The sequence below is a fragment of the Lepisma saccharinum genome, unplaced genomic scaffold, assembly GCF_977018435.1.
Source record: "Lepisma saccharinum unplaced genomic scaffold, izLepSacc3.1 HAP1_SCAFFOLD_411, whole genome shotgun sequence".
NCBI lineage: Eukaryota > Metazoa > Arthropoda > Insecta > Zygentoma > Lepismatidae > Lepisma > Lepisma saccharinum.
The window spans coordinates 38169-175624 of NW_028143113.1; the positions used below are offsets into that span (position 1 = coordinate 38169).

Sequence of the window (137456 nt, forward strand, 5' to 3'; positions counted from 1 at the left end):
TATACTCCCCCTTTACGAAAATTCTGGTCACACCACAACGTACCATGATGTAACAAGTCTGTTAGAGTCGAATTACTTTCGGAACATCACCAGCGAACTGCGCGAATCTGTCTAGCGAGCCTAGTGTAGAACGTGAGCAACGGGCTTAGCGATAGGTTCTGGGTTGAGATGACGTCAGCGGCTCGCTTGGTTAATTGGCTACTTCGAGAGTTGTGACTCGTTCCGATGCTTCAAATGCATAAGAGCCAAAGATGTTACGGAAATAATCTTCCTCTAACAGGCTGAGTGATGCTTGTTCCTGTCTGCCGAGACGAGCACGATTTACGGGTGCTCGGCGGTTGCTCCGAATCTTAAAGAAAAGGGGGGCGCCAAAGGAGAAAAATGGAAAAAAAAAGTTCAAAAAGAGCAAACGTCAAGACGTCCTGTGAAGATTTGACTGAAGTTGCTTGATATTTCAAAATGGGATGCCTATAACCCCCTAATTACCCCCTACGCCATCTTGGAACCCCCCTGTAAAAGTATTGGCGCTTTATTATTGGACAGAAGATTTAGCTATGCTTGTACAATTCCCGCCACTACACTCTGTCTCGCATAACAGTACGAAAGGAGGGAAAGCAAGTGTGTGCTGCTGCAAACGGCTGCCAGCTGCAGCCGCTTTTCCTCCTCTTCCCCTCTCACACGTTCGTTGGTCGAGCTGTCTTGAGTCCAACTTGAGCAGAGGACTTTTTTTTCGTTCGTTTCCTCCAGAGATTCTCGGACAGACAGGTCTGCCTTCTCCTGGATGACCTTGGCAGCTATCAGAGGCGCAACCACGAATTTTTGTCTGGGGGGGGGGAAGTACCAGGATAAACGTACCAATAATAATATTATTAATAATAATGTTACTAATAATGTTATTATAACATTATTATTATTATTATTGATTTGCTTTATTTTACTTCGCTTCTTGCGCCACTTTCGGCTAATTTGCGAAGAAGGGGATGAGTGATGGCATGATGAAAATGATGATTGGATACTCGCAAACATCCATGCCCAATCCGGGATTCGAACCAGCGACCGACATTATTATTACTATTAGTAGTGGTAGTATCAAAAAAAGAATTTTTTTTGGATCCATTTTTTTTTGCAGGCTGAAATCAATGTTAATTTAATAGGTCGCAAATAATTATACGGAACGCCATGGCATTATATTATTTACAACTTTTGTTCCTACCCGATGGTGTAGTGATAACATCGTCGCCTTGTGATCAAGGGGCCCTGGGTTCGATGCTCGGAGGAGGCACATAGTGGTTCGGATTCCACTTTAAGCTATAGGTCCAGTCTCAATTAGCCTTTCTGTGCACAAAGTAGACTTAAAAGAAAAAACAGAAATTAATCAATCGATTTTACAACTTTTTTCATTTAGATCGTTCGGCACCCAGGGCCGTCTCCCGCCGTCCCCTAGCTACGGTTCTGAAGTTGATAAGACTAAGAAAAGCAGGCATTGCAAGCGATGCGAGCAAGAAAATTTTACGAATAGTATTTTTATTTGCATAAAATTTGAAGTTCTTGGCGGTAATTGCCCCCTGCAGGTACGTACACTTGGCCCTCAATGTTTGTCCCCCTTACCGCCTAGAACTCATTTCCGACCAAGGTTGGAGGCCATGCCCCCCGTCCCCCTGTGGTTGCGCCACTGGCAGCTATCACGTGACTGCTACCACCCATGAGCACAGGAGAGCATGTGCTTTGTTCTCTGCCAGCGAGAGCTCGCTGTTCCCTTGGCGAGGGGAATTTGAAGACTGGGTTTTCACATTCACAGCTGAGGGGAGAGGAAGGCAACCGACACACACGGTGGGGGTATTTCAGATGGCGAAAGGGAAAGAATTGGCCCTATAGACATTGATACAGGGTGGGCACAATTAAAGTTGCTTATCTCAGAGCCCTCTGGAGCCAGGGTTGTCAAAGGTCCAGGAATTTTAAATATTCAATTCCGGTCCAGGAGGGAAAATCAGCAAGCGCAAGTGGGTTCTGGACCGTAAAGAACCTTTATATCTGTAAAGTATTTCAATTCGGTCCAGGAACTTTTTCCGGATCATTTTAAATACGGTTCAGAAACCTTCTTTCAATGAACCAATACGCAACTTGGACCGAATTTAAATTCCGGTCCCTCAGCGGAATTGCGCTGAAACTTGGTACAGGCCGTGTCCGAAAGGTGCAAGACCGTACTTGAAGCGAGCATACTTCGAGAATGGTCTCGCAGTGCGGTCTGGAAGTCGTGGACTGGAAGTGAAGATCTTTCGAAATGCACTTCGACTGCAGCGCCAAATACGATCAGTAGATATAACCGAGGACACGTTGGTTTTCCACGTTTTAAACACATGTTTGTCACCACAGAAATCGCATAACATTTGTAAATGTTCTAATACATACATTTCCACACATTAGAAGAACTGCAACAAACAACGTGCTGGCTTTCTACATCTGCGATTTCAAACAAATGAACAACAAGTCCACTTGTCACGTGACCAAGCCTCCAACTTCTTGTGCTCTGCCCTGTGGTCTCCATACCTCGTGAACTTGACTCTTTCGAACTGTACTAAGTGACGTCACTTCCGTGAAGACCAAACTTCAAGTATGTACTTTGTACAGTGGGATCCATGAGTATTACCGTGCAAATTGTCCATCACCAAGTTCGTGTACTTTATTTGACCAAATAAAAGCTTCAAGAATTAAAAGAAAACTCGAAACAAGTTGTTGACAACTTCTGCACCAGCATACACAAAAATCCATCGCTTAAAAACACATAGGATGTGAGAGAAATCTTAATGAAAATAGTCATGGACAATTTGCACGGTAATACTCATGGATCCCACTGTACCTTTCGGACAGAGCATGGAGAAGCGAGCTGTCCGAAAAAAGTTCAAATTTTCACCACCAGGTGCAAATGTAGCGCTGAAGTAACAACAATCAGTAGTGAGAGTTTATGTTGGTGCAGCAGTGTTCAATATACACCATGCCAACGTGAATGACCCGTTGTAAGTGTAAGACAGTGATCAATGGGCGTCCGAAGTGTTTCCCGTGTTGTTCACTGTTCACCAGAGTTCAGCGCCACAATTGATCCTGGTGGTGAAAATTTGAACTATTTTTTTTTAATCATCATTGGCTTCGCCGTTGTCTCCACAGCCTCTATACCAAGTTTCAGCGTAATCTGTTGCATCTACCGAGCTCCAGAGGGCTCTGAGTAGGGCAATTATATTGTGGCCACCCTGTATCTTTTCCTTGCACTTTCGAAGGATTCGTCCAATAGTGCTATCAGTCGCCATCAAACTCAAGTTTGGCAACAACAGCCACTTTGTGGCGGGGACTGTTTGTACCAGGATAAACCTTCCGGCCTAAAAATTAATATTGTCAGATCTAAATAATTCTTGCTTTTTCACTCCTTCTACATCTGTTATCTTCCTTCTTGCTTGCTCTTCGCTGGAATGGAGCACATTTTCCTTATCCCACTTAGCTCCAGCCAATCACGAACACGGACAACTCGTAAAGCTGAAGGTGACACTGCTGAGTATTAGAAGCCCATTTCTTCGTTTAAATATTGCTGCAAGGTCAATTTCCAATTCTTCACACTCCATTCTACAGAAATTATCACCTTACTTTCGCTTTCATGGTGTAAATAACATTGTTCCCTTCCGCACAATACGACATAAATTTAGCTCTTAGCATTGTGGTTGATATTTCCTGATAAAACGGTACATTTATTGTGGTGTGGAAGCCAAGAACAGTGCTGTGCCGTAGAATGTAAGTCTATATCCAGGGCTATATATATATATGTACACACACACACTCACACGCGCGCGTATATATATGTAGTATACAGGGTGATCACAAAGTCCCATTACCCCCTATCGCGTGTTCACATCGTCATAGATGGTCGCATTGTATTAATGTGAGATCATGGCAGAGGACAACTTGGAGGTAGTGTGACTATTCGTTATGATTTAGTCCAGAGTGTCTGTGTGTACATCATCGTTTTCATAACAGAGTATGATTCTCCGCCATGTACGATGGGAAATTCTCCTCAACATTGCGGGCGTGATGGTTTAGATGTAGATCCTGCAACAATAAGAAACAACAATTCATTAACATCTATGTAATACATAGGGGGTAATGGGACTTTGTGATCACTCTGTATATCCTCCGGTTAACCTTCTGCTACAATGGCAATGCGTATACTTTCTATTTTCGTTTCATTTATAATTATTTTTAACCGTAAAATATTGTAACTTCTAACAGCGCACTAGTTTGCATACACATATCCACTGGCGTACGCAGGGGGAGCTGATGGGACTGCAGCCCCTCCTGAAATTTTGAGAAAACCAAAATTTTTAAATGAAAGCGTTAAAGAACTTGAGAAAAAGTAAAGTAATATCCATTTTTACGGTTCCAGTCCCCTCCGAAAACAAATCCTGCGCACGCCACTCCGAACATCACTGGTCAAGAATGGCGATCGTAGAATAACATTCCTTCATCCTATTTCGTCTGCACCAAAGTAACCTGTTATGGAGGTAGAGCACATAGATTGTACTGTACGTGCAATTATTCCATGGCTGCTAACAGCAATAATATAACAATCATATTTGCATCAGTGGCGAACACTACGTTCCAAACAAGGGTAAAGTATGGAAAGTTAGCTTCTATTGCCCACTTCTGTATTGTATACGGGTTTCTATAAATTAGTTATACAAAAGTAACCGTTAATTGTGAAGAAAGTGTATTTGTAACAGAAATGTTTTATACATCAATGAATACAGCATATCTTCAAGTTTTCTCTGCAAGTGTTCAATATGTGATCCTTTCGTCACACGGCAAATGTCCCAGCGGTATTCGATTTCCTGCCAAACCCTTTGAAGCATGTCTGCATCGATGGTCGCAGCTGCCTGCGTTATTCGGACCCGCAGCTCGTCGACGTTGCTGGGAAGAGGGGGAACAGACACACGTTCTTTAATGTAACCCCAGATAGAGAAATCCATGGGGGCAAATCAGGCGAACGAGGTGGCCACGGAATCGTTCCACCACGACCAATCCAAGTCGGTACTTCACGATTGAGGTAGGCGGTTACTTCTTTATGAAAATGTGGAGGAAAATGAAATCTCGCACCCATATCTTCACGCAATTGTCGCATTAGATAATTCTCAAGCATGTCCAAGCCTCTGACAGTGGGCTCAGCAAAAAAGATGACTGGCGCAATACTAGAGAAGATAAGCAAACGCTCACGCCTCCAGTGGCGCCGTCTGAAACTAACAACTGGAAGCAAATGACGTGCGACAATAAACTTGAAGATATGCTGTATTCATTGATGTATAAACCATTTCTGTTACACATACACTTTCTTCACAATTAACGGTTACTTTTGTATAACCAATGTATAGAAACCCTGTATATATATTGTATATTTGTATATAGTATATTGCATATTTCTGTCGCTTTTGGTCAATGGCGATGAGAATGACGATGATTAAATGAAAGCGTTCACACAGAATGCCCTTGCCCAGGGTAGGACTCAAACCTGAAAACTTCGCTCTGCGACCGAGTCCCACATATTATTGTTTGTTTACTTGAGTTTTTAATGTCGCTTTATGCACAGATAAGCTAATCGGGACTGGACCTGCAGTTTAAAGCGAGGTCCCACTTCTTATGCATTCGTCTCTATCACACATATGCAAACACACGTGTGTGTGTGTAGGTAGGTAAAAGGTAAAGGTACCTTATGTAAAATTGCAACGGGTCGTGAAGGTACAGAGGAGATATGGGGGTAGGCCCCCACGCATTCACAATCTCGGACAGTTGTGGAGGTGATGTGGTCAGCAGGACGCTCCAGCCGCCTTCACTCCTAAGGGTACTAATTTATTAGACGCTAATAGACCTCGAAATGCGCGATTTTATCCTGAATATGTACGTAACCACACAGCACAGATTCATGCACTTTGCAATTTATATAAAAATATATAACATATCTATAAATAATCAGGTATATATTCATTTGGTATGTCTGAAGAAGTTTCATATTAAAGTAACTTTAGTTTAGGTAAATGTTTCGGTGTCGTACCTGTCGTATACCAATTGAACTTGAACGCCAGACCTGATTATTAAATGTTGTTCGTCATCAGTCTGTGCATTGTTCCTGTCGAGTATATACACTCATGCTCATAAATTAAGGATAATAGAGGTTTTGGTGCCCCACGATACAGCACTGACACAAACTAGTTGTGGTAGCACAGACAAATGTTGAACACACAAGAAAGACATCCACATACCCTGTTTAACCCTGTTTATTGCAGAAAACGCGAGAAAAACCAAAGAGCGCACATATGATACAAAGCAAGGGAGATTGTAAAATGTTGTTCCACAGGTCATTGAGCATGTGCACAGGTTTCAGTATGGAATGTGATACCCATGCACATTGACACATGCAGTAAAACTGCTTGGCATACTCTGGAGGGGGTTGTCGAGCAGCTGTTGGGGTATGGCCTCCCATTCTTGCACCAGTGCCTGTCGGAGCTCCTGAAGAGTCCTAGGAGGTGGAAGACGTGCGGCGACACGTCGGCCTAGAGCATCCCAAGCATGTTCGATTGAGTTGAGGTCAGGGGAATAGGCAGGCCAATCCATTCGTATGATATCTTCTGTTTGAAGGTACTCCTCCACAATAGCAGCTCGGTGTGGCCTGGCATTGTCATCCATCAGGAGGAACGTAGGACCGACTGCAACTCTGAAAAGACGAACGTAGTCTTGCAGAATAACATCCCAGTACACCTGACCTGTTACAGTACCTCTGTTGAAGATATGCAAGGGTGTACGTGAACCCAGGATAATGCAACCCCACACCATGACACCACCACCTCCATACTGGTCCCTTTCGACGATGGTACCGGGTCGGTATCTGGTTCCTGGTTCACGCCAGATGGTTACACGACGAGAATCAGTGTTAACACTATACCTGGACTCGTCAGTGAAGAGTACCTGAGACCATTCTTCCATTGTCCATGTCCTGTGTTCTCTACACCAGTTGTTACGGGCTACTCTGTGACCATGTGACAGTGGAATGCAAATTTCAGGCCTCCGGGCGAATAAACCGTGCCTGTTGAGTCGTCTGTACACAGTGTGTCTGGAAACAACTGTTCCAGTGGCAGCTGCAAGGTTTCGAGCAAGCCCCCGGCAGTATTCCGTCAGTGTCTCCGGGCACTTACGGTGAGATACCTGTCTTCTCGTGGTGTTGTACCTAGTCTTACCATAAATACTGTCCCAAAGTTGTAAGTAAATAGACACAAAATGGTGAGAGATATTGTAATATCAGAATAACATGAGTTGCATGGATGCATTATGAACCAAAATCACAAATAATTATTCGAAATGGGCACCTTTAGCACTGACACACTTCTGAAGTCTTCGAGGCCACTCATCAATGGAATTACGCAACACATCAAGTGGATACTCCGCAGCTGCCTTCTAAAGAGACCGCTTTAAACTGTCAATATTGGGATGTCTCTTCTTGCAAGCCATCTCCTGAAGCTTGGACCACAATTTGTAGTCCAAAGGGTTTAAGTCTGGACTGGCAGAGGGCCAATCTGATGTGGAAATGAAGTCAGGAACATTTGCCTCCAACCACTGCTGGGTGGTGCGTTCCTTGTGTGCTGGGGCTGAGTCCTGCTGGAAGCTCCAGTTCTCTCCATGGAAGATGGTGTCGGTAAGATTCTTGCATCGTTTCTCAAGCACTGTCTGCTGGTACACTTTGGCTGATGTTTTTACCCCTTTTTCACAGAAATGGATCGTGCTCTCATAGCAAATGTTCCAGACTTCATTTCCACTTCAGATTGGCCTTCTGCAAGTCTGGACCTATACTCTTTGGACTACAAATTGTGGGCCAAGCTTCAGGAGATGGCTTGGAAGAACAGGCATCTCAATATTGAAAGTTTAAAGCGGTCGGTCTCTTCTGAAGGCAGTTGTTCATTTTCCAGTCGATGTGTTGCGTAATTCAATTGATGCGTGGCCACGAAGACTTCAGAAGTGTGTCAGTGCTAAAGGTGCTCATTTCGAATAATTATTTGTGATTTTGGTTCATAATACATCCATGCACCTCATGTTATTCTGATATTACAATATCTCTCACCATTTTGTGTCTATTTATTTACAACTTTCGGACAGTATTTATGGTAAGACTAGGTACACTGTGGACGTCCACTGCTGTAGCGCCGAGACACGTTTCCAGTCTGTTGGAATCGTTGCCATAATCGTGAGATGACACTTTGTGGCACATGGAGCGCCTGTGACATGACCTGCTGTCTTTGGCTCGCCTCTAGCCGTCTAAGTATCCTTCCCCTCATTACATCATCAATATGTGTTTGTTGACTCATTTCACACACACACTCACCATTCGCACAACTGCACACTTCCTATAGGCACTGTACTCTGGTCAGCAGTTTCGCTCCTGTGAGTCATTTGTCTTCTTACAGCGCCACCACACACTGGATCAAGGTCATAGTCAACACAGGTTATTTGGTACAGTACCCAGACATCATTTCAAGCTGCAACGTGCACATCAAATATTTCTTTGTACAAGATTCAGCATTATTCTTAATTTATGAGCATGAGTGTATATGAAAAGTCATAGCCGTCGTTGCATAGCATGACGAGGCTTCTCGCATTTATACCATTATGTAAGTTATTGTAATAATTCTGTTACTGTGTTGGTGAATTATACACTTTTGTTTGTGTTGAAACTTCAGTCGTATTCTTTACTCCATTTCCTGAATAACCGAAGAACAGAGAGAACCCAAAACTCAACAATGGCGACGAGGATCTTGGAAACTTCATTTGATACTTACTTCTCGTAATTTTACATATTTCTTATGATTGTTCTTCAAGCTGTCTGTTGGAGGTAAGAATCTCTGTACACAATGCAAAAGTTGTCTCAATTTTCTGAATTCTGCAGGGAGCAGGAAAGTATTAAACAATACTTCGATAGATTCGAGCATTTCTGCAAAGCTTCGGACATTCCCGATGATAAGGCTAAGCACGTTCTATTAGCAGCAATAGGGCACAGAACGTATGCTGATTTATACAATCTCATACAACCTAAATCAATATCAGAGCTCAGTCTTGCTCAAATTCAACAAACATTAATCCGCCATTATGAGCCCAAGAAGAATCTCGTACTTGAAAGGCATAAGTTTTTTCTTATTAAACAGAAAGATAATCAAAGCATTCCTGATTTCATTGTGCAAATTAAAGAGCAGGCCTCAAAATGTGATTTTGGTGATCTCATCGATTCAATGTGTCGCGACGTATTTATTCTTGGTATGAGAAGTGTGCGTGTTAGAAATAGACTGTTATCAGATCCTGATTTGACCTTGAAAAAGGCTATAGATACGGCCATGTATCTCAACGAGCTAGAATTAAATGAGGGAATTGTTAACCAAAGTCACTCAAAGAATGCTGTGGAATATTCTGAAACTCCGACTGAATTCACTTCGCGAATACAAAACAGGTACAAGGGCAATCTTCGAATGAATATCAGACAAAATAAAACTGATACAAGGAATATTGGTAACAAATCAAACAATGATTCTGGTAAACCGTGTGGTAATTGTAATTCTTTTCATCCTAACGGGAAATGCCCAGCCTTCGGGGCTACTTGCAGATATTGTAAAAAGAAAAATCATTTCTTGACAGCCTGCAAGAAGAGAGAATATAACAATTCTAGCAAAAACAAATTGGTTTCTAACACAAACATTGTGCTTAACACACGTATCAATGAAAGATCTATCAATGTTCCAGCTTATTCAAAACCTACGATTGTACCAAACAATCACAGCAATTTCAAGCAATCACATTTTTCAGATTTTAATGTGCCGTGCATTCCCATAGATTACAAATTTGCAGATGTTCAAGAAGAAAAATCTAAGAACGAATTTGTTGATTACAGCGCCGCTGGTATCCAATGTAACGCTCAGTGTCCAGAAATTTTCACTACTTTCGTTACTAAAGAAAGTGAATCTGTTTGGCATACACAGGGATCGTTGTTTATCGACTTACAAGTCAACAATTCTAAGATTACATTCCTAGTGGATACAGGTTCTGTCTATACTTTAATTGACAGTAGACAATTTGAGTCTTGATTGCGAGGTTGCACTATACACAATTTTCCTATCATCTTGAAAGCAGCAAATGGTAATAATCTTGGTGTTTTAGGAAAAGTTAACGTTGAAGTTGTATTTCAAGGAATGAAACATAACTTAGATATGATTGTTGTAAAGACAAAATTGAATCGTGCGATTATGGGTTTGTCTTGGATTGACATTTTCATGCCTGAATGGCGAAACATTTTTGTTTCACATGTTCCTCAGATGGTTGCAACTACTGTTGAATCATCAGCAATAAAGGAACTGGTTGCGAATCTAAGGAAAGATTTTCCTATACCTTTTGATGGTGACATGTCCAAGTCGATCAAGCGCTTCGAGATAGACTTGCCATTGAAAGACGATGCTGCACCAGTGTTCAAGAGATATTACGACGTCCCGTACTCGCTTAAGGAGCCAGTCAAGGATGAATTACAGAAGTTGGTTAGTGACGGAGTAATTGAACCTATCAAATCATCATCGTGGGCTTCTCCTCTTGTTGTTGTTCGTATGAAAAACGGTGAATTAAGGCTGTGTGTGTCCTAAAAGAACACTGTAAATCCGCAACTTAGGAAGATGGGACATCCGTTACCTAAAATAGAGGACCTCTTCAACAAGATGGTTGGTTGTAGTTGGTTCGTTTCATTTGACCTTCGAAGGGCTTACCTTCAGTTACGCCTATCTCTGCAGGCTCAGAAGGTCCTTGTCTTCAACACGGAATTCGGGTTATTCATACAGTTGAAGCTTCCCTTCGGAGTAAACTCTGCCAGTGCCATTTTCCAAGCCACGATGGAGCAGATATTGATGGGTGTAGACAAGGTTTCCATTTTCCAAGACGACATTTTAGTAGGAGGAGTTACTCTTGAGGAGTGCAATGATAACGCACGAAAGGTACTGAATCTTTTCTCCGATTATGGCGTCCGCATAAATGAACAAAAGTCTGTGTTCTTTGAGCAAAATGTGAAGTATCTGGGCCATTCTCTTTCACAGAAGGGAATTCGTCCTCTGAAAGAAAACATTGATAAAATAATTCAGTGTAAGCCACCCACTAATGTTGGCGAATTGAAGTCATTTCTCGGTATGGTCACGTATTACGCTTCGTACCTGCCAAACCTAGCTGACTGTGTTGTCAGTTTATATGATTTGTTGAAGAATGGGGTGCGCTGGTCATGGACAGATGTTCATCAGAAGGAATTCCAGGATGTTAAGGATCTGCTATCTAAGGACTTAGTACGCACAGTATATGATCCTTGTAAGGACTTATACCTGATGTCGGATGCATCTCCTACAGCTACGGGAGCAGCCATAATGCACAAAATAAACGGAGTCCTAAAGCCTATCATGTGTATGGCCGGTACATTATCCGCTGCGGAAAGGAACTACACTCAATTGGAAAGGGAATCACTTGCATTAGTCCGTGGAGTCAAATACTTTCACAAGTATCTCATTGGACGATATTTTGTTGCGTTCACCGACTCGAAACCTTTATCTCACCTGCTGGATCCTAGAAGTAACCTGCCTGCTTTAGCCATCAGCAGAATCAACAGATGGAAGTTAGTATTGGAAGAATATGACTTCAAAACTGTTTACACGCCTCATGTTGAGTTGGCTGATGCATTGTCTAGAATTTGTGTTGCAGATGATCCAGTTCGTGATTATTATGATGATTTCGCATGTCAGTTGACAGCTGAGCCGGTTGTCCTTAATCTTATTAAATATTCGGTGTTGACGCGCATTTCGCTGGAATCACAACGTGATCCTGAGCTTTCTAAAGTCTTCGAATATGTTCAAGGGAGATGGCCACAATTCATCGGGAGAACAAAAGGTCATCCTCTCAGAAAAACATTCGACAGGCGATATGATGTCCACTTACAGAAGGGATGTATTTTCGTGGGCGAAAGACTGGTCGTACCTGAATCTTGTATCCAAAGTGTCCTATCTCTGTTGCACAATTTCCACCAGGGAACATGCAAAATGAAGGAAATAGCTCGTTCATCGTTCTTCTGGAACACGATGAACGAAGATATTGAGAGGGTTACGTCTTTGTGTGACACATGTTTGCGATACAATAACAGGCCCAACGTACCGGGTACCGCATTCGAAACGTGGCCTATTGCATCGCAGCCTTTTGAGCGTGTTCATCTTGATTTCTTCCATTTCTCAGACATGAATTTCCTGTTGCTGGTTGACGCTTATTCTCATTGGATATCTATATGGAGAGTGAAGAATATGCAATTTGACACCATGATTGGTTATTTAGATGAATTTTCTTCATGCTTTGGATATCCGAAAACCTATGTTACAGACAATGGCCAACCATTTGCATCTTCAGAGTTCAACTCTTATTGCTCGAAGAGGAATATCAAGCTTCTTCACTCAGCTCCGTACACCCCCCAATCAAATGATCTAGCTGAAAGGAATGTTGGGGTGGTGAAGAACTTACTAGAAAAGAACTTTTCAAATCGTTCATGCATCACGTTGAGAGAGATGGACAGGTTCGTTCTTGAGCTTTTAGGCAGATTAAGGAATACTCCAGTGCACGGGTATAGTCCAGCAGAACGTTTGCTCAAGTTCCGGCCAAGAACAGACATTTCCGCTTTTGACACGTCTAATGGTTCCAAGAATCAGCCTATTAGTCCCGTTCCGTTTATGCCGGGGGAAAAGGTACTTGTGGAACGTCACAAAAAACAATTCAGCCATGGATCCAAGTACAAAATTGGCGAAATTGTTAAATTGATGGGCCGGAAGATGGCGAAGGTTATTGTGGATAATGACATGATTGTTGTTCATCTCACGAAGATTAAGAGGTATCCCGACAAGGTTAGAGAAGACACCTTTGTCCGAATTCATAGTCGACCGCACAGAAACAACCCAATGCTTGTTAGAGAGGAGGACTATCTTCCAGTACCTGCTACTGAAGATCTAGTGGAACATCCAAATGCTACCTGCGACAATCAACCGCTTAGGAGATCACAGAGACCAAGACGACCGCCTGACCGCTATGGGCAAACTCCATGAAACGGGAGTCTCTTCAGCCGAAGGGGGGGGGGGGGAGTGTCGTATACCAATTGAACTTGAACGCCAGACCTGATTATTAAATGTTGTTCGTCATCAGTCTGTGCATTGTTCCTGTCGAGTATGTATGAAAAGTCATAGCCGTCGTTCATGACGAGGCTTCTCGCATTTATACCATTATGTAAGTTATTGTAATAATTCTGTTACTGTGTTGGTGAATTATACACTTTTGTTTGTGTTGAAACTTCAGTCGTATTCTTTACTCCATTTCCTGAATTACCGAAGAACAGAGAGAACCCAAAACTCAACAGTACCAAAGTCTTGAGCGAGATCTAGAATCTCTAACATTAAATCTCGGTCTAATCTCGATTTTACAGAAGTTAGCCTCGTTCCTGGTCTCGTCTCGAAAGAGTCGGTCTTGTTCTCGTCTCGATTTTTGCAACCTTCCATGCCTTATTACAACTCTCAGTATTTAGAATCAGTAACATATGTTGAAAATTTCTGCTTTGATAGCTGAGCAAAAATCTGCTTCATACACGTTCATCCCGCTGGCGATGCGAGAAGAGAGCTGATTTTTTTGTTCGATACGAAAGTAGTTCCCAGTAACACCGTGACGTCAGGGTTTTTCTGCTCACGGAAGTTAGGTAATAATAACCTACCTACACAATTCTTCCTTTATTCCTAAGTTTTATTGTGGCACTGTACGATAAACACGAAACTCACATCATGTTCAGTCTGCAGTTTCGCTATAAATAGTAGAGTGGAATACGTAAATATTAGCAGACATCCATCAACAAGTTTAATGCGATGTGGGTATTGGTGGATCCATAAAATTTTCAAGGGATTGGGCCCAATATAGTATAATTTTCCTGCTGTCGCTTGTTAAAGCTCTCACCGACAGATCCTTAGTGGTAAAACAAATACATTTTTCAATTCTGTTTTTAAACGTTGTTCCAGGGACTTCTGCTAGGGTTTTCTGATGATTTGATTTATTTTACTTCGCTTTTCTGCCTCTTTTGGTTAATCGCGAAGATGAGGATGAGTGTTAATTGATTGACTTGGTTTATCTTGCTTCACATTTCTGCCACTTGTGGCTAATCGCGAAGATGAGGATGATTGATTAGGGGACACTCATACCGAAAACAGGTTTGGATTCGAACACGTGTAACAAGAGAGTAAGTTTAAAACATTAGTTATTTTGATTTGATAATTTAGCAAACTTACGAATTCTATGAAGATAACATTTTGTGTGTTGAAATACAATTCAAAAGCTAATTAATTATTATATAAGTTATCCTAATGAACAATTCTTCAAGTAATCTATACCCAATGAACCGACAACATGGCAAAGTTCTCATTGAACATATCGCGGTTGCGTAGAAACTCAACTTGAACTTGTTATTTGGGACGGCTGCTTCGCCCTTGAACATCAGATGATTGATTTATTCTGTAAGGCGGAAATGAGATTAGAATGAAGATGAATAAATCTGTTTCGAAATTATCCACTCTTCCACCGCAAGCTTATGAAATCTTACTAGCAAATCTGTTCGTGGAAGAAGGTGCTGCCACTTTCAAGCAGAAGCATTCTGTTTCGTGCAACACGTCCTGGAGCGAGCATATTAATAGTTGCAATCGGGAGCGAGGGCATTCCGTGCACGTCCAGGCGAATTTGCGCCGTGCGGGTTACTTTGCATAACCGTTGGAGCGAGTAAACAAAAAATACTACGAGGCGAAGTGACGGAAAGGTAAGCATGTCAATGTAACTACCTGCACACTCTTTTTATGCCAATGGTTCAAAGTTTACAAGATAGTCGATTGGAATGGAAGGTAAATTTGGAGCGGGGCGCAACAGACCTTTTTGTCTTGAGTGAATAGAAGCCGCTCCCGCCCCCCAGAGATTCTCATTATCTAAGTAAAGACTTCGCGATAGTGAACAAAATCTCATATACTGCGGCAACTTTATCGTTTCTGTTTTTTCCCTGCCCAAGAGAGTTCTGGAAGCAGTGGAGAAATATGATAGCATCTGCTCTCCAAGTATATATCGCCTTCTTCGAGCGTTGGCTACACACCCTGTGGCTGGGCTGTTGCCACTGCTGAAAAGAGCTTTTCCGACTCATCTAACAAGAGTTACACCTCTTGTATATATTGAATGTCGATTGCAAGACGGTGTTAACCACTACGGCAGTGGCTCCCAATTTTTTCGAGTCGCAGAGCTGGTTCGATACCCGGTGGATGCACACAGTGGTTCGTATCCTACTTTAAACTGTAGGTCCAGTCCCCATTGACCTTTCTGTGCATAAAGTGGACTTATAACAAAACTCAAGCACATTTTTGGCAGGAGAGAGAAAATGGGGGGGGGGGGTCAGAAACATCTTTCGGAACACAAGGGCAATGCAAATAACATCTCCCGTAGACTAAGAATTTACACCCACAAGAGGGATATAATGTCTATAGCGGCATTTCCCCTCGTCTCATTACATATAACACCTGAGTGTTACCCATGGAGTACCGTAGTTCTTACTTGCACCTCTCGTGTACCGGTTCTACATGCCTGTTGCATTATATTAATTACGTAAACAAAAGACAATAGTTGTGAGAACACAATGGCATTCCTTACTTGCAGTATTCATTCTTCGTGACAATAAGGTGAGAACAAATGGCTTTGGATTCTGCTTATCGTCACGTTGGCATTTTCCAAGAAGCATAACCACAGGACAAGAACCCATTTGGAGTCTTTAACAAGGGCAGCAGGGTTTGTTATCTTTATTGCAAGAACACTATAAGTGCATTGTTCAATAGTTATTTCCTAATAAACACAACTGCTTATCGTGTTAATGCTTTCTTGAATTAATTAATCCTTAAGTGGTATGACGGATTTACGTCTTGTAACATCCCCAGTGTTTTCGTTTCTTATTTAGTGTATTTTAAACAGGGCGTAGCCAGAATTTTTTTTTCTGGTGGGGTCCCAAACCTTTAGATTAATGCAAACAGTGTTTTAATGGTCACACGAACGCTGTGGTGCAGTGGAAGCGTCGTCGCCTCGGTGGAGGCATATAGTGGTTCGGATCCCACTTTAAACTGTAGGTCCAGTCCCGATTAGCCTTTCTGAACATAAAACAACAACAACACGAACGCTGTAACCAACAATTGTGCCGACGGAGACATTGTTTTTATTTTGCTATATTGATAAATAATTTACACAGTTGGAATGAAATATGAAACACACATATTGTCAATTGAAACATACAAGAACAGAATAAAGGATGCCCAACTGCCCGAAGACTTTGAAGGGGGTCGCGACAGACCCTCAAGTGTCTTACTTTATTTCCTGAATAATTTGCACAGTTGGAATGCAATAAAGCAACTATTGTTGCATTTAACGAAGAACTACAGTTATGGGTTAACAGTGATTGCAACGAGTGACTAAAATTTGGGCGACGAAACGAAAGGGCGATTAAAGATAAGAGCGACGAAATCTAGGGTGCGACGAATGATAAGAAGTCGAGGGGTGGTCAAATCATAGGAATCGACGAAAAGTATGGGGTGACGAAATATAGGATTAGGTGGTGACAAGAGACATGGCCAGAACAAAGATAAGGATGACGAAGGATGGGCGACAAGAGACAGGGGAAGGTGACGACGGATGGGTAGAAAAGGATAGCCACGAAATAAGAAAAGGGACATAAAGTTCAGGACAAACTTAAAGAAATCCAGACCTTATCTTCTTCACAATATTGACGAGGCGTGTGTCCACAGCTTGTCCACGTGGGTGTCAACATCGAAGGGACATTTAGTCATTTGACGTCTCTCATAGTACAATGGCAAGAATAGTTTAAATACTTCTCACAACACAAGTACAGTGGCATCCATGAGTATTACCGTGCAAATTGTCCATCACCATGTTCGTGAACTTTATTTGACCCAATAAGAGCTTCAAGAATTAAAATCAAATCAAAATAATCTGTTGACAACTTCTGCACCAGCATACATAAAAATCCATCGCTTAAAAAAACATAGGATGCAAGAAAGAAAATATGGACAATTTACACGGTAATACTCATGGATCCCACTGTACCACACGTTCTCTGTTGCATGTGCTGACTCAGTTGAATGACGAGAAGAGGGAGATGGACTTGCATGACAGTAGACACGTGACCAAAACGTGACGTGGATGCAATGAGGCTGCCCGGTGGGACATGAGCGGAAAGATTTATCTCATAAGACCAGGCAGGGGTCAAACATGCCGTGTTGGTAAATGAAGCGGCACCATGTTTACTTGACAAATGGACATGTTTCATTACCTAGGATATCTATTATGGTAAAAGGTCCTGAAGATTGAGTCAAAGTGGACGTAAAACTATATTTTTAAGCTTATACCGCGTTTGGTAGAACCTGTCCCGCTTCCCGCGCTAGGGAGCGCTCAACAGTTTCGGTGTCAATGAGAAACGAGGAAAAAATCGTCTGCCGGGCAGCGAGGAGCGAATGAAAGCCAGAAGAGAGGCGTTTACGTAGACGCTGTTGCGACGTTGCGTATTTTAATTGGCTGCCTGGCTTTGACTTTCCCCAGCACGGAAACTGTTGAGCGCTCCCTAGCGCGGGAAGCGGGACAGGTTCTACCAAACGCGGTATAGTAAGGTCGCGTTCGAGTTCCCGTCTTGTCATGGACGTTCTTTGTGAGTGTCTCTTCGTCAATTTCATCCACTCGTCACTTGCTTCATCGTCGCGATCAACCAAGGGGGGCAGAAAAGCGACGCTAAATAACAAAAATGCAAATGCGTATAATGTAGACGTACATCTTTGATTAGAAAGAACGAGATGCGAGTTCGCAAGTTTAAATATTTCGTACGTTTACGGAGGAGTGTGTATATAAAACATTACAGGCCGCAACAAGTTTGACATGACTGACGTATAGCAATCACAGATCATCACACAGAGCACGCGAATTTTTCCTCCTTGAGGCTGTTAACCTTTATGACGTAAGAGCGAGACCTGCATTTGCAACAGGAGGCCAGAACCGGTTTCTCTGCCGAGGTCCTGGAATCATTCATTTCACGATGTTATGTAAGCAGCTGGTAGAAAAATTCCTGCATCATCCTTGGGCAGCTGGTCACCGAGTTCTATAGTCAGTGAGGTATAAATTTGTTCCCTGCCCGCGAAATAGCGCGACGTAGTATGCATTCCCGGAACCAGGGGCGTCACGTGGGGAAGTCGAAACCCTTCCCCTTGAAACTTAACAGCCTCCATTAGCAAAAAAGAGGAAAATATGCAGAGTCGCCAGCGTAACGTCCCTCGATGCCAGAGACAGTGGCGGCGATTAGAAGGGGGCGAGGGGGGCAGTTGCCCCCCCACTTTTCGCCACTTTTGCTCCCGCACTATGCTAAATCTTATCTACAAAGGGAAATATACGGTCTTTTCACCCCCCCCCCGTTTTGGCACCTTGCCCCCCCCCCCCCCCCCGGTTTTGGATCCCAATCGCCGCCCTCTAGGTCCGGACCGTATGTATCATTGTGATTGTCCCATCACTTATTTCATAGGTACATTTTCATTCTCATCGTTGCGATTATCCAAGAGGTAGAAAAGCGACACCAAAATATAAATATAGTTAATCTAATTAGTTCATCAACAGAATAACCAAAGACTACATAGGGCGGTAGATCGTACGTACAACTTCATGTTTCAATATTTTACTACTTAATCCAAAACCTAAACGGTTCCATGATTTTCCAAAATTTCCAAAGTTACTACATGTCATGGACGTCCGCAGGATTTTTTCCAGGGAGGGGCAAGGAAGGTATTTTTTTTCCAGGGGGGCAAACAAGTCACATTTTCCCCCAAAAGAGAGTAGTTCCCTAAAAAAACATTGCTTAAATTTGAATTTATGGTGTTAATGCAATAATTAACACATATTATTGTGGCTAAAATGAAATTATATGTGTGAAATACATAATTTTTGGTTGACTTTCACGCCCCCCTTCCCCCCCCCCTTCCGGACGCCCATGCTACATGTGTAATGTAAGCTTAATGACTAAATTTCACACTAACTTCAAGAGATTTTTCTGAACAGAGTTGTGTAAAATTTCATAACATACTGCATTATTCAGTTAGCTGTATGAAATGTGAAAGAAGTAAAAAAGTATAAAGAAAATAGTTGATCTGGCAGTCATCTGATGGATCAAAGAATTTGTGTACATATTTTAGTATAACCAACATTCAAACGAGGGAACATGTCGAAAAGATAGGTGTTGTGTTGACTTGTTGTTTTAAGTCCATTTTATGCACAGTAAGGCTAATTGGGACTAGACTTACAGTTTAAATTGGGATCCGAACCACTATGTGCCTCCACCAGGTATCGAACCCGGGACCCCTTGATTACAAGGAGACGACGCAACCGCTGCGCGATCGACGAGGCCATGTTGACTTGGAGTGTTGCGATTTATTACTTTTCTGTATGAGGAGCAAATAGGTTAGTAACGTCCCTCGTAAAAGCAACACAGACCCAGCGTATTGCTGTTCGGAGCGCTGCTCCTTGCTTGGTCCAAACCGAAACGCGAGCTGTTAGCATTGGCCTAGGTCAGGAACACAACTCCAGGCATTTAGCATTCGGAAGACGGAGAAAGAAACGCCCTTGACTCACTTGCAGCGACCATTAGTAAAGGATCCCGCTAATCAGGTTTAGTGGAGTACTAATCAGCAAAGCTGGGGAAAAGTAGTCTACTGCGACGGCTCTGTCCGTCTGCCCCAAGTTTCGTTATCTATGCCTTCGCAACACCTAACCTACTACCGTACTTCACTTGCCTGTCCTTCATCCACACAGAAACGAGCATTCGTACTAAGTTAATATGATTGTCAAATTACTGAAAGTTGATTCCCAGTAACTAAACAAATCTGCAACCACCAAGGGGACTGCTCGCCTAATCTTATCTTACAAATACCAACTTGAGTATTTCGATTGGTTGGTTCAAGAGGCCAACGCAGCCTCTTTCTACCCGCTTACAAAAGTGACAAGTGTTGACTGACAGCTTGGAACTCTCGTTATTTTATATAGGGAGATACACAGAGAAAACTTATTTATTTGAATTAACGAAACACGCTTGGTTAAGCTTCTAGCAACTAAGTATTATAAACAATAATATTAGTAGTATTTACTAACTTTGGTTGATTTGAGCATTCTTTGTTAACTTGCACGATTACTACAAGAATTTGATTCTGGTGGACAATTATTTGTATGCTGCATATTTAAAAAAATGTTTAGTTGCACAGAATCTAGTTTTTGGCTATTCCTAACAAACGTTTCTTCTCTGTGTAATATTGACAACATAATCCGTGATTCTTTGAACGTCAGTAACTTGCTTGTGTCAAATTATTTGAGGGAGATCCAAAGCCTGAGGATTCAAGCAGGCACATATCCAAGGGGGGCTTAGGGGGGGTCGAACCCCCCCGAAAGTTTTAGGTTTAAACTAGATAAAATGAGGTTTTTGGTTTCTTGTGGTGTGAAATAAAATAATGTAACGATAATTTAAGGAGAGAAATAATTATCGAGGCAAGACGGAGAATGTTCTGTAACCCTGTTATTGATAAAAGCACGTATCCAAGGTAGGGTACAGGGGGCTCGACCCCCCCCCCCCAAAAATCAGTCTACACTAGATATAATTAGATTTTTGGCTTCTTGAATAACGTGACAATAATTTAAGGAGAGAAATAATTATGGAGGCAAGACGGAGAATGTTTTACAACCTTGTTATTGTTAATAGCACTTATCCAAGGTGGGCCCCCAGGAAATTTTTCTGTTTACACTAGACTAGATACAATTAAATTTTTGGCTTCTTGAATAATGTGTGATAATGTGACGATAATTTAAGGAGAGAAATAACGAGGCAAGACAGAGAATGTTCTATAAGCCTTTTATTGTTAATAGCATGTATCCAAAATAGGGATCAGGAGGCTCAAGCTCCCTCCCCCACCAGGAAATTTTTCTGTTTACGCTAGATAAAATTAGGTTTATGGCTTCTTGAATAATGTGATGATATAATTTGAGAGAACTAATTATCGAGACAAAACTGAGACTGTTCTACAACCGTGTTATTGTTAATAGCACGTATCCAAGGTGGGGATCAGGGGGCTCGAGCCTCCCCCCACCAGGAAATTTTTCAGCATACACTACATAAAATTAGGTTTTTGTTTTCTTGAAAAATGTGACGATAATTTAAGGAGATAAATAATTATCAAGGCAAGACGGAGAATGTTATAACTAGATCTCGGATTTTAGGTGTTTAACCTATTTTTTCCTTTGTAGGTAAATAAGAAATAACAAGTAACATCAACGTTTCATTAAAAAATCCAAGAACTTATGAAGTTTTATAGTGCCTAAAATAACCTATTTTCCTTGTTAGAACCTATTTTAGGTTTATGCGCCTAAATAAAACTTTTTTTGGAGTTGTTATAGATTTTTTCAGGTTTTTCAGGATTTTTATATCACACAGAGGTATTTGCTCGGTTTGGTACGGAAACAATTCATTGACTAATGTGTTTGGAACACACTTTCAGTCGATGTCTCACCCTCCTAAATCGTTTTTTTCAAAGCTCTAAACAAAGCAAAATGTCTGGCGCCATTGTTACCTGCACAGTTCAAAGTACAAACTTGTGATCCATGTGATCTTACTCACTTTCGCGTCAGTTCGGTAATTTCTGGCATTGCGAGGTAACGTTTCAGCATTCAAATTTGTACCACTGACTGTGTTTATGTTGCAAGATCATTTTAAGGTGGATTTAAGGTGATCCACACGGACAAAAGGCAGAGTTTGGCTGTGGATAACATGAAAAAAGATTGTTATGAATTCAGGGTGGCCACTCTATATTCAACTATAATTCCCGGTTTTTCTAGGCGAACTTTCCAAAAATTCAAGAGTACAAACAGATGTTTTTCAACCTTACATATTACCGCCTCTCTCCAACCACACACATACAAACAAATATATTAACAATATCAAGGGTCTGTGCGATTCCTATGTATCCAAAAGTTCTAATTCAATCATACGGTATACATATTTAAAATATTTAATTTAAGTGGGGAGTTTACATTGGCCATTTCACATACTCAGACTAAAAATACATCTATAAACACGTCACATATGTGAAAAACTTGCCTCAGGGCATTAATAAATATGTATAAATTCAATGGATCTGGATTAATAAAAAGTGGGATTTTTCAAGTAATGGAGAAAAATTCACGCAGAATTCCCTGAATTCAAGGAATTTCCGGTGAGTTGCCACCCAGGTATTGTGCAACAAATTATGCGTGCCTAATTGATTCTTCATATCAACAAAGTAACTTTTGCTAACAACACAAGTATAGTATTACGATAATTTGTGGATTTTGAAAATGGTGTATGCAAATTTGATTAGAAAATTTATAATTGGTTGTTAATATATGAGTACCTATTAAGATTTCTCACGGTTCTAATAACGATTATGCGTAATCCGGTTTTATTTTTTTGGGGGGGCTACTTCAAGATTTTTCGAGCCTAATTTAAGATTTTTAGAACCTATTTTAGGATTTTTAGAACCTATTTTGGGATTTTTAGAACTTATTTTGGAATTTTTAGAACCTATTTTGGGATTTTTAGAACCTATTTTGGGATTTTTAGAACCTATTTTAGGATTTTTAGAACCTATTTTGGGATTTTTAGAACCTATTTTGGGATTTTTAGAACCTATTTTAGGATTTTTAGAACCTATTTTAGGATTTTAGAACCTATTTTGGGATTTTTAGAACCTATTTTAGGATTTTTAGAACCTATTTTGGCATTTTTAGAACCTATTTTAGGATTTTTAGAACCTATTTTGGCATTTTTAGAACCTATCTTAGGATTTTTAGAACCTATTTTGGGATTTTTAGAACCTATTTTAGGATTTTTGGAACCTATTTTGGGATTTTTAGAACCTATTTTAGGATTTTTAGAACCTATCTTAGGATTTTTAGAACCTATTTTGGGATTTTTAGAACCTATTTTAGGATTTTTAGAACCTATTTTGGGATTTTTAGAACCTATTTTAGGATTTTTAGAACCTATTTTGGCATTTTTAGAACCTATCTTAGGATTTTTAGAACCTATTTTGGGATTTTTAGAACCTATTTTAGGATTTTTAGAGAACCTATTTTAGGATTTTTAGAACCTATTTTAGGATTTTTAGAACCTATTTTGGGATTTTTAGAACCTATTTTAGGATTTTTGGAACCTATTTTAGGATTTTTAGAACCTATTTTAGGATTTTTAGAACCTATCTTAAGATTTTTGGAACCTATTTTGGGATTTTTAGAACCTATTTTAGGATTTTTGGAACCTATTTTGGGATTTTTAGAACCTATTTTAGGATTTTTAGAACCTATTTTGGGATTTTTAGAACCTATTTTAGGATTTTTAGAACCTATTTTAGTATTTTTAGAACCTATTTTAGGAACCTAAAAGCACACTTTTTAGAACCTAAGAATCCGATGTCTACTTATAACCCTGTTGTTGATAATATTGCACGTAAATGTTTCTTGCGCTTTCGGTGTTGTCGCAGCGAACTTGAGCACCACTATGTAAAGCAGGGTGCGAAATCCAGGGGGGGGACGGGGAATTCCCCCCACCCTTTTCCGGGGGGAAGAGTTTTTGTTCTAACAACAAACATAAACAATTAGTTTGGGAATCAAATACTTTGGGAGTCAAATATACTTTACTGGAATAATATCGAAAACATTCGCAAAGAACGGACAACAAAGAGCCTCATCTCTAAGGACACTGCACCAAGCAATCCCCAGAACACTGAAATTAGTCCAACTTGTTATTTCCTCTCGATTTCTCATCGTCTTTCTTCAGCTACCGCTAAGTATATAAATTTATTAAGAAAACACGCAATAGCATTTAGTTATTAATTTTGTATGGGAAACCATTATCTTCTTAATGTCACTCAATTTTCCCCCTCCTCCGTTAGTCACGCTTATCATTGTTGATGCTCATAGCATTGTTGGTGTATTAAAATCTATAATTTTCAATCGAATTTTAAATGAAGGATAGTCAAAATAATTTATTGTATATTTTATAATATAATTTGATTATTTAATAATTGACACATATTTAGGGTTTATATATATATATATATATATATATATATATATAAAGGTAAAGTTCTCCCCTGTGCATAGCACCACGCCATGAAGGCGTATATATATATATATATATATATATATATATATATATATATATATATATATATATATAATATTGTGTGGAGTGTGTCTGTCTGTCTGGTTCTTCCCCCCCCCACCAATTTGCAGTGATTTCGCACCCTGATGTAAAGACTTGTCAGCATTTGGAATCTGCACAACAAAGGTTGCGCCACACGTAGGGTGATTCCTTGTAATTTCTAATCTCTGGAAAGCGCGAGTGGAACGTTCTTGAATAAGAGAAGGAGTCGAACTACTGGCACGATATTAACGAATCGTTTTTATCTGCGGAACGTTCTAGAATATAATGAGGATATGAATACGCGGCTTCAATGTCCTGGTTTATCTGTACGACAGAATCGGTTAATGAGACTTCAGGGGTAAGTGTGACAGTTCATACAGTCGATTTGTGATCAGTCAGTGTTCATTGGCAATTTTATCAGATCTAGTGATTCTAAAATGAAAAGGACTAAATACCGTAAAGTAACGAAGTCTACTACTATTTCCAGTTCGGGTCCAAAGCTGAAGACATTGACGACAGCGGAACTTCCGGAGCCTCAGTGTAGTGCTAGTTCGGGTCGAAGGCCGAAGAGATCGAAGGTTTCTCTCTAAAGTGTATATTTCAGCAGTACCGGGTATTGGAGCGGTTTATTAAAACAGAAATAAGCTGCACAGATCAACTGGAAATCAAAGATTTGACTGATATTGTTGTGCCCGGACCAAATTTCGTGTATGCAGTCCGATAATTTTATGGCATAAAGAAATACTTTTGTTTAAGCCTACTGGGTTCGACACACACTCAAACACTTAACTACCATGGAGGGACAGCCGAAAATTTTTATGAATGTCGAGAAGAGAAAGCAAGAAGATGTTGCATATGTAGACATTTTAGCGGAAATTGCAGGCTCTAACAGGACCCGAATCAGGGCTCTGGCATACCGCACTATTGCTCTACCAACTGAGCCACCCTTGGCTTCGACTGATTTTTCACTAAAATGTCCACATAGTACATATCCTGTTTATGTCAAATCGTAAGATGTTGCCTGTATAACGAACAAGCACAGAAAATACAGGAGAATGAAGAAAACTGAGGGGCATTCTCACCGGTTGAGGAGACATTTTACTCTTGTGGTCAACACGAGCTGCCGCTTCGAGGTGACGATGACAGTGGCCTACTACGGGAGATTTCACACCGTGTCGCCTGAGTATTTCACAAGTCTAACGTAAGTTTGTGCGGCCTTTTGTGTCGCTATGGTGTGAAACGTTGCTGTTGATTGGCTCATTCCAAACGACATGTATCGCGTGTCCCTTCGATCTGAAATCTTCCTAAGTCTTAAAGATCAAAGTCACAAGGATGGAAAATTAGAGCTTTGTTAAGGTTAGGTGCGAAGACAGGCGACAGCACCCTAAAGGATAATATCCAAACCTGCAGGAAGAACGCATCTTACTTAAGTCTCCAATATGAAATGATAAAAAAATTCTGGTGAGTTGATTTTTAAAAATGTGTCCGAGATAAAGAGTGGCGTGCCCAGGATTTTCGGAAGGGAGGGGGGTTATGCATACTATTTTTGGTGGTCAGTCGTCATTTTGCCATCTTTTCCTGTCTTCGACGTTTTTTTTTTAAAGAATATTTGGTAAAATGGGATTATGACCCCACCAACCCTCCCTTGGGCATTTGATCATATTGGGAGACGAAATATTAGATGTGTTGGGAACGGAAGGGTTTTCAATGTGCATTAATTGTTTCGCGATCCAACAGTATTCGAGAAATTTTCCTTTGTCTCGTGCCGATTATATGACAAGACTACGGAAGCTGTGACAGGTAATTTTGAACACTTGTGAGTGTTTAGGCCTGAATATGAACAATTTGGTGGATTTTGGATTTTATAAGAACTGCAAACATGGGAGGACAAGACACATTAGTGGTGTTCAGGCTCGAATAAGAGATAAATATTCGAGAACTGTCTGCATCCAGTTCCCAGCCCACAGTTTGAATCTCGCGTTGTCGAGTGGATTGTCCATCCCGTCCATGTCTAACAGCTTCGTAAAACCACTCAGAGACACCATAAATGTTTTTATGCCTGATGAGAAGAAATGGACAAACACATATACTCAGATTGGTTCCGGCACGCAATGTTAATGCATTGCAACAGAGGAGTCGAGTGGAAAAAAGCGTTCCGATTTCACATTCTGATTAAAATGGCAGCCTTAAACAGTGGCGACGATTTAGGGGATAGTTGCTCCCCATTTTTTTGCCTCCACACTATGGCCTCTTAATGCTAAGCCTTGTCTATCAAGAAGAGAAAGTAAACTTTCCTTGCACCCCCCCCCCCCCCAGTTTTTGGAACCCAATCGCCACAATTGTGAGGTTCTGTCTATACCCTTAAAAGGATGGTGTTCAGCCCCCCTGAAAGGAATTCCTGGATACGTGCCTGAATTCAAGGGTGTAACGAACCTCCCTTCCAAAAATGTGGGGTATAATGTACCCCTGTACCCCCATTCCTGCGTCACTGGTGGAATTTTAAGCATAATTTTGTGACACCATGAATAACATCGAAATGCTTTGGCAGGTGGTACACTTTTCCTTTCTTCCCTGTGACCCTGTACAGTGTTGAGTACTGTATCGTTAACAAATTAAAACCGTGTATCTGACAACGTTAAAGGTGTTGAAGTAAGTGGAAAAACTTGTTTCCGTTAGTGAACACTGTGTAAAGGAAGTTATCGGCCCTTACCAAGTTGCACAAAGGAAATGCATTTGCTTGCCGTTGAATTTGACAGCTTTTCGCCATTAAGTGAACAGTATATTTGTGTCGTTTTGTGCTGCGAAGACCAGTGTCGGATTAACACTTAGCTTTACCACCCCTCCCCCGATGTGTGTTCTATTCTGAAAGAAATTAAAACTTCCCTGTTTACTGATGATGCAATTGTACCTCGACCAGACAAGTCTCTTCTCGGTCTCGTCGGCCCCGTGGCGGAGTGGTTAGCACAACGCGCCACGACGCAGGATCCCGAGTTTGAACAGGCCTTGTGTGGGGCTCTGGTCTTCTTTGTGAGTGTCCCATCACCAGTTTCCTTATCAATATCATCACTCATCCTGATCTTCGCGATTACTAAAAGTGGCAGAAAAGTCAAGTAAATTAACCAAAACAGTCAACGTTGCTATTACACTTATTTAGACATTCCAAGCGGATATCTACTTGTTTATTTGCAGATAATTTTGTTCACTGTGATTGCAATAAAATAATCATTATGGTCAATTGCGAACCGGTTGAGTGTGCTTTCATACGTTCAGCACAAACGTTTTTTCTAGAGTTCGTAGTGTTGAAACAAGGCGTTCAAAAGAAAAAACCTTATTATGAAAACTTTTTTCCCTTAATGTGCTGTGAATATTGTGCGGTGACATACTGTATAGTTTTTCTTGTATGTACGCATTGCTTGCATCGTAGAATTATTTTCCTGTAGTTTACGATTATTACAAGCATAAGAATACTGTTTTCTTATGCTTGTAATAACCGTAAACTACAGGAAAATAAGACGTACTATACGTATTACTTACACTCTCAACTGTAGTTCGGGACAAGGTTGAAACTTGCCCTTCGAAACCGAGACGAGGACGACACAGTTGCTTATAATACTAGACGAGAACGAGAAAGAGAGGGGCCTCCTCAGACAAGAGGATGATGAGAGATTGCCAAACCTGCCCCCTTCAAAAATTTAGGGGCGGTACGGTACAAAATGTACCCTCTGTTTCTACGCCACTGATTAAGCCATATAAATATATCCACGCCTTTCCTATGGCGGGTCACTTAAAAAAAAATGTGGGGACCAACGTCAACAATCAAATCGACTTCCTGCGGAAACATACCATATTATATGTAAACATATACAGTATCTAATAAATATTACATAATTTAGAATATTTATGATATTTATAAATATTATACGAGATATAAATGGTAAACTTACTTCTATACTTTATGTTGCCATGTTACAGCTATGTTTTGACTCCTACTAGTTACAGGATTTTTATTAGTTTTATTATCAACAACTTACTAATGGGTAGAAATGTCATGTATTAGGTCGCATTGTTAAGAATCAACACAATTTTAAAATGTAATAAATCGTTATTTTGAAGCATATTTTTATACTGAAATCTGTACTGTTGACTCTTAATTAAAAATTTTAAAAATTTAACCACAAAATAAGTAAGTTCATGATAGTATTGTAGTGACATATGAATAAAACGAGAGATTTTATGTTATAATAACTTAATCATAAGCACGGCACCCTATGTCTGTGTCACAGTGCATTAGAGTTGCAAAGGTACTGCAGAATTAACCATGTTGTTATTCAAAACGTCAACAAAATGAAGCATAAAGCTATTAAAATGCAGTTAATCGTGCTTTATTTGCGCATCATATGAAATATGGTTTTAACTTACATTTATTTATGAAGTGTTCCTAAATACTCCCATCACTCAATGAAATGTTTATGAGCAGATACATTGGGAAATGTTTCGAATTAATTATGAATTACTCTTCTTCCTCCTCCTGCACTACCCTTTTCCCTCTCTCGTTCTTGGAGAAGCTTCCTTTGTAGAAGAGAGAATTCTGGTAGCCGAGAACACGCGCTTCTCTTGCAGAGGCACGTCCATACTTGCTCGTGCCTCCACAGAACACAACGATGGCGTCCTTCTTTGGCTTTGGCGCCTTGTACTTCCTTCGAAACATATCCCCTGGGAGTATCAAGGCTTCTTTCACTTCATGGTGGGGTATGTGGATGGCCCCTGGATAAATACCTCCACTTTTGTTCACGTCGTTGACTGACCTTACGTCAATAAGCTGGATCGGCCCTTCAGATACCAACTCATTCAGTTCGTCAAACGAGATATGCTTGCGTGGAGGCTTTCTCCGGGTTGGTTTTCCTTCGTCTGTTGCCATCAACCTTGTCCATGGATCAAGCACAGTCTTCTGCATTTTTGCACAAGCTACGTAAGTTCTGCTTAGGTCAGGTGATTTAGGAATTACTAAATGCATCTTTCTTGAAAATCCTCCGACAACTACTGCTTTTAAATGAGGAAGCACATGGAATCTTGTAATTAAAGATCTAGCCATTATTTAAATCAAGGAAGTCACGGCCAAGAAATTTTCAAGTCGTTCACATTTTGCATACACTATTAAGCACTGATGATATATTTTTCAGACGCTCTTGATATGATAAATTTAGCATTATTGCTTTGTATATAGCTCGATTGCTGTCATGCAATTTTTAAACCTCTCGAAACAAATTACGAATACTTTCCTAAGGCTATGTGAATCCTTGTAACCTTATTGACATTGGACTTTCAACTATTCTTCAACTCAACAAAATTTTATTGGACTTACAGCTTTACATGTGGCTGTTTACGCCCAGCTCAACTATTCTTTCTTGTACCAATGTTCTAAGGTAGGTCAATAATAGGCTACTCGTTCAAACACTACTTATACTGTGAAACTTTCGGCTATATTTGCTTATGACTCAATTCCAAGAATTAAATTAGAAAGGTAGAGTAAAAAGGTAAAGATAAAGTATTCCCCTGTGCATAGCACCACGCCATGAAGGCGTATAGGGGGTGTGGGGGTAACGCCCCAAAGGTAGAGTGGGATGCATAAATCATAGCAGGCAAATTGCCCATCGTCATGATTATTCGCTTTGTTTGTTGGTATTAAGACTAAGAGCTTCAAGAATCAAAACGAAACGCCAACGAAGCAGTTGATATAAATGAAATATATGATATAAAATGAAAATGAATGGTAATAATGATGGACAATTTTCCTTTTAATACATATGCATCCCAATCTACAATGGTTGTGGATTATTTTTTAGTAATTTCAAGACTGTTACGGATCATTGAGCATAATTTAATACACGTGAGATTTTACTGACTTAAATTGTTTATAGCTTATTATGATTAATTTTTGTGCGTACTGATAAATAGCAGTAGGCAATCACACACAGTTGATCTTCACTGATGATCCATTTCATCACGATGAACTTTCTTCCAGCAAGATTTCTGAATAATGAAATATTTAATGGAAAAGAACCTCTACGTGCATGTAGACAACTGCAGTTATCTGATCGCTTACACACACATGTATACACACACACATATATATATATATATATATATATATATATATATATATATTTAAATATTACACATGTCACCATTTGTTACATATTGCAAGAACCAAACATAATATTTTCATAGTGTTGATATTTGTGGATTAGACTCACAATAACTAATGAGTGACAATGATTCGTGCTTGATAAACATTTTCGGAAGAACTAAATTTTTAAAAAATATCCACAATCCAGTTACGAAAATTTCTGGAAAAGCAAGAATGAGAAGTCAACGTTTGTTTGAAGTCCACTTTATGTACATACAGGTTAATCGGGTCTGAACTACTACATGCCTCCACCGAGGATTACAGGTCAACAGAGTTACTACTACGTCATCTGGGAGGCCATGAACTAATAATAATAACAATATACGTACAATGAAGATTATAATCTTCATCGATGTAGGCCTAGGCTGCTTCAGTGCATGAAGGCAATATTGCCCCATTGTCGCTTCCTTTTCGTCTCTAACATTCAAGGGTACTTTAGTATTATACGGACTACCTCATTCGTCTACGTTAAATTGCCTGCCCCCGTGGCGGAGTGGTTAGCACATCGCGCTACGACGCCAGGGGTCCCGGGTTCGAATCCCGGCCTGGGCTTGGATGTTTGTGAGTGCCCATTCATCATATCATCACTCATCCCCATCTTCGCAAATTAGCCAAAAGTGGCAATAAAGTAAAATAAAGCAAATCAATCAATCAAGTCTACGTTAAATTATATTCCCCTCGCAAACATGAGTCATTCGGTTAGGTTAGGTTCGATAAGTGGGAATCGTATTTGGCGGAATATGATTGATTGATTTGATGTTTTAAGTCCACTTTATGCACAGAAAGGCTAATCGGGACTGGACCTACAGTTTAGAGTGGAATCCGAACCACTATGTGCCTCTACCGGGTATCGAACCCGGGACCCCTTGTTTACAAGGCGATGACGCTACCACTACGCCATCGGGGAGGTACTTTGGCGGAATACGATTAGGAGTTAGTCCGTAACTAACTAACAAACTCTCTATCCTTCTTAAACCCGAAGGTTCATGGCTGCAGCAACACAGGCCTTCCATCTGTCCCTATCTTGAGCAAGATCTATATACTCTTTTCCATCCCTACCGATTTCCTTTAAATCCATCTCAACGTTGTCCCTCCATCTTCGTCTTGGCCTTCCTACTGGTCTCTTACCATCAGGTTTCCCAACAAGAATCCTGTGAACTCCTCTTTCCTCTCCCATTCGTGCCACATGGCCTGCCCACCTAAGTCTTCTTGATTTAATCATTCTAATAATATCTGGACATGAATACAAATTATGTAGTTCTAAATTATGTAACCTTCTCCACTCACCTGTCTCCTCATCCCTTTTAGGTCCAAATATTTTCCTAAGGATTTTATTTTCAAATAAATACGGTAAAGGTAAAGGTAAAGTGTTCCCCTGTGCATAGCACCACGCCATGAAGGCGTATAGGGGGTGTGGGGGTAACGCCACACACTTTCTTGATCAGGTCGTGAGTGGGGGTGATGTGATCAGCATCACGCCCCTGACCGCCTTTACCCCCCAGGGTTTCCCCCAGGTACCCATGTTATTCGACGCTGGGAAGTCCGTATAATACTAAAGTACCCATTCAAAAATTAGAGCTTTTAAGTGATTTGTAGAAAGTGTACTAACGTTTTGCGCTTTAAGCAGGTTGCGATTCAAATCAAATTTATACACCTGAACAAATCAATACAAATTTTAGGAAATATGAAAAAAGATGGACTGTGTAATACTCAACATATTGGTCTATGACAAGTCTTGCCACTACCAACATTAGAAATTTAACAACCTTTCGATATTTTTACGACACGAAAATATAGAAATATGCTTTCGACAAAAATATGAAATGATTGAACTTATTAACAGGAAATAAGACATTTTTGTTCTCCTGGCCGTTGAAATACGTTGAACGTTTCAATATTGCTTCAAATAGGAATGGCTTTCACGATAACGTAGTGGGAACTATGTCATCTTGTAATCAAGATGTATGGAGTTCGATACCCGGTAGAGGCACATTGGGTTCCGATCCCTCTTAAACTATATATCAATTTGTGCATAAAGTGGACAAAACTCAAATAGGCAAAAATCAGTGTGTTTGGACGAGTATAGCTAAGTGTCGATCGACTGGAAGTACTAGTACTACATCAGTATTTTTGTTTTAAAGCAGATAAGTGGTTACCAGGCAAGGCATCACTGAATGAAAATCAGTAGAGTGTGACAACTCAAGTAACGTAAAAATTTAAAATGCATTAATTCTAACAGTGACGCAAGATTGTTGCAACTTTTTTGTTTCACATCAAGTGCATTTAGATCTGGTGGAAATTATCGGTAAGCGGGGGAAGGGAAGATGCACTCACTTCTCAAACTATTAGTGAAGCATGTTACAATCTACAACATTTTTGCAGATAAAGAATTGTTGTGGGAGGGGCGGCATTTATACATTGGCCTAGGGGCGGCGACGTTTTAAATCCGTTTAAAGCGTGCTTGTGTTGGTGTTTATATTATGCGCAGTCAAGGATTATCAATTAATGTAATTGTAAAATTTAAAGTTTTGAATGTAAAATTTTCGCCTCTTTAATTTTGTTCTATAACTTTTACCTGTAAAATGCATCGTATCGATGTTATTCCCCAGTTGGAAAAAAAATCACGGGTTTAGAAAAAGATCCATTAATATTGTGATCTGTAGTTTCATAAAACGATAATGAAAAATATGATCATTAGGCTAGAGTAATTGTGGAAATGTTTTAGATTTCTAAAGATTTTCTCTAGGAAATTATTTTGTCCTAAGTTGGCAACGCTAATGTACCGCTCCTGGACAAAACCACAAACCAGTTGGTCGGTCAGCTGGTTGTAGAAGAGTTCGAACGAACAAGAAGAGACTTGCCGGCGTCTCCAGACTGTGGTAAGGTTTAAGGAAAGAAACGAGTGTTTGTTTATGCAGGAAGTGCTATAGTTAGTGAGTAATTATATTCCACTTATAATATATTGTACACCATATAGAATGCTTTAATTAAAACAGAAAGTTATGAAAACGACGTATGTTGTCAGTTTACGCAAGGGACCATGAGTTGATCTGTGTATAATACCTAACTGGTTGACGGTGTTCCTGATTACGAAAGTTCATTTTTCGTTAGGTCACTGACTGAGTCATCGTTACTCATTTTAAAAATGTAACCAGTTACAGTTACTGGTACTTGAAAGGAAATTGTGAGTTAGTTTTACATTTACTTTCTGCTGGAAATTTTCTTGCAACCAAATTACACAATGATCATTAAATGTAGTAAATAAATATATGAATGCTTACATGAGTTTTACTTATGTTTCTGGTACACAATATAAGTATTCATATTTTATATTATAAAAATATATAAAAGAAACATGGGACAAGGAGTCAGCTTTGCATCATTTATTTAATTTTACTCTCTCTCTCTCTCTGTAGAGGAAAATAGCCAAGGGCATGTAAAGAATGTTATTTCTGAAAATTCCTCCGTATTTGTGATGAGATACCTTTCCAACAGGTAAGCATTTCCAGAGTTCTGGTTTAACAATCGTTTAAAATTTTAATGTCTTCTGGGAATCTAGACAGAGAATACAGTGATAATCAAGGAGCTACAAGAACCACGACCATTCCCATTTCAGTCCCCCCTCCTAACCATGGAAGAATTAAATAATATATAAATGTATCAAAATATTGGTAAAAGTTCGGTATATCGGAGACACATTAAAATCGGATATTTTGTGTTTCGCATGGTTCGTACTTACCAATTGTGTATTGCGGAACATAGTTCAAGATGCCATTATGCTTTTTACACAAAAACAAAGACAATTTTTCACATACAGAGTAACTTTTTTTATTCCTTTCTTCGCTTCCGTAACACATGTTGTGGGTATGCAGTGTTTCCAACCATCTTCACCGAAAAATACCTACTATCGTGTTCGTCACGAGTGAAAATTTTACATTATGCACGGATAGTTGATGGATAGCCCCACGAACCATTATGCATGGTAGCTGATGGACAGCCCCATGAACCATTTCCGATTAGGTTAGGTTTGGTTCGGTTAGGCAAGCACAGTGGAAAAAAAAAGGGGGTTGGAACATGGGGGAGTTGCCCCCTCCGCAAAAGAAAAAGAAGAAGATAGGAAAGCAAGTCGGTTCCCAGTTTCATAACCTGGGGTGGAGGGAGAGATAGGAGCATACCGGGGTAATGCCCTGAACCTCCACAGGGCACACTCCACCCCTTCCTTGAGAGGAGGAAGAGTTAAAAAGAGGAGAGAGGAAATGGAAGGGGACGTCTCCTTTCACCTCTTCTCCTCTCTCTCTTTCTTTTTATATTCTTATTGCTATATTTAGTCATACTGTTCTCCAGTGTACTCTTGTCGGCCTCCATTGCGGAATGGTTAGCACAGCACATTAAGATACTAGGGGTTCGAGGTTCAAATCCTGGCAGCATCCCTTCATCAATGTCATTGTGTCATCACTCATCTTCACGATTAGTCAAAAGTGGCAGAAAAGCGAACTAAAATAAACCAAATTAATCAATCCTGTGTACTCTTATTGAGCTAATTCTTAAGAGTGTGTATTTTTGTGGTGTCAGTACAAATTGGTATCGTATAAAGTCTTACGTGATACGGTATTATGCATTGTGAGGCAAACAGAAGTTTATCCAGAATTTTTCAACTGTTGGATTGTAAGGGTAAATTTAGTGCTAATATATTGGGCTTTTGTGAAAATATTGGTGGTGTTAGGGGTTGGTTGCAGTATCTGGAGAAAACACTGAAGGGGCAAAGTAGCAGTGTATCGCCGTACAAATCAATGAAAAATTAAATCTTTATTTACCCGGCCTATACGAGTTAATTTTAAATTGGTATTTACTTTCTTTACTTTTGAAGAAAAAAATGAATGAAATTAATGGGAGTAATTACTTCCCTTGAGCTGCAGTAAAAGAGCTTGCAAAATAATATTTTGAGGAATAGTTAACACCGACTCCAGTGTTTTCAAATGTTTTAGAATCAATTATGCATTCTCAATTATGCAATTACTTGGACCATAATAACTTAATTGGTACTATTATAGTATAAGGGAAACACCTATAAATCGTATATTTTTCACTTTTTTACATTGCTAACGTACTATTTTGGAATGCGGAACATTTCCTAAGGTGAAATAATGCATTTCTAACTAAGATAATGTCTATTCCTTACATTTACGAGTACTTACTGTTACTTGTTATTTCAATTCTGTAACACATTATGGCGGGCGATAGCGTACTGGTTCAGGGGACGTTGTGCGAGCGTTTTGTTGATTTATGCAGTGTTGCAACCTCATTCACCGGAAAATACCTACTTTCGAGCCCGTATTTGAAATTATGCTAATACGTCACAAACCATTGACGTTAGCCTCACAAACCATTGACGTTAGCCCCAAAAACCATTCATGTTAGCCCTAAAAACAATTTTTCGTAAGGTTAGGTTAAGTTAGGTTAGGCAAGCAAAGTTAAAAAAAATTAAAAATACTTGACACGTCATGTTCTAGTGAAAACACGGCAAGGCTGAAACTGACTATGGGGTTGCATCATCTTAACACACGGAACATTGTACTCTCGTGCAGAAAGCAAATGACGGCACCAGAAACAGTGTGTTGGACAGAGATTTTTGCAGAAAACTACATGTTTTCGCATTAAAATGGATCAAAACTAGATTCACGAACTTCCACAATGCTACAGAAAATGATTTCCGTAATTACTTTCTCCTGTAAATTTGAAGAAATCCATTTCCCTTATACTATAATGTTACCACTTAATTTGCAATTCACAGTTTGGTTTCAGGAAGGATAAGTCAACAGTTGATGCCATAAACTTCTTAGTCAAAAATGTACTTAAGGCCTTCGAAACTAAGGACTTTGCTCAGGCCTCTTTTTGTGACCTGAGCAGGCCTTTTGATTGTGTAGAACACACTTCACTATTAAACTATTTCATTCATACCTTCAGAACCGTAAACAAATTTTCTGCATAGGAATGGAGAGGTCAGATGTAGCATAGGTCAAATGTGGAGTACCCCAAGGTTCGGTGCTTGGACCTTTATTGTTTGCTCTGAATTTATGATTTATGAATGAATGATTTACCATTTTGCATCACTGCTCTCACAATACTATATGCAGATGACACTACCTTCTTTAATGCCAGCTCTGACTTTAACACTCTTCAAGCCATAACTGATAATACCCTGTATCAATCTTCTTTATGGTTCAGAGCTAATGGTTTTTTGCTGAATGAAAGTAAATCCAAGCATATGTTTTTCAGTCTTAGAGACATCCCGATCGATAATAGCTCAGACAATGTGAAATTTCTAGGTATTGTCATTGATAATAAGTTATCATGGGGGCCACATATTAAATACATAACTGCCAAGCTCTCCAGGGTTATATATTTGTTAAGGAATCGAAACAGTCATGTACCTGAAGATTATGTAAGATCAGCTTACTTTGCTTTCTTTCAAAGCATTATTTCATATGGAATTTTACTTTGGGGCAACTGCAGTTATGTAAAGTTAATTTTAATACTGCAGAAAAAAGCCGTGAGAATAATTACAAACTCTCACAAATTTCTTCATTAAGTTAAAATTTATGTCTGTGATAAATCCATATATTTACACTGTGCTGTTGTATGTAAAGAAAAATTTGCCACAGCTACAAAGTAGACAAGATGTACATGCCTATACTACAAGAAACAGCAGACATATAAATATACCCTATCATAGACACTCAAAATCCCTGAATAGTTATGAAGCTCTAGGATTGAGACTATTTAATAAGCTACCTCTTGATGTGACAAATATGCCTATGAATATATTTAAACATAAACTGTATGCCTGGTTAGTTGCTACACCATTCTACTCAACTCAAGAATTTGTTCTTCTTCTCTTCCTTTCCCTTATGCCGTTAAGCGTCGGGTACCTCGTTCTCTCCATCTCACCCACTGCGTCCGGTCTCGACTCATTCTTCTCATTTCGTTCTTAGTTTTTCCATATTTTAGTCCTATCTTTTCTATTCTATCTTCCCATGTATTTCTTGGCCTGCCTCTTCCTACTCTACCCTCAACCCTCATGTCCATCACTTGCTTGGCTTTCCTATCTTCATTCATTCTATTTACATGTCCATACCACTTCAGCTGGCGTTCCTCAACTACTTCAGCCATTGTCTTCTTTTGTTTTACCTCTTCTCTTAATCTTTCATTTCTTATTCTATCTCTTCGAGTTGTCCCCACTGTTCTTCTGAGATATTTCATCTCTATTGCTTGAAATTTACTTAGATGTTTGTCTTGGAGTGCTAAGCTTTCTGTGCCATAGCCCATGATGGGAACTACAATTGAGTTGTAGAGTTGCATATTTGTTTTTGTACTGATCTCTCTTTTTCCCACTAAAGTATTACTCATTAGATAGTATGCTGATGCTGCCTTCTTTGTCCTATTCATTCTCTTGATCAATTTTCCCACTGCTACTTATGATGGTTCCTAAGAATTTCTTGAAATTAAAAATATTGTATTTTAATGCAACTTAAACATAAAAGAGGTTATAATTTTACATTTTATAATATATTTCACATGTATTTTGCTCTTGATGTTGTCTATTGCTGTACAAGCTTAATGACAATAAAATATTATTATTATTACTATTGTCATTACTGTAACTGCAGTGTGGTATTTGAAAAAATTCCAGTTGCGGGCAAATAAATAAATATAAATATATATAATTTATAATAAATGGAGTTCAAGTAAGTTAAGACACCACTGAAAGTCTAGAAATTTATTGGGAAATACTTGGAAGTCTGAGAATTTGTTAGAAGAAAATGGTCCTAACTAACACTCCAAAATAGTAAAAACTGAACATATTTTTTTTGAACTAACTCTATCTCGTAATTGATGACATTTCAGTGCCTAAGGCTCTTGTAAGTTTTAATTCTATATATGTTGATCTCTGTGATGGAATTGATAGCATGCATTTTGATGCTGGAGGTACGAGGTTAGAACCATGGTTAATATAAAGATGTATCATTGTTTGTTCCTTCACAGGACTGTTGTTTGGGACATCTGACAGTGTCACCACCACAGAAGGCCTCATACTTGTGATATATGTTTAGGGAACACTAATTTGAAGTAGGATTCTAAAAGGCTAAAAAGAGCACCAAAAAATGTATTTTTATGATGTCAGAAAGGTGCTTTTGAAATATGTTTACTCCTTTAAATGCCATTCAACATTGCATGAATTGAGTGAACAGGTAAATGATTAGGTTTTGTCCTGTCACTTATTTCCACAGAGTACAAACATCATATCATCAATAACTGATTTAATTTTTGTTCTTTAATTTCAGGACTCATACATGAACAATGGCTCTTCACAAGTGGCTCTCCACCGGCTCCATCTACCTCAATGTCGAAGCAAATCATGAGGGCAATTACAAAAAAGATACTGACATCGAAAGGTAAGACAGACCTGGTCATAGAAAATCAGGTTTTTGTGAAGTCTGGAAGTTTTTGGTTTGGGTAACCTTCCATATTTCCAGATATTGGGAAATTCGCCAATTCTATATGCCATTACCCACTGAAGTGATTGTTTTTATAATTTCTGGAATGAAGCTTGTTATTTCAAATGTATGACACTTATACTGAAGGGGAAACTTCACAATTTTTTCTTTTAATACACAACTATTTGAAATTTCTGAACTGTTCAGGATTCCAAAAGTTGAAAAGTAATTTCCTGATTGGGACAGGATTTTTTTCAAGATCCAGTAACAGCCACACACACACCCCTAGTTTCAAGAAAAATGTAAGACATTTAAGATTTCTTTCTAATTCCAGTCTCATAAATTCATTGCTGAAGTTACAAGCAGCATGTATGCATATATTTAGTTTTCTCTTTGATAACTTCCAAACCTATCTCTTTAGCTGCTTTGAAAAATATTTTAGCATTATTTTTAATTGTATTTTTATCATCTGCATATGCTAACAACTGAGTCACACCGTTTAATTTTAGTCCTTCGTTAGTTTCTTTTACCTTCCTAACAGCATATTCTACGGCAAAATTAAAGTGATAATGCATCTCCTTGTTTTAACCCATCATGAATTGTAAATTTGTCAGACACATTAATACCCACACGAATTTTACTTTCTGTTTCACTGGTGCATACTTTTATCATATTAACAAGCTTCTTAGGTATTCCAAACTCAACTAATTTATAATTTATCTCTTTTGACTGAATCATATGCTTTTTTGAAATCAATGAATAGCTGATGGACACTTTGATTATATTCCCCTTTTTTTCAAGTGTCTGTCTGATGAGAAAAATTTGATCTGTTACGTTTAATTCCACATTGATAATTACCTATAATTTCATTAGCATATGGGGTTAGTCTTAGTAAAAGAATGTTAATAATATTTTATATGTTGTTGAGAGTAGAGAAATTCCACAGTAATTATTGCAGTTCATTTTATCACCTTTTTTAAACACAGGAACAATTATGGATTCTTTCCACTGTTGAGGGATTTCTTATTTATTTCATATTAAACAAATTCATTTATGAATTTGACATATTAACGAATTTCCACCATATTTAATTAACTCAGCTGGTATTAAATCAATGCCAGGTGCTTTGTTATTCTTTAGCCTTTTAATGGCATCTTTAACTTCAGTCAAGTTAGGTTCTGGAACTAAAGGTTCTGCTGTGTGTATTTCATTTACTTCTGATTTATCTCCTACATGAACATTTCATTTTCATCTATTTAGAATTTCGCTTGGGTCAGCTAGAAAATCACCATCTTTAACTTTTATCAAGTTTACTTTAGGTTACCACCCCTTTCTAAATTCATTTCCACCTTTATATAAATCTCTGATATTTTTGTTTTTGCTGTTTGTTTCAATTTTGTTAATTTTAATTTTCAAGTTCTCTTTTTTTACTTCTTAACGTGAGGTTAACTTCTCGCTTTATTCTATTATAATTGCTTAGATTTGTATCATCAGAGTTATTTAACCACCTAAGTGTAGCGTGATTTCTTATTTCTATTAGATTATGACATTCATTATCAAACCATGGCTTACTTTTTCTTGGTTTATGGTATCCTATACTTTCTTTAGCTGCTGATTCTATTGCATTACGTATGTGCTCCCAATTCTTATTTACGTCTGTTTCATTTATATTTTCATCATCATTTAAATCCTGCAAAACATCAAATCTATTTGACAGTTTAATTTGGTAATCTTTTTTAATTCTTTCATCAGCAAATTTTCCTTTATTAAATTTTATAACTTTTAGATTTTGTTGCTTATGATTTATCACTGCGAGTCTTTCTCTTAATTTAGCAATTACTAAATAATGGTCACTGGCACAGTCAGCACCTCTATGTGTACGAACGTCAATTATACTAGTATGCCTTCTCTTATCAATGAGAATATGATCTATCTGATTATGAGTTTTACTATCTGGAGAAGACCAGGTATATTTATGGATATCTTTATGTTTAAAAGTGGTACTTTTCACAATTAAATTCTTTGAGGTTGCAAAAGTAATCAATCTTATACCATTATCATTACTTAATTCATGAAGACTTTCTTTACCAATCGTGGGTTTAAATGTCTCTTCTTTACCAATCTGTGCATTACAGTCACCTAACAGAATTTTCATATCATTCTGGGAAAATTTATCAAAGACCTGTTCTAACTTCGCATAAAAATCATCTTTAGTATTATCATCTTTATCTGCTGTTTGTGCATGTATGTTTATTAAAATAATTTTAGACCACCTACCCTGTAAAACTGCATATGATATCCTATCATTAATAAATTCTACTGTTTTAAGAGCCGAGATAATTCTATTATTTATGAAAAAGCCTGTTCCAAAATTATGATTTTCAGTACCACCATAGAAAAAAGTATAATTTTTAGTTTTACAATTCTCTTCTCCTGGCCACCTAACTTCCTGGACAGCTACTACATCTAATTTATACTTAACTATCTCATTAACTGTACACTGAAATGCCCCAGTCCGTTAAAGGCTCAGAACATTCCAGGTGCCTAATTTAATATGGTTATTCCTAATGTAGATCTTATCCTTAGTCCAGGGACCTCCCAAAGTAGTCCCCACCTGGAGATCCGAATAGGGGTCTATTTTACCTATGGAATATTTTACCTTGGGAACATCCATGGCCTCATGTTGCTGTTTCTTGACATGTCTTTTTACAGTGCAGAGTTGTCAGCTCTACGCCTAATCCCCAATGTGAATGGAGGACCGCACCTTTTGTTGGTCAGCGGATCCCTTGGATCTAGCTGGGAGGATCACATAGTAGTCCACCAACCATACCCCACTTCTGCCAATTGTGGGACGCTCATAGAGCCATGACAGGACAGCTCTGTAAATCCCAATTTCTAGTCTGAGTTTGCGAAATGGCTAAGGCAAACTGCACACCTTAAATTGAACGTGTACCGTTCAACTTAATTAGAATTTTTGGATACATTGGAATCTCACAGACCCTTTCTATTATTTTCCTGTAGTTTACGGTTATTACAAGCATAAGAAAACAGTTTTTTTCTTTGTGACGTTTCAGGAGAACACACGCTCCTTTCATCAGACATTTATTTTCATTTTGACTAAAGATACAGTTATAACAATGGTTAGTAATTTTTTAAACAAAAAGAATCTGTTATATAATGGATGTTGTCAATGTTACATTGTTGTAATATAGCAACTTAACTGTGAAAAAAGCAGTCTGTTTTATTTTTTTTTCAGATTTTTTAAAATTATGAATCCCAAATATCATCAGGTAATTCAAATTCATCATTGTTTTCACAAAATCTCTTGATGTTTTCTGTTACATTAAATTTTAAAGATGGTGGCTTACTCCATTTGTGAAAAAGAAAACTCCATACTGGATCTATGTTACCATTTTCATTATTTAATTTATTCCAGTGTTCTTCTGCAATGAACGAAGCTTCAGACATTCAACTCTGTGTTTCCCGTTAATCTTTTTAAAACCCTTCTCTTTTTAATCAAATGCTTCTCTTCCATGATATGAGTTAACAAACCTGTTCTTGGGTTTAGATTTATAATGTCCAAATCGTGTTCGTGCCATCTTATTGCCATTTTCCTTGCTGTTTGTCCCACATAATCCTTTGAACATGAACAACTTATATTATATATTCCTGTGGTTTCCACATCTGGTATCGAGTTTCTCATTTTGAATTCATTAAATGTACATTCCAAACTTCTTGGTGATTTAAAAACAATTTTGAAATTAAAACTTCTAAACATTTTTGCAATTTTATGTGGAATGGAATGCACACACATTTCTTTTGAACAGATTTTTCATCTTTGTCTGTATTTCTCTTTTCCTTTAGTTTTCTTGCAACTTGTTTTTTTGATTTGGTTTATTCTGTTAGTGTGAAAGCCATTTTCTTTTGCTATATTAAAGAGCCTTTCTTCTTAATTTTTGATATCCTCATTATTAGAACATAGTCTTTGTGCTCTCAGGAAAAAAAATTAAAAATATGTTATCCATTGTTATACGCGAATGTTCTGATTTGGCATGGATGTATTTTTCCCCCGCTAATTTTTTTCTATGGACTGATGTTTGAATTGTTGAGTCAGTTGTCTTAATTTGCAGATCAAGGAAAGAAATTACATTGTTATTCATGGGTTCGCAAGTGAATTTTATGCGACGATGTGATTCATTTAACGATTTAAATACGTCCATGATGGTGTTCTCATTTTTAGCAATAATTAGCACATCATCTACATATCTGATGTAGAGTTTGATATCCGCACCTATCGCATTAACAATTGGAGATTCTATGTAATGAAGGAAAATGCTGGAGATGATTCCGGATACTGGGTTTCCCATTGATAGACCATTACTTTGCTGATAGATTTTGCCATCAAATATAAAGTAATTGTAATTTGCACATACAGTAAACCATCGAACCATTTCCCATGATTCTACTGGGTTAACCTTCATCTCAATAAGCCATCTGTGTAATGCATCTGTGGCACCTTCTATTGGTACACTAGGATATAAATTTTCAACATCAAAACTTGCAATACGATACTCATTATTCCAAACAATATTTTTTAGTTTCTGTTTCACTTCATATGCATTTTTAACACTGAATGGTGTTTGTTGTTTAATTATAGCAAGTCTTTCAACTAAATATTTGGATAGTTTGTATGCAGGATGTGTGAAAGTTGCAATGATGGGTCGTATTGGAGTTCCCGGTTTGTGAGTTTTTGGTAGTCCAAAGGCAATTGGCAGGGTTGAATTTTTGACAATGAGTTTTTCTTCATTTCTCTTGGTATCGTGATACTGCTTTCAATTACTTTCTTTACCTTATTTATTATTTTAGTTATAGGTTTTCGAGAGGTTTCTGTGAAATTGTTTAATTTGAAACATTCTTCCATTTTTTCTTTATAGTCCTTAATTCGGATAAGGACAGGTTTATTTTCCTTGTCCGATTTTATTAAGAAAATGTCGTTTTCTTTCAACCAGATCTTGAAACCATGAACTTTTTTCCCCAACCTTATATGCTCTTTCTCCCGTTCTGTGTATTTTGGACCTCTGTTATTTATTCTGTTGTATTCAAAACTTAAACGTTCATCAAGAGCATCATGTGTGAGACTTCGTAATTTTCTCTTTTCCTCCTCATCATCTAAGAAATTCAGTGCTTTCTCTATTGAAATCACAAAATCTTCCTTGTGTATATAAGCACTACCAACTGAAAATTTCATTCCGAATTGAAAAATTTCTATATACTCATCAGGTACCTCAATATCCGTAAGATTTATAATTCTATCATGCAAGCAATGCGTACATTCAAGAAAAACCCTTTCTCTTGTTAATGTATTTGTGTTTTTTTGTGTGGTGAGAGGCGGTAATACATAGGGTTGAAATAGAGAAAACATTGATTGTATACCCTTGAATTTTTGTAAAGTTCACCTTGAAAACCGGGAATTATACTTGAATTTTATGATGGTCTTAAGAGTGTTCACCCTGTAATAATTCTCTGTTTTGTTCATTTCCTGTAGTTACACGCAACATGAGAGAAAGGGTGGCAAATATTGTTTTGCCATGAAGACCATGATACCTATTCGCCCTCCACCAAAGTAAGTAATCCACATGCCATTTTGTTACGAGTTAATAGGAGCTTTCACTATACTGTTTTGCTTTCTGCGGTGCAGGATTGAGATTTTTTGTTTTTGCCCATCCAATAAGAGCAAGGGTACATCCCACATGCTGGTAATTTTACTAATTTAAGAGCATCAGTCATTTAAATACTCATTATTTCGACATATTTCAGAGTGAAATATAATAATGTGGCTTTTAATGGAAATGGGAAGTGGAAGATACTTCGAATTATTATTTAAAGACAGACATATTTGTAGAAGAAACCAATCAATCCTTATGCTATAATCTTTATGGCTGTTTATATTCCAAAGGCAGTTGCAAATATGTTTCAGTTTGGGTTTAAGCTAGGCTTATCTAATTAAGTATATGAAAAATGATATTATATTTCATTCTATTTATAAATAGAATTTATTAAATAGTGCAATTGAAATATTTATAAATGTACCACTAAAATTCAAGTTGCTGCTACCGTGCACATATAAATAATACTTCTTATATGTAACTCTTTCCTGTATTGTGTATATTTTTTATGTACTTACTTGTAGGTGTTAAGCAGATACACACATATACACACATTTTGGGAAACCATCTTCGGACATTTTTTTAGTCATTTAAAAATTACAAAGGTAACAGATATAACTACAGTTGAAGTTAGTTAAAAGAAAACTTAAATAATAACTATTTTGTGGTGTACTCGATGTTTAATGCTTTTGTGTGATATTTGTAGGAACAAAGAAGTCATCCACAGCAACGAAGCTGGTTGTTTTTCATTCGTTTTCATAGCATGGCTAACAAAGTTGATGTGGAAGGCTTTCAAACGGGGTCTTACAGTTGATGATGTGTTAGAACTTCAGGTATGTATATTTATCAAAGAGCTCATTGGGTTTTGTGCGTTCATTTTGTGTTTACGATGGAACCTCGATTTGACGATTTTCAGGAGATCTTGCTGAAATAACTTAAAATGCAAATTCAAGCAAAATTTTATAACATTTTGCTATGTTGGAACCATCAAGATTGAATGTATAATGTGGGAAAATGTTAATATGGGAATGTAAAATCGGGGATCCACTTAACAATGGTTCATAAAAGTCTATGGCCATGTGTACTGAGGAGATATCAAATTGACGTATAGTTGGCAAATTGTGGATCGTATGCACATCAAAGTAAAAAACATCCTCTAACTGCAATGGCATGTCTATACAGGTGAGAACAACTACAGCAGAAGAATTTTACTTTCGTTCGTACCTTGGCTCAGGTAAATACACACACAGACACACACACACACACAATTTGCTTTGTTAAGAAAATCATGGCTCATGATTTATGGCTTCTTACAACCATTGCTGACTGGTGTGCACAGTGCCACATGAAAGCATGGGTGAGATTCTTGTCAGATAATAAAACAATCATTCTAGTGTTGTAGATATCCACAACTGTTTTTTACAAGTTAGTGTTGTCGTTCTGTAGCAAGCGTAGACTCATGATTTACAAGCATTTCTCATTTGGAAGCATTGACTGCAAGATTTCCAATCCCTTCAAAAGATTACTATCTGCCAATTTCTATCTCATGTGAGTTTAGTTTAAGTGCACTTTATGTACAGATAGGCAATCGAGACTGGACCTACATTTAAAGTGAGATCTGAACCACTATGTGCCTACATCGAGTAACAAACCACCTTGATTACAATGTGATGACATTACCACTATGCCAATGGGGAGGCTGCTATATCTTATGTGCACATGGCCTAACCTCTTGTGACACCTAGATATAGATGTTCAAATTTTTGGATTGATCATGATGATATCTAAAATTAATCTAATATACTCTCTATGTAAAACAGGACATAAGTCTGCTAATAACATCACAAATTAAGATAAAGAGTTATATTGCCCTTTTATGCACTTTATGCACTATTACAGTTCAGGTGTGGAGACCTACCTCTGCATCCCCTATGGCACTGTGCAATGCACAAGTATCCATTTGTAAAGCCATGTTCTAATTTCAGCCACATTCATTACAAAAGCGTGAATATGTTAATTTCCAAGATATTTGTAACCTACTGCAAAATGTAATTTATATATGTTTATTTTCCAGTCAGTAGATAGAGCAGAGACAAATGCCAGGAGGTTGGATAAATTCTGGCACGCGGAAGTGAAGGAAAAGGGCAGCAAAGCATCGATGTCACGTGTGGTGTGGAGGTTTTGTAAAACCAGGAGCATTGTTTCTATGCTGCTAATGGTTCTGGCAGCGACGTTCCAGTTCATTAGTCCTGTAAGTACCATTTGGAATGGATCTATATGGCAATATAGCAGTTGAAGTACCAGCACAGTGACGGTTATCAAGTGTTAAATTTGTTGTTTTTGATGTATATATATTGTAAGGATGGACTGATATGAAGTTTTGTCCGACACCGATATAAAATTTAATGATACTGATATTAAACTCTTTGAAGAACTTGAATTGCTTATTCACTTCTTCGTTAATGTATGCAACCAGGTGACTGTAATGGATTTTGCTTTAGAAATTTACTTTACAAAATCAGGGCATATGCATTACACGTTTGTAATCATAAAAATAATAGCACAATTGCAAGCTATTTGTAGGAATATCACATGTGTAAAATTATTGTCAGTTTGGCCATGATGAACTGGCTACATGTATTCATTAAGGAGGTTAATGAACCATTCAGTTCAAGGAACGTTTGCAATTTTTTTATTGGATGGATTGAAAATGTCCCTCACCATGGCTGTGTGGTCTAAGGCATCAGGCTCTGGGCTCGGGCTATGGGACACATGCTGGTTCGAGTCACCTGGGGGCAAGCGTAATAACTTTTCTCTTAAGATTTTGCCCAGGTATGTGACTGTCAGTTATTGATCTACCATCGTGAGGAAATTGGGAGCTACAAATGAGTAGCATCATGGAAACCTACAGCAACTACTGGAACTTCATTGCGCTGACCACACGTTTCCCTGTAACTGGCTGGTTGATTGCCCGCCCACCTCTGTGGGAGTGAGAGTGAAGCCGGCAGTCTGTGGGTAGGCCTTTGTCATCAAGGGCTGTTGCACCATGGGTTATTATTATTATTATCAGTCAATTTTATTGACATTGGCACAAATTTCATGTCCATCCTAACGTACTTGCGATTGCAAAAACTTGCAATTGCGCATGATATAGGTGCAATATTTGCTTTCTTTCTGAAACTACTGTCATTGAAGTGAATTCATTCTTTCTGCCCTCCTTGAATATGAAATATTGTTTCTTTGTCGCAGGCGTGGATTCAGAGGATGATTTTAGATTACGTCGAGTCCCCTCACTCAACTTTGTCTGAGGGATTGACCTTGGTGGGGATCCTCTTGGCCTGCCAACTTCTTCGGAATTTCTGCTTCGGTGCTTCCTACGTCATGGGATTTCACACTGGTGAGTATTTGGTGTTACGTTCAGTTACCAGTTTCAGTAGATTTTTATGCAAGAAATTTGTAATGGAATATTGTAAATAATAATTATCACAATTCCTGCCTTGTTTTTTGTGTGTATATTTCTGATGCATAACATTTTATTACATAATATTTTGACTGTTTCAAACATTCTTTATCAAGTGAACAGTTTGTTTATTTACTTATTTAATGAAATTTCCAGTACGGCAGAAGCCATTTTTAAACTGGAAAGAAAGTACTAAAACAGTTTACTATATATGTTAAACACAGCCAAAACTTAATGAAAACAGTACCAAGGTTAAGCAGCGCTCAGCTCCACAACCTCCCACCTTGCACCCACTCACCCCTCTGCCTAGCAGTGCCTCGGGCATTCTGTCAGACGCGAGGTAGCACTGTGGTAAGGAGGCTGCAAGCATTGGAAGTCTTTAGTTTGTTCATTATGTTGAACTCTGTACGTCAATAACACATAGCGCTAGTAATAGAAGAAAGATCGTGCACGTAATTTTGACATTTGTAAATTCGATTTTGATAGATTTTGAGAAACAAAAGTTTAGAAGCATGCACTTTTTTCTTGTAAGACTTTAAAATTACATTCGTTCCTTATTTACAGTGTTATAAATATTATTATTGTTTGTTTTCATTGTTTGAACTTTTCAACTTCATTCTTAATGTACGTAGAGACTTGTCAATCATGACATTCTTTTAAAATATTCTATATTTAATAAGACCATGTTTATACATTTTTAAATTAAGAATAAAACACCAATATAAGGAAAATAGACAAAGTAATGTTAATAAAGAATAGCCATTTTGTTTTCATGATGTAGAGGTTCTGTTGAAAATAAATTTCTTCATGTACGTAAAATTTATGTAGCGCTAGTTACAATGTAATATGGGGACACGGTAGTGTTCTAGGGTTACTAGCCTGTGAAACGTGAAAGCTGTATGAATGAGAATCTAGGAGTTGCAGCTTGGGCAGCTTCATTGTTCCATGTTTTATGTCCATGCACTGAATGAAAGCTTGCAGAGTGTTGTGCTACATTTTAACTTTCCATTAATGATCCTATGTAGTATTTCATATCCAATGTATTTGATAGATTCTGGGGTATTGATGTGCAAGTTTTCAATCATATTGCTGTTGGATAAATGTGGTCCTTTATATCAAACTTCGGTGAGGAAAAAGTTGAGAAAGCTAATCTTAGAGATGTGAGAATGGACAGCTGAGTGAACATTTCTCTAGAATGGGGAACACAAATGTTTTGAAGTATATGAAAAGTACTTTTCGATTACAGTAGTCCTAGTATGCATATTGCCTTTTTTGTGAATGTTGATAAGGATACCAAGCTCTGCATGTTGTGCTTGTTCCGGTAGAGGGAGATCCTTAAGAATATACATAATTACCTTCAAGAATATTTTGTTTGAAAGAAATTCTGTTGTAAGAATATTTAAAAGGGTTTATGGACAGTTTACAGCATTTGTACCATTCAGAGAATCTATTGATGTCATTTTGGAGAACGTACGTGTCTGAAGACTGCTTTTTGTGATCTTACGATCATCAGTGACCATTATAATTGTAAATAACAGGAAATTGAAGAGGTCTGTATGATCATCCAGATAGACTAATAATAGAGGGTTAAAAACACTTGCTTGTGGCAGACTGCATATCACAGGAATAAGAATAAGTTCCAGGAGGTATAACTCGATATTGCCTTTTTCTTAGATATTCTTTACTATTTTTAACATGTTTCCGGTAAAATCTATTAGTTAATTTATGTAATAAGTACATAATTGTGATCCACTGCATCAAAAGCACTGTACAGACCAAAGTACATGACATCCAACAGACTATGATTAGTAATAGCATTTATAGCATAGGATTACATAGTAGACAACTTGGTAAGGAACTTGGTAAGGCATGAGGAATTTGGGAGAAAGCGGTGGTTGCATATTTCAGAAGTCTGTTTTTCAGTTTTTTTCACAGATGATAGCAAGTGTGGATAGGAGAGAAATGGGCCTGTAACATGTACTGTCATTTTCATAGCCATTGGGAAAGGACCCTTCACAGAGATGAACCTATTGTATAGCATAGTAAGAATAGCTAGTGAGTGAGCTGTTTTTGAATGAAAATAGTAGGAATGTTGTCTGGTTCAGGTACTGTGTGGGCAAGAAATTGAGATATGGTTCTGTGAAAGTGGTGTAAAGAGAGCGAGAGCATATAGATGTAATAGTTGGGTGATTGAGAACATTATTTGAAACAGTTTTTTAAAATTCAGCTCTATCATTACTAGCAGCTGAGATGCCATGGGTGTTACTTCCAGAGGAATGCATTTGGATGTTCAGAACCTTTTCAGACTTGTTAATAGTTCATTTGTAACTGTTTTTACAAGGTTAAGTCAGTAAATAGGTCACAAACTGATGTGTGATAGCTGAGAATAGTAGTTTCTAAAGGTGTGGTGGCAGCACAATCCAGCTTTATGATATTCAGTTAGCAGTCCCTAGAAAGCAGATGGGTGACCATGCTCGAGGACTGTACATGGAGATGGTACGGGTAGAGGAAAAGATTTGAGTTGACAGGCAACTGACAATAGGCAGCATAGCAATTGCAACAGGGTATTCTCATGGTTTAGCCTACAGCATAATTCATGATCGTTTGAATTTCCGAAAAGTGTGCGCACGCTGGTGGCAACTGTTTTGTGGATGATGATGACGTTGATAGTGAGGTATGACTGTGGCTGAGACACCAGCACAAAGACTTTTATGCAGCAGGTTTTTTGGGGGCTGATAAATTGATGGGATAGGTTTATCAACGTTGGTAGAGATTATGTTGAACAATAAAAACGTTTTTGAAGTCTGCATCTCTTAGTATTTTTTAATAAATGTTTGTCACCTACTTACTGACTTACCCTCATATATATGTGGTATAATAACTAACAATGCTCTTTTCTTTTGTATGTTACAGCTGTGAGAATCCAAGGAGCCCTGCAGCATTTGATGTACAGGAAGATGCTGACCATGAGAAGTGGTGGGGAGAAGACTTTGTCTCAGATAATCACCTTTTGTACAAACGACCAAGAAAGAATATTTGAAGCAATAGCCTTTAGTGTCCTTATTTTAGGTGGGTACTTTCAGATACTTTGACTCCATATAAGGAATGTTCTTATTTGGTGAGGAAACAGAAATAGTAATTCCTTGTGTGCCTAGTCTGGAGTAGTAGTTGGTCTGCTGTACGACTAAACACTGTGATTCACACACACCTTTGTAATATGTACAGTAAAATTTGAAAGAGGCCTGTGAGGCTACTTAGTAGTAAAGGAGCAGATTTCTTGATGTTCTTTTAGCAAATTTAAGGATGTCAGTGTTAAGCTACCAATAATTTTACATGCCCAACATTTCTGTGAGGTAATGTGTACATAGGAGATGGTGCATTGGCAGAAAGTGATCTCTTGAAGAGATTGGGTTAGGTTTTCATTACTTTAGTGTTCATTTAAATTAGGGATGGGCCGATACCGATAAAGTACCGATATAAAATTTAGATACCGATAACTGATATTCTACCGATCCGATATAAAATTAGATATGGTACTTGAAGAACATGAAATCTTCCTTCATCTCCTTAACAAATGTGTGTTTCGAGGTGACTGCAGTGCAAAAGAAGTTTAATATTTAGACAGTTACTTTTTTAGAAAGTAGGGCATCGAGATTGTCCATAAAAATTACAACAAAATGGCAGAATTTTGCACTAAATTATAAGATATTTATCGATATATCGGATCGGCAAAATAATCGGTAATTTTACCGATTAACCGATACACCGATATGCCTATATCGGCTGATACCGATAGAGTACCGATTAATTGGTCCCATCAATTAATGTAAATCGTTCAAAAATAACTGAAAATTGGTGAATTTTTGGGTGGAAACTTGAAATGATACCTGATATTTTTCCCCCTAGGACAGGATGCATCGTCCTATTGTGCACATAACTATTATAATTTATTCTAGTACAGTATGTTCTCTCACATAGAATTTTTTTTGGTGGTCTGTGATCATTCATTCTTTCAACGTGTTTTGGCCATCTCAGTCTTCCTGCTTGTAGAAATCTGAGAATGTCTTGGTTCTCTAGGATATTATTTATTTCTTCCTTGGTTCTAATCCTCCAGTCATTGTTTATTTTAATTTTTTAATGGAGGAAATAGGTTTTTCAGATTATTTTGCTTTCAAATACTCGAAGACTGACTTCATTCAATTTTGTGAGTACCCAACTTCAGAACCATACGTTATTACAAGCCTAACCAGGGTTTTCTTTATTTCCAGCTTGCACTTTCTGCTTATTATTTTGCATGTCAATAGCTGTGTGTTGGTGTAGTAAGCTGTATAAGTAGTATCTGGATCCTGTATCTAATAGTACATATTATGTTATGCTAGTTATTGATCAGTAGACCAGGTATTTGAATGTATTTACTAGGGCTGAGCCGATACCGGTGGTATCGGCATCAGTGAGTATCGGTTGATTTTCTCTTACCGATACCATCCAATACCAAAGATTTTCAGTGGCTAAAAGAGCGGGCAAAGGCAACAGCTCATCTCAACATTTGTCCTTTTTAAAGTTCGTTCACCCTTTCTTGTGACAGATTGGGAGACCAGCACAGGAAGTTCCATAGATTTTCCTAGAAAAACTGGATCATAAATCCCCACCTTCCTGGGTAGCAGATGACAAGATCAAAGGCATGGGTAATTGAAAGCTGAACCCAAATGTGACTATGAAGGCATGTAACTGCATAGTTAGCGCTGTAGGAAATAAACCATTCATTGCCAATTAATTCTTGCTTGAAGATCGTGGTCGTCAGATAGATGGATGTTTTTAATCCCCCGCCGCACTAATGCCAAGTCAGGTAGTTGCGAAGTTCTTGGAAATGGGGGATGAAGGTCAATGTGAAATTAGCTTTGTTTTATCTACGTTCAAGCGCAAAGGGGAATCAGCAATCTATACTTATCCTCTTCACTTCTGTCTTTCGTGTGACTGCCGGTATCGGCCAGTGATGGCTATTTATTTCCACTGAAAGCGTGCCCCCGTAGCGGAATGATTAGGACATCGCGCTATGATGCCAGGGTTCAAATCCCAGCCTGGGCATAGATGTTTGGGAGTGTCCATTCATCAATTTCATCACCCATCCCCATCTTTGCAAATTAGCCAAAAGTGGCACAAAAAGCGAAGTAAAATAAAGCAAATCAATCAATCAATAATTTCTGCCGAGATTAGATTGGGAACATGAGGCTTTGAATGACAGTACTAAGAAAGATAAGATAATCGGGGCTGGACCTACATTTTAAAGTGGGACCCGAACCACTATGTGTTTCCACTGAGTATTTGAACCTGCGATCTATTGATTACAAGGCGAGGAGAGGCCCCTCTAAAGATTTATGTACACCACTACTTACAATAATGTACATAAAATATTTATCAGGAACTTTACTTTTCATCAAATGGACGTACCATCATTCTTTTTGTTATTGAATAAATATTAGGGATGGGCCGATATGAAAATTTGGCCGATACCGATAAAGTACCGATATAAAATTTACCGATACCGATAACCGATATTCTACCGATCCGATTTAAAAATTAGAAATAGTCCTTGAAGAACCTGAAAGGTTCACTGACCTCTTTAATAAATGTGTGTTTCAAGGTGACTGCAGTGCAAGAGAAATTGCATATTTAGACATTTACTTTTTTAGAAAGTAGGGCATGTATATTATCCATAAAAATTACAACAAAATGGCAGAATTTTGCACTAAATTATCAGAAAATAATCGATATATCGGATCGGTAAAATAATCGGTAATTTTACCGATACACCGATATGCCTATATCGACCGATAGCGATAGAGTACCGTTTAATCGGTCCCATCGCTAATAAATATTCAATTTTTTACTTCTTTGACATACATTTCCTTGCCATGACTGTTGTTATTACACAAATTTTAGCAGTCTTAACTATGCGTAAGCTAGATGATGAATATTAGCTGTTTTATCTCTGATTTTATAGCATCTTTTTACTATTTATGTAATATTATTTTTTTAGTCAAGATAACAGTTGGGCTGAAAAGTTCGTAGGCTGACTCATAGATGGCGTTACTAGAATTAAATCCATGTGATTTTTACTTAGTACTAACCTTCAAAAGATACGTGTATAAATTTCACAGCTGCCGGATAATTAGTTCGTGAGATATAGCATTGTGAGTGAAGCAGCTTTTGTTATTGTGAAAAAATGGATAAAAAAAGAATTTCGTGTGTTAATAAAACATTGCTTTTTGGCGAAAAAAAATACTGTTGAAGCCAAGGCTTGGCATGATAAACATTATTCGGACTCTGCACCAGGAAAATCAACCGTTGAGAAGTGGTTTGCTAAATTTAAACGAGGCGAAATGAGCATCGAAGACGATGCACGCAGTGGACGCCCCAAAGAGGCTGTTACCGACGAAAACATCAAAAAAGTCCACAAAATAATTTGAAATGATCGTAAAGTGAAGTTGATCGAGATAGCCGAGACTTTAAAAATATCAAAGGAACGTGTTGGACATATTGTGCATGAATATTTGAACATGCGAAAGCTTTGTGCAAAATGGGTGCCGCACGTGCTCACAATCGATCAAAAGCAACAACGTTTTGATGATTCGGAGCAATGTTTAGCGATATTCAACCGTAATAAAATTGCTTCCCCATCCACCATATTCTCCAGATCTGGTCCCCAGTGACTTTTTCCTGTTTGCAGACCTTAAAAGAATGCTCGCTGGAAAGAAATTTAGCACTGATGAAGAGGTAATCGCCGAAACTGAGGCCTATTTTGAGGCTAAAGAGAAATCGTACTATAAAAATGGCATCGAAAAATTGTATGACCGCTATAATCGTTGTATCGCCCTCGAAGGCAACTATATTGAATAATAAAATCGAATTTTGTCAAAAAAATATTTTTTACTATGTTAGCCTACGAACTTTTCAGCCCAACTGTTAGAAAGAACAAAATAGTATTAACGTCATCTTTCCTCCGTTTGTTAGTCTGGTTACAAACAACCATACTCCTTACAAATCAGAGAAATTAAGTACTAATTAATTAATTTTCATATTATTACAAATAATTATATTAACGTATTAAATAGAAACAATTGTATTATTATATTTCGAGACACTTGGCTCAGGTTGGCTCCCCAAATTATATATTTCTAAATACGTGCCTAGTGATGACTCGGTAACTAGCATTTGTTATTTTGTACTGGAATTATACAAGTATCGGCATTGGTGGGTATCTGTATCGGCAAATGGTGGTATCGGCTCAGCTCTAGTATTTACACTCAATTTTTTTATTTCCAATTATATTTACACTGTTGAATGCTTGCTTATATTCTGTGTATAGTATATGTACGTCTATTCCATGTTCATATTTTTTTTTCAATTACCTGTTGCATAATGAACGATTGATCTGTGGTGCCTCTATTTATTCTGAATCCACACTGGTATATTTTCTGTGTACTTCTTCATTCTGTCAGTGATAATTCTCATAAGAATTTTATATCCTATATTTAATAGCATGATGCCTCTATAATTTGAACAGTCTGTTTTACTTCCTTTTTTTTGGTCAACTGGGCAAAGTATTCTGATTCTCCATTCGGTGAGCATTTCTTCTTCCTTCCATGCTTGAGTTATTAGCTTGCATCTTTCTTTCTTCATTACCAGTTCAGTTGTTATTAAATCTTCTCCTGCTAACTCTCTTGATGTTTCTCCTACATATTTATTACGTGTGTTAGTATACTTCCTTTCCTGTTCTGAAATTTTGTATCTTTCCTCTTCCTCATATTCTTCTTGAGCTGTTCTTTGAAGTATTACATTAATCCCTGTATTCCTTTTTTACTGTACCATACTTTTGAAAGAATATGAATGTTTCCTTCCAGGTACACCTGTAATGTTCACAATGAGCCTTGTGTATTCCTGCATGGTTCTTGGGCCTTGGGCGCTTCTGGGCAATTTCATTATTCTGCTCTTCTATCCTCTGATGGTAAGTTAGATTTATGTTATGGAATACAATTAAAATGGAGGTGTGAATGCTTGAGGAGGATGTAACAGGTCCTAGCATATGGATATATGTTCTGATATTTATGTTATAACAGTAACAATAATTAAGGATAATTTTAAGCCTGTTGATAATCATACCAATACTCGAATATGATGCAATTTGAAATCATGTACATTTATATTGGAAACTTGGTTATATATTTATGACCAGACTTTGACTAAAGAAATTGTAATGTGAATATATTTGCTTTTGTACTTTTGCTTCATTCAGGAAAAGATAATGTATAAAAATGAAGAAAATGAGAAATGAAGGTTCTACTCTATTTGGTTCAGTTTGTAAACTTGCTCATGCATGAGGAAGGCACAAGTAAGGCAACAATCTCAATCACCATTGCTTTTAAAACACTTGGAATCTCAGAGATTTTTAGAATTATGTGGATCCTGAAATATCTGCACACTCGTAGTAAATTTATCAGGTTTATTTTCTTAAAAGCCAAGCCAATTTTTGTCTAGATATACATTTATATATTTATTTATTGGTGTTCCTTTTTGTTGTAATTTCAGGGTGGAATAGCAAGCTTGACAAGCAAAGTGCGAGTGGCAACAGTGAAGATAACAGATGAGCGAGTGGGATTGATGAGTGAAATTCTGAATAACATGAAGTTGATCAAAATGTATGCATGGGAGGATAGTTTTGAAAAGAAAATATACAGTAAGTTCACTTAATTTTTGATTTCCTATGTAGCTGCAAAATTGGAAGGATTTTTTTTTTTAAATTGCACTCTTTATTGTTTGCGTACTGTTATGTCTTGATCTTTTGCACCTACCACCTGGTTGTTTGGACATAGGTGAAAACCAGGCTACCATTGCCGGGTAATCTTGGAATCCTGGAAATTCAGTGAAATTAACCTGTCACCAAAAGAGTCATGGAAAAGTTTAGGATTTCATGAAAAAAATTAGGAATGAGCTGATAAGAAGTTTTGCTGATACAACATAAATGTAAAATTGCTCATTGCTCTGCAGATGTGACACAAAATCACAAATGGGTCATTTACCCTCTTAATTATAATGTGTATTTAGATAACTCTTGTTTGGCATCACTTAAAAATGAAAGGACCTGAATTTGGGACATTTACTTTATAAGGACTTTGATGCAATTTTTCTTGCGCTTCACTCAGTGTCGACGGTTTTTTGAGCTAAAATTACTACCAGTAGGATACAGGTTCTCACAAGAAGACTTCGTAGTCATGATGACTGCATCCTTCGGCCTAGAGCATTCTTTAAGTGTTTGAACAATTGAAAGTAATGTGGTGACGAATTGGGGCTGCAAACTTGGTGGTCCAGAACTGTCCACCTTTTCGTCACCAATGCATCCTAAACATGTTTGGCAGGATGTGGATGAGCATTGTCATGAAGAATAATCACTCCTGACAAAATAGTTCTGGTGTGCTTATCCTTTTATAGTTTCGTGCAGCTTGTCCAGAGTTTGCATGTAGATCTGGATGCTAATGTTCACTGCATGATCTTGAAACATGCATTTAATGATGGATTCCAACAGGCTGATACCATTCTACTGTGAAAAATTGTATCATTCCTTGCAGAAAACATTTCAATGTGTTCAGAGTAAACTAGCCTTTACGTAATCCTTGAAGCTTTCCTGGCAGTGAATACTGAAGAGATTCTCTCGGGATACACCCATCTCTGTTCCGGATATGCTTTTAAGATCTAACACCACTCTCAAGACTTCAATTCCTGAAGATGAGGGATATGTTAGCTCTCTAGAGCTCGTAAGTATATCCAGAACAGACATGGCTGATATCCCAAGAGCATCTCTTCATCAACACTAGCCTTATTTATGAGCATCTGGCACCTCCCAGCATCCAGAACTGATCGGTTTCAATTGTGTTTTGTCAGCTGACTGTCATTGCGACATATCGCGTGATCTTGCTCCAAAGACAGAAATAAAATTAACAAGGGGCGAATGAGTAGAGGCACATATTTTTGGTAAATAAAAAAGCAAAACTTCGGTACAAAAACTGAGTCAATTTCGGGTTCAAAAGTGGTAAATAAAATAAAATATCGGTGTTATAGCGGTGAAAAATTGGATGAAAAGTGGTATATAAAAAGACATTTCGGTTTTAAAATTGTGAATATAATCCTAAATTTGATTTAAAAACTACACTTATTCCACAGAATTAACATTTCACTTCTAATAGCACATTTATGTAGTTATCAGAGTATTAAGTTTATTTCTGTGTAAAGGAGTCCATTTTTGCTTCTCCAATATTAACAGCAGAATTAATCAATTTTCCGGGAATTGCATAACTCTCAGGATAATTCAGACCTCAGAAGGTGTCACGTCGGTGAATAAACCCTAAATTTTGTGTTTAAGAGTTAATTTCGCTTTTTGCAGTTCATTTCGCATTATTTCGTGACAAAACATGGTCACAAAATGCATCTCACACCTTTCAAAAACATGAAAAATTAACACTACAATGTGTTTTTTCAAATTTCGTTTTTTTGTCAAAAACGAAATATGCATGCCCCTACAAATGAGTCAATTGTTCACAACCTAAATAAGTAATAGAATGAGGAAAGGAGCTGGAAGGGCGGATAAACAAAAATGAGTGAAGTAGGAGACCGTAAACACTTATCACACACAAAAAATAAACATTCACATTTCACCAACCATGCAGTAAACACTGGGAAATGTACCTTCCCGTCTACACCTGTGATCTATCACTTCTTTCTGGCTAAACTGTATCGACACCATCTTCAGTATTCTGTGCTTGTACTCTACAGTGAACATGCACCAGTCCCCGTAGTGGAGTGGTTAGCACATCATGCTACAAAGCCAGGGGTCCCGGGTTCGAATTCTGGCCAGGGCATGGATGTTTGTGAGTGTCCATTCATCAATTTCATCTTATCACTTATCCCCATCTTCGCAAATTAGCCAAAAGTGGCACAAGAAGCAAAGTGAAATAAAACAAATGAATCAAGAAATCAATCTATGGTGAACATGCAGTGAAGCCGCAAAATATCTATGTTTAATTATTTTCCTGTAGTTTAAGGTTATTACAAGCATAAGAAAACAGTTTTTCGTTGTGAAGTTTCAGGAGAACACACCCTCCCTTCATCAGACATTTATTTTTTTGCTTGTAGTAACTGTAAACTACAGGAAAATAATTCTACAATGCAAGCATGTGTACATACAAGAAAAACTAGTATCTATGTTTATCTTCTGTGTTTGGTAAGTGTCAAGTGCTAGCCTCAGCTTCCACTGTGACGGGTCACAGGTGACTGATAGTGAAATCTCCCTTAGATATGAGGGGAAGCTGCAAATAAGGGGAGACCAAATTAAGCAGTCCCGGACCAAGGCGGCAATGCTATCAGAGTGTGGAGGATGTCCAGTAGCATGGACATATGCAGCAAATAACACAGATACCCATTGACAGCCTTGTGTTACGGTGAATAAACACTGCCATATAAGTGCTGGATCCCACTGCCTTGTGGGCCTGGAGGGATCCAGAAACGCTACTGGAGTTGGAACCCCGAACAGAAAGACAAGGGTGTACCTGAGAACCTGGCAGCCCAACCACTCAGGTGTAGGCTGTGACAGGCCCAATTAGCCGACAGTCGAAAACATAAAAAAATCGAGAAAGGAAGGAACCAAGCCGGATGGGAAATTGGAGACGATGTGGCTATGATTAGGGACATTGAATATTGGAATGCTGGCAAGAAGGACTCAAGAAATTGTGGATCTAATCAAGAGAAGAGGAATCAACATCTTTGGAATGAGCGAAAGGAAAAGAAGAGGCGAAATTAAACTGAGGAAAGACTATAAACTGTACTGGGCAGGTACTGAAGAGGGCAGGAGAAGTGGGGTTGGATTTATAGTCAGAAGTGGAATAGGTGAGGAAGTAGAAAGGGTAAATGACAGAAGAATAAAATTAAAAATGAATGTAAGAGGGAAACTAATAGAAATAATTCAAGTATATGCCCCACAAACAGGATGTACAAGGGAGGAGAATTTGAAGAAGACTTGGAAGAACATGTAGGAAAGGAATGGCAAATTGTGAAAGGTGATTTTAATACACAAGTGGGAACAGACTGGAAAGGGTATACGGAAGTACTTGGAGCAGATCGATGGGGACAGAGAAACGGACTGTTAGTAGATAATAGTTGGTTTAAGAAGAAATATGACATGCATAAGATTACAAGATACAGTTAGTATAATGAACAAAAGTCTGTAATAGATTATATATTAGTAAACAAGGAAGTAAAGAAGATAATGAACAATATTAAAGTAATACCCAGTGAGAACTTAGACAGTGACCACTAGAAGGAGATATGAGGAGATGGAAAATAAAAGATTGAAGGATAAGATGATAAAAGAGAAATGCCAAGAAATATTGCGAACTATTGTGCCGAGAGATGAACCCAAAAGAGTAGAAACAGAATGGATAAGATTTAAAACAGAATTAGTAGAGGCAACCGAAAAGGTATGTGGAAGGACAAGCAAGAAAAGAAAGAAACACCATGGTCGAATGAAAAAACTAAGAGATGAAGTGAAAAACAAAAATGATGCATTTAGAAAATGGTTTAAATTTGAATCACAAAATGTTCAAAAGAGTACGTGGAAAAGAAGAAAGGCAAGAACAGTAGTAAAGGAGGAAAGAAGAAAGTGGATGGAAGAATGGGCCAAAGTGCTAGAAGAAGATGTAGATGGGAACAAGAAAGTATTATATGGATTAATGAGAGAAAGGAGAAGAGATAGAGGAGAGCTGTAAGCTAAGGGACGAAAGGGAAAACGTTGTAGAAGAGGATGAAGAAATAAGGAGAATGTGGAGAAATCATTTTGAGAAATTGTATGAAGGAAAGAGGAAGGAAAAAGTGAATCTCACATGGAAAGAAGTGGAGGAAGCTCTGAAGAGAGGTAGAGCACCTGGTAGTGCAAGTGTCAGTGGAAGTGATACTAGGAGCAGGAGTGATTGGTGTACAGTGGCTGTACAGAGTGTTGAAAACAGTGTGGCAAGAGAGGGAAGTGCCAAGAGATTGGACTAATTGTTGTCATATTCAAGAAGGGGGCCAGATAGAAATGTAAAAACTACAGAGGAATAACACTAATGTGCCACTCAGCAAAGGTGTATGAGAAAATATTAGGGAAGAGAATGATGGAGGTAACCGAGCTGAACAAGAGAGAGGAACAGTATGGATTTAGAAGAGGCAGATCAACAGTAGATCTGATATTCACCATAAGGCAATTACAGGAAAGGCATTACGAGTGTGGGAATTATTTTGATTATGGCATTGCTAGATATACAGGGAGGTTATTGCAGCATGCCACCGCAATAGCGTCGGCCGCTTGCCGGCCCAGTCATGCAACAGGTGCCGGCAAATTGCGTAACAGATAGCCCGTTACACAAACTGCTTGTTTTGTAATGTTTCCACTTTTCACAATTATAGTTACAATTACAACTTAAATAAGCACGTACCTTGCCGCAAGGATGCTGGAAAAGGTGTCCTCTAAAATACAAATATTTCTGGCACTTTATTTCTGCCCATATCGCTTCTGACAGCAATGACTCATCCAACATAAAGGATTCAATTTTTCATTCTTGTCTTGCCTTCGAATAAACAAAACCGTGACTCTTATTTTGCAGATAACACAAGATTAATCCTTTTGAACACTAGAGTCAGTGGCGTGCCCAAGGTTTTCGAGGGGGGAGGTTACGTATACATTATTATGCAAAACGAAAGCGCAGATAAACGAATTATTTAACAGTGTCACTTAATTTTAACGTGTGAATATTTTTGAAGTACAGTAGCGATCATACACTGTGTGCGTTTTTCTTTCTGAGAGCGCCATTTGAAATAAGCACTTTTCCCCTTTTGCTACTATGGGATAAACTGAATATAAAAGGCTATAACTGCTCAACAACTGCATCTTTTTAAGAAATTTAAATTCTAAATGTAAGAATGAACAAAAAGCAACATTTTATGTAAATTCCGACAATTGTGAGTCCAGGGGGAAACGGGGGCCAAATCCCAAAGTTCTATTTTCCCCGTAATTACGCAAAATTTCTGAACGTCGTAATTTCCATATTTTTTTTTTTCAAAGTTGCGGCAGGAGCATTACATATCCTCATAGAGTAGTCTTTTGTTGTGCTTCCCTCAAAATTTGGTCCATCCAGTGTCTATAGAGCCGACGCTAGAAGCGAAATTCCTCAGATATCGCAAGAGCGTCAGCGGCTTATCGGAGTAGTGGTAAGCCGCGAGAAGCCTCTCGATACTACGCGAATGCGACAGCTGTCGGCTACCAGTTGTTTAGACGTGTTCACTTCGGTTTGCGTTTATCAGTACTCGTGTTGTTTATACTGTGTTATTGGTGTGCTATTAAGTGCTAGTGCTTTATCGTGTGTTAATTGTTATTCATTCATTAGTTATGCCGCCAAACAAATATAGCCTTGAACAAAGAGTTTTTATGTACGATACTTACGTGAAAACGAACTCTTGCAGAAAAGTAGTCAGGCGATTCGCAAGAAAATTTCCTGGCAATCCTGTTCCGGACAGACATACTGTTTATAACCTCGTTAAAAGATTACGAGAGACAGGATCTCTTGAACCTAAGAAACGTGTTTCCAGACGACGTGTTCTTACGGAAGAAAAGCTAGACGAAATTGGTGAACGACTTGAACATACTCCAAAAAAATCCCTCCGTCGGCTTGCTCAGGAAACAGGCATTTCAAAATCCTCAGCACGAAATGCCACTAAATTACTTAGATTAAAACCCTACAAAATTACAGTGGTTCATGAATTGCAACCGCGCGATCACGCGACTAGAGTTCGATTCTGTAACTGGATGCTGGATAATATTGTTGCTGGCAGAGTAAATCCAGAATTAATCATATTTTCAGACGAAGCTTGGTTCGAATTGAATGGCCGAGTTATTTCACAAAACAATCGCTATTGGAGCGCAGAAAAACCTGACCTTGTGCATGAAGTTCCGCTCCATCCTGCAAAAATTGGGGTGTGGTGTGGTTTGAATGCGCACAGAATAATAGCCCCGATCTTACTCCTTGTGATTATTATTTATGGGGAACATTAAAAAACAAAGTGTATCAGAATAACCCGCGTACAATAGAGGATTTAAAAGAAAATATAAGAAGAGAAATTGCCAGAATCACACCTGAGGAGCTTATGGATGTTCAGAGGAATTTCATACGCAGATGCCGGAAATGTATTGGTGTTGAAGGAGGTCATTTTCAACATCATTTATAACACAGAAGGTTAGTGATCATCATTATTATTAGTTTTAAATATAATTTTACACTTTCGGTTTGCTTTATGCGCCGCGATGCTGTCTTCCCTTTCTGTCAACCGAGGATAAAGTAGAGATGTCGAAGAAAGATTAGATGTCTGAAATAAGGTTGTAATTGTAACTGTAATTGTGAAAAGTGGAAACATTACAAAACAAGCGGTTTCTGTTACGGACTATCTGTTACGCAATTTGGCGGCACCTGATGCATGACAAGGCCGGTAAGCGGCCGACGCTCTCGCGGTGTCTAAGAAAGATTACATGTCAAAAATAAAGTGCCAGAAATATTTGTATTTTAGAGGACACCTTTTCCAGCATCCTTACGACAAGGTACGTGCTTATTTAAGTTGTAATTGTAACTATAATTGTGAAAAGTGGAAACATTACAAAACAAGCAGTTTGTGTAACGGGCTATCTGTTACGCAATTTGCCGGCACCTGTTGCATGACTGGGCCGGCAAGCGGCAGACGCTCTTGCGGTGGCATGCTGCAATAACCTCCCTGTAGAAAAGGCATACAATAGCATGCATGGACAGAACAAAGATTTGGAAGGCTCTAAGAGAGAAAGGAGTCGAGGAAGAGATAGTGTGTAGAGTGCAGAACACATAGAAGGCAACCAAATCTGTGTGAAACACCAGTGCGAAGAACAGAGTGGTTCAGTATAAGTAATGGACTAAAACAGGGAAGTGCTCTTTCCCCACTGCTCTTCATAATTACAATGGATGCAATTAATGAAGAGGTGGGGAAGAAGATAGGAGAGGAAGAGATGAAGGCCCTGTTGTTTGCTGATGACTTAATATTATGGGGAAACAGGGAAGGAGAAGTACAGAGACAGCTTAATAGTTGGAATGAGGAAATCAGAAGAGCAGGAATGAAATTCAGTGCAGAAAAGAATGAGGTGCTAAGCCAGAAATTAACCAAGAATAAAGATGGGCATGGGAGAGTCAACGGCAGTGGAGAGCTTCAAATATCTAAAAAGCATAATTGAGGAAAGTGGAAGAATAGATGAGGAGGTAAACAGAAGAGGACAAATGGGTGGTGCACTCTATCAAAGTTTTCGAAAATTAATATGGAACAGGGATGTACCTATGAAATGCAAGATGGTAATATATAACACAGAGCAGAGACTTGAATAATGACAGAGAGAGACAAAAGAAAGATGCAGGCAATGGAGATGAAATTTTTAAGGAGTGTATTGGGGAAGACTAGAAGGGATAGAACAAGGAACGAGGAGATCCGACAGACATTGGGGGTGGTGAAGCTTCAGGACAGGATAGATCAGTCAAAGATGATATGATTCGGACACATGAAGAGGAAGGATGCAGAAAGACTACCAGTAAGAGCTAACCATGCACAAGGAGTGGAATAAGGCCAAGAGGGAGACCAAGATGTCGGTGGAAAGAGCAGATAGTGGAGAATGTTAGGAGAAGAGGAGAAGATTGGCATATCTTGGAAAGAGAGGAGTGGTGGAAGACCAGAAAAAATGGAGATGCTTGACTTCTATGCCGACCCAGCCAGAGGCAAAAAACGGCGAAGGATGATGATGAAGTGTTTACTGTCGCCTAGTTCATTTATTTTTGGTTAAATTAAATAATGGTGGTCATGATGTTTGTCTCTGTCACAATTTTTTTTTGCATGCATACAAAGAAGTATTTCTTTTCCTTGTAGGTATCCGTGATCGAGAAAGGAAAGAACTACAGAAATCAGCTTTCCTACAATCTTTCAGCAACACTGTTACTCCATCCATCACACTCCTTGCATCAATTGCCACATTTTTAGTATACAGGTAAGTTTTTCTTACTCTATGTAATTTCCTATCACTATTGTGTTATTGCTATGATGGGATGAATGATGATTGTATAAAATTGATCATGGTTCATATATAAAGAAAGAAAAACAGGATACAAATATAGACTCTTCATTGTTGAGATGTACTGATCTAGCATTCTTGAAAAACATTTATTGACTTACCTTCATTTGCAGAACATAGTGGAAGAGCGGCCTCCCCAATGGCGCAGTGGTAGCATCATCACCTTGTAATCAAGGGGTCCCCGGTTTCATACCCGGTTGAGGCACATAGTGATTCCGATCCCACTTTAAATTGTAGGTCCAGTCCCGATTAGCCTTCCTGTGCATAAAGTGGACTTAAAACACCAACTCAATCATTCATAGTGGAAGTATTTTATGAACTTTACTTTGTTATATATAAACATATGGTGCAGTGGTAGTGTTGTCGCTTTGTAATCAAGGGGTCCCGGGTTCGATTCCCTGTGGAGGCACATAGTGGTTCGAATCCCACTTTAAACTGTAGGTTCAGTCCCAATTAGCCTTACTGTGCATAAAGTGGACTTAAAACACCAAATCAATCAATAAACATATGCTTCTGCTATGGTGTGAGAGTTGGAGAAAAGAAGCTGGAGGTAGTTCCACCAATTCCCAATCTTTGCCATTTGTGGAGGTGATGTGATCAACACTATGCTTTGGACACTTCTACGCCTCTAGGGTTGACTCCTGGTACCCAGTTGTTAGAGGCTGTGTGAATTCCAGAGCTGCTTATGCAGGGACATTGCTGGAGAGATTCACACCTGATAACCAACCCCAGGAATCAAACCTGTGTCTCCTACATAGCAGTCAGACTGGACCACAGCTGCTCCATTCACAGTAAATGTACCCTAATTTTATAAGGTAAATGTCCAAATAGGCAGTTTCTTTCTCTAAGGCAAAATTTATTGCAGTCACTGGTTATGTACATATTAAAGATGTGCATAACCAAATCATTAGGATGTCAGTTATTGGTATCGGTAAATTTCATTGGTTCAAATGAAACCCAGAAATGCATGTAGTCTTACCTGCATTGAAATTGGGAACAGAAACAAAACATAAAGCAGCACGAAGATAAAAGGGATATCTCATCCCCATCATGAGGATAAGAAGGAAGGACAAGAATGTTGTTTTTACCTTTTATCTTCCTTCATATCCTTACGATGGGGATGAGATATCCGTGAAATGTTGATGGCACTTTGCAGCCTTTTATTTTCATGCTGTTCCATTGTGTTCTTGTTTCCCAATTTGAATGCAGGTGAGACTAGATAAATTTAACATTAAGCCCCGCGACAGATTAAGTGTGCAGCAGATTTTATGTATTAAACCATGCGAGAATGGCACTCAGCATCTCCCATGCAAGTCTCATATCACAGACAGAGAGAAAATCTGCAGTATTGCAGCAGGACTACATTCTGTGTGCACGTTTGGGTCTATTATATGCGAAAAGTTGCTGCAAAGTTAACCTGTCGCGGGGCTTAGTCCATTCCTACGTAAAATACATATACAGAAATATTTGCCAATAGGGACACATGAATTTTATATGATTTACATTTGACTACAAGAAACAGTTGACACACATTCGGGACAACATTGGTATTTTTGCACATGCCAGCTTTCTTCCTCACTTGAAGCAAATTCGTTCTATGCATTTTCCACTACAATTTCCACATCAAAGATTGTTGTCAGAAATGTATTTTCATAGAACTATATGTAGATCTTCAAATTTTCTGTTAATATTGTCATACAATAAGTAGAAATATCTTTGAGTTGCTCGTTTTTTTGTAGTGCCATTATATTTTATTCTCTCTCCTCAGTTTGACAGGGAATGATTTGTATGCTGCCGAGGCTTTTACTATTTTCTCAGTATTCACAGCCTTGCAGTTCTCTGTGGGTACCCTTCCGTATGGTATTAAGTGCTTGGCAGAAGCTAAAGTCAGTCTGAACAAGATTGAGGTAAGTTTATTCTCATCATTGCTCTGTTTTGGCTTTCAGTATTAACCAGACATTCAGTATATGAGGGAAAGTCATAACAATGGAACCTCAATTTTATGTTCCAAAATTTTACATTTTTCTGCATTATACATTCATGCTTCATAGTCCCGATACAACAACATGTTATAAAATTTTCCCGGATGTTACATGTTTCCACATTTAAAATTTTTTCACCTTGGTTCAGATTGCACTGTAAAAATGAAGGCTTAGCCGATGCCACTTTGAACAGATATCGATGCTGATTCACTTATTGATTCCCATGAATATTGATATGTAAAACACTGGAACAATTTGAAGTATTTAGATTATTTTTAAAGTTTAATATATATGTAATCACCAAGTCTGCCACAATGGCTGTATGCCATAAATAATAATAATAATAATAATAATAATAATAATCCATGGCGTAACAGCCTGTAAGGGCCAGGACCTGCCTTCCGACTGCCGGCTTCACTTCCACCAGATGTGAGAAATCATGCAACCAGTTATGGGGTAACCTGAGTTCAGCATGACGAACTCCCTGTTGTTGTTGTAGGTTTTCTATGACTGGGTTGCGCTTCTCATTTGTAGCTCCCCAATTTCTTCATGATGGCAGGTGGCCACTGGTCCCACGCACTGGCCAAAATCTGAGGAGAAAAGTTGTTATGCTCCCCCAGGAGACTTGAACCTGTGCATGCCCCATAGCCAGAGCCCAAAGCTTGCACCTTAGACTGCATGGCCATGATGCGGGACATATACCATAGTTAGTTTGAAATATTCAATGTGGCTGTCTAGGTTTCCGCACAACATTGCCTTTATGATTTACCTAGGTAAGTTTCATGAAAAAACCTGTGTGTGCTTTTAAGGTGGTTAATACAGGGTGGGGCAGAAAAACCTGATGATTTTTGAAATGATATAACACAGTAAAAAAAAAGGGTTTGTGTTTATTCATGTGCTAACCTTACAGCCATATGTATGCCATTATTATTGAAAATAGAACTTGATTTACACCAAAATGTTCTATTATTTTAAGGATCATCAGGTTTTACAGCAATGTGTTATATCATTTTAAAAATCATCAGGTTTTCTGCCCCACCCTGTATCAAGCATATTGGTACAGATCAGAAAATATAAATCTTGTTATGCAGTGTGCAAAATAACAACCAACGTGCCTTCCCAAGAAACAAGGGAATATCACAACTAAATTTTTCAAAGGGACTAATATAAAATATGCAGTTATGGATCAGGAAATATGAATATTGCCCTACATGATGCATATTACAAACCAATGTGACTTTCACAAAAATTCAATGCCCAATTTTTTCTAGGTTGCTAGTAAGAAATGTACTCTTACAGATCAGGAAATACAAACTTGTCAAGTAATATGCAAAATAGAGACCAACATGGCCTCCACAAATCAAGGTAAAATCATGTACAGGATGTCCAAACAATTCAATGATTAAAGTTTTAAAGTGGTAGAACCGTGGATTACTTGTGGATTTGTTCAGAAGAAACTACCTCTCTAAAACAATTTCATTATAAAATAAACACTAACTCACCATTCTTAATTATACAGAACATTGATGCATCCAACAAGATCTTGTTAATTATGTGAGGATACAGAAACTTTACTTGCAAAATATACAAGGATTGTCCGAAAACTTCATAGCCTGACTGAAAACAAAATCATATGGTCTCATGAAATCTGCATGTTAGTCTTATGCCCTTTGTAAAATATTGAACTCAGTTTGAACACCTGAGCTTAACAGTTCACTTTTTACATGTGCTGAGAGTAGACAAGGAGTAAGTTTCATGTGAAATGGAGAAATAAGAAGTTTGTGCTGCAATAAAATATTTGTGTAAGAAAGGGATGTCAACAAATGACATGCATGAGTATCTGGTGGCACTTAATGTGGAGCCCCTGCCTACAGCACAGTTAAAAAATAGGCATGGCTGGGGTGAACTAGCACTGAAGAAACTCTCTGATCAGGAAGGCCTGTGGAGACAATCATTCAAGGGAATGTGGACAAGTAGTACATTAGTTCAAAAAACAGTTTATAGCATTCTAAAAGAGTACTTGCAGTTGTGAAAGGTTTCCACCTGTTTGGTGCAGAAACTTTTGACTGCAGATCAAAAGGCAGTCAAGATGTTTTATCCACGGACAATCTCTCCCTCTTTGCATCCAACCCAATAGATATCATTTGACAATTTGTGACAATGGATGAGACCTAAACCCACCACTTGACTCCAGCATCCAAGGAAGAGTCAATGCAGTGCAATGCTGTTCCTTCTGCAGGGAAAGTGACAATGTCTGTTTTGGGGGATTCTGAGGGTGTGTACCACAACATGTTATGACGCCACGAGTCCTGGGTTCAAATCCTGGCTTGGGTGTTTTTTGTGAGTATCCCTTCATCAATTTCATCATATCATCAATCATTCTCATGATTACTCAAAAGTGGCACACAGGCAACATAAAATGACCTAATTTAGTCAGTCAATCAAGCTGCGAGGGGTTATGTATGATGGAAAGCTCCTAAGTTTGAATTAACATGAATGGACTGACTTTTCATTACGTTTCTTTAATAATAATAATAATAATAATGTAATCCAGTAAAATATATTAGGATGATATATTTATAGAAAACAATTTATAGATCTTGAATTTGTGGAAGTCGGGGAAATTAACTTAAGAATGTAAAGGCAATGGAAAAGCAAGGGAATTTTGTGAAAATACCCAGAGACCTGGAGAATTCATGGAAATTATTATTATTATTTTTTTTAGCTTACCAGAACTGGAAACTGAAAAAAAAAAATTCACTCCTTCCTTGCACATGTTTGTTTATGGGGAATGTTTTGTTTAAATTTTATTTTATTTTACTTTTTCGTTATTTATATTCAAGTGCTATTTGTTTGATTAACATGCATAGTCGAAACATCGTTACAGTGTGTGGCTGATAATGGTAGGTTGTAATTTTAATTTTGTGGGTAATGCATGTTGAAATTTTTGTAATTCATAATGAATTTTCCCTCCCAGAAATTCCTGAACCGCTCAGACTATGAATCTCCAGTTAAAACAGGCGAACCAGGAAGTGATGTTGTGACCATAACAGATGCAACTTTTGCTTGGGAAGTAGCAAACGAAGATGAGAAGAAGAAGAAAGGTTAGTGGAAATATTACTATGCTAAGTTCAATGCTCTGTAGCATTAATTATTATTAGAGGCACCTATTTTTGATAAATAGAAAAGCAAAGTTTCGGCACAAAAGAGTCAATTAGGGTTCAAAAGCGGTAAAGGTAAAAAAGGTAAAGTGTTCCCCTGTGCATAGCACCACGCCATGAAGGCGTATAGGGGGTGTGGGGGTAACGCCCCACACTTTCTTGATCCGGTCGTGAGTGGGGGTGATGTGATCAGCATCACGCCCCTGACCGCCTTTACCACCCCAGGGTTTCCCCCAGGTACCCATGTTATTCGAGGTAATAAAATAAAATTTTGTTGTTATAGCTGTGAAAAAATCGGATCAAATGTGGTATATAAAATGACATTTTGGTTTTAAAATCGAGAATATAATCCTAAATTTGATTTAAAAACTGCACTTATGACACAAAATAAACATATCCCTTCTAATAGCACATTTATGTAGTTACCAGAGTATCAAGTTTATTCCTGTGTAAAGGGGCCCATTTTTGCATCTCAAATATTTACAGCAGAATTAATCAATTTTCCGTTAATTGCATAACTCACAGGATAATTCAAACTTCAGAAAGTGTCGTGTCAGTAAATAAAATTTCATGTTTAAGAGTCTATTTTGCATCATTTCGTGACAAGACAGGGTAGGAAATTTCCTCACCTTTCGGAAACATGAAAAAATTAACATTGCAATGTGTTATTTCACATTTCGTGTTTTAAAAATAAAATATAATGTGTTATTTCACATTTTGTGTTTTCGTCACAAATGAAATATTCATGCCTCTAATTATCATCATTATCTAATTAAAGTAGATATTTCTATCCGTTAAACATACAACACTTTCATTGACTGGTCCCTTGGGATTATTTTTGCGAAAAGGAGCTTTTGTGTGTGACACTAAGCAACAGCATGGCTGAACTTATATTGGAACAATTTGTTAGTAATTTCAATTGCAGAAAGTATGACAGGTGTTTGCTATACCTAATAAAATGTTCAAAAGCTGATTTTGAGTAATGTAGAGCTGTGGCATGCATCAGTATCAAGAATCGGGAAGAGTATCAACATCAATATCAATATCAGTATTTATTCAAAAAGATGCCGGAACCTGTGGCCGAGTTCTTAGCACATCACGCTGCGACGCCAAGGGTCCCGGGTTCGAATCTCACTCAGGCTTGGTTGTTTGTGAAAGTCCATTCATCAATTCCATCATTTCATCACTCATCCCCATCTTCGCAAAGTAGCCAAGAGGCACAAAACACGAAGTAAAATAAACTAAATCAATCAATCATCTATTCAAAATGGTATCGACTCAACCCTATTTATTTCAATACTTTGCATATTTTTTTTATAATCATTACTCACATGCTGCAGGTAACAACAAAGATGTTTCCAGGGCACAGGTGAAGAAGATGGTTCAAGCGAATGGAAAAGAGGATGCGAAATTACTTGACAATAACAATGATCAGATAATTGAGATATTGCACAATGTCTCGCTGACTGTTTCCAAAGGAAAACTGATGGGTATCTGTGGAAGTGTCGGCAGTGGGAAGAGCTCTCTGTTGTATGCCATCATGGGCGATGTAAGTACATCATCATCATTGTCATTATCACCATGGTCATGGTCATTATCATCATTACCATCATGGTCATTATCATCATTACCATCATGGTCATAATTATCATTCATTAAATATGATTAAAGATAATACTGAAATATTTTATTTTATTTTATAAATGAATTCTAATTATGAATCATGCAACAATTTACCTAATAAATAAGGTATAAGGTAATCATCTTCCTCTTCCTTGTTGTCACAAAACAAGTTTCCTAATGACTGAAGTTGCCATATTGAAGCTTGATAAGACATTTGATTTTGACATAATAATCAAACATATCTAGGCTATCCACTGACTTGGCTGGGAAAGTCAGGAAAATCAACCCGTGACTGACAGAAAAAGTAGTGAAATTGTGAAAACTCATCCAAAAACCAGGAAAAGCCTCAGAGAGTCGGGTTTTTGTTTATACTTGCCAGAATTTGGCACTGAAAATAAATTACTTTTTTCTTGTTTGTTAATGGTTTATTTTGTTCATTCATTGTTCTTCTAAATAGCAGGTGCAGTTTAACAGTTAAAACTTGGTTATTAGGATGTTAAAACGGCACAAAATTGATTTCAGAATTTCTCTGAAAAGCGGTGCAAGGAAATTTGTTTTGCCACAATGAATAAGAATTCAGTTTTCTTGGAAAACATGATAAAAGAGGAGGATATTTAATTTGTATTAATTACAGTAGGGTGTTCATAACATTTACCTTGCCAGGAATTTTAGGTCACTGTACACAAGTCCCCATTTTTTATATGCATATTTCTTCTAAGCAGAGGGTGAACACAGTGACATTGGCGTTTGTGTGTAATTTAAGCTGCTTGATCGTCTGTGAACATCTGTTTGCATTATAGAGTTGTCTGGAAATTTATTTAAAAGCACCTGAGAAAAATGGAGGTTTGTTGTGCTAAAATGGGTGGGAAGTGGGAACCCTGAAAACTGTTGAATGCACAATAAGTTACATGACCTGGTACATATGTGTAGTACTTATCCTTCGATTATTCTTTCAACATTTCAGTGTTTTATTTGCTTACCTTCTTCAGGAACTTCATAAATGCAGGTTTAGAGCATTGGCTGAATTATTAGAAGGTAAAAACAGGTTTAAAAATATAAAAATTGAAATTCTTGACTCCCAGCTAGTACAGCAGTCTACGTACCATGTGAACAAACGAAGGGAGTTTGGTTATCTAGATTTTATGTTTTTTATCTTGATTTATGTAATACCAATTTTACCAATGCTTCATGTCCGGCCTCTGTGGCATAGTGGTTAGCACATCGTGCTACGATGCCAGGGGTACTGGGTTTGAATCCTGACCTGGGTGTTTGTGAGTGTCCATTCATCAATTTCATCATATCATCACTCATCCTCATCTTTGTGATTAGCCAAAGTGGCAGAAAAGCGAAGTGAAATAAAACAAATCAAATAAAAAACAATCAAAAAACCCAATGCTTCATGGACATTTTGCACTAAAGTGGCAAGCAGCATGACTCGTGTCATTTTGGAATGAACGAATAAACGGAAACGTTTCACACCACAGTGGCGTAACATATCTCGCAAGCCTAAATTTGGATTGGTGAAATCAAGTGATGTGCGATACATGTTACTTGTTACTTCAGTGTGAAATCTCCTTGAAACCTGTGCTTGTCAAGTCTTGAAGAAGGTCAATGTGTAAAAGACGTAAGTAGACATCTTTTTAAAACTTGTTGTATTAATACAGTGAAGCCTTGATTTTACGATTTCAGTGGATCAAGTTTAAAAAAATGTGTGTAAACTTAAAATTCGGGAATGCAAAATCAGGGTTCCACACTATATGACAGTAACACACACCTTTACGAAGAGACTTGAAGTACAAAGACATTGAATGGGTCAAGAATTTCTCAAAACCTTGACACAAACTTGATAGTCTCTATAAAGGTTGTGAGAATTTTAATACGTTATTATTCCCCTTAATCGGACTTCTCTTAGTTTATAGGCGAGGAGCTGCAATAACTTCCTTTATAATACCTTTTACGTATGCAGTAAAACTATACAATTGATTTCAATATTTATCTGCTCATGTTGAATTCTCATGTACATTGTTAACCTCTCTCATATAATGCACCAGTATAGTCCCCAACTAATGCACTTGTATCACAATTCATATTTTACTCTTCCACTTTTGAAAAAAAATCAAGACATTTAGACTCAATAATCAATACAACCAATACTAATAACATCAAGCACAGCAATTAATAATAGAGTAATGCTAATTTCACATTACTTAATTATTGAATCAATATCAACTTACATTTTTTGTTACTCTCATCTTGATGTCAAAACAAAAGAATATCAAGATCCTTTTCAGGTTACAATATGTAGGCTATTCATTAACCAGCTGTTCGTAGAAATAACTCATATTATTGATGTCACTGTTAATGTTGTTGCAACCTAGTATAGAAATGAACTAAAAGCAGCAGAGCAAGAAGAAGAGGAAAACTGAAGGAATACATTTTTTTTCATCGAAGTTAAGTAGGGACGAACATGTGTTTCAGCAAGCTATTTTCTCAGTAGTATTACTAGCCATGGAATTTGAAGTAATCATGCATAATTGTGTGCATTATTTTTTCTTCATATACAAAACATAAAATGGTTTCAAAAAGTGAGAGGCACATTTTACTACCTAGTTTTAAACTAGTACAAAAACTGATACACATTTTTCTATTATATTTGCCAACAATATTTTACTGAATAATGGATTATCCTTCAAGTTCTGCATAATTCCACAACATTAATTAATTATGTGACAAAATGTGAGATGGAAATTTTACTTTGTAAAGAAAATGTAATATTGCAATAATTACATAAATGAATATAAAAATATTGTAGATTTAAGTCTTTTATATTAACATCATAAATTGGTTGATTTAACATATTCTCCTTAACACTGCGTAATCTGAGGGATATGCTTCAAGTCCCATTGTACACCATTGCATTCAGATTTTATCTGCATTATATAATTCAGTAGTTAAGAACCTATGATTATAAGAATTCTTACAATTGGTTGTAGTAATATATTACTCAATATTATTTCAGGTGCAGCTAGTCACTGGAAAATTGAAAGTTTTTGGAAGCATGGCCATCGTACCCCAGCAGGCTTGGATATTCCATGACACAGTCAGAGAAAATATTTTATTTGGGTTACCGTATGAACCAGCAAGGTGAGCATTAGTATAGATCGACCACAAGGAAAAAAACCTTGGGACGAAAAGTCCCCGTGCAGCTTTCCCTTCTTCCCTTCAGCTCAGGCCATAAGGAAGCATGATCCACTCTCCCCCGCCCCTTCTTGCGGGAGTACGGTGCACAGGAGTCGCGGGTCTGCGGAAGTTGTTTTGCTTGTGGTTCCACTATACTAGGTTATACAATGCGATCTATTGAAGTGTAGACTGCCATGTAAGTGTTTGTGCTATTGGCAAGCGAGGCACTCCAGTCATTTGTCGGCATTGTAGAGTGTCAATGAAGCAAGTGCACAACAGTTTCCGTAATTATTTTAAAAACTGATTTACTTACCAGATTTATAAAAGGTGTTCAAACTAGTCACCTTCGATGCACACACATTTTTGATACATCTTTGTTAAGACACCCACTAACGTAAGTTGGCGAAGGATGCTAGAAACTGGTTTATACAGAGGTCCTAGAGTATACAGGAGACTGTGAAGTGATATGGTGCTTGCTATGTATTGTGTTCTTTTTAGTGTATTCAACCACAAAGTAATTTATGGCTCAGCAAATGTTTTCTATACTGCACAGCCTATTTTATTTACATATTCATGTATGTTAACTCAATCGGCACATGAAGTTCAAAGCTGATTTGAAACAAGATTCCCGGATGTAAAAGTTCCATGCGATTTTTATCTCAAGGGTAGATTAAAAAATGCTGTATACAAGTCAAATCCATACACCCTGGAAGAACTGAAGTGTAACATCTGCAAATAAATTTTTAACATTAATTAACAGGAACTGCAGCAAGTTATGGTTAACTTCATCAAGTGGTGTCAAAAATGTGTGGACAACGAATGTGTGGCGGCCAGTTTCAGCACTGTCTTTCATAAATTGGTAAGGAAATAAATCACTCTTTAAACTAGTTATGGAAACTTGCATGCTTGATTCACAGACAGTCTACAGTTCTGACATACAGAACTTGCCAAAAACGCAAACACTGTTGTGGCAGTCTACACTTCAATGGATTGTTCTGTATTTTGTACAGAATCCTAGAAAGATTTCAGAGCAGTGACAAGTGACACTCGATGGACGACAAGTAATGCGTGCCACTTGGAAATAAACCTTCATAAATAAATGTAACCTTTCATATTGACGATAACCTGCAAGTGCCACTTGCTGCTTATATGTCACTGTTTTTTTAATAGTGTGGATTGTGTTGCCTTGGTTTGTTGGTCTGTATGTATGTACTTACAAAACCATAGTAGTAAAAAGTAAAAGTTACAAAATAAAAGCAAAATATGCATTCAAGAAGAATTACCTTAACTTATGAAGTCAGTCTACTGAATGGCTTTATAATAAGTATTTTAACTTTAATGTAACTTGTTATATTAATATTCGTTTTTAATAAATTAATAATTAGATTTTGTACATTTTATGCCTAGATACAAAGAGGTCATTGACGTTTGCAGTTTAGAGAGAGATCTGGAACTCTTCGCAAATGGAGACATGACAGAAGTTGGAGAAAGAGGAGCGAATCTCAGGTAGGTACTGGTCATATATTGCACAAAGTTGATTCTTCTCTTTCTTTATGTACAATTATAGTGATGAATAAACAAGGGGATTAAGTATATTTGTTTTAATTATACATTTTTGGTGTAAATCGATAACATCTATTAAAAAGAGATTCAAAAGTATTGTAATTGTATCTTTGATCATAACTTATTATTATTATTATTATTATTATTATTTTGGTATTTCATTGATTCAATAGTCCAGCTGTGCCTTAAAGTGTTGAAATTGATTCCTACTAACTAACTTCAGCTAACTTTTTCCGTTGCCTGTAGTGGTGGACAGAAGCAGCGAATCAACTTGGCTCGGGCTGTTTATGCAAACAAGGATGTCTACCTGCTTGATGACCCACTGAGTGCAGTCGATGCTAAAATTGCAAAGTCAATATTCAGTAAGTGCATCAAGGGCAAATTAAATGGCAAGACGGTCCTACTAGTGACCCATAGTGTTAAGGTAGGTGAGATTAAAGCACATTAGAATAGTGATTTCTGAAGTTACAACTCTTGAAATTATGATTGATCATTTTGTAGTGCAGTATATACAAGATGCTTATGACATTGAACCATAAATAGATGTGAAATATGAATATGCAGTTCTTTGGCATGTTCCTTAAGTCATAACAAAACAGAAATCTAATGAAAATGACTGGCCTTGTGAACCTGCTGGAACCAGTTATTTTACCAGCTTTAATAATGCACTAGATGAAAACACCAGTTGCTTATGGAAAGTCTTCACATGACTTTCTGAGTGAGACAAGTCTTCTGGCAGATGTTCTTCCTAATTTTAATCAGATTTTAAGATCAGTTACAGGCATACTTATCTTGTACATGTTGTTTCATGTTGCTCTCTGTTCGAATTTATTGATTTTGTTTATTTTACTTCACTTTTGTGACACTTTTGGCTATTGGCAAGAATGAGGATGAGTGATGATATGATGAAGCGACATTCATAAAGAACACCCATGTCCAGGCTTGGAATCAAGTACGTATATATAAAATTTTAAAATTTAAAATTAAATTTTTTAAAATTATATAAAGATTCTGAGCAATTTCAAATGGACACAATGTTCGATTGTCACTTCTATACCTTCAAGTAATTGGGTAGTTAGACATTTAAAATACTAGGATTAAAACAAAATTTTCTTGATGTGTCATGAGTAGGGAGACAAATTTATGGTAAATGAAAACTGAGGAGAGCGGTAAATAAAATGTTAGATCAGGGTATATACCAGCGGTGGAAAATAAATAAATTGGCACACACTTTTTCATTATGAGAGGAAACAACATACAAAAGAGCTATAAATTGATAAACTACTTCATTTTTATATACTGTACACATACACAAGTACTTAGCTGTCCAGCCAAAAAGAAAACATCAACACAAAATCACTTCATTTCTAAATTGCATATCTCAAGTGATTTATTCATTGTATGTATTTAAAGGATATCCTTGCTGTCCAACAAATAAAATTCGTTCATGACTGAACACAAATGACACCATTGTTTCCCTTGGTGTGCGGGAACAGACTAATCTTATCGCTGCTACAGCTAGCAAGTTCAATGAAACTGGAAGTTGAGTAGACATTCGGGGGAAGAAAGGAATGCAGCTTGACAGGGAACGAAGTTTTCGAACTGAGATTATGTGCATGGGAAATCCCAATTTGCAGCATCTTCCTGATGTGATCGAAGATAAAACGTTCTTCAGCTGCAAGTGTTAGGAAACTTTACAATGTTACAAATCAACAGTTTGCGCGCACAACCTCGATTGCCGGTTTTTGCGTGTTTTCTACTTAATTTGATGATATTTCACGATTATATCGTGAAAAAGCATTTATTTCGTGGAAAAGCACACATTTCGCATTACTTCGCGAATAAAACTCATGCATATTTCATCATTGGGGGTGTAGTTACGTGCAGAATGTTCCAAATTGCATCTTTTTTTCACATTTTGCGATTTCGCGCATCGCGAAAATTCAATGTCCCTAGTCATGAGACAAGTTCTAGTAGAAGAAGCAGTTGTGTAATTATCTTGTTTGTGGAATATTGACAACTGTAATTGAAGAAATGTTGTACAGTAATCTTATTATTTTTATTTCCTCCACGGTTTCTGTAAGTGTGAAGTATTATAGAATGAATATTAGTGGTAGTTTAGTGCTAAATAAGAAAACCTGTACGTACCCATTGGGTCATATTTTCTATATTTTCTGCACATCTGAGGTGGTTTCAGAGTAGTCCATTAAGTTTCATTTTTTGCTGCTAAAGAAACGAAAAGTTATTTATATGGTACTATAGGCAGGAGAATCACACACTACCTGTGGGAATCAGTAACTAATATCAGTGTCAGTATTATTATCAGTTCATATTGGTATCAGCCAGTAGTGGCAATAGTGGCTTTGGGATATTCCTGCAGAACAGAATAAGGAGCTGTATACAAATCTGAATACAAGTAAAAGGTGAGTACAAATATGTAGAATCCCATACATGTCAATTGCTGCAATATTTTGTTTACAAGTCAGTTGGTATGTTTTTTTGTTAAATATGTCAATGCTGAGAATGCTTTAAAAGCTTTCAGTTATGTGCAATTGAGCTGTGCAGAAAGTTATTGCTGCTTCGTAACTTGTCACTCCTTTCCAGTTTCTGAAACATTGTGACGAGATAGTGTACCTGAAGAATGGAGTAGTGTCAGAGTATGGCGAGCACAGTGCACTCATGACCAAACAGCAGGACTATTACCACATGATGAGATTTGACCAATCAAGAGGTGAGGAGGGCGACAAGGAAAGTGAAGGTGACGAGAACACAGAGGAGTCGTATGAACCGGGTGAGTTGATTACTATGCCTGCAAAAGGTAGAACTAATAATGTTTTCTCTGCACTTAATATTATGACAGGTATGTAGACTGCAACATAAGCTCTTGTGGGCATGGGTATGATGGGCAGTGCTTAATCAGTTTCATTAGTTCATATGTCATTCGCTAACCTAAGAAGCTGGAAAAGTCACATTAAAAAAAAAAATAGCAATAGAACAGATTAATTTATGCTCTGTTAGCGTTGGTCGATACAGGCATGCAAGTGTAGGAGTTTTATCAGCAATTTTACAAATTCTATATTTCTATAAGCAGCATGTAATTTACTGCATATTCTGCTATTTTTTTATTTTTATAAATGCATAGGTGTAATTCCTGTACCCTAGTTTTGCATAGGTGTAATTCCTGTACCCTAGTTTTGTAAAGTACCGTATTTACTGATGTATAATGCGCACTTTTTTCCAAAATTTTTGCTCCCAAAAACTGTGGTGCGTTTTATTCACGGAATAATGCAGACAGCCAACATGAAACCGTACAGGGTCGTTCCATGATTTTTGGACACTTGCATTGGTTTATCATTTTTACGGAACCCTATTATGTTATATATCGTTGTAAAGCTTAAATCCTGCAGTTTCTGAATATGGGAACAGTATTACTTACGTGAAATTTAAAAGATTTCGTAATTCCGCGTTGCACAATTTAATGGTTCAATCCTATTAATTTCGAAGATCCACTGTCTTCATTCACAAAAGGGTACGGCGTTTGAAGCGGAGATGGTACCGCGTCAGTACATTGTTTGTTCCCGGGCGGCGGTGGTTGCGATTTTTCCCGTTCGGCAGCACTGGCGCGCGCATCCTGGTTTGCGTCGTCTGCTTCCTGTTGTCCGGTGGCGTTGCCAGTTGGGGGTTGGGGGGCTGGGCCGTGTTGCTCGGTAATGTGCCGTTCCTGTTCCCCGCGTGGCTGGAGGGGGGTCGAGTATGTGTATAGCATCTTTTCTTTTTCAAGTCGGGGATCTTTCTGAGGACAGGGTGCCAAGTTGGGTGTGCTTGTCCATTGTCCAGGTTTAGTGCTGGTTTCTGCTGGATGATAGCGTGGGTTTCTTTGATGGTGTTTTCTATGACAGAGCCGGTTGGGTGAAGTATGGATATGGAGGAGATGGTGTGGTTGGTGGAGTGGAGGTGTTGGGAGAGGCCTGATTTAGGTGTGTCGTTTTTGGAATCTTTTACATGTTCGTTAATCCGTTCTTGGACGGTGCGGATGGTTCTGCCAATGTAGGTGTTGTGGCATTGGCATGTGGTCTTGTAGACACCGGGGGATGCAAGTTTGGGTAGGTAGTATCTCTTGAAGTTGGGTAGTGTCCTTCCGATTTGGGATATGGGTTTGTGTGCTACTCGGATGTTGAAGGGTTTGAGGGCCTTGGCAAATTTTCCAGATGTGGTGGGGTGGTATGGAAAGGCGATCCATTTGGGTTTAGGATTTTGGTTCGGGTTATCTCTGTTTCTTGGATGTCTGAACTGGGTTTCTGTTTTTGCGCACCACATGGATAGTTGGCGCTCGGTGTAACCGTTGTTTAGGCCTATTTCCGTTACGCACGCGATTTCATCTTGCAGGTCATCTACTGTGCAGCTGTGTGTGAAGGCTCTTCTGTAAAAGTTCATCCATACTCCAGCTTTCTGTTTTGGTGGGTGGTTGGATTTTGCATGGATATACTGGGTGCCCGAACCTGGTTTCCTGTATACGGATGTGACGAACTTGTCTTGGAGTCGTCGGATGCTGAGGTCGAGAAAGTTGAGGCGGCCATTTTGTTCCCTTTCAACGGTGAAGTTTATGTTGGGATGTATGTTATTGAGGGCAGTTAGGAGAAGGGTTAGGTCCTCTTCCTGTTTGTAAATGACTATGGTGTCATCGGCATATCTTTTGTATCTTATATGAGCAAACTCTGGTTGGGTGAGAATTGACTTCTCGGCCACATGCAGCACTATGTTGGATAGGGGTGCAGAAAGGGGGTTGCCCATCGCTAGGCCCCCTGTCTGGTGGAAGAAACTGTCCTCGAACTGGAAATAGTTGTGGGTGAGGCAGGCTTGTAGAAGGTTGCAGATTTCATCAGTTACAAACGGAGGCGTGTTATTGCTGAGTAGCCAAGTTCTGGTGGAGTCAAGTGCAAGGCTGATCGGGATGGAGGAGTACATGTCCACTACGTCTATGCTGGCTAGTTTGCAGTTGTCGGCTTTGACAAAAGAGGTGACAAATTCTTTTGCCTCGAGGCTGTTTTTTAGGCAGTAGGTGAGTTTGTCATTGTGGGCGGTCAGTTTCTGGAGGAGCCATTTGGTTAGGTGGACACTTGGTTGATTGAAGCCGGCCACTATGATTCTCAAGGGGGTTCCTGGTTTGTGAGTTTTTGGTATGCCATATGCACAGGGAAGGCTGGGGTGGGTGTTCCTTAGTTTCTTCTTTTCACTATCTTGAAGGAGGGCACAGTTATCTATGGCTCGGCGGATGGCTGTATTGTATCTGCTAGTGGGGTCACGTTTCAGCTTTTTGTACCCGTCAGAGTTTAGTTTTGCTTGCATTTTGTCACTGTATTGGCCTTTTCCCATTATGACGTATTGATTACCCTTGTCCGATTTTATGCACCAACATTTGTTGTCCTGTAGCCACTTTCGGAATTCCTGTGTTGTGTTCCTTAGTTTATTGTGCACTGTGGGTTTATGTTTGCTAGTAGGTTGGGCGTGTTGGCGGAGGATGATGGAAGCACAGGTAAGGCGTACACACTCGGCATCTTGGTTAGTTTTCGTTGCAAATGCTGTTTTTTCGGCAGAGCAGATTAAGTCTAGGGAGGGGGGGGGAGTCATTTAGGAGGTTGAATTTGAGGCCGTGTTGGAGGAGGGAGTGGAATTCTGTCGGCACGGTGAGGTTGGTGAGGTTGATTATGGTGCTGGCGGGGGTGTTGGGGTTCACTGGTGTGGGGGTGAGGGCTGGAGGTTGGGCACCAAGGGTTTGCAGTTTCTGTGTTAGGATCGCTGTTTTCTTGTTTTGCGACGTTTTTAGCATGAAGTCGATGTTTTGCTGGGCTTTTTTCCAGTCGTCCGGGTTGATTCTCGGTTGTATGTAATCACGGAGGGAAGCACATGTTTTTTGAAGTGATGCTATTTCACGATATTTATCACTGATCACTGCACTCATTGCCCGTTTTTCGGCATTGAACACGACCTTCTTAACACTATAGCTGGTGGCGGGTGTTTTCCACTTGAGGAATTTCGGGGTCACTTCACTGTTCCTGCATGCCTTGAGGAATGCAATATCCGCTTGTCGGGTTTGTATTTTCCTGATGTTACGCTCGTATTCCCGCATTTCCTTCCGTATGAAAGGTGTAGAATTCATGGTGGTTGCGGTAAACGCGGTTTAAAATTACTTACGTGAAATTTAAAAGATTTCGTAATTCCGCGTTGCACAATTTAATGGTTCAATCCTATTAATTTCGAAGATCCACTGTCTTCATTCACAAAAGGGTACGGCGTTTGAAGCGGAGATGGTACCGCGTCAGTACATTGTTTGTTCCCGGGCGGCGGTGGTTGCGATTTTTCCCGTTCGGCAGCACTGGCGCGCGCATCCTGGTTTGCGTCGTCTGCTTCCTGTTGTCCGGTGGCGTTGCAAGTTGGGGGTTGGGGGGCTGGGCCGTGTTGCTCGGTAATGTGCCGTTCCTGTTCCCCGCGTGGCTGGAGGGGGGTCGAGTATGTGTATAGCATCTTTTCTTTTTCAGGTCGGGGATCTTTCTGAGGACAGGGTGCCAAGTTGGGTGTGCTTGTCCATTAAACTTGCATCCCCCGGTGTCTACAAGACCACATGCCAATGCCACAACACCTACATTGGCAGAACCATCCGCACCGTCCAAGAACGGATTAACGAACATGTAAAAGATTCCAAAAACGACACACCTAAATCAGGCCTCTCCCAACACCTCCACTCCACCAACCACACCATCTCCTCCATATCCATACTTCACCCAACCGGCTCTGTCATAGAAAACACCATCAAAGAAACCCACGCTATCATCCAGCAGAAACCAGCACTAAACCTGGACAATGGACAAGCACACCCAACTTGGCACCCTGTCCTCAGAAAGATCCCCGACCTGAAAAAGAAAAGATGCTATACACATACTCGACCCCCCTCCAGCCACGCGGGGAACAGGAACGGCACATTACCGAGCAAAACGGCCCAGCCCCCCAACCCCCAACTGGCAACGCCACCGGACAACAGGAAGCAGACGACGCAAACCAGGATGCGCGCGCCAGTGCTGCCGAACGGGAAAAATCGCAACCACCGCCGCCCGGGAACAAACAATGTACTGACGCGGGTACCATCTCCGCTTCAAACGCCGTACCCTTTTGTGAATGAAGACAGTGGATCTTCGAAATTAATAGGATTGAACCATTAAATTGTGCAACGCGGAATTACGAAATCTTTTAAATTTCACGTAAGTAATTTTAAACCGCGTTTACCGCAACCACCATGAATTCTACACCTTTCATACGGAAGGAAATGCGGGAATACGAGCGTAACATCAGGAAAATACAAACCCGACAAGCGGATATTGCATTCCTCAAGGCATGCAGGAACAGTGAAGTGACCCCGAAATTCCTCAAGTGGAAAACACCCGCCACCAGCTATAGTGTTAAGAAGGTCGTGTTCAATGCCGAAAAACGGGCAATGAGTGCAGTGATCAGTGATAAATATCGTGAAATAGCATCACTTCAAAAAACATGTGCTTCCCTCCGTGATTACATACAACCGAGAATCAACCCGGACGACTGGAAAAAAGCCCAGCAAAACATCGACTTCATGCTAAAAACGTCGCAAAACAAGAAAACAGCGATCCTAACACAGAAACTGCAAACCCTTGGTGCCCAACCTCCAGCCCTCACCCCCACACCAGTGAACCCCAACACCCCCGCCAGCACCATAATCAACCTCACCAACCTCACCGTGCCGACAGAATTCCACTCCCTCCCCCAACACGGCCTCAAATTCAACCTCCTAAATGACTCCCCCCCCCTCCCTAGACTTAATCTGCTCTGCCGAAAAAACAGCATTTGCAACGAAAACTAACCAAGATGCCGAGTGTGTACGCCTTACCTGTGCTTCCATCATCCTCCGCCAACACGCCCAACCTACTAGCAAACATAAACCCACAGTGCACAATAAACTAAGGAACACAACACAGGAATTCCGAAAGTGGCTACAGGACAACAAATGTTGGTGCATAAAATCGGACAAGGGTAATCAATACGTCATAATGGGAAAAGGCCAATACAGTGACAAAATGCAAGCAAAACTAAACTCTGACGGGTACAAAAAGCTGAAACGTGACCCCACTAGCAGATACAATACAGCCATCCGCCGAGCCATAGATAACTGTGCCCTCCTTCAAGATAGTGAAAAGAAGAAACTAAGGAACACCCACCCCAGCCTTCCCTGTGCATATGGCATACCAAAAACTCACAAACCAGGAACCCCCTTGAGAATCATAGTGGCCGGCTTCAATCAACCAAGTGTCCACCTAACCAAATGGCTCCTCCAGAAACTGACCGCCCACAATGACAAACTCACCTACTGCCTAAAAAACAGCCTCGAGGCAAAAGAATTTGTCACCTCTTTTGTCAAAGCCGACAACTGCAAACTAGCCAGCATAGACGTAGTGGACATGTACTCCTCCATCCCGATCAGCCTTGCACTTGACTCCACCAGAACTTGGCTACTCAGCAATAACACGCCTCCGTTTGTAACTGATGAAATCTGCAACCTTCTACAAGCCTGCCTCACCCACAACTATTTCCAGTTCGAGGACAGTTTCTTCCACCAGACAGGGGGCCTAGCGATGGGCAACCCCCTTTCTGCACCCCTATCCAACATAGTGCTGCATGTGGCCGAGAAGTCAATTCTCACCCAACCAGAGTTTGCTCATATAAGATACAAAAGATATGCCGATGACACCATAGTCATTTACAAACAGGAAGAGGACCTAACCCTTCTCCTAACTGCCCTCAATAACATACATCCCAACATAAACTTCACCGTTGAAAGGGAACAAAATGGCCGCCTCAACTTTCTCGACCTCAGCATCCGACGACTCCAAGACAAGTTCGTCACATCCGTATACAGGAAACCAGGTTCGGGCACCCAGTATATCCATGCAAAATCCAACCACCCACCAAAACAGAAAGCTGGAGTATGGATGAACTTTTACAGAAGAGCCTTCACACACAGCTGCACAGTAGATGACCTGCAAGATGAAATCGCGTGCGTAACGGAAATAGGCCTAAACAACGGTTACACCGAGCGCCAACTATCCATGTGGTGCGCAAAAACAGAAACCCAGTTCAGACATCCAAGAAACAGAGATAACCCGAACCAAAATCCTAAACCCAAATGGATCGCCTTTCCATACCACCCCACCACATCTGGAAAATTTGCCAAGGCCCTCAAACCCTTCAACATCCGAGTAGCACACAAACCCATATCCCAAATCGGAAAGACACTACCCAACTTCAAGAGATACTACCTACCCAAACTTGCATCCCCCGGTGTCTACAAGACCACATGCCAATGCCACAACACCTACATTGGCAGAACCATCCGCACCGTCCAAGAACGGATTAACGAACATGTAAAAGATTCCAAAAACGACACACCTAAATCAGGCCTCTCCCAACACCTCCACTCCACCAACCACACCATCTCCTCCATATCCATACTTCACCCAACCGGCTCTGTCATAGAAAACACCATCAAAGAAACCCACGCTATCATCCAGCAGAAACCAGCACTAAACCTGGACAATGGACAAGCACACCCAACTTGGCACCCTGTCCTCAGAAAGATCCCCGACCTGAAAAAGAAAAGATGCTATACACATACTCGACCCCCCTCCAGCCACGCGGGGAACAGGAACGGCACATTACCGAGCAAAACGGCCCAGCCCCCCAACCCCCAACTGGCAACGCCACCGGACAACAGGAAGCAGACGACGCAAACCAGGATGCGCGCGCCAGTGCTGCCGAACGGGAAAAATCGCAACCACCGCCGCCCGGGAACAAACAATGTACTGACGCGGTACCATCTCCGCTTCAAACGCCGTACCCTTTTGTGAATGAAGACAGTGGATCTTCGAAATTAATAGGATTGAACCATTAAATTGTGCAATGCGGAATTACGAAATCTTTTAAATTTCACGTAAGTAATTTTAAACCGCGTTTACCGCAACCACCATGAATGGGAACAGTATTCTATTCGAGATAACGACACTAATGTGAAATGCAGTTGAAATAAGTTCATCACAAAATAAAGGAACGTTCTGATTTTTATGGTACTTTGGATGAAAGAAAACATAATGAAAAAGATAATAAAAATTAAAATGTATTACTGGCCAAATAATATGACATACATGGAGTGTGTAAATTCCTTAATAGAAGAAAACTTGTGCTGCTAACTTCTATTTGGAAGGTCCTGAATGTGCCTCGTTTAAATGTTACATTAGTTACGGGAAGAAAAAGTATATACTTTGAAGTTCTTTTAGAAAAAGTAAAGAAGGAATGAGCAAAACCACGTATAAAAGTTTGAAGGCCATGTCACACGATTTTTCATTTTGTAATGTAATGTAATGTTCTGCGACACCAACAAAAGCATGCACCTTCTGTGACATGGGATGCATGTCAGTAGTATTTGTTGGGAGAGAAATAATAGAAAATAACTTCCCGAGCACTGCAAATCCATAACGTAATTTTGATCTCTCTTTCTACTATTACAGAATAAATAAGGTGGTTAAAGAGTTAAAGCTTTGGGATGCTAAACAAAATGGTTCAAGAGGGGGGAGGTGGCGTGTGTTGGTTACTTATTGTTTACACAAGGGAATATTCTCCTCTTGGTCCACATAGCATTGAATATGTATGATGTTATTCACTCTTGATCAGCATAGCAACAGCTTTACAACTTAGAAAGCCATTTCTTGAAACTGGATTGTACTGCACATTATACACGAGATATAATTTTTTGTCACTTTTACCCATCAAAAACCAAGGTGCGTATTATACATGCACGCACACTATACACGCGTAAATAAGGTATATGCATAAACACACAGTTATTTTACAAAGGCACCTGGTCACTTGGTTACTAACGTTAAGGAGGTGAATGTGGTAGAATATCAGTTATTTGTATTGAATTGTTTAAAATTATTTAATTTTTTCACGTTATTTGTTCCCAGGTGAAGATGAAGAGATAGGCCGACTTACAAAAGATGAAGAGCACTTGATGAAAAGAGTTGGCTTCAGGGCCTACACAAAGTGGATGAAGTACTGTGGAGGCATCTGTGTGGTTGGTTTCTTGCTCTTCCTTATCCTCTTATTCACGCTCTCTCGCCTGTCGTCTGGAGTGTGGCTCCAACGGTGGTTGGATGATGGAGATGGCCATGAGGTAATTGCCATGCTAGATGCTGAGTGTTCATTTACATAGTGATGGTGCAGATTAATCAATACTCTTATCAGTAGTGGGGGTCGCATGTTTCCATAAATTAGCCTGTAACTTACTGCACGTTTCTGCCATTTTGTTGTTTTTATGAACATATAAGCATTTGAAAATCTTTTTCAGTTGTCTGTTACCACAGTGATAATTTTGTGAACTTAAATTTCCATATAAAAGCAGGTTCCTCCTGTTGTATATTCTTTCTACATTCTCCAGGTATTTTTTTTCAACTGTAATAAATTGTATATATATTTTGTTGCATTTGGCATGTGCCACATATTCATCAACATTGATATTAATGAGGTAACCAAAGAAAACAGTTACCAGCATTCCTGGTAAAGTAAATCTATCAAGACTTAAGGCCAGGAAGAACAGTTCGTTCCAGCCAGATGCGAGGACCCTGAACTGCTCCTCCTCCACCGACCTTTCTCCCGTAGCAAGCTGGGAAAAGAGAGATGTGTTCACTGGATGGTCGTAGGAGGAGGAGAAAACTTAGCATTACTCTTATGGGAGTATTATTTTACTTGTTTGTCTTGGGAATACAAAACTTCCAATGGCATAGACAAACACGTGAACGGAAAGAGGACATGTTGAAGATTTTATTTGTCATTGGAAAGAGTCTAAAACTCTCATCTGATTAGCTGTAACTTGAAGTTGTTCTTCACAAGGAATGCACGGGAATCTGAAAATTCTTATTTATCATATTTTTCAAATATCATGTCTAGCTTAGTCAACTTGAAAAACTGCTTCCCCTTGCAACGTGGGGAGAAACTCTTGCATTAGCAGTGCCCATTCCGATGATATTGAAATAAATGCACACATGATGCAAAACTGTCACACTTTACCTTAATGTACTGTTTTCTGTTCTCCAGTATAAATTCCAGGTAATTTACTAACCTACAGAAGTTCTGTCTCCCTAATATATACATTTTCCTTTTTTAAAATTTAAATTTCTGCTACAGTACAATTGTTTTAGTTTCTTGTAAATTTCAATGCTACAAATGTAACACTAATACATTTGACAATATCTTCAGCCTTAACAAACAATTGTCATGGAGGCAATCAGTTAAAAACAAAATAACAAACATTTTTGGTTGCCTGTACTATCATAGTTATTCCAAACAACATTGAATTCCAATATCTGTATCAGTGAGAATCGAATAAGAGTATTGATGTCAGTATTAGTATGAGTTCAAAGATGTATTGGCTGAACCCTAAGTACAACCGTTTTGCAAAATAATGTTCTGATTGTAAAATATTACTTTCAGGAAGAACGACGAATGAATGCCACCGAATACAACATCACGTTAAGTGAAGAGGAACTGAAGGGATCAGTTCTCGACAACCCAGACCTCGACATGTACCAGCTTGTGTATGGAATGACGTTCATTGTGACAATACTGATAGGGCTGTTGAAGGGCGTGTCTATCGCTAGGCAGACGCTTGTTGGAGCTTCAAAATTACATGACCGGATGTTTCACAGAGTCATGCGGTGTCCCATGAAGTTCTTTGACGTCACACCTGCTGGAAGAATTCTTATGAGATTTTCGAAGGATATGGATGAATGTAAGCATCATGTTATCTTCTGCTGAGATTATGGGAAATCATTGCAGGTTGACTATATGGAAACAGCTATTGTTTTTATTAACCCTTATGCAGAGAGCTGTGACACAGGTTCTTTCAGTAAGTGATGTAATTTAATGTGTGACTTTGTGAACATACTGAGACTGAGGTAATGTTCTGTAGATTGTTCTTTATATTTATACTTTATACACAAGGTTGAAAGTGTGCCATAGTAATTTGATTGCTGTTGTGTGTGTGCATCAGACTCCATGGTGGAGTGGTCAGATAACATGCTATGAAGCCAAAGGTCCCAGGTTTGAGCCATGCCCGAGGCATAGATATTTCATTGTGTTTGTCCCACTACCCATTTCATCAGTTCACCAGTCATCCTCATTGTCACGATTATTCCAAGAGGTAGAAAAATGACATAAAATAAGCAAAATGGAAAGAAAGATTTCTGTTGTCATCATATGATAGGGAAGAGCCCCCAGTTTTGGCTGTTTTCAACACAAAATTCACAGTTAGCTGCTACTTTATGCAATAATAATAACCCGTGGCTCTACAACCTGTAAGGGCCTTGACCTATCTCCCGACTGCCAGTCTCCCTCCCACAATCCTGCCTAGAGGTGTGGAGATCTTCAACCAGTAGGGGTGACGTGGGATCAGGACATCGTACCCTCAGTCGTTATAGGAGATATACGTGACCGGGCTACGCCACTCACTCGTAGCTCCCCAATTTCCTCACGATGGTGGGTTGCCACCGGTCCTATATACAGGCCGAATACCCAGGTGAACTTGAACCCATTCCGTTCCAGTCTGAGTCGAAAGCACAGCGGCTAAGACTGCAGGGCTATGGAGGAGGACACCACTTTATGCAAACACTTTATAATTCTCAGTAAGTAGAAATGACAAGTGCACAATTATTTGTACAAGTGCAAAGCATATACCACTAAATTTTACAGCATTGTTTTCAACTCAGAAGAATCTGTGTTGTCTATGGGAGATGACACAACTTTATTTTTAGTTTAACAAGAAAGTTTTCTAAAATTTCGTCTTCTAATTATGAAAACACACGTGTCTTTTATTGGCATGACCATGACCTTATAGCCAGAGGTTGCTTGTAGCTAGAGCATTTGACTTTAAATTCACTTTGTTTTCTTCCACATCAGTTTGTTCATATTAGTATGTAGGAATTTTGTAAGTGTCTCACCTGCTTATGTATTCCATGTTTTTTTCTTTCCAGTGGATGTTCGTGTTCCGTTCTTCTTTGAGTTTGTGTGGCAGGGTCTGATGTATGTGCTTCTTCAGCTAGTGGTTGTTTCATTCATCCTGCCAGTGTTTTTGATAGCGCTTTTTGTCATTTTTGGTAAGTATTGAGGTTGTTAATGCAATGGTGATAGATAGATGATGGCAGAGTAAATGTTTAGAATCTTGGTTTTTGAATCTTGCTCAAAAAACAGTTGTATAAACGTGTATATTGGTGAAAACTCATGTTTTTTGAGGACCTTGAAGATGGCACTAGACAAATTATAGGTAATTGTCTTTCATCTAGAAACAAAACATTGTTTTTGTTTTGCATGCTTTTTCATTATTGGTCATTTTTATCAGTATTTTTTAAGTTTTGATTGTATTTAAAATCAATTGCATTTAATCATTTAAAACTGCATTTTGTGTTGGTTTTCAAGCCAACTGCATTTTCTGTGCTGCTCCGGCACGGTATTGAAATTGAACTGTCACAGTGTCTGCTGCATCTCCTGAATAGAACCTGTTTGTATGATGACCGCAGCAATACATGTCTGAACTGGTTGAAGTTCCATTGTGAGCCTTGCAGTTGTCTGGCATGTGAGATTCCTGCACATGTGTGGCTGAATTCGGACAGGCTTACCAACTGACATTGGCAGATTCAACATGCACCACCCTGCACACAATATGTATTAATGTAATTTCTTCTTCCTTATAGTTATATTTGCTTTTCTTGACCGGTGGCTAAACATTGGCTTGAGAGAAACAAAGAAGGTCGACAACCTTACGAAAGCACCTGTTGTTCATCACCTGTCTTCAACCATGGCTGGTCTCTCTATTATACGGACATACGGACGACAAAGAGTCTTCCTGGAAAGGTATTAGAGTTTGAATATTGTGTGTGCGTGATTGTTTCCTTTTAGGTGCAAAATGTATGCTTAAAAAGTGTTGACTGTTTGTGTGAAGCTTATTTTAAAAATTCACAGTTGATCCATGGCCATGGTACACTGTTATGTGTGATGATATGGTCCGTTACCTGATATTTGGTCTTCTGAAAATGAGACCCATCTCGCTCTCACTCACTATCCATTGCTTCCTTTTTCCAGTTTCTTTTCAGTTTACCTGAAAGAAGTACTTTGTTATTGTCGAACGTGGTTAGCCTTGTTGTACGAGGGATATCCACAATATGGTGTGCTTGTCTGTTATTAGTGTTTAATTCACTATGAAAGTGCACTATAGAATGTGCTTTTTTTTCCACAAAATTTGAACTCCATAGGCCCCCACTTAAGTGAGTGTTGAAAATGGTACCTGCACATTGCCTGATATGTGTTCCATCTTGTGGCAAGTATCGTGCACTAGCTGTTGATATTTTTGTAGGAAAAAAAATTTAATGTAAAAACGATGATTTTTTTCATCAGGAAATGACAAATATAGCCAGAATCAATTTAAACATTACTATATTCTAATAGGATGCCTCAAGGCTCGTGATGCACTTAAAACATATCTCTAAACATTCTCTGAATCACAGTGTGTTCCAAAAGTGAAAAGAAAAAGCAAATGTGACACACATTAGACCTCACCTGTATGTCACAGTTCATCCCCAATGTTGCAGTGGTAGCATCGTCGCCTTTCAAACAAGGGGTCCCGGGTTCAATACCCGGAGGAGTGTTTCGGATCCTGCTTTAAACTGTAGGTCCAGTCCCGATTAGCCTTACTGTGCATAAAGTGGACTTAAAACACCAACTCAATCAATCAATCAGAAACCTGTATGTCACATCTTGGCATTAAAGGGTTAAGGGTTGACCACACTTTCTGCTTCTATATACATTGTTCTTCCCAGTAATTCAAGAGCATCTCCACTGCTTCTTCTAGGTCAGAGGTGTCCAAACCTTTTTACATGCAGGGTCTGTAACCACTTGAGTAATTGGTCGTGGGCCACTGTCCATTATTCCAAATATTTATTCCATGGAAGCATGTAAATATGTTGTTTGGTTTGTGATGAGATAAAAGTTCAATGTTGAGATTTATATATTTTAAAAGGAAATAAAGTAGGGAAAGAAAACGACAACAACATGAAAACTTGTGACTGTAATACCCTTGGAAGATAGCATGGGGAAAGTTTAAGTTCATGTAAATATAATCAAGATAATAAAGATAAATGTAAATTTTAATAAACTGAAGAAGAATCTCTTTAATAATAGTAACATGAACAAGTAATGAATAAGGTAAAGTTGCAAATTGAAGGTGAGATTGTACTATGTATTTGCACTGGAGTTATTTCCAACATTCCATTGGCAGTCGAAATGTCATCAAGGAAGTGGGAAAATTAAATAATTGTGCAAATTCAGTATTTATATTTAATAAAACATTATAAGTATACTTTTGATGCATGGCTATGCGTACGATTACACCATATACACATGCTCTTGTGCCTGCTTATTTCTACTGGATAGAGGTTTAATTTGCTTCGTACGAGAAGGTGCTTTGGCCTCTCTGGGCAACATCTATACTCTTTGGATATGGATGTATTTTGGTGCAATGTGACAAAACCAGCCTGTCGCATGTACGAGGGCCGTACCGAAAGTAATGCAAAAGTAGTCATAACCTCTTTATTAACTGATGTAGATTGTTCACATTGCACATGTAGTTGGAGTGACTCTTCCTCTATACAGATGTTTTAGAATCTTTGTCTTCCTTGCTGGTGAATAATGGTTCCAAGCAGAAGAAATGTGCTGTCCTGGAGTTCTTGTTGAAGGAGGAGTGCAGGCTGTCCGACATGCACAGAAGGCTACAGAATGTGTACGGAGATGACACCATTGACAAGAGCAATGTGCACAGGTGCATGAAGGGAAACCAGCATTGAAGACAAACCGTGCAGTGGGAGACCATCAACTGTGACCACTGACACGAATCGTCAGCAAGTGGATGAGTTGATTTGCGCGAACAGACGTCCTTTCTCCTTGATTTCCTGGAACTCGGCCGTACCATCAACAGCGAGTGGTACATTGAGACACTCCATAAGCTTAGAGAAGCCATTGGGAGGAAGAGACCGCACAAGAATTTGAAAGCAATCCACATTCACCATGACAATGCACGACCACACTTCTCTTTGACAACAAATCAGGTGATCGGCAAATTGGGCTGGTTCGTGATCCCCCATCCACCGTACAACCCAGAATTGGCACCCTCCGACTTCTACTTGTTTGGTCCAATGAAGGACAGTCTTCGGGGACAACAATTTGTTCAATGATGGCGCAAATGCATCGCTTTAAATGAAGACTATATTGAGTAGCTGGTTTGTATAGAGGAAGAGTCACTTCAACCACATGTACAATTTGAACGATCTAAATCAGTTAATAAAGAGGTTATGACCACTTTTGCATTACTTTCGGTACGACCCTCGTATATTGTATAGCAACAACAAGAACAGCTAAAAATAAACAATGTTTTTTCCACCTTTCAGTGTACAGAAGTAAAAACAGAAGAAAACACTTTAGAATCAAAAGGAAAGTAACACATTTAAATTTCTATATATGTTTTTTTTCTTCTTTTGACATCCCTGGAATTCATATTCCAAAAAATTCGATTGGTCACACATATTGACTCTGGGAGTCAAATGACACCAAATTTTATTTTCCTAGTTTGAGAACTGTGGTTTACCTGTACTTTTACTAATATTTGTGCAAATATGTAAAACATCTAGTTTGTTATTTATAATGAATTGTGTCCTGGTTTTGTAAAGTAAGTGTTTCAGTATGCAGTTCTACTTTTTATTTAGTGAGTGCATGTATGAGAACAGACTTGGAGTGCTGTAAACTTGAATAAGTATACAATGAATAATTTTACAAGGTGACCAAAAAAGTTCATGCCGTTTTTGTCGTCCCATTAATCATGCGCTCTCAGAGAGCAAACTAAATGATGCACGTGCCTGCCAAGCGATCGGGAGTTAGTCTGACCATGGACTGTCAGTAATACAGGCACGTTGCGCACACACAGCAGTCATTGCTCGTCCAGTGTCGAAGATAAATTGAGGTATCAAAGCAGCTTGTTCACGTGTGTTTGTTGTATGACTTTAAAGTGGGTCTGTCGGCTGCCGCATCAAGCTGCCGCATTTGCCAGTCATTCGGGGAGAATGCCGTGAACAAACGCACTGCCAGGCATTGGTTCCAGAAATTCCGTTCGGGAGATGTGACCCTTTTGGATGAACCTCGCAGTGGACGACCACATGTGTTGGATGACGAGGCCCTGAAAGCAGCCATCGAGGAGGACTGGTCTAACGTGTGATGAACTTGCAGAAAGGTTCCATGTTTCCGCTGAAACAGTCAGACTGCACCTGCATGGGATAGGGAGGTCATACAAGTTAAGCAAGTGGGTACCCCCCCACACATTGTCGGCAGCCAACAAGGAACAACGAGTGACAGCCTGTTTGTCCTTGCTCACTCGGCACCTGAACACACCCATATTTGATCACTTGCTCACTGGTGACGAAAAGTGGGTCCTCTATGACACTCCCAAGCATACCAGACATTGGTTGTCGCCACGTGACCCTGTTCCTCACACCTCAAGACCACCTCTGCACCCACGAAAAGTTATGCTCTCTGTATGGTGGAATTGTCGGCATGTGGTGCATTACGAGCTCCTTCCACCTGGTCAGACCATCACTGCTGACCTCTACTCTCAGCAGGTGCAAAAGGGTGCACCGTGCATTGAGGCAGAAGGAGCCGGTATTGGTGAATCACAAGGGTGTGCTGTTCCTGCACGACAATGCCAAGCCACATGTGGCAAAGAGGACCTGGGAGACCCTTCAGCAACTTGGCTGGGAGACACTTTGCCATCCACCATATTCACCGGATCTTGCACCAACATATTACCACCTGTTTCCTTCCCTCGACAACCACCTCCATGGGAGATCCTTCGCGAATGAGGGAGACTTGCGGAACACACTCACGGAGTTCTTTGCATCCAAGCCCACAGAGTTTTATCACCAGGGTATTGTGCAGCTGCAGGAACATTGGCAGAAGGTGTTGAATGCTGATGGAGATTACTTTGAAACCTAAAGGTATGTCCGTCTACTGTATTGCTCTTTGTTTAACACTGCTCTAGAACAGCAAGATCTTTTTTGGTTACCTTGTAATTCAGAAATTTTTCTATCATCCAAAACCCCTGATTATATCATTTTGAAATATTTTGTGTGCTTTTACCAAGATGCGCTTCTGCTTCCATAGGTTTTGTGAGCGTCTCAACAAGACTCTTGCTTCTGATTACATCTTCCGTGTGGCCATCAGGTGGTTCACCGTTCGCATGGACATAGTTGCCGTAGTAACAGTCACTGTCACCGCTCTCATTGTTGTCCTTGCCAGGGACGTCATCTCGTCTGCTCAGTCGGGCCTTGTGTTGTCCTGTGTGTTTTCTGTAAGTGTGTGCAGCAGTTTTTAAGTGTAATGTTGTTTCAAAGTAATTTTTCTGTATTTAATTGTTAAAATCAGCCATTCAATGGATTATTGGACCTTTTGCATGGACACCTGTATCTTGTACAGTGTGTTTTAAAAGTTGTGAAACCTTAATTTTTTCGCTTATAACATGAAAACTGGGAGAGATATTTATATATACTTTTATGCATTAGGAAACCTCATGCATTGAGATATTTTAAAATACATTTAGTCGCCAGTTCATTTCTACACAGTACCATATCAGTCTATTGGTGTTTTCTTTAATAAAGCTTTAGGCTTTTGAGAACCTGAAATTATACTTCAATCTTGCCTCCACATCAGAGGTTTTCCTTGCATTTAAACTTGAACTTAGGTTTATATTTAGTGATTATGTACAAAGTGTATAATGTAGGGTTTTCATTTTGGAGCTTGTGTTACTAGTTATGTAATGGGATTTGTACTATTTCCATGTATTTTATTATTATTTTTCCTCTTCCTTTCAAGGTGAGCGTGTTCGTTCCATATGTGATGCAGATGAAGTCAGAGATGCAGGCTCGCTTTACATCAGTAGAGAGGATTATGGAGTATATTGAGGTGAGGTGTATTTTTTTACTCTCATGTATAACTAACTTGGAATACATAAATCTACAGAATACATTCAGTTATATTTTATCTGTAAAATTACCGGTAATTAAAATCTGCACTTCCTATTGGTATTTGTGTTATTGGTTATATCTTGTTTCTTTCTTGCCTCAGTTTTGTTACTGAGGATGAATGGTGAATTGATGAAATGGATAAATGAACAAACACAATGGAACATCCATTTCTTACCCAGAATTTGAACCTGTGGCCACTGGCTTTGCATTGCACTGTACTAATGCTATGAAAATTGGCTCCATATTGTCACTTTTGTGTCACCTTCATCTGCACTATTCGTCATCTGATTCATTGTCTACTCGTGAAACTGCCCTTTTTCTACTGTTGCCAGACAAATGTCAAACCTGTAATACCATGTGAGAGGTGGCTCGTGGGTGAAATGGACCAGACACGAAAACCAATGTGAAGTGAATCATCACATGAGTATGCTAGAGTCCACACCCATTCGATACCTCTCAGAATTGCCACTACCACCTCATTGTGACACATTCTATTCCTGGGAAGAATTTCTAGTCACTTTTTCACACAGACTGCATGTCTGGAGTTGGTTGTCATGTGGATGTAGTTACTAGCAGTAAGTATGTATATGTTTTTTTAATGGCACAGATGTGATGGTGTCCTCTGATCCTACATGAAAATTGTAACTTTCAAGAACATGTCTTTTTCATTCTGTTCTATGCATTCTAAAACTCAAAATAATAATTTGCATCATATTCAACTCTTCACAAGACGTTAGAGATTATCAACCAGTCTGCCTACTAGTCATGAAAGTCAAGGAAAAAGTAACAAAATGAACAAGTAGGTCAATAAGTAAAAAAAGAAAAGTCAAGAAATTATTCTTGTCATCAAGAATTTTTGCTATCACAATGACTGATTGATTTATTTAGTATATATTTCCTTCACTTTTCTGTCCCTTTGGCAAATCGTAAAGATGAGAATGAATGGTGGTAAGATAAGATGGATGAAGGGACAACAACACGAGCTCCACATAAGATTATACTGGCTGCAAGTCCAGATGCCAAAACCTCAATAGTCTTCCAAATGCAGTCCAGAATACATTAATAGCAAGTCTGATTTTCTTGTTAAATACAGCTTCAGTCTTCATTTTAACTGGTCTTTCATTAAATAAATATTCATTTTCTTAATTGCTAATTTCCAACTTTACGTAAGTAGGGGACGAATAAATAAAGATTAAGAAAAAAAAAGGTAAAGAAAAAGGCAAGAATTTTGGATTTGTTATTTTGGTAAGCACCTTGTCAACCAAACTAGTGTGGAAAATGTAGGTGCTTTAGGAATGGCAGGAAGAAGAGAAAAGTTCCAGGTCCAAAACACCCAGTGCCACCTTTTCATGTGGAACTGATCCTGCGTGAAGTAGTACCTACGAAAAAGGATGAAACTAAACATATTGGAAGTTAACAGACTGTCAATTAAGTTTTACTGGAAATGCATCATTGCTGTCTATGATAACTGTTGGGACTCATACTGATGCAGCTGCATATTCTTAATTTTCGTAGGAGTTGGAAGAGGAAGCTCCTGTTAAGATCCCATCTGCCAAGCCGTCTGGCAACTGGCCCTGGGAGGGAACCATTGAGATGAAGAATGTGGTGCTCAAGTATAGAGAAGATCTCCCTCCAGTGTTGCACGGGGTGTGCGCTACCATATGTGGAGGGGAGAAGATTGGGATAGTTGGAAGAACTGGCGCAGGTAACTTTCGCCTTCTCACTTGTGTTCTCTCTGTGTGTTCGTTTAACTAGAGCTGAGCTGATAACATTGCCAATGTTATGTAAGTCTCAGTATTAGGAAGTGTTGGTTTAAATCGAATCACCGATACTTAAAGGCACATATTTTTGGTAAATAAAAAAGCAAAATTTCAGTACAAAAACAGCCAATTTCTGGTTCAAAAGTGCTAAATAAAATTTTGGTGTCATAGCGGTGAAAAATCAGATCAAAAGCAGCATATAAAATTACATTTGGTTATAAAATTGTGAATATAATCCTAAATTTGATTCAAAAACTGCACTCATTACAGAAATTAAACATATCTCTTCTAATAGCACATTTATGTAGTTACCAATGTATTAAGTTGATTTGTGTATAAAGGGGTCCATTTTTGCTTCTTATATATTTACAGCAGAATTAATCAATTTTCCATGAATTACATAACTGACAGGATAATTCAAATTTCAGAAAGTGTCACGTCGGTAAATATACTCTAAATCTTGTAACATGAAAAAATGAACATTACAGCATGATATTTCACATTTTGCTTTGTCGTCAAAAATGAACTACATGCCTCTACCGATTCTGGCTGATACTTTTCTCCGGAGTCAGAGTTTCTAACGGTGTATATTCATAACAAACCTGGCATAATTTTGCATTAAGTTGAAGTTTAATGCTATGTATAGAAATATAACATCAGTTCACAATAACTAAGCAGACACTGTAGAATGTTCATGCTTTACAAAGTAATATTTAAGATGACGTAAGTGAGTTACTAAAATATTTCCACGAAACTTACTTGTAAATGCTCGATTAATTTCGGTGGCCTCTGCCACCATCCACTTGAGAACTCGTTGTTTCACAGTTGGATTGGTCTACAGGTTCCTCACTTACTGCTAGGAGCGCTGGTGTAGCCAGTTCATCTGCTCCATGTGATAGATTTAAGTTGTGTAAGTTTTAAGGAGTTTAAAATGTTTTAATAATTTTCAAATGTAAAAAAAAAGAAACCTTCTGCAATAACAAGTTAATAATGAACACTGCATAGGACCCCTGTCAAATTTAGGTTGTAAAGCCATTTGTAACTTACATGATATGAAATTTTGACTCGACACAATCATTTGGTTTGCAGTGCCTGCTAATCACTATAAAGGCACTGCTCTGCAAGCAATGATGACAAAATAAGGATTGGTGTGTTTTCTTCTCTGTTCTTATAATCAATCCACGAATGCTTTTTAACAATACCCTATGTTCCTCAGCTAAAAAACCAAAGTTAGACAACCTTGATGATATATACCATAATCATGATCAATGTCTAGATTTCATACCTTGTGAATTACTAAACGCATGGCCATGAGAATGAAAGATCTCATTGTAGAGTTGGTATTTGTAATCTGTGACCTGTAACAAACTTTCAGTTCACATGATCACCAAGTCCGTATGAAATGGGGCTCGAAAGTGCTCCGCAAGGAAGTTGGTTGATACTCGGAACACAGCCTGGTTGACATACAGTGCGTGGGAACTAACAACTTTTCCCCCTCTCACTTTGCTTTTCCCATACGTGGCACCAGTACAGTTCTGGCCGGCCACCTATTTTCATGGCCCTGAGCATTTAGGTGCATCAGTTTGTTTCAGTTTTATGAGTAAAATTCATGTAGAATCCATGTAACAATAATACCTGAAATTCAAAGAATTCTGTTCAGTAGACTCCTTGAAATATTAGTAACTCTACCACATAGCCGGAAGGTTCCTAAACCAGTAGATGTCACAATACAATACCACATCTATTAGCTGAAAACTAATTCATTGCCTGATTTACAAGTGAAATGAAATTGCGTATGCCTAGAAGTGGAGACAAAGAAGAAATAATAATAGTGTAAATAACAAATATCAACCTTTAGCAGATTGAATTTTTTTCACTAAATGCTGGTGATGTTTCCATATGCTTTCTTTGAAGGTCATATTATGCAGTAGGGAAGGTTATCAGTTTCAACTGATATAGGCATGTTGATGTGTTGGTAAAGTTGCTGATAATTTTACCCATCTGATATCTCTATAAATAGCTTTTAACTTGGGGATGAGCCAATACCAATAAAGTACAGGTAAAATTAACCAATACTAAAACCCATGAACTCTTGTGAAATTAATTCATGCAATATTTTAATTTTAATTCCATTTTTTTACGGCATCATTTTTAGCCTTGAATTTTTGGAAATTTCACCTTGAAATTATGGAATTATGATTTAATTTTATTGGTATCTTAGAGTAGCCACTTTGTATTATTTTCGTCAAAATTGGGTTGGTCCACTCAGTCTTAACCAGTGCAGGTTCTGGGTTCAAGTTCTAGTCTAGGCACGATTGTTTCTTGTGCCACTCAATGATTTTCAACTAATTAATTCATCCTCAGCATTGTGATTGTGCACAGGGACAGTAGTGTGATGAAAGATATGAGTAGCATTGAAATCAATTATTTTTATAAAGAAAGGACTCTGATGTTTGTTGAAAAATGTATCCTTTCAAATTTGAGTTTTCTAATTCTGTTTTGTCTCATTAGAGCAACTACCATAGTGTTTCTTACTTCATATCTGCCACTATATTTGTTTCCTTCCTCAGGCAAATCGTCGTTGATCACAGCTCTCCTCAGATTGACAGAGTTATCAGGAGGTTCCGTAATAATTGACGGAGTTGACATTAGCAAAATAGGTCTAGGGGACCTGCGATCAGCAATTTCAGTCATCCCGCAGGAGCCAGTTCTTTTCAAGGGAACAATAAGGTAAGTGTATTTATGTAAGACAGGTTTGAAATTTGTTTCCATTGCTCAAGAAAAAATCAGTCCACGATGCTCACAGAGAGGATTCCTTGGGTGGTACATAATGATCCAACTGTTTTTGTGACATTATGAGCGAATGGAGCAGTAGTAAACATGAGGACTGTTAGAAATAGGAAGAAGGTTTACTTCAATTTATTGAGGCATATTCATGTCTCTCATTCATAGAGATGAATGCAATAGTTGAGTGGTGCATGAAAGTTTTGTATATCTTGTTGCAACATAGCGACATCAATTTGGTGAATTTCACAAACAATGCAATGTTTAAGCTACTGGTTCCTTGAGGGTTGTGGTAGCATACACTTTAGACTTGTTGCACCACCACAGAAATAAGTCTGGGCCCATTAGGTCTGGTGATCAAACTTGCCATTCAGTGTCTTCAAATTACAAAATTAAATGTTCAGGGAACATAGTTTGAAGAACATTCCTGCTTACTCTTGTGGTGTAACCAGCCTGCTGAAACCAGAGGTTGGGATCATGCATCAATGTTTGGAGTTCTGGTCGAAGGAACACCGGTGGTTCTGATGGACATGTGTAATACGTATGTATGTCGGACTCCTCTGCACCACAGCATTCACTTACAAAGCTTTCAGGTGTGTGAACAGAACCCATTTGCTACACTTCCATGAAGTATGGAAACCATAAAATCCTCATGCCTCGCCATTTACTTCTTTTAAAGACATGTAATAAAGATATGATTTGTTGTAAAAGTTAATTGTTGTAGATCACACCAAAGTTGTGTTAATTGTTGTTCTTGTTGCCTGTTAACCTGGACACACTAGTTTCATTTGTCATCTGCAAAGTACACAAAGGACAGACAATGTTACGAATCTGGAAAACCTGGAAATTATACGTATTTCTGGATAGGGAGTGGGAATGGATTGTGATATTTTCATGTGAGTTGTGTGTCCGTCAGCTTTTGGTTAAAGAAGTATGGATGGATATATGTCTTATGAAAATTAATTGTTTTTTTTTTTTAGGTACAACCTAGACCCATTTTCAGAGCATGCAGATGAAAAAGTGTGGGAAGTACTGGAGAAGTCACACTTAAAGGAAAAGGTATGTGTAGAATCTTAATGGGATATCTATAGATATTTGACAGGTGATAATGTCTTTGGGAGCTTTGAGGTCAAAGTGGCAAAGAACAAGCAACAAATGGCATGTAACATGGGACCCCTGCAGTCTGCAAATAAACATTCACTTTGCAGGAACAATTAATATACCTATGCAAGACAGTGCTATTGAGGAAACTGCCCAGTCTGAAAGACACGTAAGTGACAAGCAATGCATGCAGCTGCTTGTATCACTAGAGTACAAAATATTACTGAAGGTTTCTTTCCAAATGACAAATGTTGCTTGTGGCTTGTCAATTGTCGCTCATCTCTTCCCATTTCAGTCTTGAGAGCTCCCTTAGGCTTTGTGCTGGAAAATTCATTGTGTATATTAATGTTTATAAACAGTACATTTTACAGTAATATTGATAACTTATCTGTTTGTGTTTTTGTTGTTTTATTATTATTATGAGCACTACACTTAACAAAATATGTTGACTAGATAGTAATGCACACCAGAGCTGCTTTTGCACAAATGTCCGAGCAGCCACACTGTTCGCGAGCTCTTGCCTGACTGGCGCAATGTCTTACTGGCGTGCGAGTGAAAAAAAAAAAACAAATGCTTCTTGCAATGCGTGCAAGGTGCTGTGTTTTTGTTGACATTCACAATAAAGATAAATACATGATTATCATACATATCTAATTTGAAGATTTAGATTGAAGATTTACTGGTTGGTCTTTTATAACTCCATTATGTTGGGTGATATACGGATAGAAAGTTCTGTCTGTCATCTTGATTTGTTGAAGAATGTACTGTTTCTATTGGTCATTTCCAGACTTTTGAGAGTCTGTGCTGCCCTGTCACATTTTTCTTTGTATTATCCCTGGAAATTTTGAAAAATGAATAATTTTCATTATTTTTCAACATTCCAGGGAGAAAAATGGATTTTGTGATGAAATGATAATCTTGAGTGAAATTATGGAGATTTTGAACCAAAACCTTGTATATTTCTATGGTATAGTTCCAAGCTTGCATATTAAAATTTATAAATATTCTGAATTCCTTTGAGATGCCACAATTTTCAGTGGGGATTCCTAAGACTATCAACACAGGCATCAATTCAGAGGTATCGGTTGGTCCTAGCATTTTTTAAATAATAAATACCAACTTCTCTTTTACAATGTTAAGAGACTGGAATTAAATTTTTCGGTAATTAGTCAGTATTTGGTCAGTGTTTAATTTGGGCACTAAAGTTAGTAATTTTGATCATTTGACTGATGTACACCCCTGTTGCAATGTTTCAAACCTCTGAAGCAATAAATAATATGTATTAGGTGCCATCATTTTTAAAACTATTTACATCATAATGATCATATTTCCTTCTCTTGTAGATAAGCAAAGAAGACAAACAGCTTCACACTCCTGTTGAATCTGATGGTGAGAACTTTTCTGTTGGAGAGAAGCAACTCATTTGCTTAGCACGGGCCCTACTCAGGAAGAGCAAGGTATGTGGTTGTTTGGTTTCGTTGAAGATGGAAGTTGTGTGTTTTGAAGCATAAACTGTTTCAGTGGACTGAAAAGTTGTATTCTGCAGTTCAGATTAATGGAACAACACAAATAATTTTAAATATACAGTACAAACATTTACATTGTATCTAAAGATATCTGTTTTGCAGTTATCCGGAGATAGGTAATTTACTCTGATAAGCTTACTTTTAATTTTTTCCGTGCAAATTTTCTTCGTGATTGATTTTGCCACCCATCTGGTGGCTTCGTCAGGTACATACATGCCTTTTTTTTTTTTTTTTTTTTTTTTTTTTTTTTTTTTTTTTTTTTTTTTTTTTTTTTTTTTTTTTTAAAGAGCAACAGTAATGATACAACTGAAATTGTCAATGGTGACATGACTGGTGGTCCTGATTTACATGCATGTGAACAAACACAATATCCTGAGAAGAATGGGTTACCGAAAACAGAACTTGTTTCAGAATAACAATGATTTAAAAACTGAGGCAGAAAGAAAAAAATTGCTGGTGAAAATTAGGAAGTACATGTGGTTGTTACAACAAGTGATAAATTTGACCTTTTGAATATCGATATTGGCTTGGATTTACAAAATAAGGCACTAGTAGATGATGTTAAAGTGTGAACTTTAACTTTGATACAAATAAAACACATGGGAATTTTCTGAAAGATCTGGTGAGTAAGAGATCTTTAACCTCCCATTATTATTACACTAGCTCTAAAAAGTGATAGAAAATAGTGAGATTTTTTTGTTACTCCTTTATGTTTAGATGTTGTTTATTGTGAACCGAGCTGGTTGTTTACTGATAGGCTCGATGAACACTTGATGTATGGTACAAGAAAAGTTAAATAAACCAAAGGACTTGAAATGAGCCAAATTCATTTGTATTATAACATATATTTTTTTTAGTTTGTGTTTCATCTTGCAAAGATTTTTTTGTTTTTTCTTAAAAGATTGGATTGATCTTGCCCAGGATAGGGACAGGTGGAAGGCTTTTGTTGCTGCAGCCATAAACCTCCAGAGTATACGAAGGCTAGAGAGTTAGTTAGTGTTTTATCTTACTAACATTTGGAACAAATTGTTCGATATATTCTAATTAAGTTCATGTAGTTTCCATATTTTTATGTACCTAAATGTAGGCATGAATTAATACTTTAGGAAAGTATATTTTTTTTTAAAAAGTAGGTTGTACAACTGAAGTTTGTAGGTGGGAGATGGAGGATGCAGAACCTGTTAGGTATACTACTGTAGTAAGTTATGTTTATTTTCACTTTGCAGATACTGTTACTGGATGAAGCAACTGCATCGGTGGACATAGAGACTGACTACCTCATTCAGAATACGATAAGGGATGCTTTCTCTAGCTGCACCGTGCTGACTGTGGCCCATAGGCTTAATACGGTCGCAACTTACGACAAGATCATGGTCCTAGATGCAGGAAAGGTAGGGAGGAACCTTTATTTTCTATTAGTATTGTTTTGTAAGTTAGTACTGCATTTATCCAATCGTTTTGCACTAAAAATTTTCTCCTGTCCGAGTTGAAGCTGTCAGTTGGCATTTCCAATACGAAGGTTTTGATTTGTGATGTCTGGATTCCCCTACCGATCATGTCAACACTTTTTACATAGGTTAAGGTGGAAGTGGTCATCCTTTAAATTTTAATTTGAAACACTCATGCTGAGACATTGTAACAATTACAACTTATGCTTAAAATATTTATCAATGTTAATACACTGAAAACTCGATTTTAACGTTTTTCACGGGACCAGGCTGATAAAACTTAAAAATGTGGGAAAATGTAAAATCGAGGAATATTTTATAACATTTTGGTATGTTGGGACTATCAAGATAGGATGTATAAAGTGGGAAAATGTAAAATCTTGGAATGTAAAAGCTGTATATAAGCAATTCGTTGTAATTAAACCACACCACTTTTCCAGATGTATTGTTGTGTTTGTCCTATTACCCATTTAATAATCTTAATACCCTCAACCTAATCCTTTTTTAACACTTTTTAACGCGGCACTATGTTCAGTGCTTAGGAAAATACTTACGAACCTGATGAAGGGGGCAGTAGTTACGAAAATACTTACGAACTTGATGAAGGGGGCAGTAGGACCCTGAAACGTTGTTCCAAAAAAGCTTCGTACTCACGTAAGTAGTGTTAAACTTAACTTAATACAATTTAACGTTGTTTATTTCATTTAAAAGTGAGTAATATGCACCAATCTACAATATGTTAATCAGGTCATCATTCCTCATCATCATTGCGATTAATGCAAGAGGCACAAATAAACTCATAAGAACCACAATAGAAAGCAAAAAGAAAACAAAATCGGTTAGTTGTCATTTAATTAGAAAGTTAACTTTTGCTGAACAATGTTACGTAATAACACTTTGAACCAATACCAATTATACTACCAGTTGTCAATACTCTAACCAATTTTCACTGATTTTGTTACTTGAAAATTGTAACTGAGAATATTTAAAAAATTCATGAAAACTATATGTGAATCTATCAGGATTTTCCTTTAAAATATCCATAATTTCACTTGAGATATTTTAATCACAAGAAAAGAAACCTTTCTCCCCACAATTTTGTACATTGTGACACTTTTGTCGACCCCACAAGATACCCAGACTCAGGGAAAGTGTCATGGGGTATCAATGTTTTAATTTCATTTGATCCTTTCAGATCCCACTAGTATCATCTGGTAACCAATAGTTCGGTATGAACTCTCAGCACTGCAGTGTCGGTAAAAAAAATATAATTAAATAAACTCCCAACATTTGAGCAATGGTTTCGTGTTTGTGTACTGTCTAAGTGGCAATATCAGCACTGCATATGAAAGAGGATGACGGAAGCATGGCGTTGCTAAACCAAGTAGGGATCGCTATATGGGTGCAGTGTGAACGGACATGTTGGTTTGTACCAGATATTTGTGAACAAGAAATTTGGAACCAGGAGGAATACGTCACACGTCTGCCTGGTTGCACAGGTATCAACGGGCTGTGGAAGGGCACATGGTAAAATGTGGAACCTGAGGGCACTCTCAACCGTTACAACTGTGCGTGGAAATGGGAGTGCTCTCTGGTGAACATGTTTGTGCCACATCGAAACTAAAATGTCAGTATTCATATGTTGGCTACACTGGAACTGTCCTGTGTGCTCTCTGCTCAGTTGATTCCTCTCTAGCATGGTTATGAGAGAACAGAAACTTGTTGTGGACTGATAGCAATGGTGTCATCAACATGGGAAAGAAATGTGAGACGTTAGTGCTAACAAGGATGTTGATGTTATGACCAATCAGCATTGGGCATACATGCCCACACACAAATAACCACAGGCCAACCTAAGTACAAGGGCCATTAGGTTGGCATCAGGGAAAGCTTGTGAGAGCTATTCTCCCAGAGACTTATTCCCCCCACCCCCAATTAGAATCATGGGTCATGTTTACCAACCAGTTGTCACTCATGGGAGGGGTAGAAATGCTTTATTTATAAAGAACCAACCATTGTTAGGCTAACAGTAGCCATTTTGGAGAACAAAAACCATGTGCTCCAAATCACATGTTTACTAAATCTTTTATTCTTTACTGAAAATCAGAGATAACACTCACCCATAGGTAAAATAATGCCTAATTTATTAAAAGTAAACTCATTTGCAATTATCTGGCATAATTAAGCCAGAAAAGGTGGAAAAAACACTTTTGTGTACACTTTTTAAGCAATTGATAACTCTGCCATCTGGTGGGAGAAAGTGGCACTTCTCCTACAGATAAGGAAAGATCTCAAAGGACTCCAGCTGGCCAATGAGAAGCCTTCAACGCTGTGACGTCACAGAGGAGACTTTCAGATGGCCTATTGTGTTCTGAGCTTGCTATTCAAGCTCACTTGTATTACAGACCCACCTGAGAGCAGGTCACCTGGAAGTTGCTGGTAAAATCCAGTGTGTGAATGGCCACCTGTGCCAGCAACAAAGGATACATAAAGGGAAAAGGGATCTAAGGTCCTGTTACAGTAAACACAGGCCTAAGTGTGTGTGACCCAGTGGGATATTGTGTCCACAAGTGCATTTAAGGATCCCAGTGAAAATTCAGCAAAATAGCGAGTTTTGTGTCCCTCATCCCATGTGGAAATCCAGACCACATGGTCGGCAGAACTGACGCCATAGAAGCATCCATAGGATAACAGAGAATATCCAAGTTGTTCTTAGCCATCCATCCAAGAAAAGCCAGGAAAACTCATTTATCACTCCCCCAAAGCCTTTGTTACACCAAGGAAGCACATAATATTAAATTTTTAGTGTGGTGTACCCCAAAATTGTCCATGTGTCGGTATGTTGCGATAAAGAGTGAAATCGTGTGTGTACGGCCCCAGGTATGATTGATATAGTGTGAAAACGGCTGATATGTAAGTACAAAATCTTTTGTATATCTTTTTTGTGTCATATACAGTGAAGTGCTCATGTTTGGTGGCAGCTATGCCACAAGCGGTGTTCTTTTCAATGAATAAATATGTCATTTAAAGGTGTCTGACCTTTTATCATTTTAGTGAATCATAAGCCTATTAAGCCCTCCTCTAGTTACCGATTATTAAAGTTAGGCTAAAGTTCGTCTGTTGCTTAACAGATATCTCGGGGGATATCTGTTACTATACGGAACACCACACGTGGAATAGGGTCTGCGTGTGGCCGCGTAAAGCGTGGTTCTCTTTTGTTTTTGCTGTTTTTGATATATTATATATTTAAAGTTAACCTTTAAAACAAACTTTAACCAAACTCAAACCAACATAATATAAACAAGCACCAAAACCATCCCCTCTTAATGTGTTGCCTTGGCATGCAAGAAGTGCAAACTTCAGCACAATTGAGAACCTGTTGAACACAATGTGCTACAGGTTGTCCAAAGTGAAGTCAACAAATATTGTCAAATTACGGTTTGCTGTGACCACATTTTGGTAGTAGGTAAGAGTGGGGGAATGTCGCAGATTCATAGGTTCCATGCGAAAATGTATCTATATGCACTTATAATGTTTACACTTTCACATATACAGTAATCCGGAAAATATAAGACCAGAGGACTGCTGGATTAACGAAAACGCCAGATTAGTACAGGCACATATTTTTGGTAAATAGAAAAGCAAAATTTCGGTACAAAAACCAATTCAATTTCGGGTTCAAAAGTGGTAAATAAAATAAAATTTCGGTGTTATAGCGATGAAAAAGCAGTATATAAAATTACATTTTGATTTTAAAATTGTGAATATAACCCTAAATTTGATTTAAAGCTACACTTACTACACAAAATAAACAAATCCCTTCTAATAATACATTTATGTCGTTACGAGAGTATTAAGTTTATTCTTGTATAAAGGATTCCATTTTAACTTCTCAAATAATTACAGCAGAATTAATAAATTTTCTGTGAATTGCATAACTCACAGGATAATTCTGACCTCAGAAAGTGTCGTGGCGGTAAATGAACTCTAAATTTTGTGTTTAAGAGTCTATTTTGCAATATTTCGTTGCAAAACGGTAGGAAAATGCACCTCACACCTTTCACAAACATGAAAAATTAAATTATAATGTGTTGTTTCACATTTTGTGTTTTCGTCAAAAACGAAATATGCATGACACTACAGGTTAGTGGAGGTTCATTGAAAAAAAATGCATTTTAATAGCAAAACCTATGTTTATTGCACAAAATATTACAAAATATGTATGTATGCACATATATTAAAATGGAAATTAGTGTTGTAAAAAAAAATTACGAAACAAGATACATATTGCAGTTTACCTCGTGCCAAGGTCTCTCGACACCGACATGCAGTAACTTGTTTTCCCTTTCACGCTCTCCCACTCGTTCAATGCCCTACTACTGGAGGGGCTGGATTATAGAGGGACCACTGTACTTGTATGCCTCTATCATGATTATATTGTGTGAGCTCCATATATATTGTACTTTTTCTTGTTGTCCTTAAAACTTTTTTGATGACACTGTCCTATTTTTTTTTTATTCTATTTTTCCAGGTTGTCGAGTTTGATACTCCGTCAAGCCTTATGAGTCGCGAAGGGTCTCTATTCCAGCAGATGATGTTTGCTATGGGCATTACTTCAATTCAGGGAGTACCGACGACTCCAACTGGTGTGTACAACCACTCAGGAAGTGAAAATATATCCGACGATATCCACTTAAAAGATAGCAGCAACACGAACAAACCAGACAGCAATCTGTCGAGAGATGATGTAGAAAAGTGATAAGTAGTATTACAGTTAGATAACGAATCTCATCTGTGATGAAAATATTATCATGTTCTTGTGAGGAACGTATATTTTGCCAGTCAGAATCAAAGTGTATTGATAGGGTCATGCAGACTAATGTACAATTTATATGAAAGTTGCTTTATTGTCAACAGTATTTTGCTAAAAGTATTGTTTTTGTTTTTTAATGAATATTTTGCAGTTGGAGGGTTGCATTTTTTCTCCTAAGCTGTACAAGGTATAGGAAAGCCCATCTACTTAACTTTAGTGTATTACTTAAGTAATGCAGGGACTAGGGCTATACGCAACTGTTGCCCTCACTGTTTATCTGAATATCAGTGACAAATATTTTTAAGATATATAATATATATACATGCAGTATATTACATACAGATAAATTAATATGGAACAGTATTAAAATTAAGGTTAGTGTACAAAAGATTTGTTTGTATTGTTACTTAAAAACTTACTTGTGAGGTTATTAGATCTCAAGGGCTTTTAAAAGAAATAACTGCAGGACTGTTAACCTGCTATAAGTGTCCTTACTATTAGCCTTTTGAAAAGCATATATTTTTCAGGAGCAACAATAAGATCTTCATATACAATACAGGTCTTTTCCAGTAAATATTTTTCTGCTTCTAAGGAGACAATGAACAGTGCAAGCATTACGCTGATAAATGTGTGATTACTGTGATGAGATTTGTAAGTCGATATTCACCTAAGTTACTAACTGTCATGATTAGTATGTTAAATTTTCTATGAGCCAGTGCGAACAATACTTACTTTGATGTTAGCATTTATTTAAAATTTGGAGTCAATATGTTTTACCTTTTATTACTAGATAAAAAAAAAGAAGGTTTGGTTGTCTTTTGTTGATTGTGGTGACCCAGATGTATTGCTAACTTCCGTAATAGCTTTTACCCAATTTTTCAAATTTTGTTCTGATGAACAGTGACATAAATGTTACTTTCACTTTTAATTTCCTAATTATTTTACCTGCCACACAAGGCATTTCTGTGAAGAACAAGAAAAAAAATACCTTCTTGTAAATTAAGTGTTGTAGTAGTTGGTGAGTACAGTTGTATCTTATGTGAACGTTTCTTTTCCGATGTGCTTTGACACTACAGTGTCCACTATGAAATACCTGGGATTCAAAGCAGAATTCCTGCCTTCTAAGTTTCTTACAATATGAATGAATAATGGGCATTATCAAAATTATGCAGCACTGATGCTAGCCAATGTCAAGTAAAATTTATGCAAGGTAATGCATCTTGAGTTTGTTATAGAATTATTTGTATTTCTATTAAAATACATTATGGGGATACACAATATTTCTGGATTCACAAGTTATGTTAATTACATGTGTATTGTAAAACACACACTGCTATGAGTTAATAATAATTTTTTCTTGTGGAATGTGTGATGGCTGTATGATATTACCCCCCCCCCCTCTCCTTGCCCCCTCAAAACCAAGAGCATTTCTACTGTAGATTCGTGTGCGATAATTCCTGCAACACATAATTTGAAGGGATGAAAATGATGAAATATTGTAAAAAAAGCACCATTATGGGCATTGTGTTGTTTTTATAATTTTGTTATAACAGTGCGGTGCAACCCTTATTGCACTTTTTTCATTGAACTATAGCTAAAGAATTTATAATGTGAGAAAATGTACAATCTTATAACATGTTGCATTATTGGAACCTGAAAAGTTGAATGCATAAAGTAGGAACATATACTGGTAGCATCTGGGAATATAACACTGGAGTCTCAGAAATATCTAATCACTAACATGAAACTTTGGTGCCTGTCATTGGTAATATTATTGTACACATCTTTTTAGATTAAGTGTGAAACACTATTGAGAATACCACTTTATCTCATCAGGAGTGTACTTGTGTTCATATTTTTAAAGTCTTAATCTGTATTTTATGAACATTTTCCAGTTTGAAGTGACAAATGTGCAGTTACACACACTTGATTATGTTGTTGAAAACATAAACACAAATTAGAATTGCTAGCTCAGTTCCATCAACATGGGCCTTAATGCCTCATAAGAAATCTTACGTAGACCTCTCTAAAGATTAGCAAGACTAGCATTTGTAAAATAAATTTTGTTCTGAATGTGAATTTTCTTATATATATGTGTATTGTGATAATGCTGCTGCTTATCCCAGGGGTGGAAAATGACCATTAAATGTCAGGTTTTTTTTTTAAAAAAATAGTCAGTGAAGTCAGTATTGTTTTATATTTATGACTAATTTTTGTGTTATTGCATTTTGGAGAATGAATGATGACTTCCTAGTAATTTGACAGCTTTCTTTTCTCAGTTCAATTAACAATAAAGCTTTCTTTACATAATTTTCCTAACCTAGTTATAACTGTTATTGTACTGACCAAGTTATGAAAGTGTTTCTTTACCAGTGGCACTTTGTGATTGCTGAAAACTTTATTCTAGTTTGAGTGTGGGTTTCCTTTGCTTCTTGCTGTTGTTCACCATGTTATGTTACCAAGTCACCTTTGTTTACAGTGCAGTAATCGTAATTTTCAATACAAAATGAAACGCAGGCATTAATGAAAACAATATCCCATCTGCATGAAAATATTAGTTTTGTGTTCAGTATAAAGATGCACCATGACTGGTTCTAGGGATGTTGGATATCATATCACATGTGGTTCTTTTTAAAAATGAAATGTAATGATGCAAAACTATTTTCTTCACAAATAAATGCTCTTTATTTTTGTGTATGGCAACTTTTGCTCTATAGATTAGTAGTTTCCATGCTATGCTGCAATGAATACGATTTTTTCATAATTTCTCATCTTTCGGGCACAAAATAACCGTGAAGAGGACAAAACACATTAACCTTATTACTTACGTTTCCTGTGCGGTGGCAAGTAAGTCTAAAAATTAAACTTATGAGACACTTGGGTCCACTTTACTACTATAAGCTTACGTTAGGAATTAGGTAAAACTTATTTCCACACAGTTAAATGATAATCATTCACAGCTCTCAATTCTTGGTTTGATCCTTGGTGGAGGCACATTAAACTGTAGGTCCACTCCTGATTAGCAGTCCTGATCATTAAGTACACTTACAACAAAAAACATATCCTTTTATTAGATTCCATCTGGTGTATTTATGGTCATTGTTAACTCTTCTAATGCTTTAATTTTGTCCAGAGTATATGTGCATATGCGTGTAAAGTATGAATATAAAATATGTTGTAGAATTGTAGGTGAACATGCATTCTATAACACTGTGTGTTATGACTTTTCATTCACCCTACATTTAATACATAGTTTCTTAGTTACCTAATATTTAGTTTTAATAAATAAGTATATTTATACCTATCTGTTTTGCAATGTCTTCATTTCTCAATTCCACATGTGTTTTTTCATTATTTAAAGAGGTCATCATTTTGGCAAAATTTAATTTTAAATGTTTTTTATTTGAAAAAAAAAAACCACCACAAAATGTTCGCATGATGCTGAGCCTAGCGGTCTCACAGAGGTGCAAATTTCATATTTTTCCTCTGTCCTCCATTTAGGTTGCAGAGCTTCAAAATTTTCAATTATTGGGAGCTTATGTAAAAAGAAAAAGGATGCCCAAGCACCTCATATGTTCCATAATTTCAGACTCTTTGGCACCGCATAGTAAACATAAGTAATATGGTTGATGTGTCTTGTTCGTTTCATGGTTATATTGTGCCCCAAAGATCTTATACATTGTAGTAATGATGTGAAGAAAATGTTTTATTGTTCTGTTGCAGAACAGAAGTTACATTGATTTTCACAAGTCTGAAAGAGCTAAAATCAGGTAATTAAAAATGACCACCACATCCAAAAGCAAGCCATGTCACTTTCGAACCCATAAATGATAAGAATTAAGTAGCTAAATTATTCATATTTTAAAAAATGATAAGTGACAAGGTCTGGTTGAAGTGGTATTGAATGACTCAGATTGCAATTAAAAGATTCGGTAATTTTGACCATTTGACTTATTTCCACCCCTTACCTTACTTTATCGAATATCTTTAATGTGCGTGACATTCATGTCATCAGTTCGTTATTAATTTTCATTGTTCCAATTACCCATTCTACAGCCCTGCCAAGAAGAGACAGACTGTCATTTGTCTTTGGTAAACATCTGATTGCATTTTTCACTTACAGTTGAAAATTACAAAAAAACAGGAAGAGTACAAAGTTGTGTGTACAGTTGATCTGAGTTGAATGAATATCCATAATGTGGTATTGTAAGAATTCATGTATGATTGTATTTCTTTCAAAATGTCTTACAATCCATAATGCCACAATACGGAACCCAATTTTTTGAGTTTGCTTATTTTGACCAATATTCTTGTTGGTCCTACCTTTTAATTTTTCTTTGCATTATTTTCCTGTAAATGTATTATTACATATTGTTTTGCATTGCATATGTTGAAATACAAATAAAAATCTATAATGTACAATGGTAATGAACCTGGCTTCTTGTCATGTATTTTTTTACATGATACAGTAGACTCGCGATTTACCAAGTCCCGATTAACCGAAGCTCTGGGTTAACCGAGGGAGTGGTTGGAAAACATTGCGCTTCATAACGCACCCCCTGTTTGTTTACTAGTAAGTTGGAGTCAAGTCACCGTCCGCCCTGCACGTGTTCGTTACATCTACTCTCCCTACAGCGTTGGCGTTACGTTGCAGCATCGAAGAGAGGAAAGAGGTTAGTCCAGAAAACTAGGAAAGACTTTTTGAAAAAAGTAATCTTCTCATTTATGTTTTACTAGTAATAAATAATTACTATACAGTTTTAAGTGTTGTTTCGTCATTTACGACCTATTAGCACATTATCTCCGTATTATCCGAGTTCTATATCTGAGGTAGTCTCGGTCCCAATTAGCTCAGATAATCGCGAGTCTACTGTAGTTGAATTTGCACTGTTCATATGCTTCTCAAGGCTCTTAGCCACGTAGAGTCTCTTTCAGTCTCGCTGTGTGTCCTGCCATACATATAATGTACACTTATAATGTAAGGTGACCTTGGAACAAATACAATGTATATTTCTAATGTTATAAAAATTAGAGACAACTAGCTTTATACTTACGATATGCTATTCAGAACAATTAAAGTAGGTGACACTATGTTACTTGTGTTAGAGCTATTGTGATATAATTTGAATGTTTACGTTACGTGTACTTACATAGAGGTATAAATAAATTTGATGCTTTCTTTTGAAATGATAAAATATTGTTTCTCCTTCGTTTTTTGACCGTTTTTAGTATAGTGTTTCATTGTTTTGTTGAGCTTCGATCTTTATATTCTATGTTTTGTATTGCCCTTGTTTACAACAGAAATAAAATATTTCAACCTATGTTTGTGTTTTACTTTATAGCCGTTTGGCATTTTTTTTTTATTATAGGCAAAAGTTATTTGGATAAATTGCAGAGCTACATCAAGTACAAAAGTTCAAAATGAATGCTGATACCAGTATTCTTCAAGATTCTGATACCAAAGTTTGAAAATTCTAAATATTGTTCAAAATATTGATTAATATTAATGTATCTTCCAGCAAAAAGTGAACATGGCCAAGAAGGAATTAAACAAATTAATAATAGTAATAACCCATGGCATAACAGCCAGTGAGGGCAAGTACCTACTTACCGACTTCCAATCATCCAACCAGTTATGGAGTGACGTGTGGTCAGCACAATGAATCCCCAGTTGTTATTGTAGGTTGACCAAGTTATGCTACTCGTTCGTAGCACCCCAGTTTTGTCACGATGGAGATAAGTTGTTACGCTTTTCCCAGGTGACTCGAGCCTGCGTGTGTCTCGTAGCCAAAGTCCAAAGCTTGCACCTTCGGGGTGTGTACCAGTCAAGAAATTATGCTAGTGGTCAAGAATTTTTGCTATTTTTTACAGCATAGTGAATTTACATTGTTATACACCTGTACTGGGATTTGAAGGAATTGAATATTTTATCGAGTTGTTGTTAGTTGTTGTTCACTGTTTCTTAAGAATTCTTGTATGAGTGAAGTTTTGTAAACATATTAAAGTAATGTGGTCACTCTCTATGCAGGATGAAGTCTGAAGTATTAATTTTTACATTCATTTAAAGCAAGTCTAAATCTCTTCTTAAATCAGCTTTAGTTTTCATCTTAACCATGCTAGTGGTGTGTTTTTCATTGAATAAGAATATCTATTTTTCTTAATTTCCAGCTTAAGGGGGGGGGGGGGCGATTAAATAAATGTTAAGAGAAATGGAAGAAAGGCAAAGAAAAAAGTCAAGAGTTTTGGATTTGTTATTTTGGTAGACCCTGACTTTAGACTGCACGGCCACAGTGTGAGACAAACAAATTGTTAGTCATAAATAATAACATATATGACACGTGAATGGCTTTGACAATCACCCTCAAACATGTGCTTGACAAACATGGGTCATATGATTAGCCAGTTACTTGGTTTCTTAAAGGAGCCATGTAAATATAAGTTGTTGCAGTAGAGGTGTTTCCTTTCTTTGTACTGACAATCTCCTCATGTAGATGGTTTTGAAGGAATTTGGCATATTAATACCATAAAAGTAAAGGTTCTCTCAAATAGTGAAGAAAAAGAGCAGCCAGGGACGTAGCTAGGTTGATCAGTTTGGGGGGGCCCAAATGTAAGATTTTTTCAAACTATTATAAATTAACAAACTATTTATACACCATATAGACTTATACTGTATACATACATTATATGTATGTGTGTATATATTAGTATATATATGTGTGTGTGTGTGTGTATATGTATACACATATATATAGTCTTGGAAAGATAAGGAGCAGGGGCCTCCTCAGTGGCGCATGGGAGCATCGTCGCCTTGTAATCAAGGGGTTCATGGTTCGATACCCGGTGGATGCTCATAGTGGTTCGGATCCCACTTTACACTGTAGAACCAGTCCCGATTAGTATTACTGTGTATAAAGTGGACTTAAAACACCAACTCAATCAATCAATATATTGGAAAGGAACATCATTTTCTTCTGTAGCCCCCAACAGTCAACGGATATACTCTCGCGAAATCCACACCCATTATTCGGGAAACTAAAAGCAGAATGGACTCATTAGCTTAATGGCTGATACACCAAGAACAATGTTATTTGTCTTTAGATTTGTAAATTTGCTGGAAGAAAATTGAGAAGCAGATAAAACCCTTTTCCATGGTTTTAGATATAAAGTCCTGGATCCAGGTTTACAAGTATTGGCAACAGTGCAAATATGAAATGTGTGCGTAATGAGTTCAAGCTAGGCATATCATGTATACAGTTCATACCGGATCGAATCCGGTATATATTAGTTCAAGGGCGGGCCCGAGTCTTCTATGGCATCCGATTGTTCACTTGGGAAATTATGACGATAAGAAATTACATACACACATCTAATTTCTTAAAATTAATCTGATTTGTGTGTGGAAAACAGAATATATGTTGGCACTGGATAAAGCAAAGTTCCCACACGCTCAAGTAATTACGCTCTCGTCTTTGGTTCGGCAGGTTCAACAACCTGCCCGGGTTCGATTCCCGATGGAGGCTTATAGTTGTTCGGATCTCACTTTAAACTGTAGGTCCAGTCCTGATTAGCCTTTCTGTGCATAAAGTGGACTTAAAACACCAGTTCAATTAATCAATCAATACAAAGGTTCAAGGTTCGATCCCTGGTGGTCAGGCCGGTAGCCAGAATTTGATTTCGGAAGGGGCTTATCCCTTATCGGCAGCCGCCATCTAAAGACGAAAAGGTTGGGGGGAGGAGTAAATGCGCTGAAGATGAATTTCTTGGTATATTGCAACTTACCATATACAAGATGTTTAATCCTATTAGTGATGTACATTTAATTACTACTACACATTATTAAAATCAGATATTTGTAGGATTTCGGGAAAGGACTGCAGCTCCTGAGCCCCTTCACTGGGTATGTGCCTGCTTGTGTTAGTTACAAAATTTCTGTGCTGTTCCAACATCGTGAGAACAATTTGGGAAGTACTTGAAAGAGATATGGAAGCAAATTCTGCTCTCCAAACTATGACTTGATGTGATGACCACGCGCAACCGAATGAGAGAACTCTTCGCAGGCCTTGTTCCTCAATATTAATTTTACTGATTAATTGTAAGTTTTCTCGGCCTCCTCGATTAAGCAGTAGTAGCGTCGCCGCCTTGCAATCAAGGGGTCCCGGGTTCGATACCCGGTGGAGGCACATAGTGGTTCGGATCCCCGTTTAGCCTTACTGTGCATACAGTGGACTTAAAACACGAACTCGATAATTGGAAGGTTTTAGAAGAACTAAACATGGCTTTTTATGCATTGTACAACTTTGCTTCTTTTCACCCTACATTTACAGTTTTCTTCCTAAGAATTCCACTGAGTATAACACGCTACGAAACCAGAGGTCCAAGGTTCGGACATTGGACAGGCGTGGTTGTATCATGTCTGTCCCATCGCCATTCCTTCGGCTCATCATTCATCCTCATCGTCGCATTTAACCCAAGAGGTAGAGAAGCGGCGTAATATAGAAATATATAAATGATTGATTTGGTTTATTTTACTTCCCTTTTCTGACACTTTTTGGCTAATCGTGAAGATGAACATGACAATGAGTGATGTGAAATTGAAGAGAGTACCAACATAAAGAACACAGACGCCCAGTCCGGGATTCGAACCCAGGACCCCTGGCATCGTAATGCACCTTGTTAACCACTGCACAACAAATAGAAACAGAAAATGCTTGATAAGTTATTTGCTTCTCCATAACTCATGATTATATTATAAGTATTTTTCGCTGTATGATTAGGGATTGATTATATTTGTATGTCTAGCCAACTTAGCCACCTAAGCAGCAGCAGCTTCCGCATTTGCAGGTGGAGGCTAAATGAAGAAAAATCACAGAAAGTCAGAAATATATACAAATTTTGTAACATAATATTGATTGATTGATTGATTTGGTGTTTTAAGTCCACTTTATGCACAGTAAGGCTAATCGGGACTGGACCTACAGTTTAAAGTGGGATCCGAACCACTATGTGCCTCCACCGGGTATCGAACCCGGGACCCCTTGATTACAAGGCGACGACGTTACCACTGCGCCATCGGGAGGCCCAATGTAACATAATATTTATAGAGCATGCAGACGGCTGTAAAAACAATTGTTACATACCTAATTGAACCCCGGCCGGTTCAAATCCGGGAACTTTTCTAAGGTTGGAAGCGGCCCCGGCGCCCACCCAGCGTCGAATAACATGGGAACCTGGGGGAAACCCTGGGGGGTAAAGGCGGTCAGGGGCGTGATGCTGATCACATCACCCCCACTCACGACCGGATCAAGAAAGTGTGGGGCGTTACCCCCACACCCCCTATACGCCTTCATGGCGTGGTGCTATGCACAGGGGAGCACTTTACCTTTTTTTTTCCTTCCTTAATTGAAACGTGGTTCATTCTTCATTATGCATGAGATCAACCACCCTGAGAGTCGAATCCAGGATCTTGTGTGTTAGTCAGACTCTCTTTTAGAATGCCAATATGTTGGATATTTGGTCGATCCATTGTCTCCAGAGGAAGACAATATGGCAGCTTATCATACGACATTTTACTCGCGATGTAGGAAAACGAGATCACAAACACTTCGTGATGCTATCTTCTCGCGTTTACAGAAGTTTATCACCCCTCGGACAACAAATCCTACTTCAAACTATCTGACAGCTATCATCAACTGTCCACCAAATCAACAGATGAACCGACCGCTTCGATGTTTTCTCTCGATTTTTCAGAAAGTGACCTTTCCCCTCCTTTGCAGGGCAGGTCATTAGCAGGAGGGTTGAGTGCATGTGAGAAGAACCGACCGCTATGTCATTCATTCCCGCGCCGAAAAAGAGACAAACAATTGAATTCTGTTCTTGGAATTTGAAACGCATGACGATATCTTTTCTGAACCATAAAATAATTAACCCAGAAAGTTCTAGACACCCGTATCTAAATCTTCCTGTTTGTGTCGTCCTTTCGGCGTCCATGGTGCCAGTGCAGGGCGAGATGAAGAGAAAGTGAGGGTTTTGGGGGGATCCTGGATCTGGTGTGCAGCAGGGAGGAAAAGTGCATTTTCAATAGGTCTCGGACTTTCCTGACCGGGGCGGACCACAAAACCATTAACTGCATCCCCTCCCAATACATCTGTTTGTGTCCAACAAGCAAGAAACAGGGAAATAAGAAAGAAATGCCTTGCTTGGGTTCGTGCTACTGAAAATTGAAGAAGTGTTTCAAACTGCAAGCAAAATTTACTGAAGAATTATTTTCCAATATTTGTCAACAAAGTAAAATTTCCAGCAAATACAGAACAGTTTCCCGGGGCCACGTGGACGTTTGCCGGGGCCAGTGCCCCCGCGTGCCCCCCCTAACGACGTCCCTGAGAGCAGCAGATAAACCTACCTACCAGGTCTATCCAATAATTGCTGAGTATGCTGTCCTTATGCTGTTGCCTAAGCCCAAGTCTCCTGGGTGCTCTCAAACCTTCCCTTGTACCCTGCTGTCCCTTATGTAGCTTGGGCAACTCCTCCTTTGATACTCAACCCAATGTGGTTTCATGAGCTGACACCCATCTTTTGTTTTGATATACAGGGTGTCCAAATTGAGATGCCCTAATTTCAAATACTTATATTAAACATAATATACAGGCAACAACAGTGTGGTAGATGGTATATGAGGGCCACTATTTATATTTTGAGCCTTGGCAACACTGATTGAAGTTAGGCGCGATTTGACGTTTGCACGGAATCGTCTGGCATTATTGACCATAACGTACTTCAAATGTTTTCTCAATAGCTTCATTTGTGTTGTTTATGTTGCCTTGGAGATTGTGCGACAACAATAAAATGGAATTAACTCGTGAACATTTTCGTGCGATGATTTTTTACGATTTTCGACGTGGATTATCAAGACGAGTGCATCGATCAACTTACTTCCACATTTGGGGATGAAGCCCCATCCTTTGCCACTGTGAAACGATGGTATAACGAATTTAATCGTGGCCGCTATGCTCACCGACGAGATTCGCAAAGGTCGTCCAAAATCAGTTGTTGTTCAAGAAAACATTGATGCTGTGCAAAACCTAATACTGCAAGATCATCATGTGACATACTGTGAGATTGAGGCAACCATAGGCATTAGTTCCACCAGCATATATAAAATATTACATGATCATTTAGCTATGAGAAAGGTATGTTCTCGTTGGATCCCACACAATTTGACAAAAACTCAAAAAGACGCTCGCGTCAATTGGTGTCAGCTGTCACACATCTCGTCTAACAACCGACTTTATGAACAGTCAAAAAATCGAATTGCTGGGTCATCCGCCGTACAGTCCTGATTTGGCACCCAATGACTTCTTCTTGTTCCCGAATGTCAAGAATAAATTGCGTGGACAACGATTTTCGTCGGCGGAAGATGCCGTTGATGCGTTCAAAAACCATATTATGGAGGTGTCTCAAGAAGATTGGAAAAACTGCTTTGACAAATGGTTCGAACGAGGAGAATAAAGGAGAATACCGAAAAACAATAAAGCAGTTTTCAATGCCAAATTCCTGTTTTTTCATTGTTAGGCTCAAAATATAAATAGTGACCCTCGTATGGTAGCTCAACTGTGGAAATTTTAAATAGGTAATTAGTAATAGTAAGGATTCGTTTATTTTGTATCGTTCCAGGGGGTGAAACGTGAAAATGACAAACAATGCTGAAAAAGCGCAAACTGTGTGGTGGTACGCAGAATTGGGATCCATTATTGCAAGAAAACCGTTCATACACAAAATTTGGGAGAGCAGTCTCACGTGATTTCTCGGTATTTCGTGCAAATGCATCTGCAATGCGTTGAACGTTTTCCTCTGATGTTCGTGATCGACCACCACCATGCCTCTTAACGACAGATCCTGTCTCTAGAAACGCTGCTTTCCACGCCTTGATTCTCTTGTCATCGGCCCGTGGCAGAGTGGTTAGCACATCGCGCTACGACGCCAGGGGCCGAGGTTCGAATCCCTGCCTGGGCGTGGATGTTTTTGAGTGTCTATTCATCAATTTCATCATGTCATCACTCATCTCCATCTTCGCAAATTAGCCAAAAGTGGCACAAAAAGCGAAGTAAAATAAAGCAAATCAAAATTAAAAAAAAATCAATATCTTGGTATCGGGAGGGTGTCTGTGGTACTCTGCACAAAACCGTCGTTGAACTGCCATATAAACCATCACAATATCAATTTCAACGAGTGCTTTTGAGTATCCATCATCCACTCCTTGCCCCCCATCTGTCAACACCTCAGTACGCAAAATATGTAAGAGGGCCTACATATCAGACATGAGCTTAACCACACCACCTGACTTAAGGTCATTCAGTAACTTTTCCAAACTAACATATTACCAACCTTCCCTTTCTCTCATATTACAACCCCCACCCAACCCTCCATCTGCTCCCACACCACACCACACCATACCACTCACAGTTTTTGACTAGCCTGGGAGAGAACCAAGTATTTCAGCTGCACCTAATCTTTGATCTAGACCTGGCAACTCTGCGGAGGTTGAATACTCACTTCCATTTCTTCTACCACTGAAGTTGTGATTGATGGTTGCAAAAAATTGAATTTTTACAGTAGTGAGTGTTTCCAGTTACCTTCCTATTTGTTGTTATTTAGCTCTTGTGGCTCATCTTACATTTAAATATATTTCAGGTTTTCCACTATAGCTGCTCACGCAGCACACAATGGCTCATTCTGTAATATTCTAGTTAAGTACAATACAATTACAAGGCACTGTAGTACAATGTATTTGATTTGATTTATTAGCATCCCTTCAACTTTTACAAAGTTTGGAATTATCACATTGTTTCATTATGTACATTTATGGAACTGTCTCTGCTATATATGGATACAGGAATATTGTGGCAAGCCTACAGGCGCAGCTACATTTTCTTAATATATCTCCTCTAGGGAAGGCCGGATCCGGTTGGTTCCGGATGTGGATCCTAAAACTTTTAGATCCGGATACGCGGATCCGGAATTTTCGGATCCAGCCTGAAATTTTTCGGATCTGGATCCGGATCCAAAACTTTCGGATCCGTTTGGCAATCCCACATGAGCTCTTTTTTGGAAAGTAAGAATGTGTTTATAACATATTGTTACCTGCTAATATACATATATATACAGGGTGTCTCATCTAACATTGCGACCTGAAATATTTCGTGAACAACAACAAATATTGAAAAACTGCTTTCGTAGATATATAGGTATGAGAGGGGCTCATGAAATTAGTGGACACAATACGTTCAACTAAGTAAGGAAGTACGATTTTCAACACAAACTTAGTTTTTTTTTAAAAAAAATGAAAATCCCATTTTATTTTCTGCTCATTTGAAAGTACGGAAAATTAATTAAGAATGCCGTTTGTTACATTGAAATACGTCAAGTAGTTCTCAAGTAATTGTAACGTGAAGTTGACGCTTGAAACAAACATTCTCACAAGTTGATTCGTGTGTCGTAACATGCATATCCCCCTTTTGACTCCATTCGGGTATCGTAACAAACATGTTACTCTTCTGCATACTATGCCTTGTGCTTACGAAAGTTGTTACGTTCCAGCAACTGCGGGTTACAAAAAAATGTGTAGTTTGTACATAAGTAAACTCTGACAAATTATTTGAGTTAACAAATAACTGTTAATTAAGAAGTATAAATTTTAAACATTCCACCATCAGTTACATACAAAAATGTTAGTACATTAACATTTTTCTAATTTTTAATTGGCGTTTATTTATTTAGGTCATAATATTTAGTACATTGGAACAATCAACTCCTCTCGTTTGGTCATGACAAATCTTTAAGTTTTCAACTTTGCAGCTGATACATTTTTCCTTCAAATAGATTTATCAAATTTATCAAATAAAGCAAGGGCGTTACAAAGTGCACTAATTAACAAGATGTTTGTGATAGTGTACGTACGTCAGAACTGTTGCTGAGAAAATAGTATTTTCAGACTCTGAAAAGGCCGGGTTGATACTTATGTGTGGCGAGTGTAGGAAATATGCAGCCCAAGCGTGCAGGCTGTATGCGCGACGGCATTTGCGCTCAGCTCTGCCGACAGACATAGTGAAGGATGCGCCTTCACGCTCAACTTTAGGTTACAATTATTGAGAACTACTTGATGTATTTCAGTGTAACAAACACCATTCTTAGTGACTTCTCTCGTACTTTCAAATGAGCTGAAAATAAAATGGGGTTTCCATTAAAAAAAACTAAGTTTCTGTTGAAAATCGTACTTCCTTACGTAGTTGAACGTATTGTGTCCACTAATTTCGTGATCCCCTCTCATACCTATATATCTGAGAAAGCAGTTTTTCAGTTTTTGTTGTTGTTCACGAAATATTTCAGGTCGCAATGTTAGATGATTGATTGGATTGATTTGGTGTTTTAAGTCCACTTTAAGCACAGTGAGGCTAATCGGGACTGGACCTACAGTTTAAAGTGGGATCCGAACCACTATGTGCCTCCACCTGGTATCGAACCCGGGACCCCTTCATTACAAGGCGAGGATGCTATCACTGCGTCATCGGGGAGGCCACAATGTTACATGAGACACCCTGTATATATATATATATATATATATATAGTGTGTGCACTCGTGCGTGATTTGTAATTAATACATTTACAAAGGAGGTTATCTAAGTGTCCCCTTCCGATTTGCATGAAACTTGGCAGGTGTATAAAGGGGCCCAAAGGAAGAAATACGTTTTTTTTTATTTCGGCTAAAAATCGGTTTTAGGGGGCAACCCCCCTCAAATGTCAAGATGAAAACAAATTGAAATAGGAATCTGACCCCTGTGTCCCCCTCCGATTTCCATGAAACTTGGCAGGGGCCCCTAGGAAGAAATACGTGTTTTTGTGTTTCAGCTAAAAAAAACAAAAAAACGGTTTTAGGGGGAAAACCCCCCTCAAATGTCAAGATGAAGACAAATTGAAGTGGGGATCTGACCCCTGTGTCCCACTCCGATTTCCATCAAATTTGGCGTGTGTATAGAGGGGCCCAAAGGAAGGAGTACGTCTTTTTGTGTTTTAACTAAAAAAACTGTTTTAGAAGGCACCCCCCCCCCCCGCTCAAATGTCAAGATGAGGAGAAATTGAAGTGGGGATATGACCCCGAAACCACGTAAATATGGCATAGGAAGAAACAGGGGGCATAGGGCCCCTCTATACACCTTCCAAATTTCATGGAAATCGGAGGGGGACACACATCAATTTGCCCTCATCTTGACATTTGAGGCGGGTTTTGCCCCCTAAAACAGTGTTTTAGCCAAAACAAAAAACAAGTATTTCTTCCTTTGGGCCCCTTTATACACCTGCCAAGTTTCATGGAAATCGGGATGGGGGACACTTAGATAACCTCCCGTTACTCTTACACTTTGTAATTATATAACACTGCATATATTATAATGTTTTATTTTAATTTTTAAAACTGTAACTGTAGAACAATTGTATAATTTTTGTATAACATTTCTATCTTGTTAAATGTGTTAAAGGTTTCATCCTGGAATGGAATGTCTCACATTTATGTGTGTTTTCATTTCCAATACATTCGAATGAATACATATTCGTTTCAATGGCATTTACAAAATCACCTCCGACATTTTATGTTAAACAAGTAAGATTATTTTTGTCCACGAGTGTGTTAGCCGATGCGTAGCAAAGTATTTTAGGAACAGCACTTGAAAAAAATCTTGTAGGACTAACTAATGAAAAATTTCTTTGTAATCGAAGATCATAATACCTTTTAAGGTGTGGTAATATTATAATGGGATTGAGATACGAAACTCTCGGATCCGGAATTTTCGGACCCGGATCCGGATCCGTTTGGCCATCCCTAATCTCCTCTAAAGCTGCAAATTTTTGTAGCACTACTACATGTAATGTAACACGCTATTTTTAGGCTGCACTTTAATTCGAACCTTGTACCTTCATTCATGGGCGTCCGCAGGATTTTTTCCAGGGAGGGGCAAGCAAGGTATTTTTTCCAGGGGGGGCAAACAAGGCACATTTTCCACCATAATAGTGTTGTCCCCTAAAAAAACATTGCTTAAATTTGAATTTATATGTTCAAGCAATAATTAACACATATTTTTGTGGCTGAAATGAAAATATATGTGTGAAATATATAATTTTTGGTTGACTTTCATTTGCCAAGGGGGCCGTGGTCCCCCCCTTCCGGACGTTCATGTCTTCATTAACAAATAATATATAACTATTTGTGAGTAATGTATGCAAACATAATGTGAGCCGTATTAGGAACTTTATTTTCTGTAATAGGAACCTTGTATTACACACGGAGTGTAGGGAAAATAAATCGCTAAATTTGTAAGCTTGCCAGGAAAATCGCATGTGCGTAACCCCTCAATTCAACCAACCTCTCATCACACTTTCCCTCCATTTGTGAACTCTTGGCTAACAGTCAAGCTTAAATTACGCGAAAAACTCGTTTTGCTGGGCAAAGAGGCTCTTGACCTAAACAACCTGCGCAGACCCGCGAGTCCTGTGCACCGTACCCCCGCGAGTAGGGGAGGGGGAGAGTTGACCATGCTTCCTTATGGCCCGAGGTGGAGGGAAGAAGGGAAAGTTGCGCGGGGACTTCTCGTCCCAAGGTTTTTTTCCTTGTGGTCGATCTATAACATTCGCTATCAGCCAGCTACGGAATCGGTGATACGTACAAAAGCGCAGTTTTCAGACATTCAACGAACACTGCTAGATGACGTCAAGGGAATGTACGCTGGTTTCTATAGTATAATGTGAACAGTTTTATGTCATGAACTTCCAACATATCCGTTAAATTATGTTTAAGTATCCCTAGAAAGCTATCATTGAAAACAGAAGATGCTCTAGGAGTCGTTTTCACGTTCAGAAGACACAATGGGCTCTTATGGGCAATGCTTTTCTTATGGGAAATACGAGCGCGCTGTTGTGAAATTTCTGGATTTACAAATTTAGCTTAAGTAAAATCGCTACCTGCAGTTTTGCAGGAAATTTTGTAGAGAATACGATGATGAACACAAAAAGCTGGTAACTTGCTTACATAATTTTAGATAAATTAAAAACGCAAATTTTCTGTGAAAACACAATTTTTACATTGTTTTCATTCCTAACGTTGAAACATGCCGTAAAATTGAAGCATTCATTATGAAAAAAATTGACACTGTTTTTTAATTGTCATAGGTGATGGTGGTACTCAGAATTTATCAATACTTTAAAGCATATTTGCATTAATAAATATTCAAATAAAGTATGTGGAAATTTTTTATATTCGTGCAGTAGAAAATGTCGTCGCTGGCCATTTCTTGTTCTGTAATTCCAATTAAAAACTTCCAGCGACAAAGTTGTGGAGAAAATAATGAAATTATTTTTTGAAACCACTCAAAGGTTCCCAGAAATATTACTTCCATGCATTTGGAGTTTCTTTTTAACCCGAACCGTGCGCGCGAGGTAAGGGACGTTGTCTGGCCATCTTGAGCTGGCTCACCGCAGCATTCCAGCTAATCACCACCAAGTTTTCGACTTATTTTATTTCCATTTAGTAAAAATATGAACTTCATGCAGTTTGTTATAATAGAATTGAAATTACTTAAATTTAATAATTGACAATTATTTCCAATGCTGCTGTTGTGAGCAACATTAGTGCTGTCGCAAATACACGTTGTTTTTGTTTACATTACTGAAATGAAGATCATCTTTCAGTTTCCAACTTACACATAAATTCATAGACACCATATTAACCTTTGAAAGGCTTTCCAACACATGACAAAATATGGGGCTTCAAGAAAGAAATATGACATGCCTTGCTTGAGTCATTCACGTCTTATCAGTTCACGTGGGCCAAAACTCATTTGTTTGTTTGGGTTGCAATTTGAATCTAACCCATGTGCCAGGTTCCCCCTACTTGAGTGAGAGATCAGCTTTGGTCTGTTTAGACTTTTTCCCTCTCTCGAAAAAGTGTTTTCAGTTGTGTGAGCGCTCAGTGATTTTTACTTTTTTAAGTGATTTCTGAAGTGTCATATTCGTGCATTACACTCGCGTGTGTATTGATCGCAATGGATCATAGTAAAAAGGATAACTGTAACGTTCACAGTATAATATTAATATTAATAATGACATATAATTATAATTAAATATACAAAATATGTAACACCTTCATTGCGAAGGAAGGTCATCATTTCCCGGCGACATGAGCTAGCGCTGTATTGGCAACACTGTGCGGTTTCTCCATAAGCGCCGTTGTGTCTTCTGAACGTGAAAACGACTTTTTTCTAGAATTGTTATTTCGTGTGGAATATTTTCGTTTGAAACGGTCTACATTCAGTGTGCAAAGTTTGTGTATTCGCCGCTGTGAGGCGTTGCTGCTGTCTAACGCGATAGACGTCCAGTGTTTGCTTGCAAAGTCTGTGCAAGTAAATGCGAGTGTATGGTTTTCATTATTTTGTTGTTACAGTAAATTTCTCGTAGCGGACAAACGGATTTCTTCAAATTTACAGGATAAATTACTTACCGAATGCAGTTTCTTTATACTTGTGGAAATTCGGGGAAGTGTTTTCTCGCATCGTTCATTGAATTTTGCCGGTAAATCATCTATTTTTCGATATAAATGTGTGACCGATGCACGAAAGCTCTTGCATCCATTTACTTCCAGGTGAATGTAGCCTGTGTGTGATGACGTAATTTCGGTCAATCCCGGTCAGTGTTTCCAAACACGTGTTTTTGTAACTGAAGAAGGTACGTTTCCGCAAATGGTTTGTGGGGCCATGTGTCAATGGTTCGTGGGGCTATGCGAGAATGGTGTGTGGGGCTACGCATATTTTTTTCGAAACCAATTTTTAACTATTGTAACCTATACGTGACCCTACCTAACCTAACCTTACCGGAAATGGTTCGTGGGGCTATGTATGAATGGTTCGTGGGGCTATGCATCCATGGTTTGTGGGGCTACGTAGGTATTTTTGGGTGCAGTGGGATGGAAACACTGCATGCCGAGTACGGTATTTACTGTGACCGCCATTTTGCGTGTTACCGAAGGCAAAAAGAAACGAAGAAAACTTACTCGATATGTCGCAAATAGAGCTTATTTGCGTGAAACAAGCGAAATGCCACCTTCAGCAATGTTTCTCAATGCAGAATACGTAAGTACGAATATTGAAATTAAATGAACTAGCAAATTTCAGCCGTTTGTCCAATACGAGAAATTTACCCATTAGGGATTGTCGGTGTTTGGATCAAGCAAAGGCAGTGGAGAAGCAACCAGGAGACTGAAATGAAATCTTCCTGCGAAAGTGACGTTCTAATGAGAACAGGGTGTTCATTTTATTCACACTCTTTCATAATAATGCAAGATCTAAGACGGTTCATAGTAGTCACACTGAAGCTAACACCTGGAATCCAGACCCTTTGAGGGAATCGTCGGAATATCGTCATTGTAAGGTAAGTGCCATGGTAGGTGCAATGCCTCAAAAACTGCCCATGTACCCGTATTTGCCTTTCAGCAGCGGAAGATGTTTATTTAGTGCGCGGTTAGTGTTACTCGTCGGGAGTGGTTGGCCTCTGTGTTCGCTTCACCTAGCGAGCAGGCGGGCCAGCAGCGCGTGAATTGATGAGGACGAACCCACGAGTAAAATGACGCCGCCGGAAATCGAATCACTTGAAAATGCACCACAGGGACATTCCTGGACGGTCGTGGACCGGATACGGTGAGTACCTCGATGCTTTCTTTCTTTCTGTGTGTATTTGTTGTTTTGTTTTCATTGACTCGTTATCTGAATTCGCGAGAAAGTACGAATAAAATTTATCGGGTATGTCTTTCCGATATTTTTACATACGGGTCTTAGCGCTAGTCCAGCTTACCAGGCAACGGCTTTCATTGATCTTCCGAGAGAATAAAGAAAGTAATATTGATAACCAGAAATCAACGACAACCATGAGAACAGAGAAATGCAAAAAGTGAGCATCTGTTTACATCATTCGGCTGTTCCTTGTTGACATGCATTTATTGCCCATGTCTCGTTGTGTAGCTCCGCGTCGTGTCAGACCCGGTGTGGGGCTGGCCTAAGAAATAATTTCTCTATAAGCATTGGACATTGTTAAATGCTTGTTTGCGTTACCTGCAATTTTATCGTATAGAATATCCGACTTGACAGCTGTAGCTCCGGGGACGAAGGGGCCAATTGCCCCGGACGCCTAACTAGAAAAAAGTTATAGTAGAGGAAATGCAGTGTACTCTTCTTCACCGTATTAAATTAACAGTGTTGTCAATTTTCCAAGAAACAGATCTAAAAATTGCCTTGCTCGCAACAGGTTGGTGCCTTGAATGAAGTAGTCAAAGTTCATACTTATTGCCTAACAATTGTGGTTGAATATGATTTGTTCATCATAGCGTGGTGTGCTTCTTGCCGAATATGTAATGGCGTGAGGATTTGCCCTAAAATATATTTTTTGTTTCTTGGCCAGAAAATGCAAGACTTTTAAGTTTAAAAACAGTTTCAGAATATTTCTGAGAGGAATACCTGTAGGTATGTGAGTTTTGTAGTGTGTTTTTCCTATTTTACTAACGAGTGCCAATTTCGAAGATAACTGATTTTTGAGACAAAGTGAAAGTGATGCAAAATCTGTTGATGTCCATCAATTTTAGTGTCTGTTTTGTATTTTTCGGGGCCTTTTTTGAGAGCTTTTAGTATCTATCGATTCCCAGCTTAGTAATGACTAGTTTTAGTAGTTGGTCTGATGCGCTTAGAAAATCTGGAACTGCGTTTTGATAAAGTGGTTACGAATATATTTGCTGCAGTTGCATTACTAGACTTAAAACAATTATTCTTGCACTGTTTAAAAAATCAGAAACTAACAGACTATTCCATATTAGCGTTGATTATTTATACAATGTTGTTCTAGAATACAACCGTAGCTATTAACATTCTCCGTATGCTGTAATAATTGTATTCAGTAGGCTATACCGACGGTAACTCGAGAAGGGCTGAACCGTTTTGCACCAAATTTGGATAAGAGAAGGAATAAACTCCAGCCTTCGCCTTGACGGTCTTATTTTGTCATCTTCCTCACGCGAAAGGGTTCAGGGAATGAATGAAAAATGTAGAATGAAACAATAAGGCAGTTTGCCGACCGTTATCTTTGCTGTCAGATGTAAGACGAGCATACATTACTTGTTGCTTTTATTTGGGGAAATATCGGAGCAGTCTCTAAACTGTGGGGAGGTTGGCGGTCACCCCAGACGCAGAGTCAAAATGAGCTACGACAGATAAAATCTCGAAAAGAGGAAACGTCGTGGCTCCCAGTGAGAGTGTCGACGCTTTAGAAAATTATTAATATTGTCAGTTTGTAAAGAATCAAATATATTAAAGAAAACCAACAAAAACAGACATTGCAACGATTAGAACATGACTGTATGATATGAGAGGTACCGAATAATGAGCATGAACTTGCGAGAGAAGGAAACTGTTCTCAGTATTGATTAATAATTAATAATATCAGTTACGAAATAATACATATATAACAGATTCGACATTTTTTTAATAAATACCATTGTATAACGATTATGAATATCTTATCATAATTGCACTTCATATATACGTATTGTAAAAAATACCTCACAGGGTAAAGACGCGAGGTCATGATTTTTTGTGATCATGTGAATATTAATTCAAACCTTATTGTTACTCGCTTCATCTGCGGTCATGTTTACGAATCAAAAAGTTCCCAAAGTAATTTGCACGTCATATTTAATAAAATTACTACTACGATACACACACCATTGTTTCCAAAATAATATATAGAGGTTTTAAGTCAATATTTAAGACAAGCTCAATTTTCGTACTAATATTTGGAACATCTCTGACAACCTATTCCCACATATATTATAAGAGCATTCCGTGACATTCGCTACGAGACTCGGCGAATGTCACGGAATGCTCTGTATATATACACACACACACGTACACACTCTCCCACCCCTCTTATATTTAGTCACACACACACACATGTGGAGGGTGTGAGTGGGTGTCTTGTAGCTTCCGCTTCCTCCTCTTTTGAAGGCAGTGTTCGCCACTGGTCTCATGTACTGCACAAGATTGGTTTCATAAGAAATTGATTTGCTATTTAGCACCTCTTTTCTGCCACCTTTGGCTAATCGCGAAGATGATACGATAAAGTTGATGAACGGACAATCATCACAAAGAACACTCATGCCGAGAGCGGGATTCGTATTGGACAGAGCCGTCTAACTCATGTTCACTTGCTGTAATGGCTTATATTCTTGTTAAATGTGCCGAATTTTCTTTCCTCTGGCAGACTTTTAATCTTCCCAGCTGTTTGTCATCCCTGTTGAGTGAGGACAACAGTGTTTTATCAAATGTTTTAAGCTTTTTGAGAAGAGCTGGTCACTTCCACTGTATGTGAGGAAGCTTTTAGTTAATTCTTACTTTTTAATGTGTTGCATTTGACTTGTGCAGGTCCCTGTACAACCTTGCACTTTTAACTTTTCTCAAGGAGCCTTTTATACCCCTTGTTTTAAATTTTTCTGTAAGAATTTTAGATAAGGGGATATTTCCCTGCATAAATACATTGAAGTGTGCAAAATGGATAAATGTGCCGACGCACCCAAAAAAAAAACCCGGGACTCGCGCTGTGCCAACCACTCCGCCGCGGAGGTCGATCATTAGGAATTAAATGCCAATGGCAAACAAAAGATGTTGACACCAAAGGAACATACTCAGGTGGAGTTAGGTGATTACACAGCAATGATGTGATCAATTGATTTGAATGTCCTAGACCTAATTGATATTTTTCTACTACAAGAGCGAATTATCGACCTAAAGCATATCAAGAATAATGATAATGTTCAATTTAGGTTTCCAATTATAAAGCCACACTTATGCATGTGAGATTGTGAAGGTCATTCTAAAGTACTGCTGAAGACAAATATTTTGAAATGCATAATTGGAAAGGGTTGAATTCAGAAGGTAATTCACCTGTTAACTACCAAGGATCTTTTGCTAATTTCATCAATTTGTTTATCCGCGTGTTCTTTAGGTCTAACTGTAATTGCAAACCATTTGTTAATAATTCGTTGTACTTCATAAATTAGCAAGCTGTGCAATGTGGTTGGAATGAGAACCACAACACTTTTTCTTTGTCTTCGTCTGAAATTCAAAGATTCATTTACGCTTCCAGCAAGGCAGTACGTCATTAAAGTGTCCACCAATGAACAACAAGTTCGCGTCAACCAATCGGATAGCTTAAAACTGGTGTGGCAGCAATCACTACCGTTCAAGGTAATGGCTTCCGATTGATATCTGTTACTCTTCAGGTGTTTTTCAGTGCCATTGGAAATCAGTGTTGGCAACATTTGCATCTCATTTTCTCTGGGAACACAAGTCAGCATAATTATTTATCGAACTTATCAGCTTTACATTCAGCTGTCTTTGCTTTTGCTTGCGTATAAGGAACAACGATCCGTGTTCACAACAAATTGTGGCACATAGTAAGTACATCATGTATATTATAAGCACTTTCATTATTTGATATGGTAACGTAGTTGGAGTCATAGTGTCTTTTATCAATCGGTGTGATATGAATTCACTTTTGTTCATGCATTTAGAATAATTAAATCAAAAAGGCTTCGGAGGGCAGGGCATGTAACACGCATGGAAGTTTACAAGGTGCTTGTTAGGAAAACTGGTAGTAAGATGGAATGACAATACTAAGGTGGAAAATATATATGCGGTAACAAACCTTCGAATTGGCCTCCCAGATGGCGCAGTGGGTGCGTTGTCGCCTTGTAATCAAGGGGTCCCGGGTAGGATACTCGGTGGAGGCTCATAGTGGTTCGGATCCCACTTTAAACTGTAGGTCCAGTCCCGATTAGCCTTACTGTGCATAAAGTGGACTTAAAACACCAACTCAATCAAAAACCTTCGGATTTAGGAATGTCAGAGAGTTAGTTTTAAATCAGGAAAATTTTCTCCTTCACAGAGAAGAACAAGAATCCATTACATGTGCAATAGTGGCGTTTTTTAATTTTATTACGGAAGTTGACTAAATATGAAATTTGCAGAAATCGTTGTCGGATGGAAATAAGATAATCCACTGCCGATTTTCCATACCTCGTACCTTCCAGCAATTCTTGCTCACTCTTCTCTACTAAGCGTTTGTGGCATATTCAGTTACCTGAAACATAAATGTTACAAAATAAGTTTTCATTACCTGTGATAGTTACCAGTATACAATGGTTTCTTTACCAATATACAATGGTTTCTACACTATGTATTACCAACTGAAAAATAGGTATTGACTTATTAGAAATCCTGTATATTGATGCTCTGTTATATGACCTAGCTCTCAAAGATGTTTTTATTTGATTTCAAGTGGGTGTATAGGAGCTGGTGATAATTAGCATCCGATTGTTTCACAGTGTGACATTTTCTATTGCAGGTATAAAAGTGAATGAAGATGATGCTACAAATTAAGCTCTGCATTATCCTAGCAGGAACTATTCAAGGCTTAAATATATCCTGGACAAGTAAAGAATTGTTCATGAACAACAATGTATTTATGTGTCTGCTGGAGTTATTACAAACTCAAATGAATAACTACAGGAATGTGGTTGTGTTTCAGGATTTAGGCATGGAACACTTTTCTGACCTGCTGTCGAAGGAATACAAAAATCCAGTACTCAGAGTTGAAAAAGATAATCTTATTTTATTGCAAAGTTCCTTAGCTGGTATGTGGTTTCATGCAAGGTATGACTTGGCTTATATTTTTCTTATGCAAAATGCATATAATGTTGTAGATTTAATGGAAGAGACTACGAAGTTCATCTCGTGGAAACCTGACATAAAATATGTGATTGTGCTCAGTGAAGATAGTACAACTGAGGACATTCTCTGCATTTTTCAAGAAACGAACAGAAGACGTATTATAAATGTGATTATACTCACTACTTCAGTGCAATCTCATCCGCGTGATTCACTAGTTTCTATATACTCTTACATACCTTTCTCCCGTGATCAATGTAGCTTTGTACACAAAGAAGTAGTTTTAGATGTATCGGACGACAGCCAGATTGGGCACAGAGCTGACCTGTTTCCTGACAAAATGAAGAACTTGTTCGGTTGTCCTGTTCCCTTCAAAAGCTTCGCTTACCCTTTGCTTACCAGTTATGTTGAAACAGATGACGGTAGAAAGGTTCTTTCTGGCCCGTGTGGTAAGCTCTTGACTACCTTTTCTGAAAGAATGAATTTCTCGTTAAAGCTGAACGACATAAATCAAGAAAGAAATTCTCTCACCGGAAACATACTTCCAAATGGTACGTTCATTGGTGATCTGGCAGAAATAGATACTGGAAAGTTCGAAGGCACCTTTAAGTATACCTTTCCGAGTGTGCCAGTGTACTTTTACTTCGATATGATCCTGACGAGAGAATTTTTCAGCTTTGTCTGGGTCGTACCTCGTCCTAAAGCTTATCCACCGTACATGACCATCATATTCCCTTTCCAAACTTTGCCGTGGATTTTAACTTCAGTTTCATTCATTATAGTAGCCGTGTGCAGTAACATCGTAGCACGCATTTTCGATGAAAAGAATCATCAAGCATTTCGTTCACCAACGATGTACAACTTACTGATTCTTCTGGGCTTATCTGCACCTCAACCTCCGTCAATTTTGAGAGCTTTATACATGACGTGGTTCCTCTGTGCCTTTGTTCTGAACACCAGCTATCAAGCTTCACTGTTTGGCTTCATCACCAAACCCAAACAATATCCTTTCATCAACACCATGAACGATCTTGTTAATTCTGGCCTAGCTATTGGAGGTGACGAAGCTACACGATCAACCATTGAGGAAATGGACGATCCGTATGCTCGTACAATACACAGTCGCTGGGTCATGGAAAACGAAATTGTTCGTGCATACGACAGAGTAGTGAATGGTAGTGAGTTTGCATTCTTCGCTGCTGATTTCTCTGTCGAAGTTAGAGCTTATACTCGGTTGATCTTGGATTCTTACGGAAAACTACTGTTTCACGTGGCGTCAGAAAAATTATCAACTCTTCCATTGGCGTATATTCTTAGGCGCGGTTCGCCATTCTCACTCCCTTTCACACGCATCATTGATTCATGCTTTGAATCTGGGTTACATTCTAAATGGAAAGAGGATACTTTACTGCGCCTACTTTTACATGCAAAGAAAAGAGGTGGTTTTAGAGAGAAGGAGTCACATGTAGTTATCAACATATCCAACTTAGCAGGAGATTTCGCTTTGCTATTGGTAGGCTTAGCTTCAAGCTTTATTACATTTGTCATGGAGTTGTCATTGAGATTTATTGTCTTTAAGCACAATTGAAGATTATAAATTCAAAAGGGGGTAAGCTTCATTTTTGAAACCACAATTTGCTCTAATTTGATTCATACATATACATAAGCACAAGAAAGTAGCTACCTGTGTGAATGGTCTGCATCTGCCGTCTTCTTACCGTCTCGATTTCAAGAGCTTTCTCAATGTTGTTCTAGTCTAGAAATTGAGATAAAATCGAGACTAACCTTCCTCATCCCTTGACGAGTCCACTTTTACAGGGTAGCACATGTTGTATCGACCAATGTCAATTGCTTACCCTATTATAACGCAGCTGCGTATGCGCAGGAATCAACCATGCTTTGGCAAGTGCAAGGCTTCCATGGAACGTTGGCCAGTTTAGACACGAATCACGGCAGTGGAGGCATTCATATACTATATATTATATATTCCAGATTACATAAAAGCACTAGAAGAGAAATAGTGCATTTTACTTCCATAAAATATTTGAATTAGCATGCAATGATAATTGGACAATCGCATGCTAATATAGAACCATTGTCACTAAGATTCAGAGA

General features: G+C 38.4%; 2 protein-coding genes across 5 annotated transcripts; one reads left to right on the forward strand and one right to left on the reverse strand.

Annotated features, from left to right (window-relative positions):
• The first annotated feature begins 3732 nt into the window (after positions 1-3732).
• Positions 3733-115349, forward strand: LOC145982785 (ATP-binding cassette sub-family C member 5-like). 4 transcript variants are annotated; one of them, XM_083116151.1, is made up of 29 exons: positions 3733-3777; positions 38924-39034; positions 44622-44699; positions 45449-45575; positions 46817-46993; positions 47992-48139; positions 51116-51271; positions 56104-56207; positions 56789-56936; positions 65210-65327; positions 67180-67318; positions 70371-70497; positions 71895-72103; positions 75197-75321; positions 76765-76863; positions 77167-77344; positions 79525-79711; positions 87960-88168; positions 89485-89782; positions 91023-91145; positions 91740-91899; positions 96247-96433; positions 96955-97044; positions 98622-98811; positions 101437-101596; positions 102631-102709; positions 104095-104208; positions 105504-105668; positions 110257-115349. In XM_083116151.1, exons 2-29 carry the CDS (start codon positions 38940-38942, stop codon positions 110482-110484), a joined length of 4218 nt encoding a protein of 1405 aa, XP_082972277.1. In that variant the 5' UTR covers positions 3733-3777; positions 38924-38939; the 3' UTR covers positions 110485-115349. The 4 variants fall into 4 exon arrangements, with proteins under 4 accessions (XP_082972277.1, XP_082972276.1, XP_082972275.1 ...); XM_083116150.1 differs by lacking the exon at positions 3733-3777 and adding an exon at positions 33396-33460; XM_083116149.1 differs by lacking the exon at positions 3733-3777 and adding an exon at positions 33430-33514.
• LOC145982782 (thiosulfate:glutathione sulfurtransferase-like) lies at positions 28780-29715 on the reverse strand. The gene has a single exon (XM_083116146.1). It carries the CDS (start codon positions 29484-29486, stop codon positions 28905-28907), a length of 582 nt encoding a protein of 193 aa, XP_082972272.1. The 5' UTR covers positions 29487-29715; the 3' UTR covers positions 28780-28904.
• Positions 115350-137456: the final 22107 nt, after the last annotated feature.

What these genes read in the sequence shown, in the direction of transcription:
- LOC145982782 (XM_083116146.1), bottom strand. Translation starts at nt 29,486, where the DNA reads ATGGCTAGATCTTTAATTACAAGATTCCATGTGCTTCCTCATTTAAAA.
- LOC145982785 (XM_083116151.1), top strand. Translation starts at nt 38,940, where the DNA reads ATGGCTCTTCACAAGTGGCTCTCCACCGGCTCCATCTACCTCAATGTC. An exon ending in CCTATTCGCCCTCCACCAAA is followed by an intron (nt 44,700 to 45,448) that starts GTAAGTAATCCA and finishes TGATATTTGTAG; the next exon opens with GAACAAAGAAGTCATCCACA. An exon ending in CTTTTCAAGGGAACAATAAG is followed by an intron (nt 101,597 to 102,630) that starts GTAAGTGTATTT and finishes TTTTTTTTTTAG; the next exon opens with GTACAACCTAGACCCATTTT.